This window comes from Rhea pennata, chromosome 4, assembly GCF_028389875.1.
Source record: "Rhea pennata isolate bPtePen1 chromosome 4, bPtePen1.pri, whole genome shotgun sequence".
NCBI classification, from domain to species: domain Eukaryota; kingdom Metazoa; phylum Chordata; class Aves; order Rheiformes; family Rheidae; genus Rhea; species Rhea pennata.
The window spans coordinates 56,129,593-56,273,278 of record NC_084666.1 but is presented as its reverse complement, the minus strand read 5'-3'; the positions used below and the strand labels follow the sequence as shown (position 1 = coordinate 56,273,278).

At 37.4% G+C, this 143,686-nt stretch overlaps 5 protein-coding genes and 1 long non-coding RNA gene across 12 annotated transcripts in view; 4 read left to right on the top strand and 2 right to left on the bottom strand.

Moving 5' to 3' along the window:
* PLK4 (polo like kinase 4) overlaps nt 1-9,904 on the top strand; it is a 16,323-nt gene extending 6,419 nt beyond the window's left edge. Inside the window, exons 6-15 of the mRNA XM_062574946.1 lie at nt 1,301-1,674; nt 2,116-2,220; nt 2,623-2,725; nt 3,203-3,352; nt 4,258-4,388; nt 5,106-5,197; nt 5,583-5,721; nt 7,509-7,649; nt 8,549-8,655; nt 9,357-9,904. Of these exons, the coding sequence (XP_062430930.1) occupies nt 1,301-1,674; nt 2,116-2,220; nt 2,623-2,725; nt 3,203-3,352; nt 4,258-4,388; nt 5,106-5,197; nt 5,583-5,721; nt 7,509-7,649; nt 8,549-8,655; nt 9,357-9,456 (1,442 nt within the window). The 3' untranslated portion in view covers nt 9,457-9,904. The remainder of the gene's footprint in view (nt 1-1,300; nt 1,675-2,115; nt 2,221-2,622; nt 2,726-3,202; nt 3,353-4,257; nt 4,389-5,105; nt 5,198-5,582; nt 5,722-7,508; nt 7,650-8,548; nt 8,656-9,356) is intronic.
* Nucleotides 9,905-11,672: 1,768 nt separating this feature from the next.
* On the bottom strand, nt 11,673-24,259 carry MFSD8 (major facilitator superfamily domain containing 8). Of its 3 annotated transcripts, none has more exons than XM_062574792.1 (12): nt 24,105-24,259; nt 22,510-22,598; nt 21,604-21,647; nt 20,275-20,515; nt 19,854-19,967; nt 18,281-18,425; nt 17,571-17,629; nt 16,305-16,413; nt 14,991-15,125; nt 14,376-14,479; nt 14,021-14,280; nt 11,673-13,163 (listed from the first exon to the last, which is right to left on the bottom strand). In XM_062574792.1, the coding sequence occupies exons 1-12, from the start codon at nt 24,185-24,187 to the stop codon at nt 12,957-12,959; spliced, it is 1,590 nt and encodes a 529-aa protein (XP_062430776.1). In that variant the 5' UTR covers nt 24,188-24,259; the 3' UTR covers nt 11,673-12,956. The 3 variants fall into 3 exon arrangements, with proteins under 3 accessions (XP_062430776.1, XP_062430777.1, XP_062430778.1); XM_062574793.1 differs by having other exon boundaries at nt 22,510-22,595; XM_062574794.1 differs by lacking the exons at nt 11,673-13,163; nt 14,021-14,280 and having other exon boundaries at nt 14,441-14,495.
* Nucleotides 24,260-24,471: 212 nt separating this feature from the next.
* Nucleotides 24,472-46,993, top strand: ABHD18 (abhydrolase domain containing 18). Of its 3 annotated transcripts, none has more exons than XM_062573981.1 (14): nt 24,472-24,628; nt 28,809-28,924; nt 29,773-29,881; nt 31,269-31,353; nt 32,456-32,556; nt 34,581-34,659; nt 34,746-34,832; nt 35,608-35,633; nt 37,391-37,529; nt 39,531-39,620; nt 40,319-40,420; nt 41,873-42,251; nt 43,334-43,496; nt 44,387-46,993. In XM_062573981.1, exons 3-14 carry the CDS (start codon nt 29,790-29,792, stop codon nt 44,436-44,438), a joined length of 1,395 nt encoding a protein of 464 aa, XP_062429965.1. In that variant the 5' UTR covers nt 24,472-24,628; nt 28,809-28,924; nt 29,773-29,789; the 3' UTR covers nt 44,439-46,993. The 3 variants fall into 3 exon arrangements, with proteins under 3 accessions (XP_062429965.1, XP_062429964.1, XP_062429966.1); XM_062573980.1 differs by having other exon boundaries at nt 28,805-28,924; XM_062573982.1 differs by lacking the exons at nt 24,472-24,628; nt 28,809-28,924; nt 29,773-29,881; ... (3 more) ...; nt 34,746-34,832; nt 35,608-35,633 and adding exons at nt 36,505-36,751; nt 36,858-36,946.
* Nucleotides 46,994-51,782: 4,789 nt separating this feature from the next.
* On the top strand, nt 51,783-88,787 carry LARP1B (La ribonucleoprotein 1B). 3 transcript variants are annotated; one of them, XR_009958186.1, is made up of 20 exons: nt 51,783-52,059; nt 60,042-60,103; nt 61,246-61,305; nt 64,300-64,468; nt 66,000-66,146; nt 67,563-67,706; nt 67,953-68,121; nt 71,738-71,882; nt 74,000-74,174; nt 74,945-75,117; nt 75,626-75,997; nt 77,764-77,887; nt 79,690-79,904; nt 80,314-80,420; nt 80,882-81,039; nt 81,455-81,599; nt 84,066-84,175; nt 84,405-84,532; nt 86,268-86,836; nt 88,719-88,787. XR_009958186.1 is itself a non-coding variant. In XM_062573978.1 (19 exons), exons 1-19 carry the CDS (start codon nt 51,807-51,809, stop codon nt 86,508-86,510), a joined length of 3,099 nt encoding a protein of 1,032 aa, XP_062429962.1. In that variant the 5' UTR covers nt 51,783-51,806; the 3' UTR covers nt 86,511-88,237. The 3 variants fall into 3 exon arrangements, 2 of the variants coding, with proteins under 2 accessions (XP_062429962.1, XP_062429963.1); XM_062573978.1 differs by lacking the exon at nt 88,719-88,787 and having other exon boundaries at nt 86,268-88,237; XM_062573979.1 differs by lacking the exons at nt 51,783-52,059; nt 60,042-60,103; nt 61,246-61,305; ... (3 more) ...; nt 67,953-68,121; nt 88,719-88,787 and adding an exon at nt 68,896-69,142 and having other exon boundaries at nt 86,268-88,237.
* Nucleotides 88,788-94,090: 5,303 nt separating this feature from the next.
* Nucleotides 94,091-106,317, bottom strand: PGRMC2 (progesterone receptor membrane component 2). Its single transcript, XM_062573977.1, has 3 exons — nt 105,936-106,317; nt 96,085-96,240; nt 94,091-95,314 (listed from the first exon to the last, which is right to left on the bottom strand). Exons 1-3 carry the CDS (start codon nt 106,300-106,302, stop codon nt 95,217-95,219), a joined length of 621 nt encoding a protein of 206 aa, XP_062429961.1. The 5' UTR covers nt 106,303-106,317; the 3' UTR covers nt 94,091-95,216.
* Nucleotides 106,318-106,851: 534 nt separating this feature from the next.
* Nucleotides 106,852-115,454, top strand: LOC134139984 (uncharacterized). The gene is made up of 5 exons (XR_009958302.1): nt 106,852-107,081; nt 110,217-110,317; nt 113,490-113,625; nt 115,045-115,098; nt 115,260-115,454. It is a non-coding gene; the product is annotated as an uncharacterized LOC134139984 (long non-coding RNA).
* The last annotated feature ends 28,232 nt before the right edge of the window (nt 115,455-143,686 follow it).

Genomic DNA, 143,686 nt, shown 5'->3' with positions numbered 1-143,686 from the left:
ACAATGACTTCAAGCATCACTCATCTATGGAATCACTCTTGAGCAAGAAAAGTGCCATTGAAAACATTGTGATTTGTTCTCTCTTGGACTAGGCTATAGGATTTTAGTTTCCTGAAACAGGAATAAATTTCAGATAGTTTTGTAGACGCTCTTCATCCCAAGCTGCTGGATTAGTATGATCAACTGGATATAACTGCCTTCAGAAGAATGATGAAATTGTACGCTGTATTTAAATGACTAGCTTTCTAAAACAAAGTCACTCCTGTGTCTTTCAGTAATGTTAGTGAAAAACAAATGCACAATGAAGAAAATGTAGTCATAGAATCTACCTTAATTATTCAGTTGTGACCTGAAGTGCTTCTAAGAATGCATAAATGACAAAAGATTGGCAGGTGACTGGACAGATTCTTTTATTTAACTGTGCAAATAAACCTTAAGAGAAAATGGGACCATAGTGATCAAGAAAGATGATGAGGTTGCAGAAGGAGGGGTGGAGGAAAGGACAAAAGACACAGAAGGGAAGGAGGTGTTCTTTGCCACTTATCTTATTATATCACTTGCAAATGATGTAATTTAATCATAAAATCACAAATTCATTCTAGGCTTTTTTGTTCTGGTATTACTGGGCTCTTTCCCTTCCTGTCTACCAAGAATTGGAATCATATGACATATGGTTGGAATATACAGCATTTCAGCTATAATCCTACTTAATTTTTGGTTCCTTCTCAACTGTTCTCTATCATGGCAGGAGTATATTACTTGTTTGGTTGAGGCAGAGAGTTGATAAAAGGCTTAAATATCAAAACTAGAGCAGCAATTATAGGAAGATCAAATGTGAAACAGGTTGTTTTATCAAGTGACAGTGGAAATAAAAAGTGGACTTTGGAGTTTGCATTGAATTAACTTTTAAGTACTAAAACCTCCAGTTGATGCTAAAACACTACAGTTTGCTAAGCTTGAGTGAAGCTTAGTCCTATTAGTTATCTGAATGGAAGCTAACTATCTTTCAACAGATTAATTCTTGTTTAAGTGTATATTTGAAATCTGTCTTTTTGTTGATAAATGCTTTTGCAAAATGATTGGTATGCGTTCATTTTAATGGTTACCTTAATGGAAATCTTGTAACATGTTATTTTAAATAGCACTGGAATTTTATTAGTACTGATGTTGACAGGAAGTAATGTCTCCACTCGTTTAGGCTTTCTAAAATGTTATTTTTGAAAAGCTTTTTAAAAAATAAAATAGTATTTTTCTTACTGTGACTTCTTGAATCTACAACATGCTATTATGCTGCTTTCAGTTCAGCTGAGACCACCTGCAGACATAATTGGCAACAGTGATGCACACGGAGGTTTTCGGTATCATCGGGGTGTACAGCAAGATGCATCAAGAAATGCATGGAACGCCTTAAAAGATGTAAGGAGTCCTGATGCATCCCTTGACTGCCCACATTCTATAAACCAGAGAAACCCAAAGAAATTCACCTCTGGACTTCTCTCCAAGTCTGAGAAAATTCAACCGTCTTCTGCCTGTGGTCTTCAGCCAACTTCAGAACAAAAGCAAGCCTGGGGCAAAGAACAACCAGTACATCAGAAACCTACGTTGCGAAGTATTGTATTCCCTCTCACTGCTCACAGGCTAAAACCGATCAGGCAAAAAACAAAAAATGCAGTGGTGTGTATCAGTTTTTAAAACTTGAAAGAGTTTAAATATAGTGTGAATCTTTCTAAATCACTAGGTAATCCAGAAACATGTTTCATAAAAGTTAATCTTTGATATAAAGTTACATTAACAGGATGCATCATAGTTTTTGTGTATGGAATACTGTTATGCCCTGATCATAATACGGCTTACCTGGCTCTGAGTTTGCTTTGTTACTCGTGAAGCCACACCGTGACACGCCAGGCTTACACCTTTTGCTCATGTTGAAGCATTCTGTTCTAGCAGCGCTAACAGCAAAAGTTAGTGAAAGAACCATTTATAACTTTGCAGTATATGCTAGGAAAAAAAAAAATCTGCTTTTTATAAAGTGTTTGTGGAAGAAATGCTGTCTCATCCTGTCAAAAGGTAAGGGTTTTTTTGTTGCTATATCTAACTTGTATTTTTAATGTTTAGGTGAGCATTCTAGATAATGGGGAAGTATGTATGGAATTTCTAAAAGAACACCATTCACAAGAATTTGTGAAAGAAGTTCTAAGAATATCTTGTGATGGAAATGTGGTGAGTACATTTTGGATTTCTATATTGTCGTATTAAGTATTAACAACATTCTGTTCTTTGGAGTTTTTTTTGTCAACAAATAATCACTTCATGAAGATTAACAAAGCAATACTTAAATATGCATAGCCATGAATTTGATCTTTCTTCCATAGTGCAGCCATACCAATATAGGTACCAAGCAACTACTTCAGAGCAAAATTGAACTTATGTTTTTGCTGGACTTCACTTAGGTGAAGCGTTGCTAAAAACTGCTGCTGTTCTCTGATCACTTAGAGGAACAGAATGCTTGTTAAATTATGGTAATTGATTTAACCTAAATTGTGACTTATTTCCATAGCTGTTAAGTAGGGAGTGCTACAGTAAGTTGCAACTATAAATGTAATTTTGTTGTTCTTTTGGTAGATTGCAGTTTATCATCCAAATGAAGGAAGAGGCTTCCTTCTTGGTGACAGACCTCCTGCTCCTCCTGAAGACATCTGTATGTATAACTTCGACAACTTGCCAGGTAATGAAGTTTGTTTTAAACTGAAAATGATCAATGTGCTTTTTAAATGTGTCTCTTCTGAGACTAATACTAGTTTTTAAACACTACTTTTCAGATAGTCAGAATAAAACTCCTTCCAGAATAAAATTCAAACTACAGTTTAACTGGAAATTGTTTTTGAAACTTTACAAGAAAGTGTAAGCCTGCAGGTTGAAGCAATTTTATATGGAAACTATATGGAGTTGCAGCACTTTCCTGTGTTGTTGATGTTCTGAACTGTGTTAATTGAAGAAATAGATATTGAAGATAAATGCTTTCAGAAAACTGAGTGGAAATAAACTTACCTTCTTTCAACATACTTCTGTAAAGTACTTAAATATCGCTCACCATTTTTAGGTAATAGTAAAATGAAAAGTATATACTTAAAATAATTTATCTCAGAATTTGCTCACAGTGTTTAATCTGATGACTTTCTGATAAATATTTTTATTTTTTTAGAAAAGTACTGGAAAAAATACCAGTATGCAGCCAAGTTTGTGCAGTTGGTGAGAACAAAAACCCCCAAAGTTACCTTCTATACAAGATATGCCAAGTGCATGTTGATGGAAAATTCACCCACTGCAGATGTTGAAGTTTGTTTTTATGATGGTATGTACTCCGTTTTTGCTGTTTATGCTAATAGTTAAATCATTACAAAGTTGCACTAAAACATTGCCAAATACTAGTGAACACTTCAAGCTGAAGAAAATACTTGGATTTTGAGAGTTTTGCCACTTGGCTGTAATTCTAGCATCCACAAGTTAGTTTATTCATTAGTTCCTTGCTGATAATGTCCTTTAAGGAATGCATATTACAAAGGTGGTGTTAACCCTACCTTGTTCTCCTTTGTGAGCTCTTCTATCTGTGTTTGATGGTTAGCTACTTAAAATGAGAAGGTCCAAGCTTTCCATTGTCACTGAGGCAATAATATTACTGAGAACATTGACTGGAAGAAGGGATCAGCTCTCTTTAAGTCTGCCTTGGATAAACTAGAATGCACTGACTACTATTTTCTCACTGTAGACTCCTGTGATCTAGTTTGTGATTTGCCACATGCATACCCAACAATAACTTCAGTCCAAAACAATTTTTTGGTCATAAATAACAGCTCTGATCCACTGTGGTACAGGTATTGGAAGAACAGGAGTCTGTCTTTAAACCATACGCAAATACTAATAAATCCTACTTAATTGATTTTTGGCAATGCTGTTAGACATATTAATTTTGTCTCTGATCAAAGTTTAGAAAGGCAATTCTTAAATTGTAATAAATGCATTATTCATTCTATTTTACTAGTGATCTTCAGTTGCCATCAAAGGCATTCCATTAATATCATAGATCCAATTTAAGTGGCTTTTTGCTCCTGCTACCACAGAGCTCATCCACTAGTGGTTTTAGTCTTAAAATAATTCTTAACTCAGTAAGACCTATTCTGCTAGAATGTAATGGCAGAAATGTGTATTTCATGGATACTGATCCTTTACAAAAATTAGACTTAAAACTCTCTTCTGCAGGAGCAAAGATACACAAGACAGCTGGTATGACTCGAGTGATTGAAAAATCAGGGAAATCTTTCACTTTGAAAGGAGAAAGTGAAGCAAGTATGAAGAAGGAAATACAAGTATATATGGATCATGCAAATGAGGTAAATGGTTTTATGTTGGACTTAAGTGGAAAGGCAGCCTTCTGAAAATTCATATTTTTCACAAAAGTGCTTCTAAGTTGCTTTTCATCATATTTTTGATTTTAGTGATGAGGGGTGGTAGAGTTGTGTTTTCCTTTGTTTTTAAGAGCAAATAGCAGTGTAGAGCTATTGCTCTCATACAGTGAGGCTTGCTAAAAAAATAAATTCTGACTGGTGCGTAAAGCAACTCTGCCTGTTTGGTGAGGGGATTAAATTGCCACACAAACTTGCTCTACGTAATTATTTAAAAAGCCAGTTTTTCAGGGGCTGGCCTGCCTGCTATGCTTTCCTCTTTGTGTTTCATGTCACCCAATTAGTGGTCACAGAGTAATTATTATGTCTGTGAAGTTGGGAATTAGAAAAAGTATACTACAGATTGCCTATTCAGCCTCCCTTCTGTTCTATTATATTTCTGGAACAGAAATATGGTCCCTTAGTGTCTTATTAAAAGACGAGGGCACGTGATTAAGAACAGTCCCAGATGTGCTGAAATTACTAGGGAAGTCTTGATATAGTATAGCTTTTTGGATTGCCTTTGTGGTTCACTAGTGCATTAATTATCAGTATTACTATCAAAGAAAGCATTTCCTTGCACAGGCTTACCTGCCACACTGAAAATGTATAAAACATTTGTACTGTTTTCAGTTAAAGATTGTTACAAGCTCATTTTAATTCCAGGGACATCGTATATGTCTTGCACTGGAATCTGCTGTTTTGGAAGAAGAAAAGAGGAGTGGAAGTGTTCCATTTTTTCCAATAATTGTTGGAAGGTAACATTGTCACTTCTAAAATATTTAGATACTTGAATGTCCATACTAACTGTCTTTCTGCAGCTGATGTTTGCAGAAGCCAGAGCTTCTTAACTAAAGCTGACAGTCATTGGAAAGATAATTATTGACAGCCTGTATGCACACCCTATTTTAGACCTGCAAACCCTCCTTTGATAAGAATATAAAATAAATTTGTGGATTGAGGCTGGTAGTGTAAACAAATCTAGACATAAAACTAGCATGTACAAAAACTGAAGTCTGCAGAAGAGTTGTACTGTTAAGTGCTCCATATGGTTTGTAATAAAAAAGCCAGGTCTCTTCATGTTTTTAACTCCCTTTTAAAAAGAGAGTTAAATTCCTAATTTCTCTTCCTCCTCCTCCCCAGAAAACCTGGCAATACTGAATCACCACAAGCTCTAGCACCTCCATCATTAGATGACACAAGCTGTATGAAAGAAGTTATGGCACTGGATGGAAATATGGCTGTCAGCTGTACTGCTGTTCAAACTCCAGATGTTACTCCTGTAAGTTCACAGGGACACACTGTGTGACTGGTAGTCCATAGGAATTCAAATGTTGTTTTATTTAAACTAATTGAATTAATTTTTACAGACAGCAGATATAACTAATATCTAGATTTAAGATCATCTGAAAAGTCTGTCCTTCAAAACTTTATCACAGGTGTTCCCCAGAAACATAACTTGGATTGTTTTCTCATGTTGCACGGTACTGTATTTGACTTGTTTTGAAGAGCTCTCTGATACACCTTCAAGCTTGTATATCAAATGGCAGCCACAAAGGGTATTAGCACTTACAGTCATTGTTCTGAAATCAAGTGCTAGTTTAAAAACAAAAGTCTGTTTGCATAAATTTTTGTGTGTACCTAAGTAGAGCCAGCAAGGCTTTGTCTGCAACTTCATCCAGCTTGTCTAAAAGGGCCTACTAAGCTTTAACTACCACATCACAGTCCTTATAGAGCTTCCATAGCTGAATGAATTACATTAGGGTCTTGGCACACTGAGTTTGTGTATAAAGTTTGTTGAACTTACATGGGCTTTGATCACTGTTCTTTTCTCAAGCACATATTAGTGCAGAATATGCCAGTTTTCAATTGATCAAAATGGACCTTGCAAGAAAAATTCCTTAGGGCTTCAGAAATAGTATCATGGGTTTTTTTCCTTCCTCCATTAACTTAGTTACCCTTCACCAGAGTTTGAATTTGAGAGCTTGCCGCTCAAACTCTTTCTTTTGCCATACGGCAAACACTTATGTTTTTGTAAGCCTTTCAGAAATTACTGTTTGCTTCCTCTTCTGAGGTATGTATTTCTAAGGCAAATAACACAATGCCCAACTGCCTTTCTGCGTTACTCTTGATCATTTTTGTCAGTTTCTTTATGCTTGAACTGAAATGTATATTGTCAAGTACAGCTTCTTCCCTCTTTCAGGTTCCTGTAGTTATTTAGATTTCCCTTTCTTTCCTGACCAAGCTATTTCAGAGACTTCCTCTGACTTGCATCTCTTCACTGAACTGTGAATCTTAAACACTGCTAGGCACAGCATCTCATCTGTTTTGACTATTGGAAGAGATACCTGAGCAGTGGAATTTTATTTATTTATTTATTTTTGTTGAAGCGTACCTGGTTTTCCTAGACAGTAGTGATACTGTTGTCCTAAAGGCCTTCCCTGTTTGATCCCCTATAATTCTTAGGCTTAGGGACAAAAATGATGAACTATAACAGACTATACTGTAGAATTCCACAATAAAATGATTTTTTCCCCTTCTATCAGAAATGTTATTCTTGATATAAGCTTCCACACTGAAAGGGAAAAGTGCTTTCTGTGCCTTGTGCTTTGTATTTCTACTTCATAAATGGTCAATATTCTAGTCTTCAAGTAATAGCAATACCTGTATCTTTGTAAAATATTAGCCAAGTTGTTACCTGAATGAGGGCTGTTTTATAACCTACCATGATTTGACTTTTTCTGAAGATGGAGAGTTCATTTGATAATCAAACAAGGAAAAAAAATGTTAAGTAGAAAAAGTCTGCTTTGGGAAAGCCGCTCTTCTCTGAATATGGGGAAGTAGTAGAAAAACTTGTCATAATGCTGGGTTTCAATATAGTGAAAAGTCATATGAAGACTTATTTTCTTTTTTTTAAAGACATAATGCTATTACATGAAGCATGCAGACTAAATCTCTCTGTACATCTGATTAGACTAAAAAAGGTTTAAAAAAAGAAAGACTGGTTTAGTGTATATAATCAGTTGGACTTTTGTTAAGGTTGCTAATACTGTGCATTCCTGGTTTTAGGTGGTATCATATGAAAAGTCTACATTTATGATGAATGTTACTGAAACTGCTTGCTCTTCTGTTCATCAAAAGGAATGCAGTCCAAATTCAGCCCAACTTTTAAAATCTGTCTTTGTGAAAAATGTTGGTTGGGCTTCTCAGGTGAGTAACAAATAACAATAAAGTAGGAAAGTCCATTCACTTTTTCCTATTAAATTTGAGATATAAAACTTTTAAATTATTAGCTTTATGCGTTGTTTACACATGAAGTTTAAAGCTAGTTTAAATTACCTGAAAGTTGATAGGTAGAAAGATCCAAATAAGGGAGTAAGATAATATCATGGTGAACTACATGAGTAAAGAAACTAAAGTAACTGTTCAATTCTGTTTATCACAAATTTACTGTAATTACTATTGCCTATTCAGTTCTTTCATTAAAACTTGAATCTAGTGAAAACTGAAGCTGTTAGATTAGTGGACCAAAGTCCCTATAAGCAAAGGTGCTGGGGTGGAATGTTTTTAACAACTACACCAATTTTGTGCAAGAAGACTAAATCTGCCTATATGATAGGAAAATCTGTTTCCTTATAAAAACCATCTTTCTTTCCTGCAGTACATGTTTAAGTTTAGAAAATAATAGTTCTCTGCAATTTAGATAAAATAAGCTTTTTGTCCTAGCAGAATAACAAACTACAGTTTATGATACTAAATAAAAACTTTAAAATGTATGTAGTTAGGAACTGCCACAAAGCAATCCTCCTATTTCATGTCCAGCTCTTTACTATTTTTTTAGGAGCTGTTAAGTTAAAGGTACTTGTGTTTAATTCCCTTGAAAAAGATGACTAAAAGTGGATATTTGAGACCTTGGAAGTTCAGTTCAATTCCTGAGACTACTGCTTGCTTCAAAGTAGTACATGTACTAATCTTAATAATTGAAAGACTGATCTAGATACCGAAGGTGCTTCGATTCTGAAAAAGCTCAACTTCAGTTGTTAGAATAATTCCAAATGTGTCATCTTGTATTTTAAGTCCTCAAACTATAACGCAACTTCTTTTATTAGCTGACCAGTGGAGCAGTATGGGTTCAGTTTAATGATGGATCACAACTGGTAGCACAAGCAGGTGTTTCTTCTATCACATACACATCTCCAGATGGCCAGACAACCAGGTGAGCCTATTACTGCTATAAAAAAAACCCTCAGTTTTCTTTCATTATTTAATGAATAAGCAAAGAATTACCTAATGCTTTGACTCAATTTTGGCTGACAAATGATTTTGGGAAAAAAAAAAAAAAAAAAAAAACACTGAGCTGCCCTACTACTTGGTATCTACTGTATAGCCATCCTTTGTTTATAGTTCTTAAAAGAAAGGGAGGATTGTAAATCAAGGTTTTAATACTTCAAAAAATTGTTTTTAAGGGTTTTAATTGTCAGGGTTTAGAGGTAATCTGCTAGCAGATAGTGTAACAAGTGATGCATAGATCTGGAGATTCTGGATCCAAGTTTTGGATGTCTTTTGGACACTGGGCATTTCTCTGGCTACATTTGTAACATGCTTCCTCTGTGAAAAGTTCAAGGCAGTAATATACACTCTATTCAGACTAAAATATTTTTAAGTTATACTTTCTGAATCTGAAATACTGTTTCAGTTAAATACATGTAGGGAAGAAAGGCCTGGACTTAAGCCTTCAAACTCCTATTAATGTGTCAAGATATATTTTCCTCTACTTTAGTGATTTGTCTATTTACAGCCAAATTTTGAAAAAATTATCCTATACTATATATACTATATACTTATATATAAGTATATATACTTATATATATTATATTATAAAGCATTTAAATTTTGCATTCTTATTTGCCTTTCTAGGTATGGAGAAAATGATAAGTTGCCAGAATACATCAGAGAGAAGTTGCACTGTCTATCTTCTATTCTTGTGATGTTTACCAATCCAGCTGGTTCCCATTAATTAAAGCAAAGCAGGTCTCTGGATGTGACAGCTTAATAAAATCACTCACTGGCACTCAAGTAAAGTGACTGATTTCACTCAGACTATCAAAAATTCTTCTCAAAGCTGGTCAAAATTAGGAAGGGTTGCTTTATGTATTGCAAATTGCTGGAAAAGCATCTTACAACGCATATTCTTCCTGAATGACACAGAAACTTGCTCAAGTAAAATTTTGAGCAACTAACTTCTACGTAACCTCAACTTGGAAACTTCTCGGAAATTGTCTAAGTCAATATCGTGGTGTACTTTTTTCCCCCCACTGTGCTCACTTAGTTGCCAGCAATCAAGGAGAATGCATCTGTGCTGTTGAAGTGTTTGTACTTGTAAATAACTTGTATTTTTACATCCTACAAGAAATATATGTAAATATGTATATGTTTTATAGCTGTTTTTATGTTTTTATTTTTGTAGCAGCAGCTTTTAACTTCCCTGCACAAGCATTTATATATATAAAAAAATAAATGCAGTGGTAATTGTCCAGATCTATTGGTTCATTTCATAATCAAATGATGGTGAGATGGTGATGTGAGAGCCTTTTCCTTTAAGTACAGAAGTTTGACTATAATAGAGTTGACCTGATATTGAGCATCCTCCTTAGGGATTCAGTGGATGGGTGAAGTTTGGGGAAAAAAAGTACAGAACTGTTGCACAGACTTGCTTCTACTTAACTTCTTCCTTCCAAAAAATTAAACTGTAGAGCACTCTGTGTATTAATACACAGAGTTCTCTTTCTCTAAGTGATATATAGCTGACTAAAAAATTAAAGCATTTGATGGGAAAGCAAACTGCAGCACTGCACTAACTGGGTCAGTTTGTCATTTTGCAGGAATTTCAGCAACTTAGCTACTTTATACATTACAAGTTGTGTTAATATACTATAAATACCTAAACTGGAGTAGTGATAAAAACCTATTTTTAAAGTAAGTAAAATGCTTGAAGTATGCTATTACTGATGGTGATTGCATTCACATTTAAACAGATATTCACCCCACCATCTTCCCCTACTGCAGAAGGTGGAACAGGAACCCAGGGGAAAGGCTCTAGAGTCAGATCCACAAGCTGCCTGCAGGAAGGGTGGTGGGAGAGCATGGGAGGAGCTGACAGCACTTGCCCATCAGGTCTAGGCCCTATTATAAACAGGGAGCTGCAAAAGCCTGAGGAAAGAGATGTTCCAATGCAAGTATTGCTAGCCTGCAGGCTTGGGTTCACTCACAGAGTTGAATGAGCTTCCCCCCCTCCCCCCCCCCCCCCTGCCAAAGCAGTCCTTTTATTCACTGATTCTAAGTGATAAAGATTTGATTATTTTGTTGTTTCCAAATCAAGGGGTATAGAATAGCACAAATAAAGAATCTGGAATTAAAGAACTGCAGAAAAGGGGAGGGGAACGGAGGAGAACAGGTAATGAGTAGTCTTATAACATACCTCTGGCACTCTTGCTAACTCTAGCATTCACAGTACTTGATATCTAATTTTGAGTTGTCTGAAAATCTCCATCAGCAGAAGATAGAAACTTCTATAGACTTCGGAACTCACAGAATCATTGCTAACACAAAAAAAGGCTTCTTAAGCAATTTTTTAGAATCTTTTTCTTTATACTTTTCAACTGAGAGAATGATTACCTTACATAAGATATTAACACTATCTGATGTAATGATAACTCATTTTACCATGCTCTTAAAGTCTTTGATAAACCAACTAGCCTGCACAGCTTTCAGGTTTTCTTAAATACTTGGTTACATATATGCAACTATCTATATATGCACACAAATGCAGTTTTCTTAAAGAAACAGTGTAGTTTCTTCCTAAACCATGTGACTTTTAAAGTAGCCAATTTTAACAAGGTATCAGTAATCAACAATAGAAACCCTAGAGCATATATATGTACTTGTCCTAACAGCTGTAGGAAATTAAATCGTAACCTGTTTGCCTTTTTTAAAAACTGTAGCTAGTTTATTCAAGTTTGTAATGCCCAAAGTAATTTTTATATGCTGTAGCTCTAAACCCTTCCTTTCCCAGTTTGTTTTCATCACCAAAAGTGTGGTATTCCTGGTACTGTTTATTACTAACTAGCATACAAAAGAAATGCTTAAAACCATTTCTTGCAAGAAAATAAAAGCAGCCCTTTCTTATTATAAGTTTTTCATTATGCATCTGGAAAGCACATAATTCAGTCAGAATTAAAAAAAAATGTTTTTTTTTTATTCAGTAGTATTTAGTGTTTCAACATTTGAATACATAGTTATATTTAGTAAATTCAATAAGTAACAGCTATTAAACACATTAAACAGCAGCTACAGTTCATATACTGAAGTTCTTTCAGAAAGGCTTCCCTGCCACTCCCAGTCATACTAAAACAGATAAACCCTCACAGATGAGCTTAGGCCCCCTTATCAGAAAAAAATATTTTTTAAAACAAATGATTCTGTGAATCCCCCCCAAAATATTGTGAATTCCCATTTCTTGCATGATATTATCAAAAAATTAAGTCTACAGATCATAGCCAACACCTGAGGAGCCACAGGTTTCCTTCTTTTTACTTAATTAACATTAGCACTGTTTGTTCAGATAGCGTAGTGTATTCACTCCCACAAGTGACACCGAAAGTGTAAACTATCATGTATAGTATTTCCTTCTTGTAGAAAGGTTAAGAAAGGCTGTGCATAATTCAGCTCTGTGCATGTGATACTTTTTGTTATAAAAGGACATTCAGCAACACAGTAAAAGAAAAAAACTGCATGTTCTGTTTACTGTAGTTCAAGTAACTGCTGCAGCTGTTATTTTTTCAAAGGCTTTTAACAAACTTAAGTACCTAAATCCTACAAAAACTACCTGAGTAGTGGGCACCTACTTCCTCTAAAATTCTCACTGTCTCATTTCATTTGAAATTCTGGAGAAGGTATATTGATGTTTAACAGTTTCCAAAGATGGATGTTTTATATGAACCAGTGTTTACAAGTTAGCAAACTGAACATCCAAATGTTCACTTACTTAAGCAGCCGTGTTTCCATACAAAGTGCATGCAGCTCAACTAATCTTGTAGTTACAAGAATTAATACTCCAGATTCACAGAATCAAGATAACATTTTTCCCTTGTTTCTGAAAAGGATGTACTGTACTTGTGACCTTCACAGCTGCATTCAGTACACAAAAATGTGTCATTCAGACTGTACACCCTTCAAATGTGCTACTGTATTGATTCAACTTGTTCATACTCCTTCCTCTCCTGCTAGAAAAGCAGAATGCAAAAGCTGTATTGACATAGATGTAACAGGGCATACTAGGATATGACCAAGCTACATATTCTGTCAACATGTAAGTATGACTATAATTCTTAGCATACAGCTAACAAGGTCAGCGTTTAGGCACTCCTCATTAAAAAGTAATAATAAGTTAGGTATTTTTTCAGGAGGGGGTTGCCTTTTTTTTTTTTTTTTTTTTAATTAAAAACACATTCATCGGTGCTATTCTTGCATTCTTCCATACCTGACAGAAAATGCAATAAGTCTTTTGTATACTATCTCCAAGACTAAGAGAGAGAGTACAACTATACCACAGATTAAGCTAAATGCCCAACGTGGTCCCAGATGAGTGTATATCTGGCTCACAAACACAGGCCCAAGTATGCGTGCTCCACTTCCAGAGGCTGTTAACCATCCCATATAGACACCCTACAGAAGATCAAAAGCTCATATTAGAGATACAGGAATAATTTGGTTAGCCAATAATTCCTACCAGTCATCCTAATTAGAAAATTTAGAAGTGTTGAAGCAATTTCATACTTTTTTTAACTCCTGTTAAGATACAGAGTAGTTAGTTTTGAAGAGTACTGCTTGGCTTCTTTAAACGTTAGTTTGAATTGTATCATACAAAACACGCTACTCTCAGATTCAGGCTCCACTGTGCTATATACTCTACAGCTTTCTAGTAAAAAGTATTTTGTCTTTTACCGCAAAATGTAACAGATGGGAAAAACGGTAAGTGGAAGAAAAGGAGTCAAATTTTTCTGCCAAGCAGTATTATTTGCACAGTGTTACACCACTGTAAAATGTCAATTGAAGGTATCATAACAGAAATAAAAGCTTCCCACCTCCTACCTAAATTTAATTTCAATTAGCTTACATAGACACTTGCCTCCATTTGTATTCTTTATATAGTATAGCTATTAAGAACAGCATTTTTCTGTCCTGATATTCCTAATATATAATCAGTTGTTACAAAAATGCCTGTCAAAACTCTTATAAAAATTCACAGGCTTTGGGCTTTAGCTGTTCTGAAATTTTCATACTATCTGATATATATGATATGATTTGCCATAAATAGTAATATGGTCCTTTTTTTCCTAATTTATCTAGGGACTTGCCCTTGGCTTTAAAGCAGGTTAGAATTCATGAAAGTTTCTGCTAGTACGCAAAGTATACTATTGTTTTGCTAATCACAAAAGCTATTTTAGTGAAATCCCTCACCCTAATAAAGAGGCTGCAGGTCTTGGAGAGTAAATGAAAAACCATTTAGGTTTCACACTTACCTGAGGCTTTGGGCCTAGAATTTTTGAGTATAAAGTATAGGACATGACATTACAAACTGGATAGCCCAATCCTATTAGTATGTCAGAGCTGATATACTGGGCCAGATAGATCATGGGTGTATTCAGGCACCAGGACTGCGAGACAGGGCAGCCTGTGGGTTCTGCTGTGTGATTGGAAGGAAGCTGCATTGCTTGCATACTCCAGAAAGGCATTAACATTTCACTGAAAGTTGTCCTGGGAATGGAATTATTCTTTATTTCTGTAAAAGCAAGTAACACACACCATTAAAAAATACAACAACAACAACAACTTTCATAACATTAAGACTACAATTTAGTATGAGTTGTATTATACCTTGCCATTGGATATTTGGTAGTTTTTTCCCCCACGGCAGTAAAATAAAGAATCCAATCAAGACAATCAGTAAACCTCCATGGAGTATAGCACGCTCACCAGTCCTATCAAACAGTGAAACTGTAATTAAATATATCATTTATATCCGTGATCATGTAGATTTTTAGCATCTAAAAATGTTATGCATAAACAAAATACTTCATATTATATTCATATCATTAAACTAAAACTCAAATAGAACTGTTGAACTATGACAAGTAAAATTTGTGAAGATGCTATCTACACTGTAACCTATTAGTTTGTGGAAAAGATGCCTGATAAAACACCTGCAACAAAAATAGCTTCTAGTGTCAACATAGTAAAAGCAGCAAAATCACACTAACTTAAATTTGTTTTTCTTGGGTAAAACACAGATGAAGGAGAGGGTTATGCTACAAGGATAAAGAACAACTACAGCATCACAGCTGTATCAAAATCAGAAGTACTTTGTTGTCATAGTATACTCAAACTCCTTGACTGGTAGAAGACTTAGATAATGCAGATTTAGCCTTGTTATAAATGTTTTTGACTTAGCTAAAATAAGTAACAAAATTCTGAAAAACTCCCAGAACTTACATTTTAGAAAGTGTTTTAACGACCATGAAAACAATAACCGATTCAACACCAACCACACCAAGGATTATTCCATTATATAGAACAGCTTCTTTCCTGGTCCAGGAATACATATCCATTGTCAATGGAGTAGCTATACTAAATTGACAAAACAGAATGACATTCATTAAAAAAAAGCTACCTCTGTACAGCAGCTTCCACACATTTACTGTCCCAAACATCAAACACATTGGCATATGAGCCTTCTCTCCTAAGGGAATAGTAAGACAACACAGACTAGTTTTAAACTAACTCTGTCACATGTGATTTATTAAAAACAAGTCCACTAGACTAACTTCACAACTGCACTATGACAGCCATACTCTGGAACACGGTTAATATATTTCAGATAGTTTATGAAAAAAATGATGCAGTAAGAGCAAAGAGAAAGGAAAAAAAATCAGGCCCTGTGAGTATAAAAATAACACACATATAATACTGTTGAAGCTTTAGCAACTTACCAGCAGTTACTAGGAACGGAATTTTCTAAAGATAACGCAAAGATGATGAAGAAGTGCTGTTATAAGAAATTTTAGCTGGATTGGAGCTCAAAATCTTAGAAAATAGATTTTGTATCTTCAAAGTGTTTTATAAATTCTAAAAATGAACTTCAGTCTGACGTAACAGTATTATGTTTTACATATTTTCTTAAATGTATAGAATTTTAAGATGGATAACTTACCTCTTCATATTAAAAGATAATCAATCATGTAAAATAGTATATTTAAGAATACAGCGCATTAATTGTATCAAACAATTATTTTAATCATTACTAAAATAAGAGCTCCATTGGAGTTTTGTAGCTAGTCAGAATTACACTAAGAAATTATGATGTATTATAATAGGTAGTAAAGAAAAGGGTACTCAACTGATGACACAATTTTCTCTGAAGATACTAAATAGCCCAAAATAAGTTACCTCAAACGAACATGAAACATGAGTGGTTTTTTTTTTTTTTTTTTTTTTTAACTGTTAAAAAGTTCACAATATAGTTTGGCATCCATTTAAAAGCTTTAAAACATGCACATTAATGTTCCATATACCACAAACTGCATGTTATATATATTTCAGTTATTATTGAATATTTTTTAGCTATTATTGAACATTAATTCCTCATTCTGTATCAGTATACATCAATGTAACTTCATACAGTTTTAGACTTACAAACACTTCCATTTATGAAGAGTATAAGTGCAAGAGAAAAGCTTTTACACATGCAGAGTTTAGCTAAACCTGAAAGCACTTTGAGAAAAAACAAAAAAAAAGAGAGAAACTTACGTTTCAAAGACAGCAAAAACAAACAAGATGATAAAAAAAAGAAAATTGACTGCTACAACAGCAACATGGTCAATGTTTCCTTCTGCATCCTGATCCAAAACACCACTTTCTGCAACAAAGCAAAAGAATCATCTAATCTACAAATTAAGCTATCTTACAACACCACAAGTTACAAACAGTAATGATTTCTTTACTTTGTGTAGCACAGAGTTTGGTGCTTGCTTAGTTATATTTTCACAATCTAAGCGGCAGTTATATTTTGACAGTCTAAATAGAACTTTTTTAATTAAAAAGGAATTGTTGACACTCCAATTCCTCTGCACTTCCAGTTTCTACTGGCCTTAACTATGAAGGAAAATTATTTGGATGTTGGCAGGAAGTGGTAGCAGAGAGCAAACCTGTTCTCCATCATTCAGATACTGTGGCCACTGCCAGTCAAGCCAAACTATCATATTTCTTAGGAAATCATGGTTAGTTGGCATTTACCTACTTGTATAAGCTATTCATTGAATAAATCCTCTAAATTTCATGATTTTTGATGCATCTGTCATACAAAACTTGCGTACTAATTAAAGAAAATATATTTAAAAATATTATTCCTTTACACAACCAATTTCAAAGCTTTTGTTAAAGATACTTTAAAATTATTTATGCTGCTCTTTTTAAACAGAAAAAAAACACCCAGCACTGAAACTGGAGACTTCTATAGGTTTTAAGAGAGGTTTAAGATTCTGTTTCATACATTTGAGAAATGCACAACATTTGAAGAAATTTGATCTGTGCCCAATATGGTACAAAGAAGACAATCTATTGTGCTGTATGTGGCAACTACCATACTTTAGTTTCTCAGCAACTGAACTTATTTAGACATCTCAACTCCCTCTTAATAAGATCCTACAAGTAGAAGCTCACATGTAATAATGCTACAGAACAAAAGAGAAATATGACTGCAGAGTAGAAGTAAGGAAAAGTTTTCTTTATGGCCACATTCACCTAATCCTGTGTCTTGGAAGAGACTGTTACAGGGTGAAAGTTTGGAAGAATCTGTACAATTTTTTGTATGCTTTTGCCACAAGATAGCAATAACATTGACCAACACGGACATGAAACGATTTCTGGACCAGTTACCTAGAAAGAGATACAGCCTATTTTCCAGTTTGAGCTCCGATTCCAAAAGACTTCATAACACTTTTAAATGCTTGCATGTAATAAGAAAATATGCTGAAATTAGCATCACAGAATAAGTCTTCAAGGAAACATAGATACCTTCTCCTTCAAAATTGATACTTCTACATTGCCGTCCCATGTCATCCACTCGATGCTCTCTAGAAATTTGTAAGTGTTTTCATTAATAGACATATTTATTTGATCTATTATTGGATAAAGTTTCTATTAAAATATTTCTCCATGCCACCATCTTATATTCTAATTGCTCCCAGCTCCTTTAAAAATAATCTGTATATTCCAGATTTGACAGCATACTCTAGAAAGGAAATATTCTGGTGGGAGAATATTACATATCTGTGTGTAGTCTCCTCCCTCCCCTCACTGCAACCAATGGGATAATCCAATAGGTAAGAAAACCCTCTCAAGAGCTCAGATTCTTAAAAGAAAGATACAAACTCTGAGAACACTGCAGGCAAGCTAACCTTATTTCTCTTCAGAGAAAATTCATGGGCAGAAGCCATCAACATGAAAAATGTATCAAGACTAAGCTTATGATCTAATAGGTCTTTTTGCTTTCATTGTTTTTTCATAGTCTAGCTATAATATCACTACGATTAGTTTACTAGCATGATAAAAAAAACTGCATTACAGAAGACAGGAACTCTGAAAAGTAAGTCAGAAAAATAAAGATTTATAGTCTTAGCGCTTCTGATTTCAGGCTTATTACTCCTGCTTCTGAATACCTTTATAATTACTACAAGCCATCCACTAAAACCAAGTAAAATACTTGTCTTTTTTGACTTGGTTACCTGAATATAGCAAAGATGAGAATAATATTAATAACTCCTAAGAGAGCTCCGAATAGAACCGGTGTTGTATACATGTTTAGCTGAAGATGAACTAATTTCCACGTTAGTCCTTCTTCTCCAATAAGTGTAAAACAAGTCTGAAAAACTTAGAACATATTAAGCATATTAAGAAAATCTTAAGAATCATTAAGAAAATACTAGAACACAAATAGAATAGATAAAATATATAAATCTAGATGAGTAAAGTTGTTCTAATTGTTAAGTATGAATTTAAATATTACATTTGTCAAACCTTTTTTATTTTGAGAAACCTATTCTAAATAAGTGACGGCTCTCAATGGGATTTCAACTAGCCAGAAAACTACTTGATTATATATAAATATATCGTATACATAACAGCATGATACATGGAGAACTGAATTCTGAGTGTACCGATGGTTAATTTTCTCAGCCATGTGCAGACAGCTGATTTACTCTTTTTACTCTTTCTTCTATATGGAAAACCTTGGTCCTGGGACTGGAGTATCCCTCCTGCTAAGGGCAAGCTAGAGAGAAAAGAAGTAATTTTTAAAAACATAATGTTTAAATTGGCGCTGAGTAAGAGAATGTAAGACCAGTCATTTGCTTGCTATTGTTACGAAACAGACTGAAAGTCTCTAATAAATCAGGAAAGGATTTAGCTATGCTATGGAAATCACCAAAGAACGTAGATAGCTTGTTGGTATAGATCCTTTCATGCTTCTTCAGAGCTGAGCGAATTCTCAGCTCTAATCAATCTTGATTTCTCTAATCAATTAGAGAAAAAGCTTTCAGCTCTAAACAATCTCCTTATTGTATCGCTACACACAGAATACTGAAGTGCTGCTAGGCGTGTAATCTTTATCTCTAGCTACAGGAGACAGCGATCCAGCAGAGGCTGCTTAGGAAAACATTGTTGGTCTAACGCAAGCAACATCTTAATCATATTCCCCATGACAGGCAAAGGACGTCTCACAAGTCACAGTCACCCCTCACCCAACAAACACCCCCTGAGCTCTTCCTTTTTTTTAGCTCTCTGTAATACCTGTTAGTGTCTTAGAGTTTTCTATGAAGATTTTGTGATAAAACTGCAAGGTCAGAAAGATCTGCTGGATTTTCTACAACAAATGAGCAAGGTGAAATTTAAAGTCATTTCTGAAGGGTGGTAATGTTTGCCTGAACGCAGTAATGTCAAATTCTCTTCTCCACAAATAAAGTGCAATTGGTCACAGATCGTTTAGTGGGCAATAGTACAATAGAGCATCTTGGAAACTTGTTTCTCTGCAGTCGTCTCATGTAACAACGAAAACAGTAATCCAAACCAACTAGTTCGGGATTACAATGAGAGTTTCTTTGGAATATTTTGTTTATATTGACATACACAGATACATGTACGTATCCCATTTATTAATTTTAATATCACTGACGAACTATGCTTTAACATCCCGTCCCCATACTGCTGCTGATAATACCTAGTTCCAATGTCTAACTTCCTGCTAAAGAGGGTTAGATAAAAATCCATTTTGGAGAAGTGAGGAAATAAGATATGCTCTACCTGGTCCTAATATGAAGCCAACTGCTTGGCAAGCACTGGTATTGGCCATAGCACTCGTTCTTTCTGTAAGAGAAGTGGCACCTGCAATATACGATCGAACCACAGCTACATTTCCTTGAAAAACAAAAACAAAGAAGTGTTCATGCAGACACAAAGTTATATTTCTTAAATTTTCCACTTACATTTCAGTTATTGTTTTTCCTTATTTCCCAAGAAAATATAACCCAGCACTCCCTCTAATATTTATACACAACTGCATAATTACATGAGATTATAAACTAGCATTTGCTAACTCTTTGTTATGTTAATTCCTAAATTATCAAGCACAAGATATTTTAGTACCAGATGTACCATTATCTTAGTGATCTTACATAAGACACAGTTTAATGATTTTCAGAAATGCAAATTCTTCTGTGGTTACCTGCTCCAAATCCCACAAGGGCACGTGCAATCAGCATGTAGTATTTGTTGTGTGAATGAGGTACATGGACATAGGCATAAAGACAATTAGCAGCTACTGAAATAACTGTTGAAACAACAAGAGGTTCTCTCCTTGGCCTGTAATTGGACCATACACCAAAGAGGGGAGAAGCAACCATTTGGCCGATGCTATATGAAGCTATAATCCAGCCCAAGAAACTTGCATCTGCTGTTGGATCAATCTGCAGAAACAAATTAATTTTGTGAATACTATATTATAGTTTTTTATAATATCAATAAAATAATTTTAGAATCTGTACCTGAAATGCTTACAGCTCTGAACTGTGTTTTTGAGGATATGTGGCACCATGCAACACAGTGTCAACCTTAAGCTACCTCTAGGCAAGTTAGCATGCCTGGACAGGTCTCAGAAGCAGTTGCTCCCCCTAATGTGAGCCAATAAACCTTGGCAATTGCCTCAGGCAGTGCACCAAACTGATAAAACTACTTTGCTTCTGAGTCTGGAAATGGTTCATTTGCAGCAACTTCAATTATTTCTAATACAACACTGCTAAAGTCATGGACTTATAGGCATAATAGCAGCAGTATTGTAATACAGCTTACAGGCCAGGAACAAGGAATCACTAAGTCATGTGTTTGCCTAAACCTGGCCTGAAATACAAGGCTGACAATGTACTTCCTTTTTTTCTCCAAGAATTCAGTCTCAATTTTAACAATATTCCTAGTACCCTATCTAGGATATGTTCCTCTCAATCTGCATCTGGAAATGCCTTCTATAATTCCTGGAGTAGGAAAATCCTAGCACATATTAAAGTTTTAGAGATCTTTTATGCCACTTCTAATAAGAAAGCAACAAAGGAAAAATAAAAACAACTATCTGGGAACACAAGCAATTCTCCATTATGAATATCAAGGAGGACAATGGTAAGAATCTTTGACACTCGCATAGCATTATCTTCACCTTCCTTTTCCTTTTTTTTCAAAATGCAAACAATATCTGTGCACTGTTTTAATGATACCTTCATATAAAAACATTTCTATTAATTCATTGATCAGGACAAAGAAATAATATTGGAAAAACAAACATTTCAGGATTATGATGTACCTTTATCAATTCAGTACTCCAACGGACAGATTTTACACAAAATATTAAAAGCTGTCAAGGTGGACGGCAAAAGAAAAGTCCCAGTATAACCACACACTTCCTCTTACTGTTCTTCCTAAATAAAACACCAAGTTTCATACTACATACATTCTGAGCAGGAGTTTTCTGTTTTTATTTATAAAAAGTGTATTAATATTTACAAACCTTTTGGAGATACGGCCATACGGACATAACTACGATTGAGAAACCTGTGATGCAGGAAGAAACAGAACTGAAGTTACTCCACCCTATTTGCCACATTTATCAGTAATTCAGTTTACTGAAACAAACTCTTATGAAAAGAATATTGATATGCCAAGCAAACTGCATGTGATTTTTCCTCTATCCCCTTTTCTAATCCTTACAATGGAAATACATAAGATCCCCAGAATAAAGAGAATTTCTTCATATATAAATATATTTGTATGCATGTATCAAATAAAACTTCATTTTAATTCGTCAAATAAAAAATCATTCTATAATCCTATGATTCTTGAAATTATTTCTAGGACCACAGAAAATCAACAAAAGTCAAAAATCAACAGAATTCTCACTTCAGGGAGCAGTTATATAGGGCTGAAACAGTAATTTACTCTGTAGTGGAGATGCAAAATCCCACAAGAAAAACAGCTCCAATACACATTTTGAAGTAGACATCATACATTCCTACAAAGATTGTGTCTCTTAAGAACAAAGCATTATTAATTTCTCTTATCATCCAAAGCTGAACTTCCAAAGAATGAAAAACTGTGATCTTTGTTTTGCTTGGTTCTGAGTCATAACCTTTCTCTACCACTACATTATCCACCTAACTATTACAAAGCCATAAAATAAAGATCTAAGTAATATGTCAGTCATTCTCAGAGTATTACATAACACATATTATTAAATTTAACTTTCTATTTGATTTGTTAGATGTCTCTTTTGAGAAATCAGAAAATGTACGTTTTTAAGGGTATAAACAGTAACTACACTGAAGAAAACGAATTAAGTGAAATCCAGAAAATCCTGTAATTTTCACGTCAAGATAAGCTAAGCAAATAATACTGAAATCCATCCGCGTTTACTCACCTACACTACTGAGAAACATAGTAAGATGCATAATCCAGATGGACCTCCATCTACTCTTATAATGCTCTTGTGTTTCCACAACATCCCTGCTTTTGAACAAGGCAAGAGAAAAAAAAATCATTATAAAGGTTCTCCTTAGTTGTTCTTATCCCACAGGATACTGAAAATATTTTTCACAGATGTCTCAGTACAACTGTGTATTCTCATTCAGGATTAGACATTTACGCAGTAAGGAACATATCAACAGAAAAACTGCACTTTTATACTTACTGCAGTTTTATTTTAGAAGCAAATTACCAAACATCAGTAAGAACTAATACAAATGCCATCATGTACCATTGTATTCAAAGTGTAGGTTACACAAAGGAATCTTTATCTAGAGGGATCTTCCATCCTGCAGTCCCTTTGCACAGACACTTTGGAGCACCACAAATTTCATGTAAAGGCTTTCAGAGGCTATCTACCTTTTCAGGAGAAAGAGCATTTCAAGTTTCTTCATGTCTCTTGTTTGGAACTGTTCTCGTTAAACAAAATATCTCTGAAATATGCAGATCTAGTTTATATATGCCTGAACATAGTTTATAAAACTAGTTCATAAAGGCTATACACATACAAATGTACACACACCATTTTAATACTGTTACAGCTATTCCAGGGTGCAGTTCGTACATTTGTTTCTTCATAAATGTTATACTATTCAAGTGTCTTGGCTGGATTAAGCTCTAAATTCCTAAATGTTCTTTATAAATGTACATCGTGTCCACCACACACTGAAAGAAGACAGAGACAAACTCTTTGTACACTGGCAAAACCATGCATCTGTAAGTTTGACTGCTTTAAGGATTTTGGTTAAATCACACAGCACACTTCAAGAGCAAGAATACTTAAAAGGGGGAAGTAGTAGCTACCCAAACATATCCAAGGTTCTTTTTTTTTTTTTTTTTTTTTTTTTGGATAGACAGAAAATGCAAGTGACTAATTCCCGTGGGAAAAAAAAACAACAAAAAACATTGTATTAAAAAGCTAGATTACACCACCAGTTGATTTTTATGAGATATGTACTATATCCTTTGGGCACTTCACAGGCAAGTGTTTTCTCCAGAGCGACCTCGGCCCTCATCCACCCAGCGGAGCTTGCTACCCACCACCTTCCACATTCCCAAGCCAGGGCCAAAGCAGGCTGAAAAAACTCTGCTGGTTCGAAACCCCGAAAAGACACAGCAAGCATGAGAGATTACACAAATAATCAAAATTATGGAAGCACTTGGGGTAAGCAGCTCGGTCTGGTTCCCCTTTGCCGGCCTCGGAGCCTGGCAGCTTTACTAAAGCTTAGACTGTCCTTACAGAGTAAAGCACTCACGCACGGGGCAGAAGGAAGACTCGCCCACGGGTGGCTCCCCGCGTGACCCAGTGGGGTGTCGCACGGCGACACTCCCCGCGTCCCCACTCCAGGACGACCCAGCCGCGAGCCCAACGCAGGCGCCGGCAGAAAGGGCAGATCACTCCCCACCCTAACACCGAGAAACCTCCTGGCTCCCCCGGACTCTGCCCTAGAGCGGGCGGGCACGGCAGACAGCGCCGCAGCCAGACCCTACCTGCTGTCCTCCTCCCCTCCAGGACTCAGCAAAGGCTCCTGCCCTTCGGCAGCCGCCCCCGGGTCGGACAGCGCAGCGGCCATACCGAACACCGACCGCTTCCAAGCACCGCAGCGTCGGGACCCACCTCCGGCCCCTCCCGCCGCCAGCGGCCGCGCCCACGGCCGCCCTTTGCCCCCGCCGCCGCCACCAGAGGGCGCGCACGCGGAACCCCCTCGCGCCTCCCCGCCCCGAGGCGGCCGTTAACCGCCGCTAACCGCCGCGGAGGGGCGGCGAGTGCGAGGAGTGCTGATTGGGCGCCGGGGCGGCGAGCGCGAGTCACGCGCCCAGGGGCGGAGCCAGCGCGAGGCCGGACGCTCGGCGCGGCGCGGCGCGGCGACCTTCAGTGCGTCCCTGCTGGGCGCCTGCGCGCGCTTGCCCCGCGCGCGGGGACGGCCCCGCCCCTCCTTCACCCCCCTCCCCCCCCCCCACCCGCCGCCCATGTGGTGCCTCCGCACCGGCAGGCGCGAGCGCCGGGCCGTTGGGTGAGTGACCTTCGTGAGGGGGAGGGGGGCCGCCCGGTGGGCAACGGTCGGTCCCCGCGTGGGTCCCGGCTGGGGGCGAGGAGAGGAGGCTGTGCCTTGCCGCGCCCTCCCCCCGCGAGGGGGCTGCGGCTGCTCGGGAGCCCTGTGCTGCCGCCGAGGGGGAGGCAGGGGAACCGATGGAGCCGTTGCCCCGCGGGAGCTTACTCGGGGCGAGGCGTGCCGTCTCCGCCGCCGCCCCTCGCGGCGTTAGCGGGCCGGCGGGCGGCTCGCGGTCCCCCTCCCTGCCGCTCGGCTGCCTGAGGGGGGGTTTCCCTGAGAGCCTCTGGTGAGCGTGTGGGTGGCACCTGTGGCGTTTTTCGGGGTGGCAGTTCGTCCGTTTGATTCGCCCTGGCCTTTGGACAAGTAAACGTTGAGTTAAACTCCAGCTGTGCTGATAAAAAATAAAGAGCAAATAAAAATAGGTAGGCAGGGGTAAGGGACTGCTTCGCGGTAGGTGTAAACCTTGCGGCTTAGGCCCTTTTGTTTATCCTCAGGCTTCTCTGTATCCCATCATACTGAATTCTTAGTTGGCTTGTTTATGGCTTCTCACCGAAGTCTCTTCCTTCGTGATGTTTTTATAAACCCCATCCCTTATATCAAAAAAGGGAAGCGTAACATGACTATATAAGTGGAAGAGCGGTTCTTCAGAAGTTAATATGGCTGTGAAAAATTAAGGATCCTCAAGAAACCTTTTAAAATAGGTATACTTGATTAAGTATACCTATTTTGTCCCCTTGATAGGAGCTGTTTGATAATTCTTATACAGAAGTTGGGGCCTTTAATAAAGTCTTTATCTACTTCTCAACGCTGTTTTTCTTGTACCTGAGGCTGTATGCACTGGTTAAAGAGGAATAGATGATCTTCTGTGTGTTGGATTTTGGATGAATTTTTGTGTGTCTTCCTGTGTAATAACAGTGTGCACGTGAAAGATACATAGCTAACATGCAGTATAAGTGTTCTGGAAGAAAAGAAAAAAATCTTCCCAGAACAAGAACATAGTCTCTAGTTTACAACCCTAAGTTTCCTTCTGTGGTCTTCTGGAAAACAGTGTTGTCGCCATACTTCTTTCTTAAGGGTTGTGGGTTTTAGTAGCTCATTATTTAACATGCCTCTGTATCAGCTAAAATTTCTATTTACAGCTTACAATTACGTGACACTTACTGTGTTAGGCAATATACTCACTGAATATTTATAATGCAGGTAAGATCTTTTGACTTACACAACTATGCAACATCTTTATCAGGCTCATTATTTACTGTTGACCTTTCTTACAGAGCTCTTGACATGCATGCTGTCAAGTGGTGGAGATTCAGCCCCGTTTAAACAAGTTTTGATGATTCTTTTCTTGAGTTCTCTCACTACTAAATTACATTTATTTCTAATTTCTACAATGAAATGATGCATCTACAGCCTTCAAACACTAGATTAGTTTTTTCTTCTAATAAAAGTTCTTGAAATTTTCTTTGCATGTGGACGTTGATAGGCAGTGATTGAATCATGTCATATGCTTTTGTTGCTAAGATATACAGAATGGAAGAAAAAACTATTTTATCTCAGTAATATTTTTGACTATGAAAAGTGTAACATACTTTTCATACTTGGAATCAGTCTTCTGATATTTTCTGTTTTCTTTCCAGTAGTGGTTTAACCTCAGACCTTATTAATTGAAATATTCTGGACTGCAGTAGAATCTTTATTCAATCGATGAAATAGAATAAGAGATGGGACAGCTCTTTCATCTCAATCAATGTTGCCATTAAATATAACGTATTTACCTAGAAGCTTGTTTTAGCATCGCTGTAGTACAACATGGAAAGCTCATCATTCCAGCTTTTGAACTCAGTGTAAAATGCAGCACCTTCATGTTTTCTCCCATATTTGGCTTTTATTTTATAGAGGCTTTATTTTTTAGTATCTGTGAGGCTGCTTTGTCAAGCTTCAAAATATTAATTAACGTTTCACAATTATTGGTGAGCTGTATGCTCATAGAATAATAGCATTGTAAATCTAGTATCAGTACAGTTTTGATATCATAGATTTAGTCTTATGTGTGTTCGCCTTGAATTATCCTTTCCAGCCCAGAGAGGAATCACTGTATTGCCGTCCCTCTGTCCACCACTGTGCACTTCTAGCATCAGAAGAGTGCCAAACCATCTCCCTGCATCCAAAAGCAGAGTGGTCTTGTAGAGGCTGGCAAACATTTCCTTCTGACACCCCTGTAAAATGCTCCAGCACACATGAAGTCAGTAAGCATTGACAGATTGGGCAAGGGAAAGGACCTCGTTGATGTGATGAGTCCCATTTCCCAAGAAGGATGGAAGGAAGGACCCAATGGTTACATTGGGAAGGACCCTCTGTTACAGCATCTGCTGCAAGAGAAGTCTCCCATGGACAACTTCTGCATGTTCCCTCCCCTGTGCTCTGAGATTAGGCCTTTGGCTTTCTTTTCACAGACTAAGATGGATTTACTGCCTCACCTGCATGCACTGCTTTTTTCCAAGTATCAGAATACTTAGTGGAACTGAGATTCTTCTTTATAGGTATGGTATTGTGAATGATTTAAATGCTGTTTCTACAATTAGTACAAACAAGAAAGTTTAGGAGTAATTGTTGCTAATGATCCATAGCTGTCGGCTGACTAATACTGGTGTGGGGGGGAGGGTTGTCTTCCCCTCCCCTGCTTACCTGATTCTGCTTTGCATCTTGCTTGAGTCTGTGCTCTCTTGGCATGGCTTTCTTTGGAATGGATTTGACAAGTTCTTGCCTCCAGCTGTTCACCACGCTTTGAGATTCACACCTTCACTGTGAAGCATTGGCTGACTCATTGCAGTTTGTTGCTAGATGTAGTAAAATTAAATTGTATTGATTCTCACTTTCTGTAGTAGATAGATACTTAGTACTTACATAGTACAGTTTTGGTGTACTTCAGTATATTCTGGCATAAGGAGCACAGTTGCCCTTCTTGATCCCTTTATACAAAAAGGGAGGAGGGGAAGGTGGGCTGTTTGAAATCAGTGGAACTTTTCCCAGGTGAGCTCTAAGTTGGAGCCTGTAGATAGAAAACTCTTCCAGATAAAGGCAGACATTTAACATTATGTATTTTTTGTTTTCCACACTGCAATGATAAAGGAAGAAAAGACAAATAATTCCAAAAAACATTTACTAAATGTAGAGGAGTGCTCATAAGAAATAAAAAGAAATTTGGGGAGTGTTTTTTTTTTTTTTTTTAACTTGCTTGCAGCTGAAACATACTTGGAATTTTAAGAAGCAATTTTCACTGTCCACTTTGAGTTAAGAAGCAAAATAAATATATGTATTCTTATAAAAGCTTTTTTTGTTGTTGTTTTCTGATCATGGCAACATTTCTTCCCTCTTTTTCGTGCCCTCCCCTCACGCACTTTTTGATACTGAGAGCCTGAACCGATACATCGCAGCCACAAGCACTTATTATTTTTATTGTATTTATATTGTCACAGCGTGGTTAGCTTGGTTGTGTTGCATAGCATAACATTATTTGAATATTTCTTAAATGCATATTTCAATATCAGAGTAATTTATTCTACTAGACCGAACAGATATGAATAATTGGATTATATTGTCAACTGCTGAAAACTCATGGAATGAGAATTAATACTTCTTACAGTGTTAGAGCAAAAGGTCCCTACTTTGACCTTTTGGTGATTTCAAGTATTTGTTTCTCTTCTATAGTGACTGAACGTGGAACCGCGGTGATTTTTAGAATGCTTGTTCTAGTATTCATGGAGCTCAGTTGTCTATAATTTCCATTATGTTAGTTGTTCTAAAATATTATTTTTATTTTTCTGTATCTTGACTCTTAATGTTTATAAATGATATTTATAGAAGCCAGTATTGGCTTCTTAAAAGTGCAGATAGATGTATTATTAATCTGACCACAATTTTAACTCATTATATTTGATGAAATTTACTTTAAGAATGACTATATTTAAAATGCAGTTGAATAAATAAACTATAGTAACATGAGTTTACTTTATAACGCCACAAAATAGTATAGTTTATTTAGGCCACATTATAGAGTGGATTGGAAATATTCAGAATAGTTGAAGATAAATTGCTAAAGAAGTTTTAATATTAAATCTCATGTTTCTTTATGTATAGACAGAACCTGGACTATTTTTAATTGGAAAATCCTATATCCTGCTGATAGAAAACCAGATTTGAGTTCTTCTTTCTCCTTCCTCATTGGAAAAACATAGTAGTGACTCCCCATTCACTTCAGTAAGTATTGCTTTGAAAATAGTGAGTTTGCATAAGGTCTTGTTGATGCTTTGGCCGTATTTGTGCTAAGTATTTTTGCTGGAGTAGTGATACTGTTAACAACTTTAATGGCATGATTTCTTCCCTGAAAAGAGTGGGAGCTTGATTTTTCAAAAGCTTAAAGAATGTCTTAAGAAATATTGGAAAGAAAAGGATAAAATAGTTAGATATATTCTTAAGATACCAGTGAAGACAGATTTACAAAAATAAGCTGTCTCTGCGTCAGTATTGAAGTTACTTCTCTTTCCCCCCCTTCTTTTTTTTTTTTTTATAAATGTGTAATTATGTAGTTGAACAGATCTAATTCTTTAAACTAGATTAGGCTTCCACTTGGAAGTGTGTTTTACCTCAGGCTTCTACTTCGAGTTATGTTTGTAAAATCTCATTTAGATTGAAAATCTTTTGCTGTCATAGCTGTATTTACATGACAAAGACCCAAACCATTGTTCCTTTTGTCAATCTAGCTAAAATATAATTGATCCTATTTGAACTTGTAATTCTGTGATCTCACGCATCTTCAGTGAATTTGTCATATATGATATAATACCTTCCAGGTTATACTGAGCATCTCAAATTCCTAGTCTGAAATTCCATTATTAAAAAAAACAACCTAGCATTTATATTTTAACTACCTCTGTATTTTGTTCAAAACTGAAGAAATTGACTTGAACTGGATGTTGAGATTAACTTTCTTGGAATAAAGTGGTAGAGCTTTTCATTAATACAGATGTCTGAGTAAGAAACAACTTAGTTACAAGGAATGAACTTGCCACTTAAAGTATTTTAACTGCCTTTCTTTTTTCTTCTAGATGTCAGTTTGCTGCTAATGGGTGTGAGTAAATTGGATGTCTTATACAGAAAGCTTCTCCTTACTAAACTCTTCATCAGAGGATGGGGAAAGCCAGAAGATCTGAAAAGGTGACTTTCTTCTTGGTACAGAATAACATGAACAGTATGTTATCTTAAAAAAACAAAACCACACACACCACAAAAAAATACCAACCAAGTTAGTTCTTTATTTACAAAATTTAAAAACTGCATTAAAGTATGTTTTGTTCAGAAAAACCATGTATTTACATACTAAGGTAGGGAACAGATTTAAAAAAAAAAAGAAGGGTTTTGCTAAATGTATTAGTAATAATTGACTTCAGAGTATGAAACTTTTGGTTCCATCTTAAACTTTAAAAAGTTGTAGACACATTCTTTTTAGATATCTTGAAAGTAAGAGGGAAGAGCATTACCTCTTATTTTTTAAATAATGGTATCGGCTAGGGCTTTTTCTCTGAAAACAACAGAAAAAAAGATCAAAAACTGTGGAGGAAATGAAGAAGCAAGCTTGCTGGCTTCCTCTCCTGAAAGGAGGAAAACATATTGCCCCTGAGTGGGAGGAAGATGAGCTGATTCCCAGCAACCTTGCTTCATCTGTATGAAGAGGGAAGGATGCAGTCTCCTCCCATTCACCATCTTGGTGACTCTCTTCTGGACTCTCTCCAGTTTGTCAGTATCTTTTAAGTACCGAGTCCCAAAACTGGGCTCAGTATTCCAGACATCATCACGCAAGAGCTGATGGGAGAAGAATAATCTCTTCCCTTGATGTGCTGGCTGCCTTCTCGCTAGATGTGGAAGGTATGCCACTGGGCTTTGTAGCTGCAAGGGGATGCTGCTGTCCTGCATTCAATTTGTTATGTATGCAGTTTCTAGCCTGTATTGTTGCATGGCATGTTCTGTCCCAGGCGCAAGACTTTGGAGTTGTATTGCTGAGCTTTAGAATGTTTGACCTGTTCATCTAGCTTATCTGGGTCTCTCTGAATGATAGCCCTACATTTCAGCTATCAGCCATTATCCTTGGCTTGGTCTCTTCTATGAACTACCTGAATGCCACTAGCAACTTGTGGCCATTTAAACTTCATTGATGACTCTACTTGGAGCCTAGCAATCCAGCTTGTTTCCCACCCATTCACTTCGTATCACCAATAGGGCTACAAGGAAGCATAAGCATAGGAGGTTCTTGTGTCTTCATTAGGCCCTGAAAAATGGCATTAGTTTTGAATAGCATTTTACATGTATGTTATTTTTAAGAACGGCAAACTCCAGTGATGCATGTAAGCCTTTTTTTTTTTTTTAACTGAAAAATGTTCTTACATACCTACTTTATGGTAGCCTGATTGGTCTATAAATAAGAAGCTGACTTTATAATTTTGTGGGGGGGGGGCAACATTAGGTTGGCCTGATTCAGAATTTTGACCAAGCTCTCAATTTTTTTTTAAATAAAAATTGAATCTTCTGTATCATTTTCTTTTAACAGAATATTTGAATTCAGAAAGATAATTGGAAACAGGGAGAAATGCCAGAAGCTGGTTTCGAAAGATTACCCAGTGTTCATTGACAAGGTACTTAAAAGCAAGAAATCTTAACTGAGTTTATTTTCCTAATGGTATATAATGATGAAATCAAGTCCTTATCAAGCAGCTTTTATAGTGTAGATGACTTGAATTTTGGTGTCATGTAAATCTGTTTTCATTATATCTAATGATATCGCAGCATCCGTTGTTGCTGGGATTGGAAATTGGGGACTGAAGTTTGTAACTGCATTGAGTTAGGATAGTGAAATGCCTCCAACAATATACAGTTAGCTTCTGCTGATCACCACTTTTCTAGCAAGTGGCATTAACTAACTTCATGGGTGTTCCTGTATCGTTGCTCTGTATCATGGAAAGGACATTAGAATTTTTCCATGAGTAAAGAAGCAAAGTTTTAATGGAAAAATAAGTTAACATAATGTGAGTTCTGAGATGCCCTCATAGGGGGAGAAGAGAGACCCTGTGCTTCAAAGTAAAATATGTGAATAGAAATATTTCTTGATGTGAAGAATTTTTGATCTAGAAAGTATGAATAGAGAGTCAGGAAAGAAGAGTAATTGCACAGTCAAGTAGATGTGATGGTGGTCATTTCTGTAGCAAACTAAATGCTTTCTTAATTTGCTTTTTTTTTTTTAATGACTGTGGCTAGAAATAGGGAGAGGCAAAAACGTGCAATGTGGCTGAAAAGGGTAGAGAAAAGAGCTAGTTTGAACAATCACATTGGTTACTACCAAAGAATTGGATGTGATGGAAGGATTTGAAAGAATACAGCAGTGCTGTACAGATCCTAGTTTTTCTCCTGTCGTAGGACAGCTGTGGAAGATAGGTATGTCAAATCTTAAAGGTATGCTACAGCTTAACAAATATTCAAAACGGTATTTATCTTTGAAGTTCTTTAGAATTGGGCAGAGTTACAGTTCTACTCTATGATTCCTTTAAGGGGTCATTTAAAAAAAAAAGTTTGAAACAGAAATGCTTGGGCTCTATGGATACAGATTTATCACTATGCTTGAAACAGAGCAGACATGTTTTTATGCTATTTGTACTTTGAGAGAGCATACCAATGTTTAGCTTTTGGAGCAAGTTAAACACTGATATAGAAGACACTGTCACAATGCCATTCCCTCCACAGGTTGAGGAACAGTCAGACTGTAAAATCCTTGAGGGACACTTCATTTCCCCTTTGGCTCATTATGTTCCAGGTATCCTGCCGGTCGAATCTCTTATAGCAAGGTAGGAGAAGCTAAGTTGTGCTATCTTTCTGAAATTGATGTTGGAGAGAAATAAAAATGCTGTGTAACTAGAAAGCAGTTTTACTGTGAGTCTAACTAATTGTAGTACCTGTAAAATATTTCAAACTGGTTTTATGCTGATATGCTGAAATAAATTTTGATCTCAGAGGTGAAAATAGATCAGATCTTATTCATGTGTTAATTTCATCTGTGTGTAAATAACATAATTTGCTAGGGGAGTTTATTCTAAAATAGAAGTACTGTTAAATGCATGTTGTACCACATAGGTTTTAATAAAGGATGATTATTTTCTGAAGACAGGAAAAAAAATGAGAGTTACAAAAGCTGGACAGGCTAGTGTGATTTAATTATGACTGAAAAAGAGCTTCTGTAATTAGCACTGATAATGTGGAAAGCTTCAAATTTAATTTGTAGCTGAAAGTGGATAATGTAGCACTTTCTGAAATGCTTCAACTACATTAATAAAAACTAAAGCTTACGATTACTTGGCACTATTAGTAGCAGCATTTCAGATAATACTTTTGCAGATTCTAAAGGGTTGGATTTTGTTTTTGAGTGTAGAAATTGTATTGCATAAACCTGTGGAATACCTCCTCCTCCCCCCTGCCCCCCCCCCCCCCCCGTCAATGAACAAGAAGCTGGAAAGGGAGGTTAATATAACCAGGACAGTAGTTTTTTGTTATACACAAAGCATTCTCCTGCTCCATGTAAAAGATGCATGTTATTTTATATTTGAAGTAGCTGTTCTAGCTTTCTGTTTCCATCAAATACAAAAATATTGTCTGTGTGCTGAAGTAATAATTTCATTTAATTCTACCAAGTGAGTGAGTGTTGAAGTAATAATTTCATTTACTTCTACCAAGTGAGGCAGGCACCCTTCTTTCCTGGAAAGATTTTTAAGGGGAGGGGGAGGGTATCCTCCCTGAAAGCTGCACAATCCATGATAGTCAGAAAGTATCTAACTGCATTTTTGCTAGTGTGATGCTAAGATGACTTTGGAGTTGAAGAGTGGGCTTGGAAAGGAAGCATAATTCTGTTGCTTTAGGTTTGAGCTAATTTTTTTTTACTTTTCTTTATACATTAAAACTAGGCATACAAGTTTGTCAGCACAAGTTGATACTGGCATTTTCAAATTTCATGTGTGCTTACATATGCAGAACTAAAGAGTGTAGTTCAAAAGTTCTATAGACAAAATACCTGTTCTGTTCTACCTCCTTGTCCAATACTGCTAAGAGAACTAGTTGAACTGTAGTTCCTAGTACCATAGTTGAAAATATGGTATACTAATCGTTTCCTTATACACTCATATAGTTTGAAGTTACCTTATGTTAATCTTCGATGTTGGACAATATTGTTACAGTTTTGATATGCTCTGCAAACTTCTGCTGCAAACTGCTGACCTGAGCATTGTGTTGTGTGAACTCTCACTTCCTTTTTTTATGTAGCACTGTTGCATGTAATAGCGCTCCATCTTGTGGGGAGATGGTAGCAGCTCAGCAGAAGTGATTTTTCTTCTGTAGTTAAACTGTAAGACTTGAGAGAAGTGCACAAGACTTTAAATTTTTGATGCTGAATGTGTAGAATAGTTTAATGTTGCTATTTTTTTAATACAAATATTGCTTATCTTACTCTTCTATTTCAACTGTTGTGACCTCAAGAGAATAACAACAATGCTGCCTAGGAGAGCTAGTCATACTTGTTTAGGCTGTTCTTCATCTAAGGTTCCATTTCTTCACTCTGCCAAATGTAAATTGTGATGATGAGGTAGTGGCCTTTTTTTGAACATGATCTTTTCAGCGCAGCTCCTTTTCTTGTTTGGTATTTATTCTGCCCTACTTTTGGTTTTATTTCTTTATTGGATATGTTCATGAAAAATGATATTACTGTACCAGTTTGCCTGCATGTGTTAAGAAATATTTTAACCTATTTTTTTACTAGTTTCTCTGGCACAAATATGTAAACATATATACTTATCTTATTTTAATAAGTATTTGTTTCTCATAGATTTCAGTTTATAATACCCAGAAGATGGAACAGCAAGCATAGACCTGTGTGCATTCATTTAGCAGGCACTGGAGATCATGTAAGTATATAAAATATAAAATTGATTGCTGGAAAAGTAAATATTCAAATTTTATCTTAATATATGTTTATATATTTTATATTTAGCACTTCTGGAGGAGACGCACATTAATGGCCCGTCCGATGATTAAAGAAGCCTGTATGGCTTCCCTACTTCTAGAAAATCCTTATTATATCCTTCTGTGGAAAGGAAGATGTAAGCAGTTCTCAAAGCTCTCTCCAGAGCAATAGATTTTATACTGGCATAGACTTGGTAGATCAATTTCTAACAAAGTTTGCCTAGATAGAATTAAAGAGCCAAGTATGACTGTTGAATGAAATGCTGTGAAACAATGTATATGATACTTCTAATCTAGATGCTGCTTTTCTCATTTTTTGAAAATGTGTTTTGCAACTTATTTTAGCCATTAGCTTAAGAGTTCTGATACAAATCTATTTTCACAGCCATAATCAAAGTATTGACATGATTCCTTTAGCCATAGCAGAAATAAAACTGCATTCATTCCACATCATACTGTGTGACTTTTTGTTGTATTGAAGGCGGAAAAGCAAGTTCTTTCTCCTGCTTTCCCTTTTCAACTGCAACCCTTTTGGTATCTCAGGTATTTCTGAGAAACTTACTGCTATATTTAAGATGCTCAGATTTTCCATTTGTTTTCAAAAAGAACTTAAGTTCCATCCTGTCATCAGCTCACCAGTGATTACTGTAACAGTCACCTTGTTTTATTAGAATGTCTAGTTATGCTTTTTTTCCTACCCTTGTATCTCACAAAAGTGAAATCTCAAGTTAATAAATGACATTGTCAGATGACGTTTAACTTGATTTAGTTTCAGACATTGGAATTTAAGCTCCAATTTAAAAACACATACACAATAGCACAGTATTTAATTATTTAAATTGCTGCTTTTTATGTAGAAATCTTTACTTTCTTTAACTTGTCTTCTACATGGCTGTAGAAAACCTAAGGATCAATTGTAAGTATTACCATTAAGTCTACAGATACTGTCTTTTCAAGGTACTTAGAGTAACACCCCACACACACAGACACACACACACAAAACAACAAAAAAACCCACACTTTGACAGCTTGTTATGAAAAAAATATCCCAAACATGGGTCACCTGTAACCTATTTATGTGAAATTGTGGTCCTTTTGCTTGGCTGCTTTGTGGCTTTTTGTGCAAAGACATCAAAGTGGTCAGGAAGGTTTCACAAGGTAGACTTGCAGTTTAATGTTGAGATCAGCATGTATGGAAGCAAATGGCAATTTATTTTCTTGATTCTTAATTGTGTGTACAAATGTTGCAATTACATTTCAGTCATCTATGAGTTATCTTTGTTCAAAGAGTATATCTTTCTGTTATAATTGCTAAGATTTTAGTTTTTCCGAGGTATTTAAGAGGCACCACATTTAAACATTAAATAAATTGGATATTTCTTTGGCAGCAAGTGGGGACTATGCAATGCCCAGTATTTTAGAAGACTTGCTTCCTTATTTAGTTTCTTAAATGTGAATTTAGAAGCCTAATTAAGTATTCCTGGGGTTTCGCTTTTCACATTTTCAGGACTACTGGAGTAGAAACAGAATTCAACAAGATGCGTTCATGAGGCAAAGGTGTGGTTTTAATCTGCCAATATTTCTGATAGTCCAAATATGAATTGATGTTTTAATCATTTTAATCCTAACTTGGACATTTGACACAAGTAAAAGACATACGGAAGGTAACTTGTTCTTAAACCTGACATTTTTATTAAGACTTCACAAGCAGCACTTCTTTACATTTCAGCTATTTCCTAAATCCAAAATCATTTAAAAAAAACATGATTTTTGGGAGAGAACTTTCATTTTGAAAGCAGTTCCCATTTTTTTTTTTCCAAGCAGGTGCTGTATTGTATTTAAATATGAGTGTGTACTGGCAGAAAAGGCCAATAACTTTTTATAACTTGACAGTAAAAATACACCCCTCCCTCCAGAATTTCAAGTGTACTGATTGCTGTGTAAAATACTTCTGTTGTTGGGGTGCCTTTTCCACTCTTTCTGTATTCCATCCTTGTGCCAAGTGACTTCAGACTCGGAGTGCCTTTGGTTCAGGTGAATAGCTTTCTGCTTTTCTTTTTCTCTACTGTGTTTTAATGCTTTGTAGTACGCTACATGAATTTCTCAGTACAGTGACAAACTTCCCACTTTACAATTTCAGTCTTACAGTGACACTGATGAATACTTCCAAAGCTGACATACTGATTACTCTTCAAATGTTGTGTGCAATTTTTCAATGATATAAAACAGGTAAATAAGAGAAAAAATATAAAGGATTGTTTCTGCAAATGGGATAATGTATGTCTAGCACTGTATCACTTTGGTTCTATTTTGAAGGGTCCATTATAATGTTATAGCACAGAATACTACAAATGAGACTAGTGTTTTAATAATCTCTGTTTCTAGAAAACCAGGTGATCAGTGATATTGCATTAAAGTTTAGCAGATGCCTATTTCTAGTCCTCATTATGGTCTGGTTTATAAAAAAGTGTTTAGCTGCTTATCTTGGAAAACAGGAAAACACCAGAGAATGTAGACTTGCTTTCTGTCGTGTTGAATCCATAGGAGTGCAGCTCCTAACTTCCTCTGGGATGAAGGTCAGGCTTCATGTTAAAGTACACATAGAATGATGAGAGATGTCAAAATCTAATCTTAGAAAATAAATCCTGTATTTTCCTTTTCTGGGGAGAAAAGGCGGTCGTGTTTAAAAAATGTCTCGGACCTGTTTGTGATGGGAGGAGCTCTTGTTCTAGAATCGGCAGCTCTTTTGCACTGGCTAGAGAGAGAAGGCTATGGACCACTAGGGATGACTGGAATATCCATGGGAGGACATGTAAGCTTTTATATTTACTGTTTAGTATCTTATGTTTTAACTTCTCATCTGATTATTTAGCTTATGGAAACAGTTTGTTTTATAGTGTTCCTCTCTGAATTACTAAACATTTAGAGTCACTAGAAACAAGTTGGTGACAATTCTCATGTTGTATTGTGGTGCCGTATTAGTATAATCTCCAGTAAACACTGACATGACAGAGCTGATTGTCAGTTATCTCCTGATAGGCTTAATATGAATATTAGTTTCTCACATAGTTGGAGTTTTTGTTTGTTTTTTTTGTTTGTTTGTTTCCCCCCCCCTTGGCAGTTGGGGAGAACTTTTTCTAAATAGAATTCTGTACTGACCAATTGCTGGTTCTCTCTCCTTTCTTCCCTTCTGGCTCAAACTTCTGTGTTTGAATCCACTGTGAAATGCATATCATGGCGTATCAGAATTGAGGTGACTTTTGGTGTCAGTTTACACTTCAGTTCTCACCTTGTCCTTCTCTGTAATTATTGGTTCTGATTTAGAGAAGATTTCAGGGGAAAGTAGAGAATGTTTTGTATATGACTCTGTGCATGTTCAGCTAAAACAATAGTGTGTTGTAAAACACTTGAAATCCTGATGTGCACCCAATATATTATCATCTGTGGCTCCACAGATAATCGTTGATCAATGAGGCATAGTTAGCTTACATACTTACTGAAACAACATGTTGATAGTGGTAGTGGTAGGAAGGAAAATGTTTTTTCCCCAAGACATGATCTTATGACTCCGAATGTCATAAATGTGCAAAAATTTTAATTTACATAAACATCACCCTTGCTGAAACAGCAGTTTGTCTTCCCTTTCTTATAAATAAGTTAGGTTGAAATTCTCAATCTGATATGTGTACTGCTAACTATGCTGCTTGAAATGGTACATGGATGCTATGGGAATATCTGACCTGCATCCTATACCTGCAGTCATACACAGCACGTGCTTAGAGGGAGGCAAGATCTGAGAAAGATCATAGTGCAGAAAGATACAGTTTTGGCTAGTCCTGACTTGCTTCTAAAACTAACGATACAATTTAAAACTAAGAAAATAAATCATATTTGATGATGATTATCTTTAAATGTGTTTTACAACAAAGTAAGCATTAATTCAGTTCCAAAGATAGGAAAAGCTGGGACAGGGAAGAAGAGTCAGAATTGCTGAACATAGATGTGTGTGTTCTTTTTATCAATAAAAACAGAAGAGAATTATAATGCAGTTACATAAATGTATTTATTAGATCATCCAGGACAAACATATGGAGTATTCTATATAAAGGGTTTTACAGTATGCATGTTGTTCAGTTTAGGGCAATAAAATAAAACTTGACTGGAACATGCCATGTAAGGAGGTATTTGTTTCTCATCTCTACATGTTGAGTTTCTTTGCTTTGTTCTTTTTTTCTGGGGTACACAGAATATTCACAAAAATGTGTTCTGAGAACTGATGCGAAAGTAATAACTCAAACTTAAAAGGAGAGAGTTCACTTAATATGCTGAATTTCTTCTCTTCCTCTTTTGTTTCAAGCATAAAAATTCAAACGTACAGAATTTTAAGCAGTCCTATTTGTAGATTCCATTCAGATTTCATTCTCTTTTGAAATACGCTTGCAAGAGCCTGTTGAGAAGGCTGTGTTGAAGTTTTTCATGATTTGAGACAGCTAAAGACTATCTCTAAATAAAATTTCTGTTGGATATTCTTGTAGTTAAAACAGAATCCATTCAGCCTTGGAATTAGTTATACCCAGAGCAATATCTGTTAGGAAAAATCACTGAAGAATAGATAATCTTTCTTCTAAGTTTAAAGAGGAGGGCATGCCTGCAGTCCTTAACTGTTTTGGCACTGCTTATTATTTTTGGTAACAATTTTTTATATTTACAATAAAAAATCAAAAATGAGTTCTTTAAAATTGGTTTTGAAATATCGTGAACTCAAAGTGCATGTAGGTATGTAATAAGTGCATTTGGTTGTTCTATCTAATAGATGGCTTCACTAGCAGTGACAAACTGGCCTAAACCATTGCCATTGATTCCATGTCTCTCCTGGTCAACAGCTTCTGCTGTCTTCACTACGGTAATTAAACAATGTTTTTGTTAATGGACTAGAGAATGTAGCAGATCAGTAACTCTGAGCTGGCCACATTAACCATTTTACGCTGGCCTGTTTCATCACCCTTTGGCCTTTATTAGTTACTAGCAGCAAAAGCTGCCCTACCTGCTCAGGATAAGCACATGATGAGGAATGAAGATCTGAGCTACTTCAGTGAGTCATGTCCTCAGTCAGCGGATGGGGCTGGTTCTGCTTTGCACGACTGATTAGAGTCTCCATTTGAATGTAGGAAAGTGAGGAAGGAAACCCTGAAAGCATGTTTTCTTTTGCTCAAAACCTGGTGTAAAATACCTGGGTGATAATGCCGCTACTACCGTTAGTGGTACTTGTTTTCACTACTGCTATGGAGGGAAGTGAGCGAGTAGACTGACTTTGATTCCAATCTTTGGCATAGCACAATCTAGATATACATAAACCCCAACTGCGATTGTTTTTCTGCTATTAAAAAATAGTAATAGGGAAGTGAATTTTGATGTCTCTGTTACAATATGTGATTATGCTTTGATTCCAATTATTTTAAGGGCTATCTGGAAACCTAAGTAGAAGTCTACTGGAAAGATCACATTGCACAGAGGGACAGATCAGTTTTCTATGCATGTCATTATTTCAGAATGATCTGTGTTTTTTAGTTGTGTACTGGACCCTTGTGTTTATAATTTCAGGGTGTATTGAGCAAGGCAGTGAACTGGAGAGAACTAGAAAAACAGTATTTTACACACACTGTTTATGAAGAAGAAATCATTCAAATGCTTGAATATTGTGGAGTGAGTATATTTCCCTACTTGCTAATACTTACTTATGCAGATCCAACAAATGTAATTTATTTTTACTTTTAAGTAGCCAATTGTTAGATAAAACATGTTTGCTTATTGTGTCTTTCTGTTTTTGGTAAGTTTAATCTTTGAAGAAGAACCTTCTGAGAAACAAGTTAATAGTTTAGTTGTATAATGCCTTAATTGTAGCACTCACTAAAAACTTTCATCAATGTCCACAGATAGCAGGTCAGCATAATCTATAATATAAAATTAATTCAGTCAAACCATTGAAACCATAGATAATGCTTCTCAATAATTGACTTGAGTCTGGAATAGCTGGTAGCCTGAAGTGTAAATATCAAAACTGATTCATTGTCCTTTGAAGCAACTGCTCCCAAATGCGCAGTACTGTAGAACATGTAGCAACATTGAGTTACTTTTCAAATTCGTGTAAGGTACTTGGTCTCTTTATTTTTGTTCCCATTTGTGATGTTAACCTTCCCTCAGCTTTAAACTTTCATTGCCCAGGCAGCTGGGATAAACAGGGGGGTAGAGTTTTTATTGTCATTTAGCTTCTTGCCCTTTGCAAAATATAATTTATGGTCTGGACTTTTTTTTTGGGGGGGGGGAGGGCCTTCCTTTGACTGTTTCAGGCTAGGACTGGAAGAGGCTTTTAAGGGGAATTTCATTGCCTCAGCTCTCTTCTAGATTGGACTGATAACTTTGAGAATTGTTTATATGTTGCAACAGTATCTTCTAGGCAGTTTTGATAAATGATTTTTTTTCTGAGATTCTGTGACAGTCCTATTTTAGATATCTTAACACAGTGTAGGGGAATGACAGTTGTGCTTGCCTTTTATAAGTGATATGCACTTCAGGAACGCTGACAGAGACCACAAAATGAAAGGAAGAAACACTTCAGTGTGTTCAGCTTGTGACTTCATAGTGTTTAGATGCAGTAGATTTTTCAGTCTTAAATGAAACGTTAAACCTGATCAAATATATCTGTTGCTATCGCCTGTTTTTCTTCCAGTATTTGAAAAAGTGTTAAATCTCAGTTTTTAAATGCTTTCTGAAAGATATTACTACTATTTTGAAAAGGACAAATCTGAGAAATGTATAGCTTTTATGATTTATTTACCCCCAGAAACTTAAGCTTAATGAACTTCAATTATGAATTCGGAGTTTAATATATAATTAAAAATGGAGAGATGCTTGCATTATAAACTACCATGTTTACTTAATTTATTTTAAGCAGGCAGAAATGTAGAACTAGAATATCAAGAGGTTAAGATGATCAGGATTTAATTCATTGAATTACATATGTGCAAGCTGAAAATAATTTTAGTACTGTGAGCGATGTGTTTGTCTCTTTTATTTGGAATACTGAGTTGATTGATCTTCTCAACCAACGAATGTAAAGAAGGAACCCTTAACAAATGACCTGTCATCTTTGTTTAGACAGATTCTTTCAAGATGGGACAAGATTTTGTTAAAAACTTCCCTGACAGTGTAGATAGTCTAGAGGACATAGACCTGACTTCCAGAATGTTCAACTTTGATTCCTCAAACACAACTTTATCTAAAGAAGCTGGACACTGCTTTACCACAAATAAAAGTACTATAAGTGCCTCATCAGAGAGACTTTTAATACAAGATGCTCCTAAAATGCAGTGCATAAATCAAACATTTTCCACCAGTAGCAATAGCAATAAAAACTTAACCAGCCAACAGGGACACAGCATAAATGAAAGAAGAAAGAGTGACACGTTACAGAGAGAATCGCTGCGCTTCATGAAAGGCGTTATGGATGAATGTACCCATGTAGCCAACTTTTCAGGTATGTGTTTATTTGTTTTAATGTGTGGCTTGGAAAACTAAACATAATGCTCTGGAACAAAGGGTATTCTCTTCATTTTCCCATTATGTAAACCTGACACTTTAGTTAAAATATAAAAGTATCCTGAATGTTGTCCAGTAACATCTATTTACCACTCCATTTCCTTTATCTTGCACTAATTGTTTTCCTGTTTTTCCTTAAGAGAAAATGGGAGAGTGAATGCAAAACCCACCCTTCAGTATCTTTGCTTATTTATTCTTTCTGCTTTTTTGTGGCTGTTTTCAGATATGAATTAGTGCAAATGCGTATTATGTAAAAGAAACATCTATATGACTAATGTTCGGATCTAAATAATCTGCTTTGTCCCACTAATAAGTTCTTTTTTTCTCCCAAGCATATTAAAGTAAATCTAATAAAGCACAAATATGATGACTTCAGATAGAAAGTGGCCTAAATAGCTCAGAACTTAGCTTAAGTGATACTTTTAGACAAGTATCTATCAGATTGGTACGATTCTATTTATAAGTAATAAAAATAAATAACAATTCATTGCTGGGAGGTTGATGTAACAAAAAAATGCAGGAAGCAGGAAAGAAAGTTAACATACTGCACTTGCTGTCTGACCTCTCATATCAGAATTGTTTTTCTTCTCCTTGAGGTAGAAAAAAAATTATTATGAAGTTTCTACTCCATTGAATTCCACATGTCTCCTAGTTCTTTTCCCTGAAAAAGGGGGTTTATGAGAACTGACCTGAATGGTATAGAAGTTTGTAAATAAGAGCAAAGATAATTCCCTCTTCATTTGTCAAAGACTTCTGGGGTTTTTTGTTTTAGGGGAGGGAAGGGGTTTGCTTGTTTTTTCTACTGCTGGCCTCACTCCTGTATCATTAACAATTACAGAAGTATTGCTGGAGAGCTGAGAAAACTTCATTTTATTATGGTTTAGGATGATTTTAAGTATTTTGCAAAATTAGAGGTATTTTTAGAAATAGAGAACATCTTTACAACAGAAATCTCAGCTAGCTAAAGTACTTCTGATGCTTACCTTGTGTGAATTGCATTTTGATTTGTTTTTTCTTTAGTTCCAGTTGATCCAAGTTTAATCATAGTTGTACAAGCTAAGGAGGATGCATATATTCCTCGAACTGGGGTGCGCAGTCTTCAAGAAATCTGGCCTGGATGTGAAATCAGGTATCTGGAAGGAGGTCATGTCAGTGCCTACCTCTTCAAACAAGGACTCTTCAGGTAAGATAAACAGAAAAGTTCTAAAATAGTTGAGAGTTTAGTACTGCAATAATTTCTTTAAAAAAACAAATACTGAATATTGCTTTGTAGAAGAAATACAACATTTCCATTTTACATTGCTGCACCTCATCCTCACTTGTATCTTGAATCATTTAGTAAACCAATGGCAAGAGAATGATCCTTCTGGCTCTTGTTTTTCTGTAAAAACCTTTAGTTAGCTGGTTCATTGGACCCTAGAGAATATTTTTTGAGTAGTGATTGCTTATGTTGTATTAAGCAGTGATTGTCATTTTTAAATGTCTTCTGAGGAAAAGCAGGTGAGGTCTGGAATTAAAATACAAGCTTGTCTTCAATGTGTGGTGCTTGCAGGAATCCTTGGCTTGTTGACTTTCTCAAATAGTAATTGTATAAATACAATTTATTAATTTTGAAAGGTTCAACACTTGTTATTAATTTTATAAAATTAAAGAATTAGTAAGAATGGCTGTCCCATTTAGGAAGTCTGAGCAATGTACAGATTGGAGGTATGTTAAACAACTTATTGCTGTTTCAAAGTTCAGCTTTATGTTATGTCATTGCTCAAAAATAATAAACTATATGTCTTTCTGACCCATTTCCTGACATAGCTGAATAGAAAACTCCTAATCCATTAACATTTGCACTTTTATTAAAGGTGATACATAGCACCATTCACTCCTGAGATGTAAATATATCACTACATTGAGGGTGAGGGAGAAAAGAATACTCAGTATCCCATTTCTATTGAGGATTGTTTGAAATTGTCAAAATAGCTTTAATTTGTAAGTATATGGGAATAGGCCACCTTTATTGGCCCTTTCCCAAATCATACAAATGATCTATAATTATCATCTTTCTTTTTCTTGTTTTAGGCAAGCTATTTATGATGCATTTGACCGCTTTCTTCAGAAATATGCTGTTTAACGATCTTAGTATTCAAACTGATCGCATTTTTACTTCCCTGTATTGGAATTTCGTGTTGGGAAAACAAGCCTCTTGCAAGGTGAAATGGATGGTCACTGACTTTGAATGCTGTAGCTAAGAATTACCAAAAATGGTAAAGTACTAGTATTAATTTTATTTAAACCAAATGACATTCTGACATGCTTGCTTCGGCTTTACCTGCAAAAAAACATTGGCAGCATTTGTTAGTGCATGAATGATTCATGTACTTCATATTTAATTGCATTATGTATTACTTCAATTCTGAATTGCGTATCAGTTGAAAACGGACAAATTTAAATGTTGATAGAATGTAAAATTTGCTATAGGGCTGCAATGCTGTCTTGTATTTAGTGTATTTCTAGTTATTTCCAGATACCTTGTTCTTTTTCTTGTTTCCTTGTCAGCTTGCTGGTGTGATTTTACAGTGGCTTTGCCAACAGTCAACCTCTTGTTTGTTGCTGATTTTCTGTATTATGACTTGAAAGTGAGCTATTGTGGAGGGGGCAGAATCAAATCTTGCAAAATGAACCTTTAAAAACAGAATGAAGGATGAGAAAAAGACACTTAGACCCAAAACATTTGAAAGACTGTTCTGCCTCTTAAAGTGTGCCATTCAAGCAGAATCATGTAGCTATTCATTGATTGGTTTCACAGAACTGGAATGACTGAAAATGGAGTGTCCAGTAATTCATTTTTTTTTTATGTTGTATAACAAACATTTTATACTAGAATTTTTTTAGATTGCTAAAGAGAATTTAAAAAAACATCATTTTTCAACAACAATGGCACAAAGAGTCTGATCCTAAGTGGTTAAATCAACAGCAAAACATATGGTGCTATAGACCTGTTTGAAATATTTCTTTTCTAAAGCGCACTCAGCACTGATGTGCAACATACAGTTTCACTGTATGATATTAAAAATATATGTGAGACTAAGGGTTATCAAAATGGATGAAAGTTTGCTCCTTATTTGTCTGTACTTTTTTTTTAATTGGATGGAAAGGAAAAATTTATGATTCTGAACACATTTAATGAAATGCAAAGTCTGTTTCCTCTTTTTGGCTCAAAAACACCGACAAATTACAGTTGAATAAGAGGTTGTTATCTATCAGCTGTGTATGGGAGCTGTCCATACCCATGTGTCTGCTTTTCAGTTTGTGGTAATCTCCTCCTGTAATGTTTTTCTTTGAGGCAAGATTGCAGAGAAATTGAAAGCTGGAACACTTGAATATTAACTCTGATACAATGATGATTGGTGTTACAGAGAATCAGAAAAATCCAGCAGTTTGTAAGTACAGGATATGTGACTGTTGCACCTTCTAAACCAACCACTTCATTAATCTTCGTGGTTATTTTAATATTTTTAATATGCAGACTATGGAGCAAATGAAGCTCAGTTAATATTAAGAGATTATCTACAGTTTTAGCTTGCATACAGGATTAGTAGTTGGGAGTGAGTCACGCATGGTTCACTTGAAAATCAGACAAGTCAAGGCAAAACTGAAATAGTTTGTACCAACCCAAGTTACTTAACATCTAAATTTATTGAAAACAGAGAAAAAAATATATTCTACTGGAAAACTGCTTTTTTTTTTTTCCAAGTGGTTTTTCATTTTTTTGGGCAGTGATGATTTTTATATATATATATATGTATATATTGGGAGCAACTGTGACGGTTGGCTCAGTAACCAGCATGTTTATTAAAAACTGAATGTTGGAAGGTTTGAAATCAAATACACAAGCTTATAATTTTTAAATTAAAGGCTTGAATACTATACTAAAACTTTTACATCTTTACCTTGCTATGAACTCATCATTAACGATGCTGTACAAGAATATTGTCTGCTGTTCACCAACTTTTTTAGATCTGTGTGGATGGCCATATTTTAAATATATTTGTGTACACAATACCAGGAATTACAGAACTTGACATCGTATGACTGTTCTGACTGTATTACTAAAAGGTTTAACTTGCCAAAACAGTATGTTACTTGTATTTATATTAATATAATTCCTGTTTGTGAGACGGTCTTTTGGGTAAGTAGTGAAGGACTGGCTTCTAATAAGAATGAGAAATCACATTTCATGTGCAGCTAAAAAAAAATGTTGCCAAATGCAAGAGCCTTCTAAGAAGCATTTAATACACTTCTGAGATCAGAATTAAAAAAGGCGGGCGGGGAGAATATGTGTGTGGTTTCTGTCTTGTTAGTTGCCATACATGGGAAGGTATTAGCTGGTTTGTGAAGGCTAGGGGGAATCTTGCTGTTCAAATGTTTTAACCTTTGGAAATGTTATTGTTTTTTTTTTTTAAACAGATTTGATGGTTAAAACTTAATAGAGCATTATTAATAATCCATTGTAATGTTGAATGAGAATGTAATTTTAATACAGCAATTGCATGAGAAAAATACTGAAATAAGGTTCCTGCATTAAATCCAGATAGCAGATAAGCCATTCTCTGTCTTAAATTTATTGTAAAACTGGCATTGATCATTTTGGTTTTTTATGTTTTTCAATAAAAATCCTACAAAACAGGTAGGTCTGGGGTGTTTCTTTAGTGTCAAGAAGAATTCAGAATGCATCTTACTGTTACCCTGTGATCTTTTTTATTCCTGCTAGTATTGTAGCACGAAAGAGTGGCTAATCTATGTACAAGATAAACGCTTCACATAACAAACACTGATACTGCTTTCATGTTTTTCTACACACAGTACCTAGTGAAGAAAATGAGCTTGAATTAGCTAATTAAGATAGAGTTATGACTACAGTTTTTGATTTTTCCAGTGCCTTCACCAGGACAGAACAGATTTTTAAATAAGACTGGGAAATTCTATTTAAAAGGTCTAAACTCTGACAGACTTCTTCCTGCTCGCTGCTGTATTCCAAACAAGAGTATGTAGTGCCATAATAAAATTGAAACATATTGTAGAATTGTCCTGCAGTGACTGAGAAGACCACCCATACTGTTGTTCTATATGTTCTGTCAGTAAGTAGTGTTAGGATTTTGAAGTGTTGCTATGGGGAGAAAAGGAGGTTAGTTCATCTCTACAGCAGTTTGTCATATGGCTGTGAATGCCTCACACCACCTGAAAGACTGGAACAAAGACTTGTAAGTGTTACTGGCATGTACATCTGTGAGTCTTCATGGTGTTTATGTATTTTACCAAAAAAAAAAAAAAAAAAGTATTGGAAAACTCCAAGACTATGGTTCGCTCTGTGGAATTGGAGCACTCATTCTAACTGAAGTCCTCCAATTGTCCTCGGCAACCAAGCCATGATCCATCATGTTCTGCTGCTCCAGTTACACTGTCTGAAAAGTAAGGGCTATAGTGATACTTCTGTTCACCAGTACTAAGACTGACAAGACACAAGTAGGGACGAATGGAGCAGTTAGTGGATTTTTGTGTAAATTTGAAAGAAAATGATGAGGACAGAATGCAGTTAGGTCTGATGCGTTATCCGTGAATAAACCAGTGGATACCAGTGGATCTTTTTAGTGCTTTGTTTTTACTTTTTTGGCCTGACACATCTGTGCTGATCACCGTTTGGAATGGAACGTATCTCATAGCAGGAAATTTTATATTTTTTTTTATATATATATATATGTGTGTGTGTGTATAAAAAAAAATGCATTCAACATGTAAGTGGTGCTCCCCCCCCCCCCAAAAAAAAAACAAAAACAAAACCCACAGCCCTCAAAGTGGTCACGTAACTTTTTTTTTAAGCAAGGATAGCTCATTTGTGTCACATTAATCTTGAAGAGTTAATAGTTAATTGCACCTTTAAATTGCAAAAAGATATCATTGTATGAAGAAATGGAGTTTTGCTATTTTTTCCTAGTGAAATGTCATAAATATATTAGATATTCTTTAAACAGGAAATAATAAAAATCTTCAGAATGGTATTTTTGCTTGCTGGCTATGAACATTTTGAGGCAGTTAATTTTTTGTCTATTGTCATTTCTGTCTTGTATGACTTACGTTGATCTTAATTACAGTTGGTCGGGCAGGGAAGCTACTTTATCTTAAACTGTCACGTTCTGTGTCAGCTTGGCTGTAATGATAATTATACAATACGGAAGGGAGGTTTGTATGGTCTGTAGGCATGTAATTGCTCATGCAAAACTTACACAAATAAAACGCTACTATATTATGCAAACAGTAATTTGCAGTGTTGTCTGGTATACTTGGACATTTCAGCACAAGATGAAATTTAGGATTTAAAAACTTAGGTATCTCATAACAAATTTATTCTCTTGGTTTTGTGCAGTGTAAATCAGCCTCTTTTTCAAATATGAATGCATTTTAAATACTGTGCTCTTAAAAAAAAAAAAAAAAAAAAAAAAAAGTGAGCACCATCAGTTTTTAAAGGGACAGTCTGACTTGCAGCGCTAGAAAGTAGCGAGACTGGTGATGCCAACTGGATGAAGAGTTAAGAATGCGTCTTAGGCAACTTTGAAAGCTTTTATATCACTCTTAAGGTCCAGTGCAGTCCATCCTATAAAGTATACATTAGGTCTGCTATTACCACAAAGTTAACAAAACAAATATCTGCAAAAACTTCTTGAGTTGCCATGTTATTGGCCACCTTTAGTCTTTATTGCCCTGTGTAGTTAATTCTTCATTGGTTTCCTGCTTTTTCTGTGGTCTATTCAGGTTCCTGTATTGCAGCATTCCTAAAGTTCTGGCTAGCCACAGCCTTCCTTATCTTGTAACACTTCTAGGAGAAAAGGAGTAAACAGTTAATCCCCTTCTTACCAGTGAGTAGGTAGGGCCTCTCTACTTTCATATATGATGCTATTTACCTTTGCTTAGCTTCTGAGTCTTACAAGCTTTATTTTGCTGTTCTTATCCCTTGATTCAGCACTGCAACAGCAAGAGGGTACTGCTAGTGTGTGCTATCTTCGGTGGCTGTACCCTGTAGTCAAACAGAAGAATTAATAAGAGAAATAGTACTTCTATGACCACCATAACTAGTCAAGTTGAAGTATTGAGTAGTTACTGAGTGAAGCTAAGAGATGTGTATCTATTTGGATAGAGTTTTTTCTTTTTTCTTTTTTTATCAATATCAAAGACAGTGTGAGTTCTGCTTTTTTGAAGTTTTCTCATATGGAATTGCTCCAACAGGAAGCCCTTCCATATGGATTCTCTGGTTTCTAATAAAATACGAGTTCTCGCTGCAGTCCCTCTATTTAGCCACTATAATTTGTCTGTCTTCAGGAAACTTGTATATATTAGGTTTTTGAAGCCTGTTTCCCTCTCAAACTGGGTTAAAATTAGCTAAAGGCATCAAATTGCTGGCTTTGCATATATGTATGTATGTATACATGTTTTTTAAGTCTTGGTTTCCTTGGGAAACCAAGCAAAAGATAAACACTATCTGTTCAAAAGATTTTTTTTTTAACTCTTGTTTTCAGGAGTGTAGATGTAAATGTATACAGTCTGTATACATTTGTATACAGTATACAGTATGTATACTGTAAATGTATAATATCTGTATATTATTATTAAACCACTGGCCTTTTTCCTAGTCAAAACTTTTCATTAAGAACACTTTCCTCCATTCCAAGTAAGTTTGTCACTGCAGTATGTTATTGGCATGTCCCTAATGTGCAGATTTATTGTCCTTGACTGAATCGAGCTCTTAGTTGCAAAGAAAGATGTTTCAAAGAGTTTGAAAACTTGCTTTAAACTTAACCGTTTCTACCTTTTTTCACTTTCTCAGTATGAAGTATGAAAGAGAATAATTAAGTCAGTTTTTGTGCAAAAAATGAGATCCATTTGTAAATGTCTTCTTGTGTTACGAAAGGAGAAGCTCATCTTTTGTTAACAATTTTGAGTTTATAGCTCTAAGTATACTTGAATGCAGATTTGTATCTGTGATTTGTTTGTAATAGCACAGCAATTTCCAAGTACCTTGAACAAAGCACCCCCTGGCAGAGGCTCTTCCCTTTGAGTTAGGCCAGGGCCGCCACTGGGTGATCGGATCTCATCAGCTCCGGCTGAACGGTGCTCTGCTGGAAAGGGAGGCCTCTACCAGCCACTTTGGTGGCTCCAGGCAGTGCAAGAGGTTGGTCTTGTAGAACCTGGCCTCTTTTTTGAGTAGCTACTCTATCCGCACTTCCAGAATGATCGTAATAATGCTTTTGTGCCTGAAAAGGGGGACGTGTAATTTGTAGGTCTGTCTTCTGCTGTCTCATACTGCTTACCTTCATCACCTGTATTTTATTTCAACCTTCTCCCTTACTAGCCAGTTTGAAAGTAGACTGTGATCTTGTATTTTTTTAAAAAAACAACTACTCTATAACATCTTTGGCTTCAATTTTTGAGCTGATTCACACATTATATTGTAAATTAAAGCAACTATTAGAGATATATATATATATATATTAGCTTTTAGCAGCAGAGTACTGAGATGTTTTGTTTGTGTTGGAGGGAAGCATTTGAGTTTTCTTCTCCATCTTTGTGATGTTTGGCAAAGCATGTAACACCTAAATGAGTATAGTGCAAACTCATTAATTGGAAAAGGGCATCTTATAAATAGTAAAGGACATACTAACAAAGTAAAGAGCATCTACTAGGGGAGGTCTGCTTTGTTAGAAATAAAAATTGCGCCAACTAGCCAAGAAAGAATACTGCCGGGAGAGCCGAGGGGGGCTGTGGCCCTAACGCGTGTGCCGCCTCCATGCGGGGAGAAAACGGTCTGCGCCGCGGCCGCTGCGCTGACGCCGGCGGCGGCCGTTGCCCCGCGGCACGCGCCAAGGAGGGCGGGAGGGGCTCGCGCCGCCGCGCTGTGGCCCCGCCGCTGTGAGGTCATAACGCAGAGGAGCACCCGGCGGCCCCGCCCCGCCCCTTCCTCCGCCCCGCCCCTCCCCTCCCCTCCGCCGTGCTGTTACGGCCGCTGCCGCCCGCGCCCCCCCCCCCCCCTCCCCCCCTCCGCGCGGGCCGGGCCGGGGCGGGGAAGGCGCTGCGGGGACGGGAGCGCCTCCGCCCTGCCGTCGCTCCCGGTGGCGGCGGGTCGGGACGCGCGGCTCGCTCGCTCTCTCGCTTGCCGGCTCTCGCCCCCCTCCCCAGCCTCTGCGCCGCGGTTACTCGGGGAAGGGGGGGGCCTCTGAGGGAGGCTCTCGCTGAATGAGCCGCGGCGGCTGAGGGCAGGGCAGGGCGGGCCGGCAGCGGCGTCGCGGCCGGGGGAGCTGACAGGGGATCCCCGGGAAACGGGGCGGGGCGGCGGCGAGGGGAGGCGGCGAGTCCTCCCGCGTCGGCCTCGCCGCGGCGCCCCACTGCTGCCCCCGCACCTTCGCCTCAGGGCCGCCCCCCCCCCCCCCCCCCCCGCGGGGGGCACCGCGGCATGTCCGCGGCGCAGGTGTCGGCGGCGCCCGCCGAGCAGCAAGCCTGGGGCGCGGAGAGCGGCGGCGGCCCGGCCCCGGCCCGGCCGCGGGAGCCCGGCTCGCCCCACGGCAAGGAGGCCGCGGAGGAGAGGCGGCGGTGGCTGGTGGTGGAAGCTCCGCCGCCGAAGGAAAACCCTTGGACGCGGCGCAGACCCGCTCGGGACGACCCGTCGCCGCCCGCGGCCGACGGCCAGCTCATCCCGCAGGACCCAGGTGCGCGGAGGGTCGGGGCGGGGGGGGGGGAAACTGCTCGGTTTTGATTTATTTTAAAACAAAGCGCGTGTCCGTGACAAAGCGTGTCCGCCCCCCCCCCACCCCCACGCACACGCTTTTCCCTTCGGGTGCGGCGGCGGCCGGTTGCCCGGGCGAGGAGGGCCCGGCGGCGCGTCCGCCGCGGTATTTGTGTCGAGGAGCCGACCCGGGAGCACGCTGGCTTTTTACATACATGGGCAGAGGAGGAAAGTGAGCGTGGGGGGGTGGGGTCTGGCCGTGTCCTTTACTCGGGGCCGCCGGGGAGGAGCAGGAGGGCGGCGGCGGCTGGGGGGGGGGGGAGGGGGGGACGGTTAACGGGCGGTTGCGACGGGTGGGATCTGTTCCTGCCGCGCGGCCGCGCGCGGGGGGCTCCGCGCCGCTCGGCGGCGGGCGGCCGCGCCGTGGGGCACGGCCGCCTCCATCCCCTCTCCCTACCCACGCCACCCACCTCCCGCAGCCGCGCTGTGGGGCGCGGCGGTTGCATAAGCAGCGGTGCGGCGGCCGCGGCGTTGTTTTGGTGGGGAAGGAGTTAGTGTCAGAGTTGATCAGCGTAAGCGAGCTAATGTGCTGAGGGCGGCGTATTCGCCGCTCCGGGCCCGGCAGTTGCAATTGGTTACTTAGCCCTGGTGGGGCGCAGATTAGGAGCGCGGCCCACTGCTTGGCTCCCAGTTGCGGTTCTGCCAAAATAAGACTGTTAAGCTACTTGTTTTCCTTTACTTTTATTCAGAAATACCGCTAATCCCCTTTGCTTTGCTATGTTTTTTTTCCCCTAGCAATATGCTAAAGCCCTCTGTAAAATCTGCTGCTTGACTTTGCTTTCCAAACGATTTAGATGTTGGAGGGTTTCAGTGTTTATGAAATGTTGGTTGCTTGCTCTGAGGATTTAAACCATTTGTGTGGAAAGAAATACTGTGAGGCTAGCCATGGCATAATTTGCTGGCCCCTTAATCACTGCATGTATGATAAAGCTGCTTCAAGGACCTGGTACTGACTGAACAGATTGCTTTGCAAAACTGGTTGTTGAAGACTTGACTTGAAGTTACCAAGGCATGTACTTAAGCTAGTAAAGAGTTCCTAGAAGCTAGTGAATTTTCAGCATATTGTTCTTGGCTAGAAGCAAACCACTGACCTCAAAACACATAGTTCAGCTTGCATTTTCTGAGAATTTCAATTTCAGCACTTGTTTCCTGAAAACATCTGACAATCTTGTTCTGATCTGACAGTTACTTTTATCCTTGAATTAAATGTGTACTTCCTTATGAAGCAAATTATGTATAGTTTCAAGCATACAAATTTTGCAAGCAGAGAAAGCAGAATACTGAAGAACAGAACACCTTAGCTAAAGATCCAACTTTTTTTGTGACAAGCTATATATAGCTGTCTATCTGTTTTGTTTGTGTGTACTCACACACTCATATTTATCCATTTGTATGCAGCTTCTACAACCTGGCTTGTAGTTTTGTCCATACATGAAGGAAAACTTTTCACTCATTTGGGTTGCTCTTAAGACACTTTAAGACAAAAGGCAAAAATAGTTGTTGAAGGAAGGAGAAGAGAGAAAGAAGACAGTGAGTTCATACACTGCATGTGTTATATGCTTAATTTGATGGTTTCAGATAGCTTTAAATTGTTTTTCACATTTATAAAGGTTTCTCAAGTTAACATTAATTGAATAGTTGCACTGGAACATCTTTTTTAGCAGCAAGTGTATCTTATAGCAAATACTGGAGACTTTTTTGCTAGTAAAGATATTGGTAAAGACATCGGTGAAGAACACATCGAAGTGTATGTTTTGCTTTGTCCACCACTGAAAGCACCAGGAATGAGCCACAACTCTTGTCCTTGTAAAATAAAAAGCAAGTACTCTTTTCTGGCTATTTGAAGGAAGGAATTCCCATGTGCAACAAGGAATTCCATCTGCAACACAAAATGTATTTTCAAGTAACTAATTACATGTTGGCAAAGTGAAGTCAGTCATACTGGGACCTTACAGCGGCAGTAGTATGCAAATGAGTCATTTGAAATAGTAAGTGTATGAGCAGTAATAGTGCTGGAGTGAAATGTAAAACTGTCCATAAAGGAGAAAGTAAAATGTAAAAGAATCTCACATCAAAGTAGTGACTTAATCCTGTTCTACTTGTTGATCTTGGTTTAACTTGTTGAAACTTTCCTGATACCTGCGTGTATGATTTGTTCAGTGATAGTTACATGCTTGAGAAGTTGCTTCCACTCGGTCATCTTTTGACTCTTACTTAAATGTGACTTTCATCTACGTTGGAGGCAAAACTGACTCTAATCTTTGAAAGAAACTGTTAAAGTCACCTGGCACTAGAAGGAAGAAAAGGTAGTGTAAAAAGCTTAGCTTTCTATCTTGGAGAAAGAAATTTTGTTTATGACAAAGCATTGTTAGTATTCTTTTTTTGTTGTTGTTGTATATGTTGGTAGGCATCAATAAGGTGACAGTAAACCAAGCATGTAAAGGAAACATACCTGGATGTTTCATGGTGTATTTGTTAACATAGCTTTATATTTGTTAACAGAGTTTAATATTTTGGAGTAAGCTTTTTATTAAAATTCTTTCTTTTAAGTAGAATAATCTGACTTCAGAATTACACAGCTACTTTTATATCCTAATCTGTAGTTATTTCTTCAAGAAAAACTTGTAGCAGTATGGAATTGCAAGTGAAATTAATGGGTTTCTGTCTAATCACAGTGATCTTGAACACAAGAAGTTGGCTTTAGCATAGGCTCTTTAGAGATTAAAGGTAGTTCTTCTGTGTTTCTCCTCCCACCTTTCCCAGTATGTCTAACAGAATAGAATATTACAGTAATTTTTTCATTTTTTCAAGTTGAAATTGTACGATTCAGAGAGGAATGATTGCCAAGAAGTTGTTCTATATAATCTTCTATCTAATCACTTTTTTCAAGGTAACAAGGTGAACTTTTCTTTTTAATTCAGCCAACAAGATATGTACATACAGAAGCTGTGTAAAAATCAGTGTTATTCCTCTGTTCTTTTCTTTGAGTGTGTTTTTTTCCTTAGCTAACTGTCAGTGCTGGACTCTCAGTCAAGGTTAGTTATCCTTCTCCCATATAAATAAATTGCCCAGTATGAAATTATTAAAATAATTTTATTACAAAAGTTCTCCTGCCTCTTTGATGAAATTGAAGGTGCTGCCATTTTCATTAACTTATGAAAGGGAATCTAGATGATATGTTTTCTAGTCTTTATGTGATTTTTTTTTTTAACTGAGGTTGGTCTCTAATGATTCACTAGTTTAGTTTATTATCTAAAAATAGTTTATGAAACATGAAAGTATTCAGCGAAGTAAAATGTTCATACATCTCAAGTGGTTAAAATGAATTTGCTTTTTAGCATGCTTGAATGATGTAGTTAAAGTTACTGCACATTGAGTCTTTTGTATTATGTTCAGTTTGTCTTACTTAATTGAATTTAATGCAGATATTGTCATATGAGTTCTCATGAAATCACTGAATATTTAAATATCATCTTTATTAAAAAAAAAAATCAAAAGGAAAAACATTTCACAATTACCTCAACCCTCAATGCTTTAAAAACGTACGCTTTGTGAATTGACTTACAGTACATACGATTTTGCGTAGTACTTTCCTGTGATATCTAAGTTGAAGATCTGCTATGAGGGATAAATTCGTCCTTGCTGTCTGGAGTCTAAGATGCATTGCTGGCTCGCTGTGTTCTAGCATGTGGTCCCATTTAACCATGAAAGCTTTTGTAGAAATTGTTTCGTTCTAACATTGAACAACTGACTGTTTATGAATGGAAATATGTGGAAGGATGCAGGTGAAATAACTAAGTACCTTGTTTGAGTTACTCAACTGTTGCAAAAAGTTTGGTCAGTGTAATGCAGTTTTACTATAAACTACTGAAACTGTTGCAGGAAATAATGTCAAGAGAGATTACTGTGTTATTTATTTCCCAGAATGGGTTGTAAAATTGATCCGCATTTAAATTATCATGTATTCCAAAGGATTACTTTCTCACATTTGCGAGAATTTTATATTTGTCTGTTAAAACATTAGATTTACACATAGCTCATGTTGTTTAAATATGGATTATGTTATGAAATTTCAGATTAAGAAATGGAAGGAAAATGTTCTACAGCTATAACAAACATTTTCCACTGAAAATTTGAAGATCTATTTTGCCAATAGCCTGGGTTTTTTTGAACAGCAGCCTTGATTTTGTGCCTCAAACCCTTCCTCATGGAGCGCTTCTAATGTTCTGGCATGTTACTTCTGTACTGAAGTAAATAAATGTGCAGTCTAAGTAACAAATAAAACTTGAATGTTGTCTAGAAATCGTTACAGCATAGAACATGTGTATGAAAATGAGAATATGTTCTCTTTTATTAATAGACATTGTTTCCAAAAGAAATATGAAATACTGATTTGCTGACTTGATGTTTCATAACTTCAAATAATGTTTTCTGAACTGAAATACTAAATAGTATACTCTGTAGTGCTATTACTGAAAGTGTAATTTGGCTGTTACTTGATGATTCATGATGCACCTTTTTATATATACTTTCATTCTCTGTTGTACAGCATCCGGTCCTGTGATTCCTTTTCAGTTGTTGTTGTCCCTGAGGACTGTTGCACTTTGGTTGTTCCGTTATTCACCTTGCACTTTTAAGAACTTTTGTCTCATCCGGCTTGAAATACTGCAGTTGACTTCCATATCTTTCTGCAGAAAATGTCTTCTGCTGGGTGGTAGTGTATTAAGAGACTTGGAAGAACCTTAGTAATATGGCTTCTGTTTTCATGTGGGCAACATCTTCACTGTAGTTCAGCGATGAAAGATGATCATTGGCATTTAAACTTGCTTGCTTTCTGTTTTTATATCCTCTCAAAACTCAGTCAAACCCCAGCAAGTAAAATAATTGAAGATTAACTTAAATTCTTACATCAGGCTATTTTGCCTCTAGTAAATGGGTTACCTAGTAGCATACGACTTGATAAATTGGGTCAAATCATTTTACTGTTGGTTATATTTGGAACCAACAATAAATGGAACAGTTTATTTTCAAGGACTTGTTGGATTCTACTGTAGCAATAAATGAAAGATACCATTTCCAGGTGTTCTGCACTGGTATGCCAAAACTGAATACTGGAGTACCACTAAGTGGTATCTAAATGCACTCTAAAGTAAGTTTTGTGTAAACATTGACTGTAGTCTTGTTTATAACAATGTAACAGACTTACCTGGGTAAAACCTTTAAGTTTTCTGATGTCCTGTTCTTTTACTCTCCCACCCTTTTTCTTTTTTGCCTTTATCTTCCCTTTTGTGCTTGACACTAAAATCTGACGCCCACATGATAAGCCCCAGAAAGCCACTCAGGAAAGATCAGTTAAATTTGGTTTTGAGTGCACTCTTCTGGAAGACCAAAAACTTTGTGGAGTGGTTTCAGTTGGGGAAGAACGGAGTGTAATGAGATCACTGGCTTTTTAATTGAGAGAAGATATCATCAGCTAGACAATGTGCTGCCTATTATTAATTTTCCTTTAATTCAATGTGCAAATGCATCTTTTAAGCCTAAATTAGTATATGTGAGATTTCTAAACAGGTAGGAGAGATTCTTTAAAACAAGTTAGGTTTCATTCCAGTTGATTCAGATAACATGTACTGCTCTCTTGAATAATATCCTATGACTAAGATGGTCTCTCTCTCTCTCTTTTTTTTTTTTTTTTTTTTTTTTTTTTCTCTTTCCCCGTTTAATCCCTTGCTATGCCCTGGTGACATACAGAATGGACATTCTGGTAAAGCAGTCCTTCAGTAGCCATTTAAGTAAGAGTGCTGTGAACTGGAAAAGGGGCTCTCAGTAACATATAAATAGAGGTGTCTGTTTACAGAATATTGGAGAACAAGTAGTATTGGTAGTTTATCCTAACAGATAATTGACAGTTTTGTTGTTGCAAAAAGTTACAAACTTGTGTGATACCCTGTGTCTGCAGCTGTTTCTGTCTGCCTTTATTAAGGCTTACAGTTCTTTATTGAATGACATAAAAAATAGCATTGCAGAGTCAGTATGTGTTCAAATAAGCAGACTGAAAGCTCTCAGTCTAAAGTTAATGGAGACTGAATAATAAGGAAGAAGAGGTTTTGTTCTGAATGAAAAGCACATCAGTAGGAATCCATTGGGGGTTAGGTTTAGCTCAGTTGGTTAGAGCATAGTGTTAATAATGCCAAGGTAACAGGTTCAATCCCCATGTGGGACACTCGTTTGAGGGTTGGACTAGATGATCTCCAGAGGTCCCTTCCAACCTTATCAATTCTATGATTCGGAGAAAAAAAGTGATGCTGACAGATGATGTGGCAAAGGCTTCAGGTAGATCAGGGTGCTTTGCTAAACTGAATTCACCTATCTTATATGTAAATTACATCTAGCTGTATTAATATAATTTGCAGTGAAATGTGGACTGTACCTTGGTTCATGCTTATAGCATGCACAGGTTATTTCAGGAAGCGGACTGAGGCGTTTTTGGAGTTGCTGTAGGGCATGAGGGTGGGGGCTCGTAGTGTGAAGCTGTGATATGGAATATCGGCGAAGTCACTGGATGCAGAAGAGTTAAGGGTAAGGAGATGGTGTTATCCCTGTGTGAAATAATAGTTTGCTAGTGATTTTAGTCATGTCCAGTGTTTTAAACTTGTCTTTCAATAAGATATGGAATGGGAGTTTTTTCAGGAAGAACTGCGACCATTTCTCTGTGTGAAAATGTCTTAAGAGAACACAACTAAGATGACTGCTCTAGCTTACTGGGGGAATTAAAAGGTGAATTAATCTGTCCAAATTGTAAATCAAAGCCTCCAAGAAGACTTGCCTGATATTAGATAGTTTTCTGTTTTGTTTGATTGCTTTTGGAGGGGAATTCCTATTACGCAAAATTCCTAAAACACAGTTAAATGGGTAGGGAAAAATTATACAGAATAAGAAAATTAGATTCAGCTTCACGTATAGAAGGGTGATTGCCCATGTGCTAAAAAGACATAGTAACTTGAAACAGACTCTTTTCCTAAAGATAAGAGTAGTTGACCCTAAATAATTAGACCAAATAATATTGCTAAATATAAGAGAAGTATTTCTTTCCAAGTTTTTTATTAATTCCTTGCAGATATTACTAGTTGAAATATAATGGCCTCTGTTACTCATGAGGTCAGCTTGGATCATTGTAAGAAGTCTGGGTCTTGGCTCAGAAAGGTTCTGAGAATGCAACTTCATTTCAATTGCTCGTGATGGTGACAAGTAATTTTTTGTTTTTTGCTGAATCTGAGCATTAAAATGTATTATCCGTATTATAATTTTTATAGTTCTTTTATTTTTCACCTTTCCTTTTAATTTTGCTTCACTATTTTGACTTGATGATAGGGGATACAGCTAAATTCCTTTTGCATTTGAGTGATTGCTTATAAATGGAAATTACTGGGAATTCTGAATATGTAATTGCCTCTATAGAGTTTTCGTGCTTGCTTAGTGATAAGTTTCATAAATGAATGTCATATTCTAAATACAGCTTTTTATAGGGTAACTGCTTCGTACATGTTTCAAGTCCTCATTTTCTTTGTTAATTATTAGGTTAAACTATCAGCATTTTGAGATAGACTTGACCTTACAGATACGCAAATGCTTAAATGCAGTGTTATAAAATATTCTGTGTGTCTAATTTTGAAGATACTTGTATGCATTTTGAATGTGAAGTTTTCAGTGTTAGCATTATTAAGTTATTGTATGGAAATATTTTTACAATAATTGACTTTCATTAATGTTCAATGGCTTCAACACCAAGGCCACAAAACTACTGTGGTATTATATGATAGATAAACAGAATTGTTTAAGTATACTTTCCTTATGTTTTTTAAAGTGCAATCCTATTCTTTTTGTGAAAATACTTTTCTTCCTTTTCAGAATTGCAGAATTCCACTAAAGTTATAAAAGCGGGGAAACCTAAGACCAGGAAATGCAGCAAGGTGTGTATTTGCCAGAAAAGGACATTTAGCTATGAATTACCAGACTGCTGTGTTAGAGATCCTAGGTAATCTAACCTGTTAATCTGAATGAGCATTTAACTGTGCCGATAATATGGTAGGAAAATGAAATAATTTCGAAGAAGTATTTCTAGTTGTAAATGTTGACTGTGGTAAACAGATGATGTTATTAAAGTCAAAAGTTAGCAAGTTATTTTGAAGTTAAAATGAGAAGTGTTATGTTCTGCCTTGATGATGGTGGATTTTGAAGACAGAGGAGAAATAAAAGAGGGAAGTTTAAATTTAGAAGGAAACCTAAAGTGGTATATGTGCAGGGAGGTAAGGAAAGGCTTTTTTTTTTTTTTTTTTTTTTTTTTTTTTTTTTTTTTTAAGAAGAAAAAGAAAAAGCATATACATTGTATAAAAATGTGTCAGGAACATTAGTGCTTGTGAACACAGGTGATACTAGGTTGGTTTTAGAACTCTTTATAAATTACTCTACTGATGTGCATGGCTGATGTTCTGTTATGAAGTTATTCTTGTGATGACAGGAGACATTGAATCCTTATACTGGAAAATTAATTTTGTAAAACTTTGTACAGGCAGCCCTTTTCAGATCTACCCCTTGTTAAGTCTAATCACTGCTCAAAACTCTCTCAAAAGCTAAAAGACTTCTAAGGGGGTTGTTACCTTTAAATTGTATAGAAAGTAATGTGCAAGAGAACGTTCGATCCGAGAATTGTTCTATGTGTTCTTAAATCATAAGTATCTGAATGTAGAATGTTTTGTTTGCTCTCCATCTTTTTATGATTATACTTACTTGAATAAGTTCTTCCTGAAGGCATTCTTTAGACAGTTGAATTTATTACAAGCTAGGTAAGACTGTCTTCAGAACTTAAGTTATTATTGTGTTGGACCTTGCTTTGGATGCAAATACAATGAATAGTTGTTTCTGTAGTTAATAATTTTCTGTTTAAAAATGATGCTATATTTGACTTCTGTCATATTTGTCAATTTTTAAAAATTGCTGCTTCTGGCAGTTCTGTCCAGAAGCATAGTCTTGCCATGAGTCATCACAGACATCATTCATGCATTAAAAATAATTAAATTTAGTAACTGTTACAAACTGTTTTTTGTCTTTGCAGGCTGGTGATTTCAATGATATCACAAACTGGCCAACACCAAGTGAAATAGCAAACAATGAAGTAAGTGAACTTTATCTTATGTTTTTGCAGTCACATTGATTTTTTTTTTTTTTTTGCTTAATCTGCTTCCCCAAAGAGTGTGCTTTGGGTATTCTAGGATTTTGCAGAAATGCTGCTGATAATCCAAAATACAGGTCTATGATTAACTCAGTACTGATCTGAGAATTTCTGACTCTTTCCTCCCTACCCTCCCCAAATACACGCACAGTGTTTACCGTAAGAGGTGTGTAGATAAAAATGTGGAATCTTTATTCCACTACTTTAAAACCTGTATTTCCTTTTCCACTTTTGGGGAAGTTTATGCATAGGCTAGAGGGGCTATAACCTTTGGGATTGCAAACCTGCTGCACTCCATTGTGGCTTGGAATGCTTAGTGCAAAGTTGTGTCAGGAGTTCTCCTTACTCCATGTCCATTCCTCTTGCCTGGATCTTTAGCTAGTATCTATTCCTTCAAATTCCCTTCTTTTGCCTTATCACAAGTAATCAGTCCTCAATATATCTTACACTTCTTTTATGCTATTTCAGTTAAAGCAACATCAAAACAAACTAAAACCACAGATTACTGCAAACTATATGATGTCATTTCAGTCTTTATTTCCGTTCCAACAGCATGCCTGTTACGTTTTGATCATTTTCTTGGTGAGGGAAGCCAGATTAGGTTTCAACAGTATGTATTTTATAATTGAAAGCTTCCATGAGAAAACTGAAAAAGAGCAGATGTGTATTAAGGCAGCTCATGTGATTGTATGGAATCAATTTCCAAAACCTTCCTCCCTTCATCATAGTAAGTCTTAACTTTAGTGTTTATATTAGCAACAAAACGTCTCCAGGTGTCTAACTAGGCCTTCGGTATTGCAGCTCAAAATTCTAGATGTTTGTAGATTTGGCACAACAGTGTGGTAGATAACATTCTATTAGATAGTATTTGCTAATTGTAGTACGTTGTTCTACTGGCTATCAAAAATATCCTGAGATTGCTAGAAGGCTCTTTAAAACTTGAGTAGTTTATATACTAGTAAATCAATGCTCATTCAGTTCCTCAGGTACCATTTGGAGTGTGTTCAGTTTATAGTCCATCAGCAGCTTGGATTTATGTAAGATCCTTAAACTGACTTTTTTTTTTTTCAGTATTTATGTGCTTCTCTATCATCAGTATTCCTGTCAGTTGTAGGGATGCTGAGGATTGAAAAGACTTCTGCTCCTTCACAAGGAGATGGTGGTGATATATCGATATATCTAACAATACCATGAGGGATGCGTATTGGTAGACTTGCAACCTAAAGCTGTAAGCTTATTGCGTGGCATTAGAGTTGTCTTAACTCTCTGCTATGCAACAAACTCCTAATTAGAGCCATTTGTAACATAAGTAATTTCATCTGTGCTTTTTGTACCTCAGATGTGAAATTCACAGCTTCTTCATTTTGTACAGTCTAATAACACAAAAATGCTGTTTCTGAAGACTGTACGATCAGTTCCACTGTACAATACTTTTTTTCCTCTGTAACTTCCACAGACGTCTGTTGTAATAGGTGAGAAGTAGGCTTCTGTCCGCTACTGTGCGGAGAAACTGCACAATACTGTAACAGTATCCAAAAGTAATTATGTTCTCTGCTCTATTTTGTCCCTCAGGAAGGGAAAAGGCTTGCTGAGCTTAGATCTAAGAGATTGAATAGCATTGAGAGGATATAAAACTTAATCCTTTAATAATATTTTAAAATGCTAACATTGGCTTATGACTAAGTCTAATATGCTCATTCTAGCACCTCTTTTTTGGTTCTTTAGCAATATTTAGCTTGGTGACTTACAAAATATACACTCCTGTCTTTCACATACTTTGTCATGTTGCAAGTATTCAACATGTACTTTGCTTTTATGTCAAATTTAGATATGCAGAATAGTACTTTTTAGAAAGGTCTGTACAGTACTAATTAGAATGTCTGAAATATGTATGTAGTGTTCCGTAAGAACATACATATGTGGTGGTCTCTGTCTGAAAAAGGCTGCCCTAACAATATTACTACTTTTTTTTAAGATTGTATTGCATAGGTGTTAATTAACCCTTTGATTTATGTATATGAAAATTGCAATATACAAATTCATGTAGGGCCTGTTACACCAAATCATATGTAGTTTATGTTTGATCTCAATCAAATTGTCTAGGGAAGGTTTTGCATTCCGATTAATTATCGCTTAGTTGCAGTATCTGCTGTATATATTCCAGCAGGGTCAAAGCAGTCTCCACAACATAGGAATCTGGCAAAAATGTCTGCAAAGTTTAATTTTGCAGGTAGATACTATATCCAATTCAAATAAAGTTTTCCACTCTTTATCTAAAATGCTGTTCATTTTGCCTTCTTTGAAACTTGTTATCCTACTAAATTTCCAAGAAGGGTTAATTCAGGATGCTGGCACTATTCAAAGGCAACCAGTAAATTCTGTATAATGATAGAAAAAACTATAGACTTACACCTCTGCGTCCTCTGATCTTTAGTTCATATTCTGATCTAATGGAACAGAATTGACAGAGTTAAGGCCCATAGTTCCTTAAAATTTACGTGAACGTTTGACTTGTGGTGAGATTGTACAGCATCGTGTGAGTTTGATTCATCATTCAGTGTTCTCTAAGCACAACTTTTTAAAGATAGTAAATCTGAATAGTAGTTACTAGTAAGTAATTTTTTTCTTTCCTATTAAAAAAACCCAAACTTCTATTTTGAAACGTATTTATTGTGCATCCTGCAGTTCTACATCTTCAATTAAAAAGAGACTTTTTTTTTACCTGAAGAATTCTTTTCATCGTCTTGCAGAACAAGTAGGAAAGCGAAGTATTTAAAATGAGACTTTGTAAAGCAACACAGTTCTGAAAACTCAACCTCTTGAAGAGGTTGAGAAGAGATAATAATAAAGGCAAGGGTTTTTGATAGGTAAAGGAACTTTGTAACTTTTGCTATTGTCAGCAATACAATCAGAAATAATTATCAGCATCTTTTGCAGAGTAAGACCATAAACCACAATAAGAAGCCAATAAACAGAAAAGAAAAGGAGGAGAAATCTGATAAAAAAAGCAATAATGAGATCAAAGACAACCTGGAGGCAAAGCCAGATGGTCCAGGAGACAGTATTAGTGAAGATGAAGCTCAAACTAATAACCAAAGGAAAAAAGGTCAGTCTGGGTGCCGTGTAGAATGCCATACTATAGCACTGATACAGTTATGTTAATTCCAATTGAATTACTTGATGAAGCTTTTTACGGTTTTCATTTTCTACATGATAACCAGATATTTTGTTTTGTATTAGGAAGCTTAAAACTGACTTCTTTTCTCAGGTTTTGGAGTGTTTTTAGTCAAACAGGAAGTTCTGGGAAAAAAGCAGCTCACGTTCTACTGATGTGATGTGGAGCTCTGACAGACAAACTCTGGAAAATTTTAGCATAGTAGCACAAACCATTACTGCCTCCTGCTTCTTTATTCTACTAAATAAATTGCGCTCTGTTCATTCTTTTTTTTTTTAGTATATTTTTGTTACTATGTCATTATTTGAGCTTTAATATTTTACTGCTCACTTGCACATTAGAGAAATCTCTTGAAAACTAAGCTAAGTTCTTCATTTCATCCTTATCCAATCTGTCATATTAAATATAAGAATCAACTTTGTATCTTAGTCAGTGAACTTCAGGAGGCTGGATAGTTTAAGATACAGCTGCCATCAGCTGTTTGTTTTGTGTTTCCCTACCCATATTTCTTCAGGTACTAAAGATCTTTGTTGTTTAGATTTGTTAGTCTTGCGATGTAGTGGTTGTGTATTTTTTTGTTTGCTTGTTTATTTTTAAGAAAAGAACTTGTATTGCTTAATCAATGTAGTGCTTAGTTTTTTTCAATCTAAGTTGAAATATACGAGTAAAAGAGTTCAGGATATAAACTGTTTTTTTTTTTCTTTTTTCTTCCACTGTGGCTAACACATCTTACGCATTTTTATTTTTTGTGTATTTCGTGGCTATAAAAGTATGATACCCACAATACCTATTAAGTGTAGAATACCAAGCATCATCCTTTGGCTTAGGGTCAGTAGATACTTTATGTCAGCCTTCAACAAAATAGAGCTTTAGTAGTTTTCTTGTTATACATGAATGAATTTAATCCGAATAGCTTGAGATGATAAAAAAAAACCAACCAACCAAACAAACAAACAAAAAAAAACTGTACCACTAAATGAGCTCTCAGGAAGATGTTCGTGATCTGTGATTGAAATCTTCATTTTAGCGGTTAACCTGGTATGTTGATTTTCACCTTTACATTTCATATGCAACATGTGTGATTATTTATGTAAGTAATGAATTTAGTATGTTTATATATTTTAATATATATTCAAAGGTAAGCTCCATTATGAGGAATTTAAAGTCATGTAAGCATCGAATGTGTGTGTGTGGAGTTTACCTTTGAAAATAAAATAAAAAAAGCTCAGCGTCATTTAGTATGTGCAAAGCTCAGGCTTTCAGTTTGAGAAGTTCTTGTTTACTGCACTTACTATTGTTTAGTCATTTATGAGATCTGAAAATTTTGATGGTAAACTCCTCCTAGTTTCCAAACTTTTGGGCATAAACTGTTACTGGTTTTAGCAGAATTATTATATAGAATCTTTTAGAGAGCTGAATCCTCAAGTAATACTACAGTTAAGAGCAATATTCTGTTTTTAAGGTAACAAGCAGAAATGGGTGCCACTTCATTTGGATGATGTAAAGCCAGATAGTCAAGAAAGACCAGGCTCTCGAACTAGCTCAAGATCTCACCTAGAAACAAGCAAGTTAATAATATCTCATAACAACAGACGTAATGAGATGAGAAGTAAGTAGTTTTCAATCTCTTTGGTTTTTCTTAATTATGGCGAATGAAGGATAACTTAAAAGTTATTGATAGAACATTAGCATCAGCTCAAACAAAGAAATAGTAGGGACCAGATAGCTGAAAATGCTATTATTTCCCCAGCCTGTTTCACCACCCCCATGGATAAGACCACATGTGTAGGTATTAGATTGGCTGTTCATGTTGGAATTTGACTTTGCCAATATTAGAAAAGCTAGTGTCAGTATTTGCTAAAAAATAAATTGTATTGTAGTTTTATTGTAATTTAATTATTCCATTAGAAAACTTTATTTAAATACTTACTATCAGATTTTTTTTGAACCTCTTAGGAAATTCATCAGAGTTGTAATGTCTTGATTCTGCTGAGTAACTGAGCTTGAGAACAACCCGTTTTTACGGTGTATGCTGATGCTCTGAACCAAAGCCTTGTATTTTTCTCCTCATAGCTACCTACTAGGTCTTGGGCCGCGGTTTCACAGTACAGAAACTTTGTAATACCTTCATAACCTACCTGCTTTGTCCTGCTCTACTCCTATTACCACAGCTTGTTGCTACCAGCACAATTGCTTATGGAACTTTGAATTTTTCTTTGATAGTTCTACTGATGTTGTTTTTTTTTTGTTCTTGTTGTTGTTTTCTTTTAAGTTGGACCAATTTTGTCAATTGTGGGCCTTGTTTCTCAGCATGGTCCCACCAAAGGTAATCACTAGCACAACAAAGGGGGAGAAATAGGCAACAGCTGGTACTGCTTCTGAATAATTCTTTATAGTAAAATGACATCCTTGGATGTTCTGAATATTGTTTGTCGGAAGGCAGAAATCTTAGTCTGTGTGTATCTCCTGGCTTTATATATTTGCATTTTAGTTTTAGAAACACAATATGCATTAACAGTTCAAGTGTTTGCTCAGCATAATAATTGGTGCTAGATACTACTGAGATCAGATTCGTTTGTGATACCATTTTAAGAATATTGATACATGGGTTTGATACAAATATATGAGGAATAGAAAGGAGATTTGAAATTTTTACTAGTGTATCACGTTTTTCCAGAATATATTTCTCAGGAATTCCATGATCCAGTGTAGAACAAACTCTGCCTCAAGTCTATGGTGGTTCAGGATGAGTTCCAGTGGAAAAGAGAGTGTAAACCTCTAATGCTCCTTGGAAACACTGGCTCTTAAAACTGGAAAAAAAAAAAAAAAAAAACACCCCATGTTTCAGGCTTAAATAAAACAGTAGTACATGAGGGATTCTTTGAGGTTAATTATATATTCTGCAGTGTCATTTCCTTCAGCCTTTCTGAAAATTTCAAAAAGTAGAGATATATGCTTTTCTGTACACTGTTTTATACTGTGCTATTTAATTAAGATTGCAAGTGTTGTGCTTCTTTTCTTAAAGATTGGCGTCGTGATAGAGACAAGAGAGATGATCATGATGAAGTGTGCAGTGTGAGAAGCGAGGGTGGCAGTGTTCGAGGATTCTCCAGAGGCCGAGGACGAGGACGAGGCCGGGGCCGAGGACGAGGCAGAGGAAACCCTAGAAGTATGCAAAGAAGTAGATGTTTAGTAAAAATTTTAAAACTGTTTAATATTAAGGTTTACACGTGAGATAGGAGTCAAAAACAATATCCTGTTACTTCATGTTGTTAAGTAGATACTTTGAAATCAGGTGCTGAATTCTGAACAGTAAGTAGCAATGTGTATTGTGTTTTTATCTTAAAATACTTTGTATGCTGGACTTGTAATATTTTTTCATCATTTTTATTCTATTTTCTTCTTTATTTTGAAGTAAACTTTGAATATTCAGTTGGTTATCAGGAACTATATGGTGAAAGAACTGACCAACCATTTCAACCTGAAGTTAACACTACTATGATGTATTACTATGATGATGGAACAGGAGTGCAGATGTATTCTGTGGATGAAGCACTTCTCAAAGAATACATTAAACGCCAAATGTAAGTAGATTGCTTAATGTACGTATATTTTCAAAGAGATGCATTTAAGATAAAGTAACTTAGTTCAGATAGTGTTTGAACTCTTCCATATACTGATGAAGATTAAGACATTTCAATTTAACTTCTCGATCTGACAACTACTAGTATATGTTTGAATTTGTTCGCTATGGAGGTGGAAAAACTGGGTGATTGCAAAGTGGAATTTTTAAGGAAGCTGTTCTGCATCTTGTGCTGTAGTCTGGCTCTAATTCATATACCTGCTTTATTTATGGAACCTAGCCCTCTTTTTTTGTTGTCATGTGGCTGAGATTTGGATGTGCTTGTGTTTTTGGGTATTGCTAGTCTGTTTGCCTGTAAAGCTCTTCTCTGGTAATGTAGCTAGAGGTTTCCCTTATTTACTCTCAATTTCGCTTTGAGAAGTCTTGTTAGTTTTATGTTTTAAGAGTGCTTCACCTGAAACATCTAACTGAAAGAAAGAGAGAAGTTTTGCAATGATACTTGATTTTTCAATAATCTGAAATATTTACTTTCTCATGTACACCATTAAGGAATGAGAAAACATCTAGAAGACTGATTGTCACCCTGAGGCATGTCAAAAAGGGCCTGGAATCCCCTAGCTCATTTTAAAAAGACAGTTTCCACCACTGGCAGATGTTTCGTCTTCTATACTTGCAGTGGCATTTCTGTGATGCCTTTGTGGTGGTTTTTTATTGCCCTTGTATTCCATAAAGCAACTTGATTATTTTATTCTTGCTTCTTTTGTTACAGTTGACGCAAAAGGAAGAAAAAAGCCTCTTTAAGGGCAGAAAGTATCTGACATGTGGCTATCAACTTCAAAACTTCTATTGCAGTCTTTTTTGTTACTCTTGCTGCCAGGCCCTTATGAGACCTGACAGTGGACATGTACCCCCATGTCAGGATAATCGGCCTGCACTGTCCTCAGACAAGTGAGGGAGGAGCACAGACACTCCACTGTTGGCCAGATTTCTGGGCATGCAGTGTAGAATCCAGACCTTCTAAGGTAGGACATGATGATGTCCCGCTCTGCTGAGAAAATGTCAGTTACAGCATTGGTCACATCTGACTTGTGATTATATTTGTATTTTATTTTAGCAACAAGAGGTTGGCAGGTGTTCATAAAAGACTTAGCGTGGCTGGTTAAACAGAGTCATTGGTTGCTTATTTGATGGAGAATCCTAAGATGCTTGGGTTATGGAGTTTGGTTCTCACAAGAGAGACTCTTGAGCAGGTTTAGAATATAACTTCACAATTTTTGTACTCCTTTTGAAAAAATGGTGTTTTTGTTATCTATTCACTTTTATTGCATAAAAAAGTGATGGGAAACCAAGTTTATTCATCAGTTGCCTATTAGTTTCTAAAAGGAGGTGTTTTTGTCTGTCTGCCGTCTTTGGCATATTCATTTTTTTTAACTAAATTATGAACGTATATACAGAATGAGGCTACTCTGCTAGTTCTGAGTTCCTTACAGAGTCAAAGATAAATGAGGATATGTTAGAGGAGTAAGATTGTTCTGCATGCTAGTGTATTGATGAATTTTAGAACTGCTTACCAGCTTCTTAGGAAAAATCTTAGAAACTACATGCAACTGAGTTGATTTGCAATTACAGTAAGCAAGATTTTTTTTTTTTTGTCCCAAGAAACAGCTTGATGTGTGAGGAAGGAGGAATATTTGTATTACACTTAAAGATAACTTCAGTGCTGTTTATTCTCATTTGAAATAGTTGGCCCGAAAAGTGTCTCAGTGCTTAGGAACTCTTCAATTTGTAACATATAGTAAAACTCCATTGAACTCATCATCTTATAAAAACAAACTCTAGTCATGCATTCAAGTCTGAATCAATTGAAAAATAAGTAAAAAGACTGGAGAAAACGATAAAGAAAAAACAGTGGGGAAGTTTCAGATTTGTCCTTCTACGTGGAACAAACTTGTGCAGAGTCTTCGTTTATCATTAATGGTCTTTCAGATTCCCTTTTCTAGAGTGATAGACATCAGGTGAGGCAGTTTGAGTCAATTTCAGTCATTACCCATTCCTGTTTGTGGAGTTTTTAACTAGGTGAATCGGTGAATCATTACAAGATTTTACCTGTACTGAATAATTGCAAAGGTAGTATTAGTAAAGTGCTGGTACGTGGCTTTTGTACTTGTTTATCTTCTGGACTGGGAGAGGAAGAGAAACATAGCATTTCAAAACTATATAGAGAGTTTTCTTGAAAGAAACCTGGCTCCTCTTTGTGCATAGTTGCTTCACTGATCAATTAACTTAGCTCTGAATAGGAGCTTAATTCTCTGAAAGGCTTATTCTCTTCTCCAGTTGCTCCAATTTACTGAGAGTGGTTTCATTTATCATATGTCTTATTGTCCAGCTTTGAGGCTTTTGTAATAATTCTGTCTTGGAGCTGAGAATTTCTTAGAGAGCTTTTGCTTCCTATTTCTTAAGCTATCAAAAGTTTTAGAGAGAAACAGTATCAAGCTTCTCCTTGGGTCAGTGATGGCGTCACAGTGCTCTCCTTTTGGTAGCTTTTCCTGTGAGCCCAGCTTCAGCAGGGACTCTTAGCATTTCATACTTTGAAATTAAAATTAACTTCATTTATATTTGCATGGGCCTTTTTTTCCCTCAGCATTTTAATGTTCTCTTCGCTTATTATGCACTGCATCTGTCTCTTTGCCATGGAATTTTAATTGCCCTTCATTAAACTCCTTACTGCCTATGTTCTTCTGAACCTGACAGGGAGTAGTATTACTTGGATTTAATATGCAAACTCGAGGTATGATGTGCACACTTTGAAAGGCCTGTTTTTTAAACATCATAATCAAATTGTTTTTCCATTCCTTTTCATAGGATGTCTTCTGGCTTCATTGCTTTGTATGACAGATCATGATTTGAATTCCTTTCTGTTTTGCTTCACTTAGTGTGAAACATCTTGACACCAGGATCATTTCATACATCAACTTCATTGTTTAAGATTTGCCTTTCTGTAACTTTAACGTCATTGTTTAAGATGACTTGTGTTTCTTTTACTTCTTTGTTCCTCGTATCTTTTGTTCTGCGGTATTTTCAGATTCCTTTCAGAGTCAGAAGTGGTCCTTATGCCTCTTCTGTTTATCCACTAAATATCATTCATTTTTTTGGAGTTTACCTTTCACCACAAACTGTTAACCCTTTGGCCAAGTTTAATGAAAAATAAAAAAAGTTATTTTTGTTTTGTGCACTGATACCGTTATATGAGAAATAACTTACACCCTGACTGTAAGCAATTGTTGTCTTCCATTTATATGGAGACTAACAGAATATTTTTTCCTTCCGTTCATGTAAGTAAAAAAGGGTGAGAAGTGAAAGAAAAATTGAGCATAGATTTTCCTTATGCAGTTCATATATGTGAATGTTGATACTGGATCATAAGTCACTCCTAACATACTGAGCACTGCTGTTCTATAATTCTTTCCTATAATAACAAACCTGTTGAAAGAACACTTTTGTTGATAGCAAAGTATGCTCAATTTAAATGGAAAACTTTAACAAGCAATACGTAGGTTACTATTTTAGGATCTTCTTCAACCAATAATGGGCTCATATTTGCATGTATCTCTCTCCAGTGAGTACTATTTTAGCACAGAAAATTTGGAAAGAGACTTCTTTCTGAGGAGAAAGATGGACCAACAAGGATTTTTACCCATTTCATTGATTGCTGGCTTCCATCGGGTGCAAGCTTTGACTACAAATGCTACGCTCATTTTGGAGGTAAAATAATTCAAATGTGCGTATGTAGAAATTTGCTTAGTTGATTTTATGCTGTCACTTAAATGTAATAAGTCTGATTTCTTTAATAATTTCTTTAATAAGAAAAATCTGTTTGCAATGACAAGAATCCAGTAAATAGGCTATAGAGGGACAAGGAGGATTTTTTTATGGATAAATGGGTATTTATCTAAATTACAATGTAATTTACACTTTCTAAAGCTGAAATGATCTCTCTCAACAATGAGTTTCTGGGCTATGCTCAGGTCTCTTCACAGTGGCTGACTTTTTCAGCAGGACTAACCAAATTGTAAACCTGTTGGCAAACAAGAAAGTGGAAAACAGTTCTGTAGAACATACTTGCTCTTTGGCCCCTTTTCTGCGCTTTCCATTGCCTCTAAAAGGATGAATCTGAACTTTCTGCTGACCTTGCCACTGTATGTTGCTCAGTCCTTAAGCCAGGTATACAGGCATGCCAAACTGCTGCTGCGGGGAGGGAGGGCACTTCTCTGCCTGTGGCACTAAAAGCTGTTGCAGTGTATTAGTGATCTGACCAGAGGCAGTGATACTGCATATATTTGAGATATCACCCTTCTTGCGTGGCTCTAAGACTCGGCAGTTCTGTAGTTGCTTGCTGATGTGAGTGGTGGGTATATAGACATCACGGATCCAAAATAGGAAATTGGAAATTGTGGTTTAGAATCACCAAGACTGCAGGTTGTTCAGGTGTCAGTGTCATGAGGAATGCAGCTTGGGTGCTGGTGAGGTTGGTGGGAGACAATTTAATTTTCTTCCAGCTTATGACTATGGTTTTTGACCATGCATTATCCTACTGTAAAACAGTAAGCCTTTCTCAGTTATATAATCTGTTGTCTGATCCTTTAGATTGTGTTTTGTATGTGGCCTGTTCAGGCAAAATAGGGTCTTAGTTTGTTATGTTTTGGGTTCAATTGAGGATATTTGGGAGAACTAGGGGACTCATTAAGATGCCTTATGCGCCTTTTTTAGATGTACTGTTCATCTGAGGAATGCCTTGTTGTTACACAGTTGTCAGGCCAGGTTAAGGAACACCTGAAGCATTTATTCATAGTACCCAAAACAGGCAACACAAAACTATAGAGGCCTTGATGGGGCATGGGGCAATGAAAGGAAAAAATATTTCTGTGTACTTTCACTAAAGTTCTGTAAGAAAAATCTTCCTTCTTTGGCTGAATTTATGGTCTTCGTGAGGGTAGTAATCACCCTTCAGACTTGTGTCTGTCTCTAAACCCTTCAGGTTGTGTTTGGTGGAGATAATAGCTTTTGTCAACAGTGCCCCCCCCACCCCCCGCAAGGTGGAGCTGCCCTCCAGAAAACACTATCACAAGCAACTGTGGAGTGCTGATCTTGGATCACTCCTGGGCTTACTGTTCTAGTGTATGTTAGATTTTACACCCAGTTTCCCTTATGAAGTGATCTAGGAAGTCCAAGCAAATTTCATTTTTGACCGTGAAACTTACTGTTTCCTCATTTTCTAAGAGACAATCTAAAATATCTTTCTTAATTGAAATAAGAGTTCCCTTGCTACTTCGGAAATGCGTATATCCTTGTTAGACTAGAAGACCTCACATGAACTGTGCTGTCTAGTGAGCAATTCTTTGCTACAAAGAAGGATAAACTCTTATTTCTCCCTATGGTCTTTGGAATGTCCCAGTGTGGAGTGTCTCAGGATCTTATTTTCTGTATTGGTCTCCGTGTAACATCAGACAGAATGAATACTTGCGCTGTGGCTGCTAGCCTGCTTTAGAACAAAGGAGAAAAAGGAAGAGGAATGCAAGGGGTTGACATTTGATTTGGAGAGACAATAATATGAATAGGAAGGTGAGGGAAAGGGATTTGGTGCTCTGACACAAGAAATTGAAAATTGGAGGTGGGCCTACTTGATCCAGTGAAAAATTTTTGAATGGATGTTCTCGGAAGGAAAAGGTTAGCTACCCTTTGGGTAGTGGTTTGGAGGAAAAAGCACGGAAGTTCAGATTTCTTTCTGAATTATTGTATAAAGAGATGAATATCTTGTGTCCACGGAGAGAATGGTGCTGGATAATACAACATTTCAAAGTTATAATATGCTTATCACACAGGCCCTACAGGATAGTACAGAAGTCGAAATTGTGGAACAGAAGATAAGGAGAAGGGTTGATCCAGAAAAATGGCCAATTCCAGGGCCGCCTCCACGTAATCTGCCACGGACTGACTTTTCTCAGCTCATCAATTGCCCAGAATTTGTACCAGGCCAAGCTTTTGGCTCGCTTACTGGTAAAGGATTTATTTTATAGAAACATAAGTTTAGGTCTGTGTGTTTAACTTAGGAAATGATACTTGTGATACTGATTTCTTAACATACGCTATACATGTGGTTATGGTTTATTCAGCTGATATGCCTGTCAGCCTTGCAATTGTCAGTTCACACAGTCACTGGTGTGACTGTAGATAAAAACGTATTTTATGCGTTACAGCTGTCAGTATTCTCAAGAATAGGATGTGATGGATTACTGTCCTTCATTATTATTAATATAATATGATTAATTGTTTTAAGTTAGTCATAAAATCACATTCATTTTGTAGAGTTAACGCTCAGTTGCTATTTGATGCATCCTGGTTTTGGATGGGAATTTCATTCACATTGTTAATCGGGAGATGGCTTTGCTGACGATCTTTGGCAAGTAAATCTTAAAAGCTGGTAGGAAATAAGTGGGAAGAAAGCAGACTGAGTTAGGCACCCATCCATAGAATTGGAGGACAGTGTGGAGAAGACACGTCCTTAACGATGCTATTCTTGTCTTCTGAATAACGGATAATTTCTCTCAGACTGTTAGAGACATTTCTCATGTAAGTAAGTTGCCAAAAACTGATCTTTCCCTAAAATGTTGAGTGAACTGTGAGAAGTGATTTCCTAAAAATTAGAAGAAATTCTGCTAATCAATGTCATGTTTAACCATGGAGGTAGAAGAACAGTAGCTGCAGTTATAGGAAAAAATAATGGAGCAATAAAAAAGAGGATCTGAAGTACTGTCTTCCAATGTTAGAATCTGCACCAAGTTCTCCAAGAATGAGAAGCCCACTGAGTCCAAAGGAAAATACTGACACAAGTAATTTTCAGACAATGTCTAAAGGATTGTCGACCAGTTTGCCTGATCTAGACTCTGAACCTTGGATAGAAGTGAAAAAGAGGCATCGTCCTTCCACGGTCAAACCAAAGGTAAAATCAAAACAACTTTCAGTTAAGTTTAAAGAAAAAATGCAAAAGCTTTTTTTATTGTTTACCTACTTTTGGAATGTACTGTAAAATGTCTTTCACATTAATATCTGTGATACTTGATAGTGCAATACAGTTAATATGTTCAATTCTCACTCCTATCCAGATTTAGAATAATTAAGTGCATTTAAAGTCTTGATTCAAGACTCACTGAAGTGAAAAGGAAATATATCCTTACATCCTTTTCTTTCCCCCTTTTTTTTTTCCCCTTCCCTGTGAGGGAGAGCTGTACCTGTTCATTACTGAAGTATTTGTTGTCATGTGTGTTGAGAATTGTCCTAAAAGCTTTGGTAGAATTATTTAAAGCTTTGTAAGCTTGATAAATATTTGAAAGTGGCTGTATCATTTCTAATTCCCATACATTCATTTATTGGAAATGTCCTATAATGTTCTATTTGGGTAATCTCATTATCCAATTCAAATACAAAATACATCTTTTTTTCTTATTTAGGAATGTGTTCCTACACCTGATCAAACATCAAATCAACAGCAGCCCCCTCCACCTTTAGAAGAACAAGAACAAGAGGAACTTGATTTTTTGTTTGATGAAGAGATGGAACAAATTCAAGGTCGTAAGAATAAATTTACTGATTGGTCAGACAGCGATTCAGATTATGAAATTGATGATCAGGACATAAACAAGATTTTGATTGTAACACAGACACCACCATATATGAGAAAACATCCTGGTGGCGATCGTACTGGCAACCATGTATCCCGTGCAAAAATTACATCAGAACTTGCTAAAGTTATTAATGATGGTTTGTACTATTATGAACAGGATTTGTGGATGGAGCAGAGTGAAAATGATGCTACTATGAAGGTAATTATCTTAATTTTTGACCTTAAACCATACCTTAAAACCATGTCCAAACGTATTCTAAAATTAATTTAAATTATCTTAGGTGTATTCATATTTGCTACAAATTTTTGAAAGGAAGTTGACAGCAGTAGTTGAATTTACATGTCAGTTGGAGTCTTTTTATTTTGATGATACAGTAAGCAGTTGAAAGTAGAACTAGCAAATTTCCATTCTGTTGCAGATTCAGACCAAACCCAATGAATGCGTATTTTAAAAAGATATTTTTAATGATTTGGTGATAGTTCAACTTTTTCAGTATTTTCTTGTTCTATGAATAGCTTATTTAACAGTATTTGCAAATCTTTGATATTGGAAAGGGGGCATAGGCATATTTTTGGGAGAAACTAAAGAGAGAGGAAGATAAACTCCGTAAAAATCACTGTTATTTTCAGGTTTTGTTCACCTTGTAGCTTGTCAAAATGATAGCTTTGTGGGTAAATGAAATTTTAGATTGCACATTTTGTTTTATTATAGAAATCCTTTCAATTCCTAGCCTGTATACAGGTCTGTAACTTTGAGGCTTTCAAACTTTGTGAGGAGATTGACAGCTTTATGTATGTGTGTGTGTTTTTTTTTGTTTGTTTTTTTTTTGTTTTTGTTTTTTTTGTTTTTTTGTTTTTTTTTAATACCAAGCAGCTGTAAAATTGACAGCAGGTTAGTAAACTTCAGCACTTTGTAGGTACAGGGCCTGTGGAGAATTCCGCAGTTACGTCACTTACTGCTCTTGCTTTATTGAAAATAATGTCTTTTATGCAAGTGAACTCACATACTATGTGTACAGAAATAGAAAGTTTTCTAAACGGTAAGTAGTGTAGGGGACAGGCTTTGTGCATAAGGACAACGGTGGGTTGTAGAAGAAAAGGGGAAAGTAGCTTATAGGACAGTGGAACATATGGGTACAAAAAGGAGCAGATAAAGATAGAAATGTTGAGAATGGGGACAAGAAATGAAGGTAGAATTCAAAACATGGAATTTTTATTACAAAGGAAGCTGCCCCAAAAAAACAGGTAACTGGAAGAGGGCCGTGGGCAGCAGTACCTGACAAGAGAAAAACGTATGTGGAGCAGGTGGTGTGATGTTCTTGACCATGATTTAAACAAGACTTTCCATGCACATGGCATGTGCATATACATCCCACCCCACACTTTCACTTGAGCAGGGACATGAAGGATTTGAGATGGTGTCACTCATCTTGGAAAACTCAGTTCTTTACCAGTTTAAGTTAAAAAAGTTAAGTTTAAGAAAATATAGCTGAGCACTTTATTTATGTGTACTGGCTTTTCTTTTGATGTTGGCTGAGGAATAAAGAGAGGCATCTCCTTCTGCTCTCCGAAGTTGGTAACACCTTCCTTGTCGTGCTCACTGCAGAAGGAAGATGGTTTGGGGCTTGGCAAGGGGCAGGGTCTTGGTCTTCCATGAAAAATCACATGTAGATGGCCTCATCTGCCTCCACTTGCCTATTTATTTGCATAACTGTTTCTTACAGCTAACACAGTCTAAATTGTATTAGAAAGTTATATACTATGTTGTTTATGGCAACTTTTTTTAAATGTGTACTAAAGACTCCTTCCATCTTCTTTAAAGGTTGAAATAATTCTGTGTTGGCTGTGTATATGGTTAGTTGTGTGTGAATTCCAGCTTGCTTTTTTTCTCTCTTACAAAATTCAGCCATTCCTCAGGATGATATTATCATGCTTTGTGTTTACAATTTGTCTTCTCTAATTCAGCAAGAGATTGAAAACTTTAAGAAATTAAATCTCATTAGTAAGGAAGAATTTGATAATCTTGCACCTGAGCCAATTGCTGATCCAACCCAAGAAGTTCCTTCAGTGCCCTCAAAGTTACAGAAAGGTAAATGATATGTATTTGATCTTTAGAATCCTAGAAATAAAGAAACCCCCTCCCCCTTTTTTTTCCCTGCCTTCTGTAGTATTTTAATTTGGGCTCTATCTGCAATCTGAGGAGCTTTTTTCTGCAAAATGGTCAGTTGTTTATCAATATCATAGTTTCCACTGCGTTAGAAGGAAGCAAATGCAAATTCCTTTCAGTACTTTGCAGGATATGCATGAGCATCAGTAGGCAGTGTTCTTCTGTATTGTTGTTACTGGATATCAACGTCAGGTGCCTTGAGTAACTTGCCATTGCAATATGTAAGGTAATAGTTATGAAATGTTTTCTACGGGGAGACAGAGAACAGGGAGAGGAGGAAGTGAGATGAGAAGAATTTTCTACTTGTATCATAACATTACTGATAAATCACAAATCTTATCTTTGGACATATTTCTTATGTACTGCTATCAACATTTACTAGGATGTATGCTATAATGTCTTTAAAGTAGTTTAAAAATAAGGCCCCAGTACCTTACAGAAAAGCAAGATTGTAGTTACACTTTTTCACAAATGTTTTTCCATTATTTTGCTATTGTAAATACACAAGAATTTGTACAGCTAAAAAAGAGAGAAGCTGGTAAGAGGAGGAATTAAATATTTTGACAAAGGCATACTGAAATATCTATTTCATCATTTTGAGCAGTCTGTCTGTACTGTTTGTACACCAAGTACTTTTTGTTGATTCAGTTCTCTTGGGAAGGATGTAGTTGACCTAAAGTGATACAGGCCTTTAGGAGACTAAATATTAAGGGAGCCTTCTGAAATCTTAAGTTTCTTTCAAAAACTTCTAACTTTTCTGCTCCTGCTCCCCTTGGGCATGTTGGCACAACTGCCTGTACGGCTATGCTGAGCCCCTGAGGCTGGACATGATCATTGAGTGGGGGAGCAAGGGATTGGGAGGGGGGTAGATGAGGGGGTTAGGGTGCTTCTGCCCCAGCCAGGAGGCTGGAAAACTCTGAGGCTGTTGTGTTGTTTTGTAGAAGTGTGAGTAGTTAGTAGTAGGGAAGTATTTGCTTTTTGTGATTAGGTCTAAGGAAGGAAAAAATTTTATTAGTGTTGCATACTTTGGAAGGTGTAATTGGCTTTTAAAAGAAACAAGCAAATTCTTAAAATTGTCAGGATTGCCCTAAAAAATAAAAAGGTAAATCTTAAGACTAAAATTAGTAAAACCTTTAAATGTGTATGAATGCTTAAGAAAAAGTGCTGCTATGACTGGATTTATAAGCCTTTTGCTGTAGGTTTTAAAATGCATTTTATAATCACAATTACCAAAATAATAATGTGCAAGCAAATTTTGAATGGCATGCAGAATGGGTAAGACAGGGTGGATGTCACTGCATTGAAAGGCAACACTTAGCTTTGAGTTAAGGTCAGGAGAAAAAGTATGAGAGACAGCAGCCCGCATACATCAGTGCTGATGTTTTTTAATTCTACCAATGTTTCTTGTTTAAATAAGTATTTATAGAAGCTCTGTGGGAATGTCATCATTTTTTTCTTTTTTTCTTCTTTTTTTTTTTTTTTTCCTCCACTATCTTGGGTTGCTTTAATGGAAGCTTTTAGAAACAAAGTTTTTAAATTCATGCTGATATTAGATCAGATTATCAATGTCAGCGAATCTTTCAGAGATCTCATGTTTTTCAAACGCTGATTGAAAATGAGTGAGGCACAGTTGCTGGGGTGTGTGGTTTTGTTTTGATTTTTTTATTTTGTGTGCGTTCTTATAGTTTGCTTTTTGCTCTTCTTCCCCCTTGCCTTGCTTACAGATTTAAAAGATGAGCAGACTTTTAAACTGGTTGGTGGTGCAGAAGTACCTCCAACAGCACCATTGGCTCGATCACTACCAACAGCAGTACCAGATTCTCCCCATGTTCACCCCGCATTCATCCCACGGACACCTCGCACCCCCCGGTTACAGGATCCCAGCAAAACACCAAGGTTCTACCCTGTTGTTAAAGAGGCAAGATCCATTGACGTAAAGGTAAACAGACAGACTTTAACACTTTTTTTACAAGCATAAAATGTAAGCCTGTAAAACTCTTCTGTCTGTTCAGATAATATGACAAGAATGAAAAGGCAAGAATAAAACACATTTTTTTTTTAATTTGGTTTTATCTTCAAACAATTTACCATATTCATTCTTTCTTTTATTTCTACAAAAATGGTATCTGAGTTTTGTCTGTAACGTCTTTTAAAAGCCCATGATGGAAAAAGTATAATGTCTAAAGCTTTTGAATTGGTTAGATGAGATTAATCTTTAGATTATGAAGCTGGAGCTTTGTAACTTCATAATGTGTTATATATAATATAAAACTTCTAGACCTTTGTTTTGAAAGGGAGAAATGAGTGAAATCAAAATAGAGAAATAAATACTTAATTTATTTCCTTAGACTCCAAGAAAAAGAAAAACACGACACAGTACAAACCCACCATTAGAATGTCATGTTGGTTGGGTGATGGATTCCAGAGACCACAGGCCAAGAACTTCCTCTGTGAGGTATAGATATATTTTTCTCCTTTTGGTCATAGAAATTTTTTATTGCAAGGTCATTAGTTCTTGCTACTAATGGAGAATTTTACTATAATAAGTGAGAATTTTATAAATATAATGGAAGTAAGAAACAGCAGAGGAGGAAATGCAAATGGGACAAAAAAGGAAACTTAAGATTTCAAGAGAATGAAAAGAATATAAGCCCGTTTGGAAGTAAGCTAACTTGCCTATACTCAGTGTTTTTTGTTGATCTAGAAAGTAATAGCATTAATATTATTTGAGGTACTGATGTTCACTTCAGTGACTTCATTTGCCTCTTAAGTTTTCATTCAAAATCGTGCATTACAGCATTAACATTTAATCATCATCGTCCAAAACTGTCTGTTTTTTGAAACTCTAGCACAGAAATTGATTCTGAAGAAGCACAGTGTTTATAGGACAGAAATACTTGTTTTTATCTTCTGCAGTTCCAGTGCTTCGCCTTCAGAAGTAGCTCCGTTAACAGGAGGTTACGAGTGTACCCCCAATTCTCTTCCAAAGTTTCAGCATCCTTCCCATGAACTGTTAAAAGAAAATGGCTTTACACAACAGGTGTACCACAAATATCATCGAAGATGTCTAATGGGTGAGACAAGAGAAGTGTTTCTGGGAGTTATCACCTGTTACCTAATAATAGTTTTCCTCTGTATTGGTCCTCATCCTTAATTCTTCCTAAGAAAGGATAACAAAACTTGTTTTATATCTACATTTTATGAACTCTACTTTTCATACAACTTTGAACTCCATGATATTATTCAAAACCTTTGATACTTTGCCACAGTCTTTTCTGCGTTAGTATTTGTATTTAAGAGGAGCTACTTTATTAACTATCAAACTTAATTTCAGCTCTGAAATTATTATTAAAATATATTTGGAAGGTTTAAAGTTGTACTACTAGAATATCTTGCATGTATGCTACTAATGAAAAAGCATTTGAAAAAGATCCTACTTCTAAAATTAAAAATAGCTTTGTTTATTTGTTTGTTTTTTCTTCCCTCTAGAGAGGAAACGGTTGGGAATTGGCCAGTCCCAGGAAATGAACACACTTTTTCGTTTCTGGTCCTTTTTTCTCAGAGATCACTTTAACAAGAAGATGTATGATGAATTCAGACAGCTCGCTCTGGATGATGCAAAAGAACACTACAGGTATTAATTTTTTACAGGAAGTTAAAAACCATTTGAGTTTATACTAAAGATTATGAAGTTTACATATAATCGGAAGTGAATGGTTTTTAGTTTTAGCTTTGACTGTCTAGTATCGTTAAAATAGTAGTTGCCACAAGTTATTTTAATATCAAAAAAGTCTGTTTTTTATATATTCACGCTTTGCAGATAAATAGCTGAACACATAATATTTCCTTACTTATCATTTGTCCTAAATTCTGTGAAATCAAAGTTATACAACAACTTCGACTTGTTGGCTGTGTGAGGTCAATTCTACTGTACCTGTAAGATTTCACTTCTGTAAGTCAGGACATTCCTAGCCTCATTAGACTTGTTCAAAAAGCTGCTTGCCTTTCAAAAATACTGGAAAAATAATCAAAATGAAAATCACTACTTCCCATTTCGCTCTGTCATTTTTGTTCCCTCTTTCCATCCACTGCCCTCTCTTCTTTCCCTTGTATTTCTCTTGACCAAAGAGACAGAGTAGCTCAACGTTTTGAATGCCAACTGAGGCTTGAAGTTTGGATATGTTTCCTGAGAATGCAGAGTAATGGTCCCCAGGATGAAGAGGTAGCTTAAATAAAATTTTGTACCTCTGTTGCTTTGTTTATGCTCTGTAATCATCCAAGGGTATGTTTACCAGGAAAAATTTCAGAAGGCTCTTAATGGGACTAAGGCAACATCAGATGAATGGCAGAACAGAAGCTATGTCCTAGCTATGTTCATTCTTATGGCCCCATCTTTGCCAAAAGTATAGAGCATGGTATGCTAAATGGAAGTTGATTTCAGATTTTTCCAGAAAAAAATGTTGTTTTTGTCTATTTGATCTTTCAGAACAATGTTTCAAATAAGTGCCACTAGAACATTGGGCTGGCATAAAAAATGAGAAAAAAACTATACTATCTGATATGTGGGTGGTATGGAATGGAAGTTTAGCAAATTTTCAAGGGATTGCTCAGTGACGGACTTCAGAGCAAGCCAACAAAATGTACAAACATTAAAAAGCAAAAAAAAAAAAAAAAAAAAAAAACCTTAAGTCTTTGGTTGTTTTCAAATGTTGCCTATGCATTACCCATTGTAGTAAAAATAAAAAACATTTTGCTCAATCCAGTCCGGTTCTCACCTTCAGGAAAAGAAGGTACATGTACTTCTAGACCTAGCAGATTTCATTTTGAGAGATTTTTTTAAACCCCAGGAAACTGGAACTAATACATGGAAATTCCCCAGACCAAATGTTCCTCAAAGTTGTATTAACTGTCTGGTCAAACCTTGATTTTAGAGGTTCCCAATTTCATTTTATTTCATATGCTCATAATACTGTCTGTCATCCTTTGACTGAAGGAAATCAGCCATCAAATAGAATTAAAGGCATGCTTGTGTGTGATACAATTTGGCGTTATACAGAAATCTAGCAGGTAGCCTAGGTACTGAGAGTCATAGCAAAGCAACATTCTGCCTGGGCCAGCTTAGAAAAGCATTTCTGCTTTTTGGGGTTTTTTTTAATTTTGTTTTGGTTTTTAATCTTCACCTGGCTGCCCAAGTCAGACTATATACATGCACTAACCTGCTAAGAATTCACATTACTCTGCAAAGCATTTGGTCCAGAAGTGAAAGGAAGCCAGTAATAAGGGGGAGAGATGAACTTTTAGCAACAGTTTTCAGTGCCTTTCCACACTTCAAAGGTGTGAGTAGAGCTGGAAGAAGTTCTGAGTATGGCAACCAAGCTGATGAAGGGTAGGGACCAGCTTCTATATAAGGTATAACGAAGTTAGCTAGGGCTCCTCAGCTTAGAGGAGAGGTGACTTCAGGAGCGAATGACTTAGGTGTGTAAGACGGCTGCGTGGAGCACAGGGTGTATTAAGATGAGTTGTTTACTGTCTGTTACAAGAGCTGATGGGCATGAAATGAAGCTGCGACATGCCAGATTCAAAACAAACGATAGGAGGTCATTTTTGCTGAAGCGCTGGAGCTACGAAGCTCCTTGCTGTTCGGTGTTGTGTGCCTGAGTGCCAAAGGGGCAGCCAAGGCTGGTGTGTTACTAATGCTGAGCCAGAAGCCTGGGCTGTGAGTATGGGGAATCTAATCCCCTGATGATGGATTAGACTGACCAGTCTGATTATGCCTGTTTTTATGTTGAAACTATTCATATATGCAAACATATCAAACATGAAGGCGTTTGTCTTCCATTTTGTATATATGTAAAGTGTGCATAGAGCATAAGCTGAAACTGCTGTGAGAAATATAGTTTTCATAAATCAGTTTTGGCTGTTATAACTGTTTCAGAGCAATAGGGTGATGAAAGAGGATGGGAAAAGGAAGTGTTTCTGTGAGTGAGAAAGAATAAAACGATGCCACTTAATAAATGCAAGGGGTAAGACTGAAAGTTAGCATTATCCTGAGTAATTATAATTGTATGCATAAAATTTCCATACTTATTTGTTCTTACAGGTATGGATTGGAATGCTTGTTTAGATTTTACAGCTATGGCCTAGAAAAGAAATTCAGGCAAGAAATCTTCAAGGACTTCCAAGAAGAAACAAAGAGGGACTATGAAGCTGGTAATTATCATAGGCCAGTCATTGCTCACACCATAGTAACTTCAGTTGAGAGGTAATCCCAAATCCTTGGCACTGACTTGTTATCTAAATCACCCAAGATACATGTATATTCTTTTCAACATTCCTTTTGGCTTATAATTCTCTTCAATAGGTAGTCACCAGTGAACAGTTAGATAACTCATTAAACCCAACTTCGTAACTCTGTAAAATCATCTTTTTCTGTTACTAGGTCAGCTATATGGACTAGAAAAATTTTGGGCTTATCTAAAGTACTCTCAATACAAGACTCCAGCCATTGATCCCAAACTACAAGAATACCTTAATAAATTCAAAAAACTGGAGGACTTCAGAGTTGACGTAAGTTTCGAGGCCCATTTTAAATGAAATATTTGCTGTGTGAGTATTACTGCAGCAAGGTAGTGTTTCGCAGAATGGTCAAGGCTGGAGATACTCTGGTCCAGCCGTCCTGCTCAAGCAGGGTCACCTAGAGCATGTTGCCTGGGATTGTGTCCAGATGGCTTTTGCATATCTCCAAAGATGGAGACTCCACAATCTCTCTGGGCAGCCCGTTCCAGTGCTCTGTCACCCTCACAGTGAAGTAGTTTTTCCTTTTGTTCAGACAACTTTCTGTGTTTCAGTTTGTGCCTGTTATCTCTTGTCCTGTCACTGAGCACCACTGGAAAGAGTCTGGCCCCATCCTTTCTACGCCCTCCCTTCAGATGTTTATAGACATTAAGATCCCCCCCCCCCCAGCCTTCTCTCCCCAGACTGAGCAGTCCCAGATCCTCTCAGTCTTTCCTCGTATGACAAATACTACAGTTCGTTAATCATCTTAGAGCCCTTTGCTGGACTCTCTCCAGTAGCTCCACATCTCTCTTGTACTGGGGAGCCCAGAACTGGAACAGTACTCTAGGTGTGGCCTCACCAGGGCTGAGTAGAGGGGGAAAATTACTTCCCTGATCTGACTGGTAACTCTCTTAATGCAGCCCAGGATACCACTGGCCTTCTTGGCTACAAGGGCACATTGCTGGCTTATGCCCCAGTTGTCCACCAGCACTCCCAGGTCCTTCTCTGCAGAGCTGCTCTCCAGCAGGTCAGCCCCCAGCCTGTACTGGTGCCTAGGATTATTTTTCCCTAGGTGCAGGACTCTGCACTTGCCCTTGCTGAACCTCATGAGGTTCCTCTCCGCCCAGCTCTCCAGCCTGTCCAGGTCTCCCTGAATGGCAGCACAGCCCTCGGGTGTGTCAGCCACTCCTCCCAGCTTGGCATCATCAGCAAACTTGCTGAGGAGCCACTCTGTCCCCTCATCCAGGTCATTGGCCCCAGTACTGAGCCCTGGGGAACTCCACTCGCCACAGGCTTCCAACTAGACTCTGTGCCACAGATCACAACTCAACCCACCTCACTGTCCACTCATCTAACCCACACTTCCTGAGCTTGCCTATGAGGATGTTATGGGAGACAGCGTCAAAAGCCTTGCTGAAGTCAAAGTGGACATCTGCTGCTCTCCCTTCATCTCCCTTCATCTACCCAGCTACCTAGTTTCAGACTCTGACCTCATTTCACAAAAACAAGGCTTTACAATTCCTGTCAATCACCAGAAAGTTAATATGATTAAAACAAAAATGCAAATGAAAAATGCATTGTTTTGTTCTAGACATTCTTTTGCAAACTAAAGTATGAGGCTGAGGTATGGTGATAAGAACATAAATGTTGATCCATTTTCATTGTTTAGTGAAATACAGTAAATAGCAAAAAATACATCAGGAAAGTCTTTACTGATCTAATAATATGAAATGCTGTAAGTGGACTTGGAAGGATTTTTCTACTCACTGCAGAGCTCTATTCATCACCTAGTGAGACACATGCCTTCTACACTACTATGTTTAAGAATTTGGCAGATAGTTAATGTTCTGCTGGCAGCTTATAACTGAACTGTAACAGCCATTGTCCTCACGGAGACTTTATTTGCTGCACACCAAATTAAGGGCCTAATTAATTAATATTCTTTTTTTGCTGCTTTAAGTAGGTAAAAAGGTAAATACCTGATCTTACAGAAAAATCTTAACCAGCTACTAATGTTTGTTTTCAGCCTCCTATTAGTGAAGAATGTGGCAGAAAGAGACCCCCTGCTGCAACAGGTGAGGATGTGGGTCGTCGCAGACATCGGTCGAATTCGTCTTCTAAAACGCTTCTGGCAGCTAAACCCACGGCTGCCTATCAGTCCCACGTGCTGGGAAGTGTCACCTGCGGGAACACTCTACAGCCTGTTGTCGGCCTAGGCCAGAACAACCTTGCCACGAAATCAATAGAAAGTGACATACCAGAGAAATAGACTGAAGACAAGCTGGTGCCCTTGCGAATCAACTTTTGCATCATTATTTTAACATGGAGATCTTCAAGGGGCACCAAACTATATGCGATTAAAAATGTCTGGGAAGACAAAGGGATTGCATTTTTCTCTTTCACAAGATTAAGTTCCAAAACACTTACCTTGGGAGGGCTGTTCTTGATTTTGGGATCATCAGAAGGATCCTAGGGAATATTCTTTGGCTTCAGTGTTGCTTTCCTCAAGCTTCTGTTTACAAAAACTGCATTCCGTACATATGCAAAAAATACTTTGGGGATGCCTTACCTTTCAGCTCATGTTTCTTAAGAAAGGTATGATACATTCATGTTATTTACTGTGCTTTCTTTTTCAGATTTTTCCCATTATTTGTATTTTATCAGAGCCAAAAAGGTTATATAATTTTGAATGTAAAGAAAGGATCCATGTGATTGGTTTGCTTCTGAATAAGTAACTTTAAAAAGTATGTATCTTTTGTGTGAAAGCATACAAGAACGTGCAGCTATATAAAACTGCATTTCTGGATTCTATTTAAAGACATAGTTTATATATATATTTTTTTTTTCAGGGCCTCCATAGTTAGTGTATGGAGTTTGGACATAAATGGGATAATTTTACAGACACTTCCTTCAGTGATGGTTCTTAATAGGAATGTAAGCAACAGTAGAATACAGAGGAAAATGGATCTGTTGATTGCATACCCTTGAATTAACATACAGTATCTGCAGTTTGTGCAGGTTGTTAGAACAGCAAACAATATTCAAAATACTTTCAGTTTGAGAGGTTTTTTGATTTGAATTTTTATGGTTGTAAAGTGCTCTAACAGGAGAGATATAACTTCTTAAAAGATTTTTTCCCCCTATGTTGACTAATAAAATTTAGTTTGAAGGGAAACAAACTATTCCTTTTAAACTTGTATTTTTTGCTTTATTTTGCAATATTTGAATGATGTTCTACTTTTAAATTGCTCTAAGAGTAAATAATTTTAAACAGATCTAGAAGTAGTTTCACTGAATGTAGTTATTGAATACAAATTTATTTCTGTAGCTGAAAAATAGGTATGTTTGTACCTTGCACTTTCTTACTAACTTTGATTTAGAAAACTCAAAAGAACTGAGCGCATAATTATCTCTTCCAAAGGTAGGTAAGAATAATGTCAGCTTTTTGTTATTGCAAATAACAGAAGGCAGAAAAGCCTTCAGTTAACTGTAAAGTTAACTTATTAGAAGTTATGTCTAACACCAATGCCTTAATCCTCAAAGGTGTCCTAACTGACTGAACATCCATATACGGAGTTCTGAATTTTTATCAGATTTCAGAAGTTGTTATAAATCAAGTCCATTAATTCTTTAGTCATTGTCTTGTGAATCTCAATGGAACAAATTATGAATGTTTGCGTTGTAGGTGAACATGTATTAGCAGTGGCCTTCCCAGTTAGTACAGTTTCAATTAAAAAAAAAAAAAAGCCTTTTACAAGTGGCCTATTCAAACAGAAAATGAACTAGCACATATAAATGTTTTAAGTAGCATCTTTTAAAGGTGCTGAAGTCAAGCATCTCAATTCTGTATTTGATCCATGCTCTTACTATCCAAGAAAATGATGCAAATGTAAATTTGGATTGAAACTGTATATAGAAGTGATAGACCTAACATATTTCCTTTCACTTTTTCATTGAAACGTGTGCATATTTAGCTTTGTGTGTGTGTGTAATTTTGTGATATCTTACAAATTTTATAAAAATACAAAAAAAACCCCTAATAGTGTTGTGTTATCAACTTAATTATTTTGAAGAGTGAAGAAAACCTGGTAAGAGTCTAAGGCTGCAGGCTTGCGTGCAAACTTCTGTTTGCTCTGGTGTGTTAGGGGAGCTGGCGGTTTAGACTGGAGTGGGTTTTTGGAATGTGAGGCAGCTTGATTTGTTTGATACTGATTTTTTTGTGTAACTGGGTATTTTTCAAAGCAAAATCTGACAAATGAGTGATGAATATGGCTATAGGCAGAAGGCAGTGAATACCTTCCCTGCTGTCTGTCCTGTTATCAGACTTCTCTGCAGGGCTAGTTGCTTAAACAGTGTCCTTTGATTTAGGTGGATAAAATCACCAAAGCCTGTTTGCACCTCTGGTTAGGTTTAAGAATATCCCCTTCAACTTCGCAAGGGCCTGATGGTGCTCCCTCCCTCCTTGCTGCCCTTGCAGACTGCTGAAAAGAATGAGTTACTGTGCTGCTGTTCACTATCCTAAGCTGAGACGGAAAACATCTAATTTCAGAATAAAACCAAAAGAGTTTGCCGACCAATAAACTGGTTTCACTATGTGGCTCCAAGTGGTTACACACCTTCCAGTATCTGGCGTATCTGTTGCAGGGCTGTAAGTGTCCAGCATCCTTTCTGGTGGCTCTATGTCCGTTCAATCCAACCTTCAGTTTGTATCTCTTAGAATGCAACCAATCATAAGAATAGTCTATTACTGAATATTCAGCAAGTTTCAGACCTTTTTTTATGTCTAGAAATGCTTCTGTGTTCTTAATAAGGAACTTAGTTTGTCTTTTCTCTTTATTCTGCTAAGAAATGATTGTACTACTTTTTCAAAACTGTACCAAGCGTAAAATTCACTGATCAGGATTTTTTTTTCTTCAGTTATGCTCAGAATACTGGATTTTAAAGGCTTTTTAGGGAGAGAAATGAAGAATTGAGATCTCTCTTGTTCTTGATGGAGACTTCTTTTTTCTTATAATGAGTAGCAGTACCCCATCTGCACTGTGATTGTTTCCACAGTTTAATGGGAGTTTAGGCTTCGGTGGGTGATACGCCTTGGAGTGCCTTGTCCATATTCTCTGAGAAGGCACTAGCGTAAAGAAGAACCAGTTTGTACTCATAAGGGCCTGTGCTGCGCACAGACTTCGCTTCAGGCATCACTGCTGTTCTCTGAGCTGACAAACTACTTCCTCAGTTCCAGGCTGAGGAAGAGACTAAACATTAGCTGAAGTTCTCTTTCTTACTGAGAAATCCCACAGCACTGCTATGTCTGAAAGCGTTCTTGTCTGCTATCTTCATCCTAGAGTTTGTGTGTGTCTGGGGCGGGGGGGAGGAATACAGTTCCTTTGGAAGCTACACTTCCACAAATTCCCCTGCAGAACTTCAGTACGATTACAGAACATGTGTGAAAAGGCAGCAAACAAGAACCCACCCGTTACAGGGTGGGGGGCTTGGAGTTACAGCTTTTACTTTTTTCAGGTATTACTGTTATTTGACCTAAGTAGTAAGAAACTTCATAGTGCAGGTTAAATAGCAATGGCTTAACATTTTAAGGAAATCTAAGCATCCAGATCTAAGGTAATGTCTTGGGTTTGTACCTTCCGAGGTGATGAGGGTTGTTTTTTTTTTTTTTTTTCTTCTTCCTACAAAAAAAGTATCATGCCCTCAAACACCTAAAAACAACAGTGATTTCACTCCTGTGTTTTTGAAGTGGGTGCCACAGTCAGTCAAGAGAAGTGAATTTTTATTCAAACTGTAATTGAGTGCTTGTGGCCATGTGTGACAAATCCAGACTTGCCATCAGAACTTCACACCTCCAAAAAGGCTTTTTTCTTAGGTGCTTACATGATATTTTGCCCAGTTACCTAGAAAATTTGACAAGTCAGTAAAACATTGCTACTTTCAGTTATAGGGAAAAAAAAAATCCGAAAGAAAGGGGCAGGGGCGCTTACAGTGTTTGTTGTTGTTTTTCAGTTTGAGGTGGCTTTTGAATTTTCAGGCAAACAGCTCTTATCCTGTACTTAAACGAACCTTGGCACCTGAGCTATTAAAAGTTGTTTTAAAACCGATCTATGGACAACTATTAGTAAACATTCACCTTTAACTATAAATTAGAAATCAGTAGAAGGATTTACTATTTTTTTTCCGTATTTAAATAAGCCTTTAAGGTCCAAGCTACATCATTACTAATGTTAAGTATGAAAATGACTAAATAGCGAGATCTGTAACTGCAGCATTCCAGTCATGTCTGAAAGACTGGTGATCTTTTTTCCCTCACAACATACCCTGTTGTCTGTGACGTTAAAACTGGAGAGAACTGTGAGAAGGAAGATAAGGCCACAGGACTTCATCACAAACATCACAAATGCACTATGAGCTTAAAAAATAAACTTCAGAAACACTTAAGTGCTTTAGTTGTAGTTTTAGACTGCCAGTTGCACTTTTTTCAAAAAGTGTAATAGCTTTCCCCTAACAAAACAGAGCCAGGAAGACTCTTCTATTCAAAGCACTAGTTGACTGGCGGTTTCTACTACTAGAAACAATGCATCTGTTTCCTGGAGAAAAACTCTTTCTGTAGAAACGACATCAAAGAGTCTCTAAAACCAAGCATAAATAAAGTTAAACTATTTCTTGTTCTTTTCAGTGAAGATACCAAAATCAAACTGGCTTTTGGGGTTGGGGGGGGAATAGAAAATACTAAGAACAACCATTTAAAGTGAAATAAGACTAGAAGTGGAGAAAACCAACTGCTACTATATGCTGTGCCTGACCTGTAAGAGTAGATTTAAATCTTAAACTAAGGAAAACTGGACCTAGCTCAATAAAAGGATATGAACAAATACAAGCATTTGAAAGGATGGTTCTGTAGTCCTTGGTAGAAATTCAGTATGCTCAGATTAAAGCAGTGCATTTTTTACAAAAAGGTTTAAAAATTGGGTTTCTGCCATAGCATCTTCAGAAGCACTGTACAAATGAGGCAGTAGTGTCAAAACAAGTGACTACACTTACCCAGACTAACACAAAGTCTAGCTTAAGGAAACAAGGAAATGTACTTTTTCTAATGCAGATGAGAAATACTCCCTTCAAGCCCCTTTTGTTGTTTAAACAATGTTCTCTTTTCATATAAGAGAACTAATACATTGTCAGTACCAACCTGTCATTTTAGTTAATGGTGATTTTTGATATAGTGATTGACAAAAGTTATAAAAAGGGTCTCTTCACAGATTAATACACTGAATGTTATATTCATTGCACTGAAGTTTCCTTGGGTCTGGTGTTCTAAACTATTTGTGTTCACTTTTTTTTATAAAAGGAAACATCTAGTATGCTTTCTTAGACTGCCAACTCTTAAATCATTAGGGAGCTTGTACATAGGATGAATTAGATCAGTGCTATTTAATCTCAGCTTTGCAACGTACTAGTGCTGTAAAATGAATTTTGTTCAATATTCTTCACAATTACCATTAACTGTAGCTTTAAAGGGGGGGGAAACAACCAACCAACCAACCATCTGATCACTTTTCTACTCAACTAATCTTAAATGGTAAAGCACTGTTCTTCTTAATAAAAAAAAAAAAAAAAAAAAAAAAAAAAAAAAAAAGGTTTGGAAAACCAAAACAAGGTATGTAACTTCAGACTGAACAGGCAAGGGAAAGGACTGAACAAGGGAAAGGAAGAGGCTGCACTTGAGCTAGCAAGTCCTAGCATATGCAGAACTCTTCTTTCTCCAGTGGGAAGTTTCTACATAAAGCAGACAGAAGCAAGATACTTAGCTAAAGCTAGAGCTATGCTAGATGTGGCTGTAAGGAGTAAGGAGCAGATTAACTCCCAACTACTGCTGCTGCTAAGACCTTCCAGCTGTGACTTTGTAACACAACAGTCTTTTTTTTTTTTTTTTGGTGGAAACCTGAGAGAGAAAAAAAAACTAAAACATCTGGTTTTCCTATTTGATAGGTGCGTAAGTCGTCTTTTCCTGCTTCACAGCTAGACCCATCTTGGTGCTATGATGAGGCTCAAGAGCTGGATCAAAGCTAAAAACGAAAGGTGTACTTTAAATGGAATGTAATGCGTTCTTTTACAAAGAAAGTTGTAGTCGAAACAAAATCACCCGTGAAACATCCAGGTAGAGAGCTAGTGCCCGAGCACTGCTAGCTACTATCCTCTGTCGGAAAGCTGCTCGTGACCTTACGGTTGCTTTCACTGTTCCATTGATGACACTGTCTTTTTTGTGGTTGCTACACTAACATGTCCAGAATTTCAGCAGAGGTGCATTATTAGCAGGTGCTTTTTACAGTGTTAAAGTGCAAACACAAGTTTGGGCACTGAGTTAATGCTCAGTTAATAAGGATGTGACCTAAGTAGATACCAGTGCTTCACTGAACGTGAGTAACCGAATATCCGCATACCTAACTGCGCTGTTCAGCCTGTAAAAAAATCCACAAGTGTAACATAGCTTTTGTGGCAGGAGCTACAGTTCTGGTATTTCTTCTGCTTTAATAGACTATTTCAAACTTGTATCTGCAGGGGAGATAATTTAACACACATAGGGCGTGTGATTTACAAGTGATTCAAAGGAGGATTATTTTAAGTGTTTCATATACATCAACATAAAACTATTTCAGTCAAATAGTAGTAAAAAGGAAGTGGTTCCCAGAATTTAACAGGTTACAGTTCAACAGAATGTATATACAGAAATCTGTTACTTATCACAGGTGAAATCTGCAAGCAGAGTTACAAATATAAGCCATAAAGCTGTAAGCTGTGAACTTAATAGTATAGTTGTTACAGTTTTAGCAAAATAGACAGTGACATTTCTACAGTGTTAGTGATGTATGTGTGTATCATCTCCAATGTTCTGCCGCAAGAAGTGTTTGAAATTGAATGCTATTGTAACCTCCTGTCCCCCCAGCCCTAACAGACTTTGTAACTAAGCAATCAAAATATCTTATGGAAGTCAAAATTCATCTACAGAATGCATAAAAAAGAAAACAAAATCCCCACATACATAGATTGCATGTTTTTCCTCAAATAAGACCCTGTTTTTTTTAAAGCAACTGGGATAGCTGCATTTGCATGTCCTGAAATTATGCATTTTGTATGTCTAGTAACTGTGAAGGGTGATAAGTATTTTCAGAAGAATGGAAATTTGGATTTCATTTCCATTCAGACAAGCTGTACCAACATTCTTCACTCTTTGCTCTTCCCACTTGGCTAGAGGCTGGCCTGGCGTTTTAGAGGAAAGACTGCTGAAGTGGAAGATGGTGGTAGTCCCTTACAACAAATCATGTTTACCTGCTCTTCCCTTTTCCCAAATTCTTTGTACTTCCATTACTGAGTGCTTTTCTTTACTTCTGCATTTCTGCAGACACTCTATTAATGCTACAGTTTCAATCTGTAAGTCAAAAAAGCCTTTGGAAACTAGTTGTCATCTTTGACTGTAATTTTGGTGCATACTGCCAACAAAGTTCTTGTGCAATCAGTATTAAGCAACGTAATACCTAATAACTGGTTCCAATAGCATAGATAACACAGAACAAACTCATTTTACTCTACCTTATGCTATTTCCTAAAACATTTCTGCCTTTAATTTTTTCACCATAAATCCATTGGCATAGGTTTATTTACTTCTAAATACAGCTTACCTGAGTAAATCTTCAGGGTTCCTCAAAAGGTGGGACTTCTTTAAAGGAAAAATAACAGTAGAGCTGTACATCATATTGAGAGTAGATGTTTCATATCTAAAAGCTTTTTCCCTTAGTATTCCATGATATTCTAGCTCTGCTCAACAGCTGCTACATAAAGTCTGACAGCACATTTGGTATTGTACATGCTTTATTAAAATGGTACTCATATTTACAATATCTGCAGAAACAATCCCAAGTCTTGCATTCAGACAGACACGCACACATACACACGCGCGCAGCCCCTTCACTCTACAGGGGTGTGAAGGCTGTGCTCCCAAAAGTTAGGCAGCTTCTGGAAGAGGAGGAAGAGTGACTTTTTTATTTTTTACTTTTTTTATTACTTAAAAAGAAGCATGGGAGTATGCGTTTGGCCATCACAATGCTAATTTAAGTATATGTAGTATTAACATATGGCAGTAACACTGAGTATTCCTCTTTTACATTCTATACACAGAATGATATCAAGGTTTTCCAGTCAACAGAACATTCTAACTTCAGTCTCAATGCTGCTTGTAGTGACTATGAAGCCACATTCTGGGGGCTTTCCCTTAAAACAATTCAAGTCTATGTAAGTGAAATAAGGCACAATTAATATTTGATTTGATTTAGAGGACAGGAAAGGGCAGGAGGGAGGAGGCAGGCTTCAGATAATAGTTGTTGCAAAGAAAACAGTTTTACCCAATCCTTTTGAGAAAGGGACAAATTTTAACCCCATCCTAATCTACATGGGCTTCTCTTGGAGAGCTGAAGTATTCTGCCAGGGCTACTAACGCCCACATACAAAACAAAATTGGAAATTCACATTTTAACACCAGTTTCAGTAGTCTAACCTACTGATACTGATGTACATGAGTACACCTTTCTTTAATGCTGAAGGAAAAGACACACATGAAACAAGATTCAAATCTTTCACTGAGCTTGAAGACTTAGGTCTTTAGAGAGCTTGTAATATATATTCTATTTGAAGGCTTCAGCTTACTGATAAAAAGGAATAGCGTTTTTGCCTTTAAACCCTGGCCCCTCTTCTTTAATGAAGCCTTACCAGACATTACAAATACACTGCAACAGAAAAGTTTGGCAGCACAAATAATGTCTAGTATTCAAATCTTCATTTGTGAGTATGTTATTTTCCTTGTACAAAACCTGTTGAATGTTTTTCGCAGCAGATGAACTGTACCCAAAGATGCAGGACATTCTATGATGGGGAATAAGAGGTTGCAGTTCCGAAGGCCCCTGACTTTGGTTGTTTACAAAGTTCATTCCTGTTTAGTGTGATCCTTGGTATCTTCCTCATCTGTATATTCTGATGGTTCTTCCCCTGGTTTTAGGAGTCTACCTACGTAGTCGTATTTTTCTGAAAGAGATTTTACGATTCCATTACAGTCAAATACAGCTGCATTTGCTAGTTGGTCTGCACTGCTGAAAATTGCTCTTCCCCTGCACACTAAGGTTCTGAATCCGAATCACTGAAATCAACGGCAATTTTTTTTCAGCAAGCTCAGCCTCCTGAAACAGTCCTGATACCATTTCTGCTTACTACCTTATCTACTCTCAGTACTTCATTTCAATTCTCCCACTGCTAGTCAGTGAAACTTTATTACCCAGTGGCTGAAAATTCTCCTCAAACCCAGCACAAATTCCCTCAACCTGTTTTGATTTCAATTAAAGTGAGAAAATGTTCCCCCTCCCTCCAAAGACATACTTCTGCGCCTTTTAAAAATTATTTCAAGATGAACTCATTCAACGCTTCACACCAAAACAACTCTTTAAGTCCTAATCGTAATTCAATGGAATTCAAAGCCAACAACAACTTGTGAGCAAGAATTCCAGAGACTGAGCTAACTAATATTCAAGAGTGAATCTACACTGAAATAGCTAAGAGCACAGCACAGCTTTTTCATATAAAGCTGAAAGGATGGAAAAGCCATAATGAAGTTTAATGAAATCCTTTCCAAAGAAGAAAGGCCTCAAATCCTTGGCTTCTTCCTAAGAAAGTTAAACATTATTAAAGTTATTGCACAGCAAAGTTAATACTTCTTTAAAAGATGCCCCAAGCCCAAATTAGTCTTTTTTGTGAACAGTAGTTCCTTAAACTTAGGATGTTCTGCTAATTTAAGAAATTACCTTTAAATTGCATTTCCCACTCTCTAACACTTTCCATCTGTACAGCATTTAAGTCCGATAGGTCATCATATTCATCTCTGAGTGCATCTTTATCTAGACAGAAAGTTGCTAGTCCCCTGGAGGCATCTCTGCCAGCAAATATTCCATATGGACCCTCTGAAAACAAAAAGACAAAATTGATACCTTCAAGTCTTTGTTTATGGTCACTGATCTCTCACTTCTTTATAGTCTGCTGAAGCCATACATTAAAAATCCCATAGTTCAGTGATAGGAACAGCAGTAGTTTCAACAGCACAGCTGTTCAACATTCAACAAAACTGCAATTTAATCTTAAATATCACTAGGAGGCAAGTCTGCTGAGGGAAGCAGAACCAGGAAAATAGTCCTCAATAGATATCTGGAGAAACCCCTGTCATTTGATGCAAGTCAGTTGATGCAAATTCCAAAGGGACTAGAGGCTGGAGTTCAAAAGAAACTTGCTTCTATTGAACAAAACACAAAATGTTTGTAAGAAAGACAGGCATAAATAGAACTGAGTTGTATAGATACCTTAATTAGCAATCTATTAAATTTTATCAATTAATAGAACTTAAAATGATAGTTAAAAATATCATTTTACTTACAGAACAATCATATCTTTCTACATATATGACAGACAATACATCTTTGATGCATTTCTTACTGCTGTGAAGTTACCTTGTGATTGGCTTTCCCCATTTTTTTTTTAGGGCAGCAGCTCATCCATGCACCTGTCCTGTATTATTCTTGGAAAACAGTGCAAATCTGTTTGTTAGAAATTCAAAATAACTACTTTGTGCGTTTTGTCTGGCCCAAAGCAGCACAAATATGCTAATGAAATTTTGAGCATAGCCTGTCAAATAAATATTGCTACAGAGAGAGTAGCATGATTAGTAAACCAGTGACTTCAGGATGAGGTCGTTAACTAGCTTTCCCAAATTTAGTCAGTCTAAAGAGCTCCAAGCATATTGTTATTTTAAATTTTCTTGACCTAAAAACAAATACTTTAATGTAACTTGAAAAGAAAAAAAAAAAAAGAAAGAAAAAAGAAAAAAACCACAAATGTCTGCACTAACTGCAGCAGTAAAGTGCAGGGAAACACCCAGGGCATAACAAAGAGGGGTCACTAAATGAAGATAAATAGGCCAGAACTCCTCTCTGGCTTACCTCTCAAGACAGTGGCCATCAGCCTGAAGAAAAGGCAGCACCCATGGGCAAGAATGAACCAAAGTAAGTGGGAACAACACTGTCCTTCACCCTCTCTCTTGCCTACTGTAGCACCTCGGACCTCTTCTGCACCAGGATGAGCCACGGGGAGTCGCTCAGGGAGGCTGGCTTGCTCCCAAGCCGCGTGTTCCAGCCACCGCTCCTATCTGCTCTTGGCAGCATTCACTGCAGGGCTGAGACAGAGGCTGAATGCAGCCGGAAGAACTTCCGAGGTGGGGAACCTGAGTGCCATGTGGATTAGAAGAAACTATGTCCTCACCAGAATTGGTGTAATCTCTCCACCCCAGACTGCTTGCCAGTGTTAAGTTGTCTATGCTTAAACCTGAGAACAAAACAGCGTCTTGTATGCCAAAAACAATCCCCTTGTCTCTCTGGAAATAAACCAACTGATTTAAAAGCGAAATTTAACAAGTACACATTTGAGAGAGAGCTATCAACTGAAAGCTTGCAAATGACTGGCCATAAGAGAGACAAGCATAATGATTAACAACTTCTCTGTGCTTATTCTTCAGCCATTTAGCTCCAGGACCGGCATACACAATAACCACCTCAGTGATCAGGGACTCCATTTGTGCACTCAATAGAATCAAAGTCAAAAAGCCTGTAAACTCTGTTTTTTCTATCTGCATCCTGAATTAGATTTTCATTTGAAAAAAAGCATTCAGAGACTGCAACTGACCTTATACCAAGATACTGAATCTATTCATTTAGCCTGCTCATTTACTCCTGCTAAAATGGGGTAAAAGATAGTGGTGTCCACTATTTGCATCATAATATGGAGCTTCTTCAAACAAAGTCTTGCTTTACTCCAAGACAGCTATCGTTTAAGTGATCTACTTTTTCATGTTCCGAATTAAGAACACAGGATCAGAAAGCCATAAGTATTCTCACCAAGACCACACATACTTAATCAGCAGATCCCTAACAATAAATTGCTACCTAACCTTCTTGTCAACAGTGTTTCGTCCCAGACTTCTCCTTACCCTAAAGTGTTAAAAAAATATATATTAAAAAAATGTTTCCATAAACATTACTAGGTATTTGAGTAACAGGCTTTCAAAATTCTGGCTAACATGAATTAGAGGACTGTATTTTCCCCCAGCTCCCACCAACTCTGTATATAGTATTTTATGTAGTTTTACATCAACTGCTGAGATGCCACCTCCTGGTCCACCAGCTTGATCCCAATTATTTGTATTAAAAAGAGAATTACATGATCAGGATCAAACCCTGAAAACCATTTCATCTCAGTAACATACTTAGTTGAAAGCATGAATGAATGCCTTTAGAATTTGTCGGTTTGCATTATGATGCAAAATTTCTGCAAATATTATGGAACATCTTGGGGCTTTTCTAAAACTGCTTCTAAATATTAGTATTCTCATATGCTTAGTACAGAAGTATGCAGGAATTACAGAGAAACCATCAAGCCAAGTCCATATATTCAACAGAATGCTGACTAGTAAAAAACAGCCCACATACTTAACAGACAGCATCTTAAAACTTCGGCTCTGCAAATGTAATTTAAGGATGTGCCACCCATACTGTCGTCCTTTACTAAAAGGCAAAATGTTGAATTATGATTCTAAAACAAGAAGGGGGGAAAAATGTGCCAACCTGTCTTCACCTTTGCCATAGGACAGCTAAAGCAGAAATTCAGAGATCTCAGTATGAGCAATCCACTTCTGCAAGATTTAAAGATCCCATTCTGGATACTTTACTCAGAAATTAAATACAATATTTTGCACTCATACAGAATATACAGTTAATTTTTAAAGGGCCAATTTTTGCAGGCACAGTTTTTTGCTGTAACCCCAGTTTGTTATTTATTAGACTGGCTTTTATATAAATTCTGCTGCAAGAGTCTTTAAGACACTCTGCAGATCAGATTCCCCTGCACTTGAAGAATCATCTAGGAAAGAAGAATCAATTGTAAGATGAAAATAGAATTCAAGAACATTATCCTGTTGTGCAAATGCTACAGCAATCCTAAAAGTACTTCCACGGATTTCTGTTATGATCAGATGCAATTTAGTCTGGAAGTCCTACCTTTCATCCTTCTTTTATTTCCTTTTGTTTGCTTACCTCTTTAGACTGGCTCCTGTTCTAAATTATTGATTACACCACTGATATACATACCAAAGAGATTGTAAAAAGAGATATCAGTATCATAGGTATGTATACTAAATCAATTTTTAATCCAGTGAGAATCAAGACTCCATCCAAAATTTCAGTAGGCTTCCTTTGCTATGACCCCAAATAAGCTGTTCAATACTAACTTATTTATTGTAAAAAAAAATTATCTTCCCACACCTATTTCACATCTTACAGCAACAGAAGGGAAGTCAGAGAAGCATCAAATACATTAAAACATACTTCTGCTATTTGTTACTTGGCTACACTTAGTTATGAGCCTTACCTTAGGCTTTCATCAAGGAAAACTTTGCTCCAAAAAGAATCCTTCTTTCCATCATTGCTTTTGCATATTTAAACAGTTCATTATTTAAGCTTTGTTTTAGCTTAAATTCAAACCAATTCAAACAAATTCATATCAAGACTTTCAATATCTGTCTACACATCTCCACACACACACAGCACCATGTTTATACACTTCTGCTTTGTTCCCTGTAAAAAGCCCTCGGAGTCGGGACTGTTGCTACCCAGCACCTGCTCATACACCAAAAAACATAGATTATTCTGCACTTTGTTTCAGGATCTAATTAAAAAACATGGCATTCTTGACGATTTTTAAATAGTGTTTTCATTTGACATTCATTTTTATTCACAACTGAACAGAGTAGCTTAAGAACTGAGAAAAATCAAAGACTCTTTTGCCAATAAAAATACCTCTTCAATTCCTGCCATCAGGAACAGAATTCCCATATCTGCAAGCCCTGTTCTGGTTCTCAAATAGTTGTCTTTAATTTCTCTTGTTTACACATATTAAAAAACAGCAGGGAGGAAAAAAAAGTTAAACACTAAAGCCTGTAAGTGTTTCAATTTCAGTTCAACTAGTTTGACCAATGTATCAGTCAGTATATCTGACCATTTTGGCTTATATACTAGCTTTGCAGGACAGACTGTTGTTCCAAGACCACTACTGAAGCTGACCACTACACACCAAATTTTTGATTCAACTGTCAATACAGGCAATCGCGCCTGTATTAGAACAGTTGCACACTGCCTTTACATCTAATGAAGTATTACTGTAAGAATTATATTAATCCTAGTAAGATCGATGCGTATTCTTTGAAGAAGCCACAAAGGCTAAGAAGGTTCAATTTTAAACCAGCTTCAGATGCTGGAAGTAGACAAGAAACACCACTAGGCAATCATCAAACATGCAAACCAATGTTCTCTGCATCTGTGTGCTAAGTACGGCCACTGGAAGTAATGCCCATTTTCACCTGGGGCTTGTAAATACATTGAAAAAATACCTTACGCTGAAGACAAGAATAAAGACTAATCTCTCTTTTAATGCAAGTTAAAAGGAACAAAGGCAGAAGGGCCACCAAATTATTGATAGCTGCATTATTCTACCATGTCATCCACCTTTTCCACTCAATCAGAAAAAAAAATCCACTATCTGTTTAAACTTTTTTATTTGAATACTGACACGTGTTTTTTTAGTGTTGCCCCCCCCTCCTTTTTTTTTTTTTTTTTTAAAAAAAAAAAAAGAAGGAAGGAAAAAGCGACAAATTAGACAAAGCCATTTTGGGACACAGCTTGAAAGCAGAAGCTTTCTAATAACATTTATCTCTCAGAATTCAGTGACATAATTTTAACTGTACAGCTCCAGATTTATATGAAAGGAAGAGATATAGCTCAATCAAGCACCCCTACTTTTTGTACAATGTGTAACTCGGGAGAGAACCACAAAGACTACATGCTGAAACAACAACTGCTTAAAAAGAGGGTTCTAAATCTTCCTTCTTAGGCACAAGGCTGGAGAGCCTGCCTCTCACTTTTGCTTGCTTCCTTTTTTACCCTATGAAACAGTGCAAGAACCAATGACCCAATTTCAACTAAAGCGGCAGACAGCGAGTGCTGCCAGAAGAGCCTGTAGTAGTCAGTAGTAGTCAAAAGTCAGTAGTCAGGAGATTCCTGAAGACAACTGCCAACTTGAGGAGGACCTCACTAAAGGGAGATGTAGGATCTAGAAGTGCTCTGATCACTGGATTATTCCATAAGGCAAGCAATGCCAACTGGGCTTCTGACAAAATGAAGATAGCTACACCACTTTGTGCTGGATTTAACTTTGTCTGTATGTCATTAACAATAATGTCACAATCTCATTGTAACCACGCTTGAGCATACTTGCTTGATCAGGTCCTTCGCAGTTCAGATGACTGGAACTTGAAGGATTTAAGCAGAAACTAGGGGCTCACCTGAACAGACATAGCCTTTCTTTTATCAGACACACAACTGTCTGGGTTTTAAGAAATATATTCAAGTTAAAAAACAGAGACCTGACTGACCATCCAGAAACACTGTTTCTTTGAAAAGCGGAGTCCCCAAGTGAGACACCTCTCCATTGCACAGACACCACAGAGCTGACAAACATCAAAAAAGCACAGAAGATTCACACTTTACAGGAAGCATTTTCCTCCTGCCCCATCTTATCCTCCACACTTATCTATAAACCCTCAGCCTGTTGTGTTTTTAAGTTAAGGCCATACTTCACAGAACTCTCCAGACAGAATGTCCCCCCTACAACATTTCACCCTAAGCACATACTAGTAAAGGAAATGCTAAAAAGCATACGTACCATTCAGAGTAAGGACTTTTAAATAAAGAGAGAAACAGTACAGTTTATAGCAGTAAGTTCAAAAGGAAGTCTAGCAGCATCAGATTATTTTTATATGAATGATGGAGAAAATGACAGCTTCTGACTACAAGTTTTTTCAATGTATTTAGTATTGAAAAAAAACGTAGTTCTCAATTGGATAAGGAACACAAAATAAAGAACATTTTTTTCCCTCATGAAAAACGAACTAATGTTGGAAATTTTTTATGCAAGAAAATATTACTACTTAACCTATTCCTCTTGGCAAAAAGGAGAAGCGGAAATTTTAGTGACATTTTGAAGGATAAAAGTAGAATGAGAAATGACTTGACAGTGACAATGTATTCTGGGGAAGGGAAAAATCAGGAAATCGATTTTTTTTTAGATCATGAAAAATTAAGAACATAGCAAGAAGTGACATGGACCAGTTGCATACACTGGATTGCCTATAATCTTGCTCTGTCATGCTCAAAACCATATACTTTTCACAAAGGCACAAAGCACTTGACAAGGGAATCAAACCCTGTTTACAACACGGTTATAAATGAGCGTGCCGATTTAAACTCTAAATATTAAGATTTGCTAGTGTTATTTAGCTCCTACTATACTCTTCTATTAATCAATATACTACCAGGAATCTTGATCCAAGCAAACATGAAATTAAATGTTACAGTAAATAAAACAAAAAAACTATCTCTTGTGACAAGGATATAAAATCAACGCAGCATACTAAATATACTGATCATTAGACTCCGAATAATGAGATGTGACTAGATGGGGAAATTGCCCAAAAATACATTCCTAAAAATTCTAGTTCTAAGCTATATTTTACAGTGAGCCAGTATTAGTTTTGTTTTTCTTCTTTCAGAGTTTGCAGATGATAAAGGAAAGGAAATGGTAATTAATTAAAATTAATTATGAACCAAAGCATTCTAGAGTACTTACTCATCTGGGCACAAACAGAGATGGTATTTAATACAAAGAAATGCAAAGTCTTGACACAAAGGGTATATCTGCAGGACAGACGGCTGTCTTGGGAAAAATCAAATGGGGAAAAAACTTGGTAATCAAAGTATGTAAAGAACTCAATGTGAGGTAAGTGAAACTGTTAATGTGATTCGTGGAGGCACAGTTAGAAGTGTGATAGAACTTTCTTACTCTTACTTGAAATGTGTTAGACATAAAGACTATTAGGATACCAATGGCATAAACTGTTGAAGGCTTAAAACAGCAATAAGAGAAAAATGAAAAATGTTGACACTGAAAAACAAGAGAGGTCATAAAATTATAAGCTTGCTGGGGGCTGTAATGGATTCTCCACCGCTGGACAAAAATCTGGACTCGATGGTAATTCGAGTCACTTTTAGCCATATTGCTGCTTTGAGCAGAAAAATGTTACAATGAGGAAACTATGGGGGGGGGGGGGAAACAGGCTTCAATTTTCAAAATATCATAAGCCTTCTGAGACTGCCATGTTATTCAACACTAACACAGCAGTCAACATACACTTAAGATCTGACAACACGCCCTCAGCCAATGCTATTTGCTGCTAATACCTTCAAAGTTGAGGCACTATTTCACATCAGTACCTTAAAGTACAAACGTTTCACAGTCCAAGCATGTGCTGCCAGCAAAGCCACTACACTCAACTTTCTTCTGTTAAACAGAATTTAGCCAGGACTCTGTTGGTATGCTTTGCACTTCTCTCAATACTCCAGCTATAAGGTGTAAAATTAATGAGGGAAGTTCTCTAGGCATGTGGCTACTGAGTGAAGTCTTTCTGAAAAGTTCTGAGCCACCTGTAGAAGACTTTTCCATTTAACGCTCTTTAGTTTTTTTAAGACCTGCAAAGCATCTACTATCCACCCTCCCTTTTTTTAAAAAGCCAGAAAATGGTTGCAAGAAAATACTTTCTGACATGTCTCTGCACAGCCAAACCATGCTCAGCTTGATTCAAAAATCATACCTGTGCTAGAAATCACACATGCTATGCACTTAACTTACAGAAAAAAATCTGTTTCAAGTTAAGCATCACTATTCTGATGCTCACAGTTCATAAAATCTGAAAGACAAAAATTATGTCAGTTCTGTTATAAAAAGGTTGCCTTTCACTACAGTGTAAAAAAGTGACTTTGTCCCTCTCCACAAAAAGCTGAAATCACTGCTTAAGGGAAACCAGCTGCTGCCAGTTATCAAAAAGCAGTCTGATGTCCTAGACTATAGAGCTTTAGTTTCTTCACAGTAACATGTCTCCAGAGGTTGAGGATGAGAACCAATGATGATACTATAGTGGAGAGTCTAAAAATTTATGTCTCATGCACAGAGGGATTTTAATTTAGACGATGGTCCTAAATTATTTCATGGAGTATTTTATGAAGCAAACTGTCAACTAACTGATCTAAGTGATGTTTAAGTTTCATGCAGCATATTCACTACCTGTCAGAAGAGATCTCAGTTTAAAAAAATCCCTAAAACAAGAGAGACAAGAGAATTAACCCATTTAAGTGTCATGAAAACTGCAGCCTACCAGACTGTAATTGCTCAGCTTTACTGGCCAATAAACAAAGACAAGGTACAACAAGGTAGTTCAGATGGCAGTCTGAATTTTTACAATACTCCGTCAGAAAAACGTTTTGATTCCATCATGGCAGTCTGAATTTCTGTAACTGATAGCAGAGATGGTATCACAAACTTTACATTGAGGGTAACAACAGTTAATAAGTACCAGCCTAGTACAACTGTACAGCTGCTTGCCACTCTCCTGGTAAGAACCAGAGACTTATAACACTTCAGTTTTGTGTTCTCCTTTTAGTAACCCACACATTGTTAAAAAAGATCTTAAAGTACTGGGGGGAGGGGAAACTATCCCTTCTCTCTTCCACCCCTCCTACAAAAACACTTGTCACACCTACTATGAAAACGCCTGTGTGATTTGATTGGATCAAGTTTTCCAAACCACCATTGTTTAAGCAAGAAAATTATTAGCAGTCATAACTCTCATTTCCGTTGGCATCAGATTTGAACACAATGCTTACTAGTAACATATCCACCTTGTTATTAAGAACACTATGAAACCACAGCATATTTTCTTGCAATAAACAATCCACAGTGTGACTATGGAAACCCAACGTTGCTTTTGAAGCATGCTTTTCAGATCCAAAGAAGTGTATTGTCCATCTTTCTATATAAGAGATGAGGTTGATTTCTGCACACTTCTAAGTGGTACCAACGTATCAGTCCCTAAACTCTCCCGTTAGCCTCTATCCAGATCAAAATTTATACTCTACTTATTTAAAGGTGCAAATGCCATATAATCAGCTTGCTTTATTCTTTCCTGAACCATAAGAACTAGGATGAAGGAAGCATTGCTCAGCTGCACTTGGGAAACCTACTAGAAGAGACAGAGAAAAAAAAATTAAATCCCGCACGTCCAAATTTAGACAAATGGAAAACTGGATGCACGACAAAATCCTCAACATGGACAGAGGCCCGTCTTGGATCGCCCGCCGAAAACTGCAGTTACGGCCCAAGCAAGCCGGGCTGCTGAGCGGCTGCGGACCTCGGCGCGCAGGGCCAGGTCGCGGCGCCGCGGTGCGCCGCAGGGGCGCGGGCCAGGCCGCCGGCGCCGCGGGGAGCCGCGGGCGCGGCGCGGCTGCCGCAGCGGCTCCGCTGCCGCAGCGGCTCCGCCGCCCTCGCCGGCGCCGCCCGCGCTCACCCCCAGCCGAGGGCCGGAGGGAGGCGAGCGCAGAAACGCGGCGGCTTTCGCCAGGGGCCCCCGTCCCACTCCGTCCCGCCCCGCCGCCGCCGGCCGGGCGCTCACCGGGCCCGTAGAACTTGCTGCCTTTGGTCACGTCGAAGACTTTGCCGTTGACAGCCAGCAGGATGCGGGGGTTGCGGGCCCCGTCGAACTCGCGCAGCTGCTCCAGGGAGAAATCCCGCCGCTTCATGCGCGGCAGCGCGGCGGCCTGGCTCTGCTGGGCCGCGCCCCCCGGCCCGCTCCGCTTGCCCCAGCGCAGGTACAGCCGGTAGGCCGCCAGCAGCACCAGCGCCAGCAGCCCCACGTTCAGCAGCATCTCGCCGCCCGCCACCGCCGCCGCCGCCGCGCCGGCCGGCGGCTCCCCCGCGCCCGCCTCCCCGAGGCCGCCGCTCCCCTCAGTCCTTAGCTTGCCATCCCCATCGTCCGCCATCACTGCCAGGCCAGCGCCTGCCCGACCGCCGGCTCCGCCCAGCCGGGGCCGCGGGGAGACGCCAGGCGGCCCGGCGCGCTCCGCCCGCCGCCGCCGCTCCCCGCTCCCCATAGGGCCCGCGCGGGGAGACACCGCCCCCGGCACGCTCGCGCCCCGCGGGCGAGCGGCCCCGCCCCGCTCTGCCCCGCCCGCCCAACGGCCCTCTGCTCGCGAGACGGCGAGCGGCCGCGCGCGCGCCGCCTGCCCTCCCCCCCCGCGACGCCCTCCCCCGCCCGCGCGCCGTTGGCGGTTAAGGGCGGCAGGGTCCGCGCGCGCGGCGTAACCGCCGCACCGGTCGCTCAACGGTCGCGGCAGGTGGCGCGAGCCCCGTGCCGCAGCCGCCTCCCCTCCTCCCTCCCGCCCCCCCCGCCCCCCCCGCCCCAGCCCGCGATAGGAAAGGCGGAGCGCGGCGCGGGCCGGCCGCCGGGCTCGGCACGGCGGCTGGCCCGGCCGCAGCCTCTGAGGGCAGCGCGGGAGCGCCGTGGAGCCGCCGTGGGAGAAGGGGGCGAAGGCCGGCGGCGCTGGCCAGCGTGGTGGCGCCACGTTATGCAGCGGCCGTTCAGCGGTTGTTGAGCAAGTGACACGTCTGCGCAGAGCTCTGTGCAAAGGCCCAGGGCTCGCTCCCGAAAGCGGTTTGTTTAAGTGAGCGCAGGTGTGCCCGAGATGACAAAGCAGCCAGGCTTAGAGGGAGAGCTTTGGAGGTAGCTCAAGGATCTGCTTGGTGTGCTTCACTGCTTGGGGTAAATATGCCCGTCTGGTTTTTTTTGCTGCTAGAAAACAGGGTGATGGCTAGTAGCAGGCTAAGACCCTAGTTACTCTTTGTGCTGTAAAATCCAGCCGTGACAGCACATAGGTGGCGTTTTATTTTAATATATCTTGTTAAGTACAACCCGTGCTCAGGAATGAGCTTGCTTAGTTATACCATGATCAAGACTATAGAAGCTTTATGATTTTACAAGGAGGCAGTGCATTTAAGTCATCACAATAAGAGCATGTCTTTATAGAGAAAAGAAAGACTTGGGCAGCATTTAGCGCCTCTGTTCCTCTCATCTTGAGAATGTATTCACAGAAAAAAAAAAAAACAGACTGTCTCATCGGATGAAGAGCCACTCTGCGATTGTATAACTGGCCCTAGAGAATACAAGGAGTCTCATTCGCTCCCATTAGAGTTGGGACATGATACAGGGAGTACTTTGGACCTGATGAATATTATTACTGCACACAACTATGTGGCGTTGAGGCATCCCTTCCTAATAACATTAGAAATAATTCACAATTTCACAACTCCGTCACAGAAGTTGGAAAATGCCAATGTCTTTGCAAAGGCAGGTGGACAACACAAGAAACTCGGCCTCTTAGAGAATAGCACCAATAATGCTTAGCATTGACATAAAACTTTGAATTTTCAACACCCTGTATAATTTTTAATTAGTTTAATCTACCTTCTGAGCTAGTTCAGTAATGACTACCTCTGTAAGGAAACAGGATGAAGTTCTTGCCATTAGAAGACCTACAATTAAAATATTATTTCTCTTCCTTCTGACTTTGTTTATCGTGCAAACAAGCTATATTTAATAATTTATAAACAAACTCTCCAGTATTAAGAAAGTCTTTTTTTCTCAACAAATCACATTGTTTGTAGTTAGCAACAGTTTTTATCAGAGAATTGTAAAATGTTTGGACTCTTTCGGCACAGGTACACTGCTGGTCAGAAAAAGGTGGAGTTGCACTCTTACCTCTAGATTTCCTTCCGTCATGTTCAAATTAGAATGAAGTTATAATTAGTTCGAATTAGAATTTCCACAACATTTTAGTATGTTCTCTTAATTTCCCTTGCATTTTAAAGATGGAGTTTAGAAAACAAAAAAAAGTAGTAAGAGATGTAAAGTACTTTTACCCAGATGTCCTACCAAGATCTTATCTCCGAATTCTTACTGACTGGTTAGATTATTCCAGACATCTCTGAAGACATACCATTTCCCACTGCATTAGTGTGTTGTGCTACTGTATTTTGAAAGGATTTTTTTTTTCAGAAATTAGTGTGGTTTAGCCTTGATCTGTCTGTTCTGATTTCCCCCTTAGAGATTATATTAATGCTACCTGGGCTTGACTAAAATACTTCCAATTTACTTCTGTAAGCCTTGGATCAAGTACAGCAAAACAGTGGCTCTTGTTGATCTGCACATGGGAGCTGAAAAGCAAGAGGAGTTCCAGGAATCCGCCCTAAGGAAATGAAATAATTTGAAAGACCAAATGTAAAAGACTTTTACTTGGATCAAGTACTGGAAAATAACCAGATCAGTTAGAAAACATGTAACACAAATAACATATGTAATTAGAATTTTTCTGAATAACTTAGCAGAAAGAAATCTTAACACTGAAAATGCATGGGTTCCACACTGAAGAAAAACTAGCTGGTTGCCATCTCATTAGTGGTATGCTGTACCCAGGCCCAGATATGAAGTGCCAAGAAAGTTGAAGTCTCAGTGCATCTGCAGGGACCTTCAACGCCAAAAGAGCAGAGTTTCAAGACAGAGGCACTTTTATTGTCTGATCGCAGGTATAAATCAGCACTGACACAAATACAGCAAGCAAATGTTGCCTTCCTGTCTTAGAGCAAGCTAGTGTTAACTTCAATCAAATTTTGTTACCCTGCTATTTGTTTTAACTGCCAGGGAAGTTTACTGTTTCTCAGCTATGACTTTCCAGTGTTTTATTCTTTGCCTGACCATCTCTTTTTGTTTTGCTGAGATGATAAGTCTCAACCTGTAAAGTGTAAAAATTTATGTTCTATAAACCATCCTACGACTGGTAAGGGGTCCACAGAAGTCTCTTACCATTACTGCGTTGCTTGTGGGTGTTCCTTATGTACATTTAATGGTTGTTATTTTGGTAGCAGCAATTTGACCTGTTTGACAGCCAGCTGTCATGGATCCTGATCCATTACTGAGGAGCCTAAGTATTGCTAAAGTATATAACTGTGTCTGTAAGTGGGCTAATTGCACCAATATGAACAGAGGAATGGATGGAAAATCTCTAGATTATCTGTGAAAAAAGCTTAGGTATCTTTACAAATTCTAATTGGTAAATTCACTTGTTCAGATTTGAATTGAACAGCAAACAAGGTAGGAATACTTGCATATCAGTTTCTCATAAAGAATTTAGTGAGGTCTGCAAATACAGGGCTTGCCAAGCCCTTTATAACCATATATAAAGGAATATTGCCAAGTTTTTAATTGCGTATGTTATTGCTGAGTAGTTTTTGTCATTCTTGTACAATTATTTGATTTTACAGATTTTTTTTACCTAACAGAGGTTAAAGAATACCTGTAAAGTGAATAATTTATTTCTATATTCATATACAATTTCACTTATTGTTACTGTTTGTACTCAGATCTTGGTGGTTAATAGCCATTAACTTCCATAGAAATCTCTCTGCCGTATGTGACACGATTTAGTCTAGCGACAGTGAAAAAAATGCATTTTTTAACTTTTAAATTATTCGCTTGACAGCTTTAGATGTTCAGTGTCTTTCAATATATGTTTTCTTTTTCAATATAGAGCTGTCTCTGTTCTGCATTGTGTGTTATGTTATTGCTTACTATTTGTCTTTATCCTCAGTCTCACTACTTTCCTTTAAGAATTTCACAATAAATCGGTTGCTACCTGTTTTGTTTGTTACACACATGAAATAATCCCCTAACACTTTTCTGTTAGAAAAAAAAAGACCTACTAATATGTCTTAGTCTTTGTAAAAGTGTGATATCTGAAGAGTCTAGTCATAATATCACAGAAAATAAACTAGATTAATCTCTAACAAAATAGTTTGATTTTGGTCGTAAGTTATAATCTTTGTCTAATGGTACGTTTCACAGAAAAGTCTCAGAAGGCCAGACTGGAACCAGAAGAAAGCTGTGGGCACCAGCCAAGTGTTGACTGTCTGGCTGACTGGTGATGCCTTGCCTCAGAGCCAGAGGTAGGTCTGCTGAACATAGAGCTCAGCTTGAACTAGGAGCTGCTCTCTTTCAAAGATGGGTCTCTCAAGTTCCTCTGGCTTCTAGCTCTTGGTCCTGCAGCAGTTCTGGCACATGTTATTCAAAATCTGGTCTAGTCAGTAGTACTGACTTGCATACTAGAGATATATTTTCAATAAAATATGCCACTGTGTTTCATTAGCCCGTGCAGGTTTTTAACAAGTCAGCTGGCATGAGATATTTGCAACTATATGTATGCAGCTGTGTTTTCAAAGGGTAGCTTCAGAACTGCAATAATTAAGCTGAAGTGAAACAGCAGAGAAAGTATACAGACAGCAGGCTTTTGGGCATAGCTACCTGTAAGCAACTAGATAGATTTTCAGTATAAATAGGGCACACTCCTACACTAAGTTGTTAAATTTTCGTATTTGGCTGTAGATAATTACAAGACAAATATTAAATTCCAGGGCCTATTAGATTATATAGCTTTGTAGTGTTGTGGCATGTATCTGCAGAAAATACAGACACTACATAAGAGCTGCAGAAAAAGATTCTTCATCAGGTCTCCATAAGGGAACACGAAGAAGAGAGAAAAAAAGTGTATTGCTCAGGCACAAGGATATAGCAAGGAGCCTAGGGATGAGACTGCCTAGAGGGGTGAGAAGCAGACTCTTTGTTGGTAAACTGCAGTTCTTGAGCTCAGGTTGACTACACAGGTGTTCTTGCCTTGCAAGGCCTTCTCTTCGTCTCACAGCTGCAATCCATCAACCATAACTTACTTTTTGAGTATTGTAATAGTGAAGGGCACCTATAGATATTGAAATAATGTATGTATCATAGAATTACAGTCAGAGAATCAGTTGAACTGCTGTAATGTGTAACTGGAAATAATTTTAGCATTTCCATACTCAGTTCTTGACCATACAGGTATGACTTTTCCCACAGCGGGCAGAACACTGGCAAAACAAGTGCTTAAGTAACAAGATTATGTTTATCAGTGCAATGATGTAGTTTAAATCCTGTAAAGTCAATAAGTGCTTTCCACAGGCTTCAATTTCACAAATTTAAGAATATAAGTAATCTTGAGTCGATTTTAAAGAGCTGGTATTTCTTTTTATGGGAAATGCTACTAACATGGACACGTAGCTCAATTTCAGTTGATACATTCTGATTCAATTTCAGTTTTGCATTCTGATTCTGTCTTAGGAGTATCTGTATAAGATATTCATGCATTTGTCCTAGTGATATGTCCCATAGCATGGTATCACTTACATTAAAAACCGCTGTGGTAATTTCCTTGGTTAAGCATAGGCATCGAATCAGGCTTTGCTGGATTATCTGTAGGTATCTACCTCAACTGCTTTTCTATCTATAAATGTTAGTGTTGATGCACAATACTGCTAGCTGCGTATTAAAGATCTCAAACAGAAGCAGGCTACTGCTGACGTTCCTGTCTTTCCACCTCTGTTTCATTAAGTCTTTGGGACGTCTTATACTCTATTCAATCTTTAATCACTAATATCCTTATGGACTATTCCAGGCTGCTGTTCAGGCTGAATGCCAAATTACCTGTTTTGTCAAGTCAAAGATGTACTGTAAATATTTAGTAGCAGACCAGAATAGCACGCCTGCATTTGGTAAATACCATGGGGAAATGATTACACACCCCAGTTTTGGCCACAGTAGAATCATAGAATGGTGAGGTTGGAAGGGACCTCTGGAGGTCATCTAGTCCAACCCTCAGCATAGCCCTGTATGGGGACTGAACTCACAACCTTGGCATTAGCAGCACCACACTCTAACCAACTCAGCTAAACCTGCCCCCAGGAAATAGCCACTGTTAATCTTAGGTTTCAAGGCAGGTGGCTCAGTTCAGCGTTTAAAAAACCAAGTTACAAGGCTGAAGTAAAAGCAAGTGGCTGTATTAAAAGTCAAAGGATATCAATCAGAGGTCCAGCAGTGCCTATGTTTTCAATACTTCTCTGGGGAAGGCCTCAGGAGTGTGTATTCTACCTCCCATTGCCACATTTTTCTAGTAGGAGGCTTACTTTACACAGAGACTTCTAGGGCAACTACAGAGCCTCGACTTTCCAGTGAGCCTGAACACTCATGTCAGAAACTGGTCTGCTAGCTGTCCTAGGAGATTTCAGCAAGGAAATCATAGGTATCCCTGCAGGATAAAAGTGGAAGAACCAGTGTTTCGAGCCAGTATACGTTTTTTAGCCATATCTGTTACTGTGTTGGTTTCCCTGGAAAGATCAGCTTCTGTTAAGGGCAAAAGCCACTTAAGCAGCTTATGCAGTAGTTTATTGCCTTTCTTCCATCCCAAAGTCCACATGATTATTGAGGGGAAAAATGGTAAATATGCAACCAGGGGCTAAATGTGTCATAATAGTGACTTAGTGGCTTTAAGTGGACTTACCTGATCATATTTCGTAAGATTAGATGCCTTTTCTGTAATGTGCTCTCATAATCTGTCAAGCTACTTCATTTATACACAGTAGAAAACTGAAATAAAGTTAGGCCATAATATACGCTACCAATGATAGGTGTCCTCTTCATTGAAGAAAATATGTCAAGGTTAAAAAGTTACCAAAAGTAAGTTTGTCCTTGTGAGTCTTTATTTTCTTTCTTTCTTTCTTTTTTTCTTTTTGATGGAAACTGTGCAGACATGCAACCTCAGCTCTTTGGCAAATGTTCGTAATGACGAGATAAACTGCTGAAGCCTTCTGAAGCAAAGTCCATGCTTTTCAATTTTTACCCTCTCTTTTTCCACTTTCTGACGAGGAAGGTACAGAATGTAACCAGTTTATGCTTATCAGATAACAGGAATTACTTCAGCAGCTCCATTGCCTTAGCCCTTTTCTAATATGCAGTGCTTACCAGAATTTTAGTCAATTGTCAGTTTAATAAGGTGAACTTTGCTGGGTCATTTCTGTAATTAACATTCACATTCACTGATGCATAGAATTATCAGCAGGCTCTTAAAAATCTCCTTTTTGTTGGCTGAAGAAATTAATTACTGGAATAGAACACCATCTTGCTTAGAAAGACAGTATAACCAAAATGTTAAAATTTTTAAGATGCGGCCTTCATCACAAAGAAGCTAAGCAAGGGAATTAATTTTTTAACTCCTAAAAGTATGTATAATTAATGAATTCTCTCATTTTGCAGACACTCTCAGTATGGAAAGGCCAATTAGGAGACTGAGCAAGGCCATTGCTACAGAATGCAAACAAGTGCATCTTCTTCCTAGTGGCATCATTGTGGAGATTGAAAAGAAGAGAAACACCAGATTCTTATACTGCAGGTACAACAGGAACAAGGGATAAGAACAGATTAAGAGCATAAGAAGATACTAGGAAATAAGGTCCGTGTTAGAAGGATAGTGAATAGTTTCCAGTATCAAGAATTCTTATACAGGTACAGATTGTGGAAAGACTAATGAGGCAGTCCCTGAGTAACAGCCTGTATAGTATAGCACTGAACACATAAAATGATAAATAAAAGGATGCAGCAGACAGAGCATAATGATGCATGCATTTTTATGTTCACAGATTTCACTTCAGCTTTAGTTTGCACTTGCTGTGCCAAGCTGCAGTAGGTAGTTAAAAACTTTTTTTTTTGCTAGTTGACAGAAGGTTGGATAGTACTGTTCTTAAACATTTCCTTATATATGTTTCTAATGTTAATTAAGTTCTTTGTTTATTTAGGCACTGGTTTTCCACTTAGTCATAATGGGAACTGGCAGTGATGCCAGAAAGTTTTGTGAAGAATAAAGCAAGTAGTCTACAAGATCAAATACAATGGCATCCATGCTCACCAACAAGCACACACTGTGATTAATAATTAAATTGAATTGAATTCAAAAAATTAATCAACTCTCATTCCATGCAATCCATACAATTAATCCAGCACTATACAACCATACAAATTTATAGACTCCTGACCCCAGGAGTTTAACAGGCTTCTGTAAAGCCTTGTAGTGTACCTGCATGACATTATCTAGAGCATTTTACTAAGCAAAAATCACCCTTATATTAGTAGTGAATTTCTGCCTAAAATGCCCTCATCTGAATGCATTTGAATGCATATAGTTTCCCTAATGTTAGTCTTCCTAATTTCTTACTATGTGGTCAATACCAAGGTATGGGTGCTTACCAGTGATGTGAGTCAGCCGAAGCCAACTGACAGCGAAAGTTTACAGAATCCAAATCCTAACAAAATCATCACTTTTATTTGAAAAACAGAAAGGTAGTGTGGAAAATGAAGTATTTCACATGAAGATTGCTTAAACTATTTGTAATATTAGAGGAAGTGTCATCCTACTTTTCAAATACTTGTACAATTCTGCAGTGGCTAAGAACATAGCTGATACTTCTGTGAAGACCTCCCACCCTCTGGGACTTGCTTCCTAACTAATGTCAGGATATTATATGTGATATATGAGGATTCTCAGAGTATGTTAGCAACTTGTAACCATACAACTTCATAAGCAATGTCACTGGTTCTCAATACAGTTCCAGTGTGTCCAATAGCTTGTCACCGCTTGCCATGGTTCAGCAATGTTTTTGACATAGATGAGATCGACTTACTCAAGTTATTCAGAATTAAAGAGTTACATTTCTTGTGGTTAATGCAGCCCCTCAATCTTTTGGGAAGCTAAATTATGAGCATATGGCCACCAGCACAATCTGGAAGCATCTCTAAAAGGCAGCTTTCTTTTCAGGAATATTCCTTATGCTAGATTATGAAGACAAGACATATGTGGGGAGAGAAAATCGTATCCTTTTGGAAGTAACCAACATCTTGTGGCATGAAAGGAATATATTTATTTTGCATATGATAAATACATTAAAATATTTAATGATTTAAAGGATAAGTGGAAAGAAGAGGAATGTAAATCTTGTGTTATGATTCTGTTTCCTTGACCTTACACATCAGTCTGATAATGAGGCTAAATTCAGAGTTTCTACTTAACTTATAAAAAGCAGCTGTAAAGCTGATAAACAGGCAGATATAATTGTCACTGAAAGACATTAGAACAGGTGAGCCGGATTCTTTATATTTTATAGGAAACATTTTCATAAGGGGTAATATCAACTAGTTCTCTCATTTCAATTTGTGTTTCATTTTATTTATATATAAGGACATTAAGCTTTATTCTGTACTGCCACAAAAAGGGAAAACAGTAAACAAAACAAAATAAAATGCTGTGTAAACAAAACGCTCCATTGCACATGTTTTGCCTCCTTCCTCTTGGAAGAGACTTAGAGGTAAAGACCACCATAGCTGTAGCAGATGATGATGACATTATTCAGTCGGTGGTCAGGTGCAACTATACTGAGAATCGCAGAGCTGCTCAGTCATGTAGTTGCTACTGTATTTTATGGGCAGCGTTATATCTGCCAGGCTAGGCTGTGCTACCAAGGGGAGAGCAGGAGAGTGGGAAGGGACTGAAGTCTTTTAAAGTTCACCTTTCTATTAAATCTTTACTTGCTGTGATACATTCCTGGAAGATTTTCAGATGTTATATCAATAAGTGAGTTAGACTGGAGTACCTTGCATTTCTTTCATTAAAACCTGTTGAAAGTGAGTATATAATACTAACAAATTGGAATAGCAGACTTTGGCTTGTGTTTTCCACTCACCTAGCAGAGGTGTATATGACTAAGTAAAACACAAGACACTGGAAAAACAGGCTCAGTGTGTATGCATCCATATTTTAGCTCTTTTCATCCTAATCTCCTTCCATTTCAGTTTGAATAATGACCAGAGTGAGACTGAAACTAAATGGGAAATCCATCTTCCAAGGAAGCAAGGCAATATTCTAATTTAAAAATCAGTTTGTTAGAACTGGAAGCTGGGGGGTATTAAACAGAAATGGCCTGTGAAGAGTCAGAATGAGAGAGCTTGTCTGTAACACAACTAGGAATTTGGGGAGTTTCCTGTTAATACCTATTTTCAATGAGATCAGTTTTTTTTCTGCGATGGTAACAGCAGCCAAATATGTACTTTCAGTAGGAATTTGGGCTGAATCTCTGGCTATGCAGACAGTGCAAATTCAGACATAAAGCTGGTGCTGTTGAAAATCAGAGTAGCCTGTTCTAGTGGCTGCAAAGAGATAAAATAAAATACAAAAATTTCTACTTTGCACCTGAGCTCATGCTGTCTGGAGATCGTGTTTGTCCCAGTTTGGAGGACTGTTACACTATGGTAGGCTCACTTCACACAAGTATTTGGCAGTGAGATTTCAAACAAACCTGTGCTCTTTTTTCATGCACATAATAAAGTAAATTAAAAATCAATTAATATGCAGAAAAAAGGAGCAATATAGGGCTTCATTCTGCATTCAGTAATATCAAATCTGTGCTCTGCTGAATTTCCTAGCAGTAAAAATTTGATCTGTATTGGCGTGAGCACACAACTGCATTTTTATCAAATTAGTGAGCATATGTTACAGTGTTTATTCAGACTTTATGCCAGCTTTCTGTCAGTTGGGGGAGAATAAATTATACCTGATCCAGCATAAAGTTAGAGTCGTACAAACAAACAATATCTCATCTGACAGGAACTTTCCTGGTGCAAAATTATTTCTTGAAGGTATTTGCTATCTCACAGAATGATAGCGTACCACCTTAATATGCTGTAAACCCTGCACAGTCCTTAGACAAATCTTTTTCAAGTTGCAGCATGTGTATAGCTGATTAGCTGTAAACAGACTGACGATTTTTCCTCAGAGGGAAACAAGAGGAGAGTCAATTCAAATTACATTTTATACCTTAGGCAAATAATAGAAATTCTTCAGAATATGGTTTGTATAGAAATCCCAAATGTACTCATATATACATGTAAATAATGAGATGGGAAAAAGCAAGTCACAATGAATACGAGGAACATAATTCTTCAAATGATGGGATTAGGTTCAGGCCCATATTATGAAAGGGGAAAGATTTGATTTCGTGCTTTCCTCCATTTGCCTTCTTTTAAATATGCATCTACTGAGCGTATTACGGATATTTTTGTTCCGAAGATTTCATTCTGAAGATGAATTGTCGTGTCAGTAGTTATTAGAGGTGAAGACATTTTTGAGATTTCCTCTCAAGTCTACGGGCCAAATCCATTAGTAGGTGTATACAGGTGATGCTGGCTTTAATATATGATTGGCCGAGGTTATTACAGATTTTGTTGGAATTTTGTTAATTTTGTTCATTTAGTTCCACCAGAATTTTTGAATTAACTGCATTAGTGCTTGTTTTTGGCCAGGGATTCTAACTGATTCTGTGACTAAGTAGTCAATGGCAGTGCTGCTTAACCCAGCATAAGCAACCATGGCTACTCATTTCTGCTTCTACACTGCAGTCTCCACTGTGCCAGAACAACAGTATAAATGGGTGCATGGTGGACCAGCCCATGGAATTATTGTAACTGAAAAACAGCAAAGATTATGAAGAGTGCTGTTGCCACTAAAAAAATTTCTCTCCAAACTGAACAGCGTGATGAAGCAAGTGGAACTAGGAGCATACAGTAGGCCTGGCAAAAGGGGATGACAGTGTGGTGTAAACCGGAAGAAGGATTATTCAAGACAGACAAAAGGTAAGAACGTATCTATACATCCAACCCAAGGAACAAGTTAAAGTAGAAGAAGATATTCTAAAGTAGCTGCAGTCATATGAATACAGAAATACTTCTGAAAGCTACAATGCGTCCTGGGGGGTGTAAGTCATATACTGGTATGATTGCATCTCTACCAAGCATGTGCTGGTATAACAACATCAATAAAAATGTTCTCCTAACTGGCAGAATTATGCTAATAAAACTTTTACAAGTGTAAGAGCACTAAATAGTGGAATTGTCAATGAATATAATATCTGTCTCATGTGAACATCACACATTCAGCAATAATTCTTATTATGCAGGTCGTAGTTAAGAGTTTGTGGAACTGTAATTCTGCTAAGAAAGCATTTTTGGGAGAATTAGAAGTTAAGTTCCATTTCTTTTTATACATTTCAGGAAACTTTCCAAAATCATTCCAGGCAGAGCTGAAGCATCTTTCAGGATTCTCATACTATTATTTATAGCATTGCTACGACCTCTTAAAAGCTTATATTTGTCCTTGGAGTGGGACCACATTGTACTGAGAGATTGGTATTTTCATACTGTTTCCTGTGGAGCAACAACCTAGACTCTTGGCAGTGTACCACTATTCAATCCATACAAAGCACTCACATCGTGTACTCTAGATACAGGCTTGAGCTCATGACCATTCAGATGTAATCTGTGCTAGCAGTGCTATTTTAACTGCAATCCTTTTGTCGTATATTCAAGTACTATCTGTACAAAAGAAGAGAAGATAACTTAAAACATGCTTTTGGATTGAATATGGTAAAGAGTGATGCTTTGTAAAAGCCCAGCAATATAAAACATTTAGAAGAGAAATTTGATAAAATATACTAAGTTAAGCTGTGATGGTGCATAGCTATTTGCTGTATATACAGATACTAATTCCAAAATGTGGTTTGTGTATATGACTTCAACCTACAAGGGGAGCAACAGTCTTCCAGTAAGTGAGTACAGTCTGCTTGGGACTGAATGGGTCCAGCTACCTCGTAGCAGATGTTACTGAGGCATTCTCCTAGATAGGCTCTTTTGGATGATCAGAGACTCAGGAGACTCAGGCAATTTCACAAATCCTAAAACAAAGAAACTCCGGAAAACTACTGAATATATTTGGCCCAAATATTCACAAGGGAGGTCAGATGTCTTTGAATCATAGAGCTTGGTAATTTGCAGTAAACCAAGTGGGAAGAAAAAGTATGTTTGCAGTTTCTCATGATGCAATTTCTTATGAAGTAACGACAAATTAGTATAATCTTTAGCTATAAGATCATCAGTCATTTCATCTTTTATTAAATTACTTCATTATGGTATGCATGTAACTGTACCTATGTAGGAATGATTTTTGATAGTCCCCCAGCTGCCCTCTACATAGCTTCCACACTTGCCTCATCCAACTGGTTTTATTTGCTGCTCTGAGATCACAGTAATTGGATTAAATGTTAAAATGCTAGTTTGCAACTAGGTTTGCTACTTCTGTGTATGTACATTCTAGGATTCAGCATTTTGCTTTAACTCTCCTTTGTGCTTTATGCAACTGTTGTGTTGAGAGTCTGAGTCTTTTTGTTCTATAGAAGAAGCAAAAGTACAGGAAAACCTAGAATTCAAACACTGAAACAATTTTAGAGAATTAGTGAATTGATTACTTACCATCGAGGCACAAGTAGACCATCCTGTAGCATCACATTAAAGTAAAAGGCATGAAGATATCCAAAAGGAAGAGAATTAACAAGTGCTGGTCTTCCAGCAGAACTGAAATCCAGTATGACATTCTTAAAAGACATTGTCAACTAGCTCTTCATTTTGGTTATGGACAATATGGAAGAGGATACTAAGCATGGTGTGACTGAGGAATCCTTGTATAACCATATCTCCCAGAGCTCTTCAGTACACAGAAACCTAATGTCTCTGAAATAGAGGTAGTCTTGTGTTCCCAAATTTTATTGCACAACAATGATAATGGCACACCTGATTTAGGACTTGATCACAGATGATAGAAAAAGAAACCTCAGAAACAAAGAATGCTTTAGAAAGACAGTAGTATTGCCAAGCAGAACCACCTTCTTCTGAATTCTTGAATGGGTCTTTAAGGCCTTCCAGCCTTACAGAACATGAATATAACAATGCTCTTGTAAATAAGAATATTTTTCCTTGCTTTTTGACAATACAAAACAAGGCCTTATCAGATATTTGCCCGTTAAAGAATTCCTGAATTGCTGTTAGTGAAGATACTGGTTTCCCTATCTCAGGCTTTATGTTGGCTCTTTATTTATATGAACAGTATTTTAAAGAAGTGAGAACAAGCCCTGTGCAGCAAACAAGCCCCCATTTTCCCCACTGCCCCAGTTACTGACAATATCAGGGTTATAGACATCTCATAAACTCCCAAAGCATGTGAGAGGAGAGGTGAGAAAAGACATAGAATTATAGAATTGGTAAGGTTGGAAGGGACCTCTGCAGATCATCTTCTCCAACCCTCAAGCGAGTGGCCCATACGGGGATCGAACCCACAACCTTGGCATTATTAGCACCAAGTGCTAACTAACTGAGCTAAACCTAACCCCCCATAAAAGCTCCATTATCTAGAAGGAGACTGAAAAAACAAAGTCAACATCTTCTCCTTTGCTTGTGAAAAAAAAAAAAGAAAAAGAAACGGCACTCTTCACCTTTCAGGTTTTGCTTCTAAGCACTTGAGCAGGAATATAAAAATAGCGAAAGAAATTTTTAGTGACCTTATGAAATACTTTAAGAAAGGAGAAAGGGGAGAGCAAAAGAAAGAAGGGCTGGGGAAGATGGATAAGTAATAAAAGGATAGATACGGAGTTTGCTTTGACTGCTATTTGGTGCTACCCTGAGCATTACCAATGTCTAATTTAAGACACATTGCCTGTTGCACTCACAGCCTGCATCACAGTCATGGACATGGTGCTGCTGGGTCACAGAGTCATAAAGTAACTTAGTATGAAGGGGTCCTGGAGGCCACCTGCTCTAGCTACGGCTCGGAGCAGTGCTGGTTGAGATCAAGTCACTCAGGGCTTTGTCCTGTTCTGTGTGTCTCCAAGGATGGAGAGTCCACCGCCTCTTGGGTGACCTGTGCCAGTGTTTGACTACCCTCATTATGAACTTTTTTTTATCAGTATCTATTCTGTCTGTACCACAATCTTACCTGTCTATCCTAGTATGTGATCTATGAGCAGGGCCCTTTTACAAATTAATTTTGTCCCTTCTTCCAGTCTTTAACTCTGATGTTAAAGGAGCATAAAGGGCAAGGAATCAAGACACCACAGAGATACTTAAGGAAGTTTTCTGGTTCTGACAGCATGAGTGAATTTTGTACAATGCTTTGGACATGGTCTTAGCATCACTGCAACTTAAGAACTGAGCTGGGGAGTATCTTTTGCTGTAGATAGGTCAAGATTTGCATGTATACCTCAGAAGAACCCAAATTTGATGTTCTAGTTGTATTTTCTTGTAGGCTGGTGATTTGCAGTGAAACTCAGTACCTCATTCGGGTGCTGAAAACACTCTTGTTTCTACAGTCCCTACAGAAGGACAAGCAAGTTCCCTCACAAATGCTGAGAAAGAATTGCTAGTGCCTCAGGTAACAACAGTGCATAAAATCATGAACCATGTCTCTGGAACTAGCCAAAACACAGGCATACAGTGCCAAGATGGACACAGTAAAGGTATTGTTCCATGCACACTTTTCTCAGCAGCAGCCTGTTTTAAAGCATTCCTAGGACCCAGCTTTACTGCCAGCTGCTTGTTCGTGACATTTTTTCAGCTGTGCCAGAACAGCTGTTCATGTGGATGTCTGTGAACTGAATCAGGAAACTAATGCAGGTTAAACTACCCAACAAGATTTTTTTTTCAGAATATTTCTTGAATGCCTGTTTAGTTCCCTGAGCCTGAATCCTGAGGTTTGCAGTGTGGGCTCACAAACAATTGTGTTGGTAAAAGTCATATGAATGTCAAGGGATAGGCAGGAGGGAGACAGAAGATTGTTAGAAATATCTTAAGGCAGTATCACTGCCAAAGACAGTGTATCATCAAACTTGGGGTTTTGTGGTGTTGCTGCTGACATCTGAGCTAAGCTATTGCTGTTGCTCAGAGCCCAGCGCCTGTCGTATAGTGAACCTTTGCAATGCTGACATGTCTGTAGATACAGATACTAGTTTGCTCATCAGCAGTGATAAGCTAAAGGTTAAATTAAAAGAACTTAGTTGCCAACTCTGCACTGTGCTTACCTACTAACTTGGTTGCTTGTCATCTTGAAACATTTTCCCCTCAATTCTGGAATTTCCTTCAGTTCCCTCAGTTCAGTGGAAAAGAGTTTCCAGAGTGGCTTTATGGGTGCAATTTCATGATATGCCTAGTCCAGAATAACAGTATACAGTGAGAAGGGCAGATCCTACTCTTTCCCCAACCATTCTTAGTCACTGGCACTGCTTGCTTGCACCAGATCAGTGGTCATTCAGTGCAAGGAGAGTCAATTCCCTTGGAAAATCTGATGGAAAACATTTTATTTTATTTTATTTTATTTTATTTTATTATTATTTATTTATTTATTTTTATTTATGGGAATACCGGCCTGAATTGAAGGGATTAGCAAAAGTGGAGCTAGTTTGATCTAATTCTTCAGTGAGGACACTGCTACAAAAACACTTAGAAAGAGATCCTTCATAACCTTGAGAAATTGTTTAAGAGGAATCCCCTGTTCCTTTTGCAAACCTAATACTGCTGAGTTTGCAAAGCAAAACTCTTTGGAGTTGTGGGTCAGAATCTGAATTAACAGTATCAGTATTTGAAGCTGAAGTTCTTATTTAAATTTTTATGTTAATTTTAGTCTGCTACTGATGTCAGACAAATATACAGCAAGAATTGTTTTACTGAAATTGTAGATCTTGATTCTCCACTGCTGTATCCCTTGTGAAGTTGTTTGTACCTGTGTAAAATACATACAAAATGCTACTAAATCAAGTCACCACATTTTATACCCACTGGACACTCATTTTGCACTGATATAAATTACTGCAATATGAGGCATCGGAGAATAAAATTACACTAGAATAAAAGTCTTATGTCGGAATCTGATCCCATACGAGTGTTTTGAACTGTTGTTTTAATGGAACGTAACAAATTTGAAAAATCATTAGCAGTCCTACCAATGCTTTAACATTTAAAAGGTCTTATTTTCCATTTCCTTGTAGTCCTTTTATGCTACTCCATTAGTTTAAAAAGACTGTAAAGAGAGCACATTTAGCCACTTGGGAATATTTTCATTTCTGTGTTGCTCTTGCCTTTGGCATACTAGATATGTTAGGTTGTGGCTGAGGAGAAAGGGTCATGGCTGGCCCGTCTCTCTGTTGCAGCTATTCTTGGTTGCTGGAACAGCTCCTAGGGGCCTCAGGCTGCCAGTTGTACTAAAATTGCTGGTAGCCTTAAGAGTATTCAAGGAGTAATTAGCTACCAAATGTGGGTTATTGTGACAGAGTCTAGCTAATAGTGCTTGTGTCTGAGCAGACTAATTAAAGGCTGCAAACATGAGAAGAAAAGAAAAACTCTTAAGAAAAAGAATTATTAAATGAGAAAATTTGATCTAATATTTGAAAAGTTCTTTTCCTTCAAGTAGCAGTTTTTGATAATTAAACCTGGAAAACAAAGCACAACAGTACTTTTAAAATTAAATATTTTCACTGTGGGAGCCTTCATACTGTACCTTCAATTTCATAAATGCCCTTTTATATTTTTAGAAGAAGGTTGTTACATGCAAGAACAGTTTTTAAGTAATTCTTGCCTATGAAAAATCAAGTGTTCTATTTCTGCTGTCAGAGATATTTCTAATTTAAAGAAGCCTACTTGGAGACAAACCATCATGGGTGCCTAAGTCTTTTTCTCCATCTGTACAAAAAGAGGTGGGGAGGAAGAATAATTTTCTACTACTCTGAACAAGATTACAGTCCTCCACTCATCAGCACAGCTGTGTAGTCGTAATTTCTACCTCTGCTCCTCCCTTCTCCTGCTCCTGCAATCACTTGTGAGTAGTGATTTATGTATTGTGTGTCTTTGGTGGTACTTAGGTATTTGCTAATACAATCATAAAATCTCACCTCTCAGCTAAATTTTGTATGCCTCTAGCCATGTTGCAGGAAATAGAGAATTTTTTTACTAAAGCACTTCCTATATATGGCTGATTGTATCTAACTCTTTCTCTAATCTGAACTACATCGTGGTTAGAAAAGAATACTCATAATGAGGCCCTGATGAGAGGAAGGGATTCAGAAGAAAACAGCTCTCCTTACTTCCTGCCCAGCTAAAAAAAATTCTTTTAGAAAACACTTCCTTCAACTCTCAAGTGGTCCAGTATCTGTAATACCCTCTCAGTTGTTCATATGATGCTGTAGCAGTTCCCAACCCCTAGTCTTTCACCTGGCCTCCCCAACAGTCTATTTCCTGCTCAGACCCCTAAATTCATCTCTCAGACATAGCAGGCAACCTCCAGGCTCCTTCTGTGGATTTTAGCAATAGCTGCTAATTTTTGTGCTGTTCTGCTGTCTTTCTTTCTCCTCCTATTCTGGTGGATTGATGGTAAGCTTGAATTCAAGATGATACTGGAAGTATTCTGAAATATACAAATTATCCCATAAAATACAGCAGAACTGCATCAGGTTTGGTAGCTGTTTATAGCCATAATTGGTGACCGCATACAGAGTCCAAATCTATCAATTAATATTTATTTTACTAAGAGGATTAACAGAAAAGCTGTAATTATTGAAAAAGAAACCAATTTCTTTCCTAACTGGAAAACGGGACAAGCAGAAGGCAAGCAGCCATGTTGTCTTGGTCTGTCTGGAGAACAGAGAACTGTGAACTTAAACATATATGCACATACTCTGCAAAGTTTAAATCTGAATAAACTCCATACATTTTACAGCCAGGAATTGCTAAATACAAGTGTTACCTCATTATGGCAGCTGCAGTTCTTTTTTAATGGACTCCTGCTAAGGGCAGCTAAGCTAGCCTACTCTTCTTATTTAAGTATCTTGTTACCCTGTGCTGTGAACGTGGAATAAATATAACATACTGTGACTGATCTTCATTCTCTAAAACAAAAAAAAGAAACAAAGGTCTGCTATTGTATGAAGCCTTTAATAGGGTACTATATAATTATCTTTTCAATACAAATCAGGTGATCAGCAGAGGTTGTAGCTAATGCTTTCTTCTGTACCCTTGCTGTTGTTGTTCACTTGAGAATTAGTGAGTGATATCTTCTGCATTGATGTAAGAACTCCCATGGTAATTTGAGGGCATGGTAGCTGATTCTATTGCTCTTTGAACTGAGAGTTCTGGTGACCTGACTTGAAACTCATAAAAAGATTCTTAGATAAAGAGCGGCAGTGGTACAGGTCTAGCAGGACAGTTCAATTTGAGACAATCTTCAGGTGCTTTAACTTGTTTTAAGACTGAGGATCAAAGATCTGTGCTTGACGTGGAAAGGTGGCAGAAGGCTGATGACACAGGATTTCAAGAGATCCTTATTTACAAAGTCTTTATAATTGCAGTACATATTTTGGACTCCTTTGTAATAAAGTTTGGAAATATCCTAAAAACTCCACAGTCTTACCACTTTGTACAATCCAAGAAAAAAAAACCCTCAAAATAGGAATAATAAAATGTCTGAGACCTTTTCAGAAAGTTTGAGAAATGGTGCTGTGGCCTGCATCTCCCCTGCCTGACCTGGAGGCTTGCTGTCTGAGGCAGTGAAAATACAATTGTATAAACTACATTTTAGAAATGGCTGTCATTGTTCATCACAATTCATGTGATCCTGCATAGATGGAAGTAGCAGCTTCCATATGCATACTGCCTTGCAGAGAAAATGCAGGCTTGATGAAGTAGATTAATGTGTGACCCATTTAGCTTTCCATGTGTCCAGACCAGACTCTTACAGTTTTGTAAGACGAATTCTGTAGTTTGGGTTGGGATTTTCTGTCTTTTTAATTGAAAGTAATTAGCAACTCACATGTAAGAATGTTAAATCTTCCCCCCCCCTCGCCCCATATTCACATGCAGAGCTGTATTTCCTGTACCTACAGTTTGTTACCATGCCATTAAGATGTTTTTTTTTGTTTGTTTCTTTTTTACATTAAAGGATTAGAGTGTCAGGTTTCCTGTCTTGGTCAATGAGCCTAACCTTCCCTTTTCTCTTTGTAGTAGCATAAATTCAAGCACAAGAAATGTCTGATGATTTCCTTAACTCCAACCCCTACCCAAGAACAAAATGATAGGCTGGTGAACAGAGCACACGTGAGAGAGATTTTAGTTTAACTCCATTTGGCCAAAGAAGGAGTTAGCCCAGAGTTCCCTCACCTCTGACCAAGGGCTATTATTGTTTTGTAAGTGGGAGAGTGTTATCACCATGGTATTCTTCTCTGTTAGGTCACATAAACAGGAAAATCATCTGTCCTAACTTTTTTCTGGAAGTTCTGCATGGTAACAGACAAGTAGATGGAAGAGAGCACCTGCAATCCTGCACTCAGGTTTCCCTAGAGCCACCCTAGGCAAGTACCTGCTAACCTAATAGCATCTAGCAGTTTCCTAATCAGCTTACCAGTTGCTTTAAATTTTATTTTGAGGCATCTGCTATATCAAGAGCTTAAGCATGAAAACAGGTCTCTGGATTCCAGACTCATTGGCAATGTATTAATATCTAACATCAAAGCTACCTAAGACCTCTGTACAGCTTGCACCTGAGTTTACTGCTGCATTCTCTGGGCTGGCCAGATACAAGGTAGCTTTGTTTGGGGAACTGAATGGCAGTGTGATGGCATGGTGTTGTTTATGGCCTAATGCCATGGCATGGGAAGGGCACAAACTTACAGCCAGAGATGGAACAGAGGATACGAAAGCTTTCTATGTCTATGCAAATTTAGATTGGATTAAGCTGATTGTGAAACCACGTTGTAGATCTTCAGGTATTTCTATAGGGAAAAATTTTTCTGTTTTTAGATAAAAAGACGTTGCCACACCAGTTTATCTAAGTGATGTTGCTACACAATAGTGCTGTATTTAAGAATCACTGAACTCCTTAATTCAAGAACAGTACAATCTTTCATAGTATGCTTTTCCATTCTCTTTGAGAATTGCAATTTGTGCTAGACTGCTTTATTCCTTCTTCATTATCACACACGTGAATGTACACCTTTGTTATGCAGCTATGGCATCCATTTCCATCAATCTTTGCTCATGAGTAAGCTTTTTACCTATCTCACAAGTGTAGGCATAAAGACTATGCTGCTGATTTCCAGAATCACCATTTTCTCTTGAGTTCATCTAAGGGCTGTGAATCATGGATAAGGAAAATGCATATTGGTGCATGAAGTTAGTCCCCTTCATTATTCCCCTATTCCTTTTGAAGGTAGCCATTCTCTTGTTAGGGTTGGCTTGGATGCATGGGTGGATTTGTGGCATCTAGTCTGTACTCGCAAGTAATGAGAGGCTCATATTTCTGTGTTAAAAATACACTGTGTAATACCTTTTCACATCTCACATCTCATTTTCATAAGTTTAAATGAAGAAATAATTCATAGAAATGTGTACCTCATTGCAGAGTAGTGAAGATCAGAGTCTGGCACATACAGCTTTGATATAGATACAGAGAGTCTTAAAACATGGAAGACTAGCAAATTAGAGATAGGGTTACCTCTGGATCAGGACTTACTTTGTTGAGCTTGCCTGTGAACTTTAATTGACAGCTCTGGATATACATCTGGATACACATATGTTAGTGGGGGGAGAAGTCTGTCGTTACCAACTTCTGACTTTGGAATTTGATTATACATAAACAAAAGCAAGTGTTCTCCAGGGTGGAAGGACTGTCAATATTTTCATCGGTTGCACTGGAACTGCAGATTATTCTTTTTCCTTTCAAATTCCTTCTTCGTTTATATTTGTATGGATATTCGTTTTCAATGAACAAAGCCTATGTGTGTGGTGTCAGAAATTAAACCCTAAAGTGAGTAGAAATAGGTTACAGAACACATGGAAACATGCACCAGTAGTCTTCATGCCTTTAAAAAGCTAAGCCGAAATCAACACTCCGAAATGTCAGGAGATAAGACATACCAATCAACATGAGTATATGCAAGCACTTTGGAGATGCAGAAAATAATTTGGCATCAGGTTTAGACATTTCAAATGCCTGGGCTGAGCAGTGTTGAGTACTGTGGTCTTGTTGCTTCTTCAGAGTGGCAGACATGAATATCCCAAGAGAAATTGAAGCCAATTTTCTGAATTTTCAGAAGATTGTATAATTTTTTGGTGTGTGTGTTAAAGAATGTACAGGATGTTAATTAAGTGAGGGGAATTCATATTGAATGTCATATGTCACCCACACTTACAGTGTTCCAAGCTGTGCTTAGCCTGGGCTGTGACATAATATACACAGTGGCATTACACAGAACAGGTGGGTATCCACAGGCCTCAACACAGACAAACCAGGCAGTCTTGGCAATGTTTCTTCTGATATTTGTCATTTGGCTTCAGTAGGACAGATTTGCTGTTACAGTTTCAGGTGTACAGTAACAGGAACAGATTGGTTACTAATTTGAATGATTTTAGTATTACATCCAACACAAATAAAGCAAGTTATTGAAAAATCTGTGAGTGAAAAGATTCAGGGCTTTGAATCAGCTTTGTCCTTTGTAGCTCCAGCAACTGATTGCCTGAGAGATTTTTAATTAATATAAGTATAGATATTTATTTAATATTTTTTAACTAGAAGAGGTTGCAAAGTTTGATATAGTGGTGGAATAGTAATATTACTCTGCAATTTCTTGGTTTTAGGACTTTGAATAAATATTTATAAGAATAAATGATTTCTTATTCAGCAGTTTATCTAGAATACTCGTTACATAGATGTCCTGTATGAAGGAGGATTACTCCTAAACTGAATGTATCTCTTTAAGTAGCTTGAAGTGTAACATGAAGCACTTTTCAAATCTGTGTGAGCCAATCCACCATTATGTATCCAGTATCATATGTGTGTGTGAGGCTTGAAAGACCAGTAAGGTAGATGATTCACTTGATTTGCTTATGTAGATGGTTAGATTAATCGTACAGGTAGTTTCCTGGGCTGCGGCTACATTACCCTCTCTAATATTAGGGTGCTACCCCACCCAGTTACTGTCCCACCTTGTGGCTGGCAGCTCACTGTGCCATCTACCCTGGAAGGAAGTCTGTGACCTAATCTCTGTAGAGTGGAAGATTTGCAATACAACAGCTTCACAAAGGCTTCCTAAATCAGCACTGGTGTGAAAAGATTGCTGTTTGGTTGGTCTAGCATGATTACAAGCAGACTAGCACCTACTTCCAGAATAAGGTCAAGAAATTAAAGGAGGTCAGAACAAGCCAAGAATAGTAAGTTGTGCTCGGGAGTTTTGCAGGGGAAACATTCTTGGCTGAGCTATGAAGTGTTGCAGGCGGTTTTTAGGAGGAAGGTGCAAACCTGTGACATGACACTGTATGTAGTGGGGACAGCAGGGAGGGGATCGAGTGAGAGGCAGAGGAAATCCTGATTTGTCACAGTTTTGCTATTTTGGCAATGATATATATTGGTGCAAAGGCAGTCTCTGTAGTTGCCAGGCCCATTCCCAGTCTCTGACTCAGTCATTCAGTATTCTTGCAGCCTGACCTCATTCCTGCAAGATCACTGTCTTTGTAATTGTGGGAGAAGTGGAGTAGGAAGCGAGAGGGAGAGGGAAGAGCCTGCAGTTTTCAGTGCCAACTGCAAGACTTTTATGCCAGATGGTATTCCCCTATCTGACAGCATATGGCATTGGGAGCCCTGGCATGCTGGAGACACATTGCATGCATTTCTAGCCAATGTCCAGTGATGGGCACTATGTACAATTGTAAGAAGTGTCATTCTGGCCTGTTCCACGGCCTTTCTGATGGCCACAGGCAGTTCATCCATATCAACTCCTGACTAGAATGGCATTAAAGCACATGCATAATTCTAAATGTGGCTGCTAAGTAAGTCTGTTTTATGCACTATAGCAGGCTTTGGTTGTTTAAAAAGAAAAAAAAAGGGAATTTACAGAATATGGTAGAAAGCAGCAAAATACTGGGGAGATCCAGAATGATTTTTCTGCACGTGCTATTTTATCCACAGAGTTCCTGATGTATGGGGTTAAGAAGTGAATTAGGATAGGGAAGAAGGTGTTAGCTGAGACCTATCTGCAGTCTTTTTTCTGCATTTTTTCCTAGCAGTGCTCCAAAAGCAGACTATCATACACAGTTAAAACAGAGTCAGAAGACATTCACTCACTACAGAGAGTCTACATATGACCTTCACAGTACAAAGACAGAAGAAATTCAGATGTGTGGAATAACTTTAACTGTAGTTAGGTTTTGTGCCATTCTGAATAGTTTGGGACAGAACAGGGTGATCGCAGTGGCATAAAATGATAAAACCATGCAAACCACATTTAGATCCTGTAACTGGGTTTATCTACAGAGAGGGAATGAAGTGGCCATGTTAGTTGCTGTCATTGCCCACAGATTTGGAGCAGCAATAAAAAAGGAATTAAAACTTTTATATTATATGATGAACATACGCTTACTTAATGATGGGCTTGTTTTACACTTACTGTGCAGAGCAATTCATGTTTTCATATGGTCCCTATTCCAGAAAATGGTAAGATCTTTAAAGCAAATACTTCCCTAATTTATTCCTAAAGAATGTGCATGTTTTAAAATAGCATACTTGTAAAAAATTAATCATAACTTTAAATAAGTGATTTGCTTCTGTTTCCAAACTGAACTGTCAAAAAAGTAGACTCTTTGCAGTATAATTGTTAGTGATTTTATCTTAGAACTTTAATACCAAATAATTATGTCTGTGGGATGGACTTACCTGTTTTCTCACAAAACCATTTTCCTTACCACTCTGTTTCATTTCCAAAGTGTACTTAAACTAATGATGTTGAAAAATAAAGATTGAATAAGTAGGACACACTAAAATCCCTTCTTGTCCGTTGCTTTTCAGGCTCAAAACTTTTTTATGGAAAATTTCTGCTACTTCCCAGAAGGGAAAGTTCTTCCCAATTGCTCACCTAATTGTACATCTTGTCTGTGATATCAAAATATCCACTGGCTCTGTATGTCCATCCAGTGGCTGCATGTGGGAACTGCGTATTTCAAAAGGTAAATTCTAATTCCTTGGTAACTGCAGTTGCATTTAAGGAATAATGTAGTCAATATTATTACTAGAAATAAGCATGAATATAAATGAACAATTGGAATACTCAGCCTTTGGCAAAATGCAAGTCTGTATCTGCAAAGCAGCTTTTGAATAACGCTGAGAATTGATTTGTTATTGCAGCAACAGAAACATCATACAAGTTAATGATAATTTATTTGTATTCAAATTAATTTCCTACTAGACCAAGGAAGAGAAACATGGTGAGTGAAAAGCTTTAGCTTATTTTCATTGTGAAACTGAGACAACTGAGGTCAATGTGATGCAAGCTCTTGTGAAAACAGTTTTCTTAGATCTCAGTATGCTTGTGTTTCTGGTAAAACAAACCTATTTGTAATTACATCTTCTGATAAATAAATATAATATTCATTGATTGTTAGGTGACATAAATACTATGAAAATTTTCAGTGTAAAAACTGAATACAAGTTCTATACAGTGTGTTTCAGAAATCACATTAGGACTGTATACGTATATAGTCTATTTCCAGAAAATTCTACAGAAGTTCAGTATTTGAATCTTAATGGTTCATTAAACTAATGCTCGCTGATTATTTGGGAATCTACAATTACATGCAGCATTTTCCCTCAGTGATGAAAGCAATTTGAACCTCAGTGCATTGAACTCTACTTCTAACATTACTTCTGTTGCTGCTGGCAGTGCTGGACTTGTAACTATGGAGAACTCCAATGTGATACTTCTACTAGTCAGAAAATGTCCATTTACTAAAAGCCTTTTAATTCACTGTCCTTGACAAATGCAGGCTTCTAAAATCTTCACCATCATTATGTGCTTTTTTCTTCCTATGAAAGTAAATGTAGCTTTAATTTTGCCTTATAGAGTGATACAGTGTACAATTATGTGATAGCCAATTATTTGCTGATGGGTGCCCTGCTTCAGTTAGTGCATAGGTTGGGAATGGATAAAGAAAGAAGGACAGCTGTGGTACCAGCCTAAATCTAGATTTTCCTAAATTTAAAGTGCTTTATTTTTCAATCTATATAAATAGATCTTATCCTTGAAGGTTTCAGAAATGTGACTAAGATACTATCATGATAGGCACTTTGTAGATACAAAAATAACATTATAGTAACTATTGCATGCTGTGGTACAGCAGTTCCATTTATATTCTGTGTGTGTTTTTTATAAATTACAGATCTTTGTTTATTGTCCATCTTGAATTGCCACTGCTGAAGTTGCTGTGGTTGTAAACTCTTGCACTTTGTCTCCAACAACATACCTGTTTTAAGTAATAACATCTAAAGTTAGAGAGTTACATTTCTCTTTTACTGCACTGATTATTACAAAAATGAGAATGTAAAAGTTTTGTGGATATAATCCAGCTCAAATCCTTTGTTTTGCTCTGGAGATTCTTAAGGTTTGTGGGTTTTTTTAAAAAAACAGGGTAATGGTAACATTAAAACCATTTTCAGTCTTGGCACCTTATTTGCTAGCCTACGTACTCTCCATACCTGAAAACTGTATTTGGACTTTATGGGATTTTAAAGTAAAATAAGAAGGCTGCAAAGGAACACAGTGAACGTATACTTTTAGGAACATAATGAATTAAACCAAATGAAGCAGAAAATGTCCAACACACTTCTGGACCCCATTCTAGCTGCTTTTTGCACTGTTCCAGCTTCACAGATTTGGCTGGAATCTAATGGGTTCGTTTTCCTTTTCAAGAGTAAAGAGCTGAGTGATACAGAACCACTGAATCAGATCCTAACTCTCCTTTCCCTCTCAGCTATGTCTCTCAGAATATTTTGAGTTGGAGCATAACATAGGTTTCCTTAGAGCTGTCTGTCTGTTTTTTAAGTGCTTGATCAGCATTCAAAGGAAAATGAGGGATTATAAAATAGCGTTGGTCCTATCCTTTCTTCTGAGCACAGCTGGAGGATCCCCTGGTTGTTTTTTATTCTCTTCTTGCCCATGTTAGGATTTTAGCATTCATGTGTCAGTTAGGACTTCATCATTTAAAGACAGAACCATAAAAACTTGGCTTCTTAGTACATGGCAATAGCTGCAAATCTTTCCGGAGATGTCTACTGTATTATTTTTGTTTGCTCTGTTAAATACAGGGAGGTATTTTCCCCGAATGATTTATTCTTTATAATCTAGAAGACAAAGATTAAATAGTATGAGGTTCTAGGCTCCTTACGGAAGATAGGAAAAGGAATCAAAATGTGGTAGGCCTTTTCACTAGGCTGTGCTAGAGTCTTCTTTCTGACTCTGACAGCTTCTAAGGTTACTGAGTCTGAGATATATTAATAGTCTAGTATTTTTTTTTAATATAAATAAGTCTAGTACCCTTATTTCTAAGCCAAACACTCCTAATCATAGAACCACAGAAAGGCTGAGATTGGAAGGCACCTCTGCAGATCTTCCAGTCCAACCCTGCTGTTTAAGCAGGGTCACTTAGAGCGTGTTGCCCAAGAACCAATCTTTTAAATCTTCTCAGAGCACAATTTAATAAGGATTGTCAAATGTCTTTACAAAAATGGGTTAATTTAATGCCATTATGTCATTTAATAAAGTCTTCCAAACTGTAAAGTCATTCTAAAAATGTGTAGGCAGGGTTTAAAATGTTATTTTCTGTATTTCTTATGATTACATCCAGGCAACTGTTTCAATTATATTTTAACAGAGGTTTATCCAGTTAATGTTTTAGTTATGAGGTTACAAGTTCGTTCTGAAAAATTTGTTTCATGATATTTACAGCCCATCTGTTTATGAAGGAATTAACCTCTTAACAGAGCTGGAGGAATTGTAGGTAAGAGATGTTCACTCTCCCATAAACCTTCCTGCCCAAACTGATGCCTGATAAATGGTTAGTAAAGGAGTAGGCCACAAATGAACTTCATCTTTTAGTGATTTTTTCTGACAGTTTCTTAGTTTTACTGTAGTAATAAAAATCAGTATACAAAACCCTGTCAGTCCCCTCACTTTTCTAATTTTTAAAACTGTATATGTAAGGATCACAAAATCTTTTACATGTTTACGTTACTGGTTCATTTTCATCCTTGGTCTGAGGAAGGTATGCAATATATTCATTTTACAGTTGAGGGAAGTGTGGCAAAGGCAATAGTGACTTGCTTCAGAGCACACACCTGGTGGAGGCCCAAGTCATTACAGCTCGCACTTCTAGTGAATGCTACTTCATTCCTCGCAGTATAAAGGTTTAACTATTACAAAAAGCAAAGAAATTATCCAAGTGACTCCTTTTTTGGGGACAGGGTTTTCAAAACTGGAATTTTGGAATTTTAGCACCCAGATGCTGTCTGCATCATACTGTAATGCTTAAGTCTGTTTTTTTTTGTGTGTAACTCTCTGTGTCTTTCCAAGAGACATGTAGATAAAACTAAAAATCCAAGGCATCTAAGCTATCTTTGAAGCAGGAGGCTGATTGCAAGAAAAAGGGAGTTGGATTACATTAACTGAGGATAGTTTTGGTATAATGAATAAACTAGGAAATTTTTGTTTCTAACAAAATAGAAAAGTCCACCATATTGGCTGTCATGCATACATTCACCACTTAGAGAGTAAATGGGAGGTAACTGTAAACTACAGGTTTATTAATACATCAAGAGTCTGTTGAAGCAAAGCTTGAGTGATTTCTGATGTCAGCTGAAACCTGGAATGATTTTATAGTCCTGCTTTGCTTCTTTTCTATTCTTTATGAAGAAGGCTCCTATATAAACAGCAAGAGGAAAACAATGGTATTTAATTGAGAAATCAAATGTAGACACTGAAAAACTGTAAACATTTCTACAAGATGTCTTACTCTACCGTTGCCAGAGACCGATGCATACAATAGTGTTTCACAGATGTAATTCAAACAAGAATTCTGAACTTATTCAGTATAATTCACTTCATTTCCTGGCTGTAATGCTGTTGTGATTGTATATTACACAGAACGATCTGGGACTTTAAACCACTGTTGGCATATGAATTGAAATATAAATCCAGGAAATATGTTAGTACATATTTAAACAGGCAAGTTAAGAAGATAATGAATTATATAATTCTCTAAAGAATAACAAGATGATCTATTTTCATGGCAAATTCCACAGAAAATAATTTTTAATGCTAAGAGTCTAGGGTTTCCATACAATGATAAATAGTAGCAACAAAGGGGGAGTACCCTTAGTAAGTGCATAGAAGATGTGAAACTGAGCTAAACTGTGCTTCAGTAAAAAGATCTGTAGGCATCAGTAATAAAAAAATGGAGAATTTTGCAGATTGCACTGCAAATTGCTCCCAAACCTTTTGGCAGAATCAGAATGAGAGCGTACAACTGTATTTGCTTCTAACCCAGAGGAAGAAGAGAGCTGGTCTGAATGAAAAAGACAAAATAACAACATGTCTTGTGTATTAGCTAAGGCTATCAGGCTTAAACTCAGTCACAGTAAATACCAACCTTGTTTCTATAGAAATATCTATTTTTGACAATGTGCAGCGTAGTAATCTGAAGCAAGCATTTCTGATCATGTGGGGGGAGGTTGCATACTGTTAGTCTGAAGGAGCTTTAAGCATATAAAGAAGACAATTTGTTTCAGTGGTTTAAGGTCTAGAGCAAGAAGGCAATATCTACCTTGATCAAAAGCTAGTCAGAAAAAAAAATCTGATGTTTATGTGTGGATGGAATCCATAAAACAGTAGATTTTAAGCAGAATTACCTTTTTAACATTGCTAAAATGAAAGATATGTTTATCTATGACTATTTATTTTGAATAATCCCCCAAATCTATCAAAATTTTGTAACGTGTTCTGATCTCAAATCTGAAAAAGCAGGTAAGGACGAGTAGCATTAGGGGGATATGATTATTGTGCACCACCATCCTTTGTAAAGCTCTGTAAGTCTACAGACCTTGTATTCTGTAATATGGTTACTAAAATATATTGCTGTAGCAGTAGGTAGGTGCATTATGGCTCAGCTGTGATTTCTGAATGCATATGGAAGTGTAGGACTGGCTGTGTGGCTCTTCTGTGGTGGAACCTGAATGACTCCAGCGAGTCCCTCAGACCTCAGGAGCATTTGTGTGACACAAAACCTGTCATAGGAGCCAGACTGCGCCATTAGGTTGGACACTTATATTTAGTACTAAATTTAGCTTGAGAAAACATGTGAGACAGTTTTGGTTGATACCCTATCAACTCTCCAGATCTTTTGTTGAACTTGGCTGGTTGGTCAAATCTCATCCACATTGCTCTGTTGTATTAAGTAAAAAGAACTGAAAGAAGTTGACTTACCTGATGCCATTCAAAATGGGTCTTCCAGCAGTTCTTTTTATAGTGTAATCATAATAATAGCTAGGCTTAAGTTAAAGTTAAGTTAGAGGTTAGGTGATTACAGTTAGAGGTGAGTTTTTTTCCTATCACAGTCTATGTGGTGGCAGTGAAAATGCCCACTAGGTTTCAGTGTAAAATGTGGAAAAAAAAGACTAAAAATATTTACTCCTGTGTGAATACACAGCTCCTTCTCCTAACAGTGATGCTTTAAAAATCCACAGGCACTGAGAATTATATTAAATATATCCTATATGTTCGAGAGTGAAAAAGAAATTTAAACTGTATTAATTTCAGCCTCAGATGGGATGTAACACTTAATATTTCCATTTTTACCCTGGATAGTGCCTGATAGCTCTATAAAATTTCTTATTCTAAATGCTGGTGTTTTCTTAAAGCTGTCTTAAAGGCCAAAATACTCATCCTTTCCCCCTGGAAATCTAGAATAATATCTCAGTATAGAACGAGAAATAAGTTCTATCCTAGAAATATTACTATTTGAAAAAGAAAAATGAGAAGCCTACAAACTACAGATTTGATGTCACTTTCCATCAACTTTTTTGAAAAGTTGATCTAACGTGGTTTCGTTTTCACATGATGCTTAAAAATGACAATCACACAGTCCCATCTCTGGGCCTAGGCTAAATATAACAGAAGTAGTTAACAGAGTCCCTCAAACACTTTGGTTCATCTCTAGCATATATTTTTTTCTGTTTTTCTCTGCTTGCTTTTTTCCCATCCCCACCAGATTGCTTTTTGCTTGTTTGTTTTTTGTTTAATTATGTAAATATTACTGGAACTATATACATTTCAGAGAAATGCACTCGTACAGTGTAATAACTTTCAGAATTTATCTGTGTAAAATATTTCAGCATATATATGAAGATAGTATTTAAAAATATAGATCTTCATTAAATAATTTAAATTATTTTTGACTGTAGTAATACAGTCATAATAAACATACCAAACTAAAAAGAAATTATAATAACTTCATGGTACACCAAACCCTTATGTGGATATCATCCAGAAAAAAAAGGATATTATTTTAAAAACAGACCATACTTAAATGTGTAGATGAACACACCATTTTTTTTTCTGTTTCACTTCATTGCATTTGTAAAGATCTGTGATAGAACATATCTGCCACTTCTACTCTTAATGAGAATCAATGAAGTATCTGTCAGGGTCACTTACTTTAACATGTGATTTCCTGCTGGAATAAGATCTGAAGGCCAAAAGGGAGGTAAAGACTTTATTAATCATTGCAGGGGTAGGAGAGACAGGTCAGATCATCAAACATTCTGTCAGTGCCAGCTATATATCCTGAGTTTAAAGTAGCCTTTTTTAAACTTATCCTGTCAAGGTATTTCTTCCCATTTTAAAAGAGAGGAAAAAAGCCTTCACAAATCTGTATTTTTGTCAGAAATTTAAGAGCTTCAAGTTTCTTTATAAGGAATGTACACCAAAACAGCTTGAAACTAAATTATTTTGGTAGATGCAGATGTTTTGGAAATATCAAGTGAAGGGCTATTTCTTTCCCCTTCCCCTTCCCCTTCCCCTTCCCCTTCCCCTTCCCCTTCCCCTTCCCCTTCCCCTTCCCCTTCCCTTTCCCTTTCCCTTTCCCTTTCCCTTTTTTTGTCTTTGAGAGATGGCAACTAGATCTAGATCCACCTACACAAAAGACAGATAGGAACAAGACATGCAAAATTTGTATGTGTGTATGTCTCCAAAATACAGTAGTTAGAACGCTTTTTTGAGGAAGAAGATTTGAATTTCTTGTTTTCTAATTTGGAGCCAGAGGGAGAGGAGTAAACAGTATTGATTGTATGTGCTGAAAAGTGGGTAACTCACATTAGTTATAGGAGAACAGCAATGAAGGCTTTGATTTATCCAGAGGAGAAATTTGAACATGAGTCTTTCCCTACAAAAATAAGTGCTTAACCGTTAGATTACCAAGTATTACGAATTGGGAAACATTGTGAATTCTTTCTTGCTTTTCATGAGAAAGGGCTGGTGGGACATGGACACCAGTTCTAGAAGAGAGATGATAGCTCAAAATCCCACATGAAAGTAGACCATTAACTGATTGAAAGTGGCAAGAATGCTTTTTTGGCATCTTTTACTGGTAGCCACGGTGGCAGTCCATTAAATTTGTACAGTTTGAATGCCTTCATTATGAGGAATGTGGGCATCCTCTCTCAAGAGTTGAATTTTATTGCAGTACTGAATTCCTGATGGACTTTGGCCAAGTGAATTTTTCTACCCTAAAAGCAACTGAGTATTTCCAGCAAAAAAAAGTTAAGAGTTCTTTGTGCTCATTCAGCGTCAGAGAGAAACTAAAAATGAGACTTTTTTTGCTTCAAATGTGAAAATTTGTGCAAAGCTGTAATAGAATGTGCAACTAGAGGAATATGAAAAGTTTTAAGCTCTAGTGCCATCTGATATGACAGACTATAAAATTTCAGGGTTTGGTGCCAAATCCTAGTCTAATAAAGGCAGATATATTTCCTTCAGCAAGAGAGTTTCCAGTCATATCAGAAAGTATTTTAACCAAGGCAGTGAATAAGGTTGTGATCAAACTAGGAAAACAAAATAATTATTAATCAAGATACTAATTTTTTGTAACTCTATTGCAACAAGGTTAGATTCAGACTGGATGCTATTTTAATAGCTGCTGATTTTTGGGAAGTAGAGTAAGTAAAACCATACTGGACTGATAAAAAGATTCCTATGCATAGCCAAAACGGGAATTCAGAAGTATGACAGATTAGCTTTCCACATACAAGTTTGTGATTTTAAATTATTATAAATTAAAATTGTTTCACTGCCCTCTAGAGCAGAATAGGATCATCTGGAAATAATACGAAATCACCTCATTAGAAAAAATAGTGGCATATTGTCCTTCTCAGACCACCAAATTTGTGAAGTAAAACATAATTTTTTTTCTAGATTTTTATGATGCCCAACTTAGGGAGATGTTGCGTGAGTAAATTGTAAGCGCATTAAGTCGGAAAAGTAATGCATAGATACGAATACACAATTATAATGATAGGGAAAGTCTCTAAACTCCCAAATCTCTTTCATTTTATTATTTTTTTTTTCTTACTGCCTTTGCTACTCAGAGTAGCGTGGTTAAACTTCAGATTTGGGACAAAATCTTTGTATGTTTTGTTTGAGTTTTCTGGAGTGGTCAGGCCCAGATTTCACATGTATGTTGCCTGAAAAGACCATGAAAGCAGGCAAGGATAATAATGGACAATGGGAATTGTGTAATCAGATTTCTATAAATTGCTTTGAAAGCTCTGCTACGTCAGGTAGCTGAATTAGGGTTTCTCTTCTAAAACGACCTATTCTCTTGTCTTCATTTCCACCTTGCGTCCTCCTCTACTTTCTGCTAGAAACCTCTGGTGTCCACAAGATGGCACTATGCCATAGCAGGCTGTTAGGATTCCAAGGCTACAGCTCCCATTTTATAGCATGGATATATCTCCTTTTAAACTCCAACAAACAGTCGTTTCCTTATGTCACAAATATCCTGTCCTTCAGACTTTCATAAACTAGGAATTGGGGAAGATTACTGCTGGGAGGTTTGGGAGAATTCCAGTATAAAAAGGGATCAAGTTATTAACAAATTTGGAAACGTGTTTAGCCGGAGCAACCCTCCGTTAAAGGGAACTGTTAAGTGTAGGATCCTCTTAAATAAGAACTGGCTGGAGTAAATAGCACTGTTAGGCTGTAGTGCCTCTGTGAAACAGGGTTAATCTATTAAACAGGTCTTTAAATATTTATTTCATATGTTCACAGATATCTTCAAATTCTTAAATAAAAAAGAGGTTTTTTTTGATTGAGTAAAGGGGATTAAATAATTTAGGAGATGTATCCCTCAAATCATTTTTATGAAGAGTAGCACACACAGAGTAAATGCCTTAGCAAGCCCAAGCCTCCTGAGACCCACTGGGCTATTCAGGCCATTGAATACCAAGTTAATTGGTTCTATTGCAGGGCGATATATGCAGCAAAGAGCATACAAGGTTGGCCTCCCTAAGGCTGAGACACAAGCAGAAAGATCCTTCCTGTCATGAAGCTGCTGAGCAGCTCACGGGGAGGAGTGCTCGTGCTTTCTGGAAGAGGAAGTAATCTTTGCAGCTGTGAAACCTGAGAGAACAATGGAGATTGTGTAGACCAGCAGTTGTAGGGGGCTGCTTTCTGCTGGCTGGGGCTCCGTGCCAGAGAGGTCCCACTGCAGCAATCTCTTCTCTTTAATAAATTCTAAACTTCTTGTGACCTTTTTGCTGCACTCTGTGCTGAAATGCACCTGAACAATTGAGGAGTGGTACCTAGTATCTTAAAAACTTTGGACACATCACGAATGCTAACAGAACTGTTTTGGACAGTGTAGAGGAGACATGAAATGTATGCTCTCACTGTATATAGATCTTGTGATGCAAAAACTGCTTCAGTTCTTTCTGATTATTGAAATGTCTGAAGAGGCAGAACACTCACTCCCAGGCTGTAAAGTTACTTGTTTCATTTGCTGAACAATTGGTGTATATTGTTGAAATTTTAAAATCTAGAAAAATGATGTTTCTTCTCAATCAGACTAGCTTTTTTGCTCGATGTTTTTATTTTGCAGGTCTGTTCACTCTTAGAGGTGACATAACGAGGAACAAACAGTGGAAATGTGTGCCCACTCTCACTTGGATAGGTGCTTATAGCATTTGTTAGCATGGTTAAGAATTTTGAATGCATATTAAGTGATGCCTAAACCCCTCATCCTGACTGAATTCTAATTGAATTAGTCTCAAAATACTCTTTTTTTCACTTCTAACTGGGTATGATCCATTCTTCACATTCTGTTGTGCTCTCTTAAACCACTGCTATATCTGTTCTGGAGAAGACTGCATTTTAGCATTGAATAAAGCAATATTTGAGCATTTACAGCTCCCTAGGTTAGAAAAAGCCTTATGAAAGTCCGATTGCATTTTTAACAGACCCCCTGATGGGGTGTGTAACGTGACTGTTCAACACTAACATCTAAGCTGGTCTAAAAGTTAATATACTAAGCAATATGATATCAATGATGAACATTAATATGAATCTGACTACATCATTTTATCTGGCAATTTTTTAAAAGAAACAAATAGACTTATATTCTTATCAACAAGCAATGGGCCTGATTCTTCTTCATTATGCTTTTCTTTTTAAACCATTTGGCTACGAAGATGATTAGAGGACTGGAGCACTTCTCTTATGAGGAAAGGCTGTGAGAGCTGGGCCTGTTTAGCCTTGGGAAGAGAAGACTTGAGAGAGGATCGTATTAATGTCTACAAATATCTTAAGGGAGGGTGTCAAGAGGATGGGACCAGACTCTTTTCTGTGGTGCCCAGCAACAGGACAAGAGGCAAACGAGTGCAAACTGAAACATAGGAAGTTCCACTTAAATATGAGGAAAAACTTCTTTACTGTGAGAGTGACAGAGCACTGGAACAGGTTTCCGAGAGAGGTTGTGGAGTCTCCTTCTCTGGAGATAGTCAAAACTCGCCTGGACGCAGTCCTCTGCAACATGCTCTAGGTGACCCTGCTTGAGCAGAGGGGTTGGACTAGGTGATCTCCCTTCGAACCTCAACCATTCTGTGACTGTGTGTGATTCTGTGACTGTCTGCTCAGTGGAGTGTTAATGAGTATGAGCCCTAGGTGTCAGAAACAGTTCCTGTATCATCTTTTTAAAACTCCATGATGAAGTTTTGGGTTCCCTCTGCTTTCCTCACTAGACATTGATGATTTTTGGAACATTTCTAATAAAGATGGGAAACTTGGGCCTGCTGGTGCTAAGGAAAGGTTTTTGTTTATCTTGATTACAACTTTATCTAAGTTTATCCCAAAGTCACACTGATAATGGATGGTAAAGATAGCAGTGATAAAGCTTTCATCTGACAATGATCAAGTAAAGGAAAAAGGAAGATTAAGCATTAACTTTCATTTTTAGAACCTTTATGAGGGAAGTTTCGTGGTCAAAGGCCTCCTTGTAGCTGGTATACCCCTAAGCCCCATGTAGACAAGATAAAAATGTCACTTAGAGCGTTTTCCCCTTGTTTCTGGGATGAATTTAAACTAAGCTTTATGTTCCCACCTTAGCACATGCACTGGAAGGACATGTCCCACCACTCATGTCTCCTGAGGTAAGTGCAATAGAAGTAGTTGTCATTTTCCTGTATTTACTCTGTAGATTTTCATATTTGCTTTGCATTATTTAAGTCCATTTTAACTTTTTTTTCCTTCAATAAGAAAAAGTATATATCAGGTTGAGAAGGGGCAGAAGAACTGGTTTAAATGGAGGAAAAAATAACCTTCAGAACGTCACCAAAAAAAGACTGAAGATTTCACTTTTCACTGTCTTTGCTGTACGCACATTGTCTCTGTCCTCTTCCACTCCTCCCAACTCACTGTTATAAAATAAGCAGCTGTCGAAGGTGTGATCAGTAATCTACAGATAGGCCCTTGCTTACCCCACAGCGGCTCTCCTTTATGTTTCACGTGCTATATGCCACAGTAAATGCTTCCAGAGGGTGGTTCGACCATGCTGCATGCAAAATTGTACAAATACATCTGAGCCCATTCCCTTCTAGAAGCTTTCTCTGATAGCAGCAATCACACACTTGAAGGAGCTCTATGGATGCATGATTTGGCTGCAAGACACACTTGACATTCCATCCTAACACGTACATGTATTGATCATGGCATTTATATAGCTAAGCAGCCATGTTTATGTATATTCGTAAGTTGTTACAAAACTCATTCTGTTTGGCCTAGCGCTAAAAGAGAAGCAGTAATTTCAAAACACCTACTTCATCTCCAAAAGATTTTACTTAGTTAAAAAAATATGCAGTGATTTTGCTCTTTTAGTTCTTATTTTTTAATGTGAAAATCAATTGTAAACATAGAGAAAGTGAAGCATAAAAAATTTAAATTCTAGACTGAAGTGCTCCTGCAGGCTATTATTATTTATTCTTCAACATCAGTTTGAATCATGTATTCAATTTAAGGTCCTTGATTTTATTCCAGATTCTGTGGAGGACGTATCTAATTGTTACAGACAACTTCTCTACTTTGTCATAGAACTACTTCTATCATGTGTATAGTAAGGTCTTAGTTCCTCCAACTGTATGGATGTTCCTAAAAGCTACTCATATAAACATTCCTATTGAT

Excerpts from the sequence above, each read along its gene's own strand:
- LARP1B (XM_062573978.1), top strand. The coding sequence starts at position 51,807 with ATGTCCGCGGCGCAGGTGTCGGCGGCGCCCGCCGAGCAGCAAGCCTGG. Across the intron at positions 61,306-64,299 it reads GTGAAATAGCAAACAATGAA|AGTAAGACCATAAACCACAA; the intron begins GTAAGTGAACTT and ends CATCTTTTGCAG. Across the intron at positions 75,998-77,763 it reads AAAATGATGCTACTATGAAG|CAAGAGATTGAAAACTTTAA; the intron begins GTAATTATCTTA and ends TCTCTAATTCAG.
- ABHD18 (XM_062573981.1), top strand. The coding sequence starts at position 29,790 with ATGGGTGTGAGTAAATTGGATGTCTTATACAGAAAGCTTCTCCTTACT. Across the intron at positions 29,882-31,268 it reads AAGCCAGAAGATCTGAAAAG|AATATTTGAATTCAGAAAGA; the intron begins GTGACTTTCTTC and ends TTCTTTTAACAG. Across the intron at positions 32,557-34,580 it reads GTCGAATCTCTTATAGCAAG|ATTTCAGTTTATAATACCCA; the intron begins GTAGGAGAAGCT and ends TGTTTCTCATAG.
- PGRMC2 (XM_062573977.1), bottom strand. The coding sequence starts at position 106,302 with ATGGCGGACGATGGGGATGGCAAGCTAAGGACTGAGGGGAGCGGCGGC. Across the intron at positions 96,241-105,935 it reads CAGCAAGTTCTACGGGCCCG|AGGGTCCATATGGAATATTT; the intron begins GTGAGCGCCCGG and ends TTTTGTTTTCAG. Across the intron at positions 95,315-96,084 it reads GTGGGAAATGCAATTTAAAG|AAAAATACGACTACGTAGGT; the intron begins GTAATTTCTTAA and ends AATCTCTTTCAG.
- MFSD8 (XM_062574792.1), bottom strand. The coding sequence starts at position 24,187 with ATGGCCGCTGCGCTGTCCGACCCGGGGGCGGCTGCCGAAGGGCAGGAG. Across the intron at positions 22,599-24,104 it reads GGAGGGGAGGAGGACAGCAG|CAGGGATGTTGTGGAAACAC; the intron begins GTAGGGTCTGGC and ends CTTGTTCAAAAG. Across the intron at positions 14,281-14,375 it reads ACCAAATATCCAATGGCAAG|AAATAAAGAATAATTCCATT; the intron begins GTATAATACAAC and ends TTGCTTTTACAG.